The following is a 144,179-nucleotide window of genomic DNA, read 5'->3' on the forward strand; positions in this document are numbered from 1 at the left end:
GTGCTATATACGAGGTCTGTGAGAAAAGAATCCAACCTTTTTATTTTATGCAAAAAATATATGGATTTGATTCATATGTTTTTATGTCAGCCAAGCTTGAACCTTTGTGCGCATGCGTGAGTTTTTCCACATCTGTCGGTTGCATCATTCGCCTGTGGGCAGGCTTTGAGTGAGCACTGTTCCACCCCTCTCGTCATTGTTTCATTGCGAGGAAATGGCGGAATGATTTGGGCTTTTTTTCCATCAGAATTTTTTCAGAAAATGTTAGAGACAGGCAGCTGGAAACCATTCAAAAAATTTATCTGGCTTTCGGTGAAAATTTTACGGGCTTCACAGAGAATAAGGAGTGTTACTACAGCTTTAAGGACTGCCCACAATGGCGCACGGCGCGCTGCGCTCCGAGCCGCCATCGAGAGGCAGAAACCACCACATCATTTCTAAACGGATTGCTGTGTGGAGCCGGGACCATCGTGTGCAATTTCTCTGGTTATCACAAGAGTTGGACATCAGCCATTTTCCGGCAGATTTCACTTTTAACAAGAGATTTTGTCATGGAAAGCCGCGCGGAGGCTTCGCGCGTCACGACGAAGCCACTGATGGAGCGAGACAAAGGAACACCTCCGTTTTGGAGTGTTAAAGGACAAGTTGGGACATGCCTATCTCGGCTTTCAGTGCTTACCAGTCGAGTGAATATAAGAGAAATTGTGGAGAGCTGGGCTTCCGCTCCTCTTTCCATGACAAAAACTCCTGTAACAGTGGAATGTGCCGTTCATTTCCAAACTGGACGCTGTGTTTTATCCGGGACATCCTCTGACTAGCACAGGAATTGCGGAAGACGTGTACATCAGCACTTTTTCGGCACATTGAGACCGACGTGCGGAGGAATTCCGCGCATCGTGGTGGAGCCGCATGGCGCAAAGCAACGCCGTGATGAAGCCTCACAGGACATGTTCTGGCATGTCCAGCTCATCCACAATTTCTCGGTTAGTCACACGACTGAAAACCCACCGACAGCCGTCTGAAAGCCATCTCAAAGTCATCCTGTGAGACCAACACGGAGGTGGTTTTGTGCCGCGCCATGAACGGCTCCGTGGCGCATCCCTCCGCTTTTCTTTCCATGAAAAAAACTCCTGTAACAGTGGAATGTGCCAAAAAAGTGCTGATGTCCACGTCTCCTGTCATTTTTCTGTAAGTCAGACGACATCCGGGATCAACAAAACCTTCACATTGGAAATTATCTGGTTGTTTTAGCGGGGTTTGAGCCTGTCGATCGGCACTCGGAGTGCGGCATGCTCTCAGCAGCTGTGGGCGGTCTTTAAACCGGCTGGAGCACTCCTTAATCTGTGTGATCCCCATAAAATCGTCCTTGAAAGCCATTTGAATTTTCTGAATGGTTACCACCTGGAGGTCTCTCGCTCCAAATCGTTCAGACATTTATTCGCAATAAAAATCCGACGAGAGGGGTGGACCACTGCTCACACAAAGCCTGCTCACAGGCGAATGACGCAACCGACAGGCGTGAAAAAACTCACGCATGCGCACGAAGGTTCAAGCTTGGCTGATGCAATCACACGTGATTCAAATCCATATGGTTTTTTGAAAAAAATAAAAAGGTTGGATACTTTTCTAACAGACCTTGTATATATATATATATATATATATATATATATATATATATATATATATATATATATATATATATATATATATATATATATATATATATTTCTAGAGCTATTGCCCAACCCTAGTTAAAATCATCGGGGCACATCATGCTGGCCATGAAAGGTAAATTGTCTGATTAGACAAGTAGTAAATGACTCTATTATTATTACTCTAGTACTTCATCATTAGCAATATCAGTTTAGAATGTACATCTCCATGGTAGCAACATCACTTGGCTGATGATGTAGTCAAGAGTATATATAAATCAACATGATCATAAACATCTTAAATCTGGAAGGATACAAAAATCTGCTTCATCACCGTTACCATATGCTAGACCTTAGTAACAATGAGTAGTGACCTACTTAACAGACTATTTTTTGTGTGTTGACATTACCGCAATATTGTACTTAATCTCAACCCACCGCTAACAATAATATTTGAGGAAGACAATTAACCAAAAAAAGGTTGCGAGCCACTGTTCTTAGCTCACTTCTCTTTTTTGCTGTCTTCCCCCACTTTGGGGTGTGTGTTGCAGAAATAGGTTCATCTCAATCATTCATCAATCATTTAGGATTGATTTTAAGATTCTGCTGCTTGTGTTCAAGTGTTTAAATGGTTTGGCTCCCGATTACCTCTCTGAGCTTTTGATTCCTTATGTTCCGGTCAGATCAGTGAGGTCAGAAAGCCAGCTTTTTTTTTAAATGTGCCCAGATCTCGATTAAAAACGTGAGGTGATCGGGCTTTTTCGGTGGCTGCGCCTAAACTTTGGAACAGTTTGCCTTTGCACATCAGAGCTGCTCCAACTCTAGAGTCTTTTAAATCTGTTCTTAAGACTCATTTTTATGCTTTGGCTTTTAATACAATTTAAGCTGTGTGTCTGGTCTTATGTGTCCTTGTATATTTTGGAATTTTAATGCTTTGTTTTTTTGTGGTATAGTTTTTGATATTGTTTTTACTGTGAAGGATTTTGGGCAGCTGCTGTTGTTGTAAATGTGCTATATAAATAAAATTGACATTGACATTGACATCTCCCAATTCGAGCTCTGACCCCTCCCCCTCTGGTATGTCAGCATCTGGGTACAGAAAAAACTTTGTTAGGCAGATGTACCTACTTAAAATGTTAAGTAGCTATCAGTTATGCTTAAGCATATGCAGTGTTGGGGACAATCCCAATCCCTAAATCTCAATCTCAAAAATCCATGCTCCTACAAAGTGCTAGTGCTGGACAGGTTTATGGGCTGAATAGTAATAAGATGGAAAAAATACAGTTATTGTGCATCACTACTCATTATCATAAAACTTATTAAAACGCAAATGTACCTACCTTCCATGTCCTCTTCTGGAGTCTCCTGCATGGAAACAGTCTCTAAAGTGGTAATGGCATGTGTGGAGAAAAGATTATGTTGTTTTGCCCCTGTCTTAAAGTAACCCTAATGATGTACTTGTTATTATTACACTAATTGCACGAATTTGTTTTTGTAGCCACTAACGACTGGGAGTGAAGCATGCTGGGGTCATTCTGAACTGGGAGTGAAGAGCTGGGGTCATTATGTTTTTGCAAGAGGAAATAACTTTCAGATGCCTGTTGATTAAAGGAATTATGTGCGCCAGGGAGTTTGAGATGGCCACTCACCCTCCCTTCGCACACACACTAGAAAAGAGAGGGCAGAGCCATGCTCCGATAGAGTCTGCTGCGGGTTACGTACGAACGCCCAGCCGGTTGACAAGCGCACTCTGCCGAAGGTGTTGGCTCTCCACCTTAAAGGCGTCACGGTAAGAGAGAAAGAGATATTTTATGCGCTGCAACCACTTGTGTTTGATGTAACTGCTTTTGTGGGGAATAAATATACGCCTGTTTGTTCTAGCAAAATGCAGTCTGTGTGATCATTTCTGTGTGCCGATCTGACCGAACCTTGTTTCAAAACATTTTTGGCGTTGTCGGCAGGATAAAGTGCGTTCAGACTACACACAGAAATGTTTTGTTTTAGAAGGGGGAAAGGAGATGTGGAGGAGGCATCTCAACAGGAAGAAGTGGTCCCGGGGTGGGATGGGATTACTTTTAAAGAAATAGGCCAGCTTCTACGGAGATGCGGGGGACGCCCTGGGCCGTGGACTGGAGCAATTCCCACCGCGACACCACCGGTTTTATGTGAAATGTTAAAGCGGGTGGAGGTTAAAACGAAAGCTCCATTGGGAGGTATTTTAGAGATGATGTGGATTTGTGCGGAAGCTTGGAAGGAGCGAGTCTTAACTTTAGACACAGTCCGTTTGTCAGAATGTGCTAAGTCACAAAAAGTGACGAAGTTAGAACAACAGGTAAAACAGTTGGAGGGACAGTTAAAGGAGTTTGTATGGGGGGAGGAACAACAATGCTCATTTGATATGGCAAAGGAAGCCATACAGCAGGCTGTGTCCTTAGGAAAAATGCAATCAGGACCAGTAGAACTTCAAGTGTCTGCTCTAAATGATTATGCTAATTGGAGCTTATGGCAAAAACAAAACAGGATACGAAAACCTTTAGGGTTCTGGTCGAGGAAACTCCCAGATGCGAGAATGCGTTATACGCCTTTTGAAAAACAGCTTTTAGCATGTTATTGGGCGTTAATTGAAACTGAATCGCAAATGGCAGGACATGAAGTAATGATGAGGACACATATACCAATTTTGGCATGGGTGATGAGTAATCCCACCACTCACTGAATAGGGACAGCTCAGGAGGCTAGTGTAATAAAATGGAAATGGTATCTATCAGAGCGGGTAAAGCCAGGTGAGAAGGGGGTTTCGCTGTTGCATGAACAAGTAGCTGATGCTCCTGAGAAAGATGAGGTACCTTTTGAAGTTCAACCATTAGAGGAATCTCCTGTGAAAGCGGGAAAAAGATGGGATGATTTGTCAGATGATGAGAGAAGTCGAGCATGGTTTACGGATGGTTCTTGTCAATATCAAGCAGGAAAAAGGCGATGGAAAGCAGGAGCTTTCAACCCACAATTAGGTCAATCTTTAGAAGAATTAGGAGAAGGAAAAAGTAGTCAGTGGGCGGAGTTGAAGGCTGTGCATATGGTGATCATGCAGGTAGGAGAAAAAGGAGTTAAGCCGAGTGCCCCTCCCATTGAGGAGGAAGAGGAGGAGGATTCCGATGACGACATGGTGCACATAGCTGCTACGCGTAAGGTCAAGAAAGATAGAAAGAAAGGAAAGAATAAGGGAAGGCGTTCCCGGAGTCTTGATTGTTATGATGAGGATTAGGAAAATGGTCAAGCTCTTGTGGCCCGCCGAGATTTAACACAATGGTCCACAAGTGATATTAGGCCCTATGTTCGATTGGAAATTTATTGGACTAAATCAGTTCAAGTTACTTTGGCTTTAGTGGACACAGGAGCGGAGGCCTCATTAATTCATGGCAATCCAGAAAAAAAATGAAGGGACCAGTAGTTCCGCTAACTGGGTTAGGAGGACAAATGGTTTATGGAAAAAGTATAAAGATACTACTTAAAATTGGAAACATGCCCATTAAAACCTATATGGTGGTAGTAACTCCAATTAATGAATGGATTTATCATATTCCCTATTACCCGCAAGTGGCGGGACTAGTAGAACGAATGAATGGGCTCCTTAAAGAGACCCTATTGAAGCTGTCAAAAGATCGCACTATGCGACAATGGAGACAGGATTTGACTACTGCCGTGGACCAGTTGAACAATCGGCCAATAGCGTCGGGATCCACACCCTTGATAAGAATGATTTCAGGGGAAGAGATAGAGCATACTACAGAAAGCATCAAAATGTGGAAAATTGATCCACAAGCGGAATTACCTGTCAGAGCAACTCCAGGCTCAGCAGGATTAGATTTAAGGACATTGACAACCGTCACATTGGTACCTGATCAAATTCAAGTGGTAAAAACAGGGCTAGGCCTACAGTGTCCGAAGGGCACATATGGGCACGTCCTGCCACGCAGTGGTCTATCACTCAAAGGGCTGACTATTCAAGCCGGGGTGATAGATGCAGATTACCAAGGCGAGATTGGAGTGGTTTGTAGATTGTTTGGAGAACAACCCCTGATATTAAACAAAGGGGACAAAATTGCTCAATTAATAATTAAACCCTGTGAAATGGGGTTGGTACAGGAGATACCAAAACCCGTAGTAATAACTACACGAGGAACGCAAGGCTTTGGTTCCTCAGATCAAGCAGGTGCCAAAGTTTGGGTTAAACAACCTAACGGACCACCTAAAGCGGCAGAAATTATAGCTCAAGGGAATGATGCAACTGTTAGTATACTCTATCAGGGTGAAGAAAAATGGGTAAATGTGCCTGTATCAAAGTGTTATGTAAGAGAAGACTAATCGTCGTCATTCTACCCGTAGTTACCCTTGTGTTGTCTAGGCTTGATGCCCTGGTGGGAGTTGCTGATCGGGCGATCAAGAACCACAGGAGGTGGGCGCCGCCATGGCAACCAGTGGAAGTCCCAGAATTGGAGGTGTCGGTTGCTGGGTCATACTCCTCCTTGTAGGTGGTGCCATGGTCTCCAGTTGTTGGGGGATGACAGAAGGAAACAAACTTGAAGAGATATCATTGTTTCAAACAGGATGGAAGAACTCTGCCAACAACAGAACGCAAGATGATTCACTAGTGATTGCAAACTATGGCGATGTGTGAACTGTTTTGCCAGACACCATATACCAGTATTTACTATGGGATGTAATGTCACTCTTCGTGCTAGGGTGAACATGTGTGTTTTTAATATGACAAGTTATTCATGTAGTAATGTCAATGGAACCACCTGGACTATTAAACCGTGGAGTAAAGTAATGATCAGTAATAGTACTGAAATTAAAGGGAGGAGATCATTCCTGTACATGCTGTGGGTACTACCAACAGAGGCTAAGGCAACACAAACCCAGGTTGCACCTTTAATTGATACCTGCACCTATTTGGCACAAGCAACAGTGAAGACAAAGGTATATTGGCAAGTTACCTTTCCAAATATTCCAACTTGCAAAAGGCGCCGAAGAGCGTGGTATGATACTCTATTAGGAGGAACAGGAACTGTCTTGGGAGTATCAAATACAGTTGATAATGAGGTAACTAGAACAATGTTATCAAATACCGGAAAGTATTCGTCTCAAGTACTCCATCAGGTTGGAGAGTGGTTACCAACAGCGTTGGTGGGACAATTACAAAATGCTAATTTATGGCAAAAAAGTTTTCAATGGCAATTGAAGTTATGGAATGAAACATATGATTCATTGAAAAATCTCTCACATATGGGAAATTGGACAGTGTGTGCAGTACAAACTATTCATGCAGAGGCTCAAAGAGAGAGATTTCAGCGTATAGTTACCACAGGGAACTATCATGATTGGAGGATGATTTGGAATATAAACAATACCTTATGGTTAAAACTGCATCCGGAATTTACACGATGTAATAAAACGGTATGTACTGGGCATTGGACCCAGTACAATGTAATACAACCAAAGGTTGTTTGTAAATATCAAGTATTACCTGTGATAACGACTAATGGTTATTGGTTCTTGCATATGGATGGAGAGTGGTTAGAACCAAAAACCAATATAACTTTTGATACTAAACTGTGTGATGTAACGGATAAGGGTATGGCCTGTGTGCTGCAAACTGGATATGCTAATCCATGTCTAACCGACTCAGAGGTTGTACTTTGTGACTGGACTAGGGAAACACCAAGAGAAATGTTGTGGCAGATTGGCCCACATGCTCTGTGTGTTGCAACAATGAAAAATAATTCACAGGTACCTTCGGTTCCGTATACTGGCTGCCTGAACAATGTGCATTTATGGCATTGGGGTGATCGGACGTATCGTTTGACTAATTATTCTGTATCAAGTCGGCTGACTTCGGTACAATGGGATGTATTGCATTCCCCATGGAGTCTTTCCCTGGAGCGTTTCAAATGCGCATTGGAACAATCTACGGAAATTCAGCAATTAATAGAGTCACATACGTCCAACGTCTCCAGTCTCATGGTGATAGCTAGCGAATGGGTAAAACATGTGGCAAAATTAGTACAGCAAGCGTCAGCACACCATTGGTGGGATATCTTTTCAGGGATGTCCATCATTGCCAGGAGTACCTTAGTGCCGCCCTTAATTTTATTAATTATAGCAATATGTGTTATGTTATATGTTTACGGCGAGAGGTGGAATGGGTAATATTTCAGCGTATGAGATGAAGGTATCTTTGCTATGTCATGATCCCTTTGGAGTAAACCAATATAATGTCACATTAGACCCCACAACATCGGGTTTTGTATATGAGTATATTGTTTGGAACAGGTATAATCAAGACTATATTACTCAAAATTTTGTTTGTGAATCACTAGAAGAAATGTGGGAAATGCTATGGCAGGACATAATCGTTGGAATAGGCTGGAGCCCAGCATTACCTGAATCTGCTAGTGGTTACATAAATTGACTGGTGCAAAACACCAAGAGTGGAATGTGTGGAGAAAAGATTATGTTGTTTTGCCCCTGTCTTAAAGTAACCCTAATGATGTACTTGTTATTATTACACTTGTTAAGGATTTTATATATATATATATGTTATCACTGTTAAACATTTGTACCTTTTGTCTTCTTTCTGATGAGAACGGTGTTGTGCTGTTTGCACTTAAACCCGAGAATGTACGTGTTATTCAACCTTGTTGGAGCTGGATGTACTTATTATTATTATTACACAACTTGTTTTCGTAGCCGCTAACGACTGGGAGTAAAAGAACTGAAGGTTGAATTTTGACTGATTGTGATGTGATGCTTAGTGTTCCAGGCAGATGCAGAACAGCTGATAACTGCAACAGACGAACGAGATGTGCTGACCTCCGACGATAAGAGTAAAGAAAGAAACTTTTTCCTTACAGCTGCGCTTATTGACGTATGTGTTTATGTTACGGGAAGAAACTTGTCTCGCGTTGTCCCCCCCCCCCCTTAGGACAAGTTTTATGATGTGATGAGGGATTCACTAATAAAAAGAGCGAAGCGCAGGCCAGACTTTAGTGTAGCTTTGGTGTACAGCCTGGCCGCACTCCGCGCGTAAAATTTGACTTTCTGTCTCACTGGTGTTTCTTGACTCTGTTTGTCTTATCAAAGGTTTTAAGAATGTTTGGAGGAGAAAATACCCAACATTGACTGGGGGCTCGTCCGGGATCTCAACAATACCGGAGGTGTCCGGCGGAGGTAGTCAAGTCCAGACGTAAATCCTTGGCCAAGGTCCGATCGATTGATCGTGTCTGCAATTGTCGACCACCGTTGGCATCGTCTGGTTGACGAGATTTTCCCGAAGAAGACAGACAGGAAGTCGAGCCAGTGAGTAAAATTTCTTTGTAAACAGTACTGAGTGAGTGGTGATCAGATCACATAAACAGTTAAATTCCGCAAGCGATGATACAGAATCGTCTGTTAATGCAAAGCAGTTAAACTCTGTAAGGAGGGTGCGGACTCCTCTGTTTATATACGCGTACCGGTAGGGGATAAAAGTGATCACATAAAACAGTTAAACTCCGTAAGCGATGATACAGAATCGTCTGTTAATGAAACACAGTTAAACTCTGTAAGGAGGGCGGACTCCTCTACGGTTGCGAGGGACGCACGTAGTTAAATTCCGGAAGGAGGATACGGACTCCTCTGTTTTAATACGTAAAGGAAATCCCGGGTAGAAATACGTGCACTGTAAAAAAGCAGTTAAATTTGGCAGGGACGGCGGAGTCCCCTAATGCAGGACATTAGTTAAATTTCACGGGAGGGCGAGCTTCCCTGGCATAAGAATACGCGTACGATTATTAAAAGTGTTTCTATGTGTAAATAGTGTTTTGTGTAAGTGTAAATAACTGTGTGAAAGTGTAATACTTTGGACAACGTTAGTGACAACCGTGCGTGTGGAAGCAGCAGGCAAGTGATTCCGCTTCCTACGGGGAGGTGAAAGCAATCAACCACACGACGGCTAATTAATTGTCACGTCCAAAGAAAGTGTGAAAACTTCAGATTTAGAACACCCTAGGTGTGCCCCCGTCTGAAGTCCAAATTATAACAAGGGATAATAAAAATGGGGGGTAAGACGTCTAAAAATAAGGAAAATTTATCAACTGACGACTGGAAATTTATGGAAGCAAAAAATCCAAAAACAACAAAAAATTGGAGACCTGGATTAATAAACATGACTTTGACGGACGACTGAACCTGATCAGTATACAGAAGCTGAAGAAGGAGTTAGAACAGAAACATAAAGGTGATGAGAAAAAGATGCAGAAAGTAGGGGCAGATTTAGTGGCATTTTGGGAGGAGGAAGCAGAGAACAGACAGAAGGGAGCAGAGAAGCGACGATTAGAGAAAGCAAGGAAAAGAAAGCTGTAGGTAAGGCAGAAGAAGATGTGATAATTCAGCACAGAGAACCAGAACAGCCTCAACAACCACCGCCGGCTGGATCGTCGGTGACAACAACACCTTTATATCCTCCTCTACCAGAGGATGACGATGTACCGCCACCACAGTGTGATTTAGCAGTAAAACCTAAGGTAAAAAGTGAAAAACCAGAAAAACCAGAAAAACCACAAACACGCAGTCAAGCGAAAGTGCCCACAGCCCCTCCCATGGTGGAACACAGTGACCAGGGAGGTGCCTATCCTATGATAGAAGTACCAAATCCTCGTGCAGGAACAGCAGGACAGCGATCAACCATGCTCGTATATCGAACATGGAATGCTGATGATATCAAAGCAGCAGTCGACATGATACCATCGCCACATGTCGATATTGAGGGATTTATGCAGGATATAGAAAACATTAGAAGTTCTTACCACCTTAGTGGACCTGAAGTCCAACAGGTGTGGATGAAAGCATGTGGCCCTAAATGGAGTCAAGTATGCGGAGACTGGAATCCTGCAGACCAACAAGGCGTACCACGGACACATGATGATCTAGTCTTAGAAACAAGAGTGGAAGCTATGATTACACGGGCAAAAGGTGTGTTAGGACCAAAGATAAATTATACTGAAATTACCAGGACAACACAGAAAGAAGGAGAACCATGGATAGAGTTTAGATGCAGATTTGAGAGTGTATTTAGAGTCCATAGTGGCATATTGCCAGGAACACCAGTGTATGAAAACAAATTGAAAAATATTTCACCTGTGAAGCTGACAATGACCGATTTGATTCATGATGGCAACTCAACAGCTGTCATAACAGTAACAGGTGCCACTGAAGATGTTTTAAAATTGAGATACACAGGTATGCCATTACATGTGTCACTTTGTAAACCATATTTGACAGAATGGCAAGAATTGGGACTGACAGTCATAACAGCTTTGTCAGCCACTGATTGGAGCAGAGTTGGACCACGAACGGAGTTCAGTCCATCAACTAAATTGTATAAAGTGCCAGTTAATGTCTCATTGGTGCTGACAGCTGGAACACACATTGATGTGTCCACTTCACAATCCTGAGTGTTTCAGTTGAGTCCTGAAGAGGATGATCTTCTCTCTTCTGTACCATCAGGATTGTGGACAACAGGTCCTTCAGACGTAGGACTGATAAAAAATGCACAACCTGTAGTTATAAGACCAAAAACAGAATACAGACCATGTGTAAGACAGTATCCATTGAAACCTGATGCAATTGAAGGAATCAGGCCAGTAATAGAGAATTTATTAACAGCAGGAGTAATAGTGCCATGTCCAGATTCACCATGTAACACACCCATATTTCCTGTAAAAAAAAAAGGCTCCGCCCTCAGTGGGGTGGAGAATGATTCAAGATCTGCAGGCAGTAAATGCTGCTGTGATTAAAAGAGCACCATGTGTCCCAGATCCGCACACACTGTTAAGCTCATTGAGATTAAATTCTAGTTGTTTTTCTGTAATAGATATCAGTAATGCATTTTTTTTTTTTTTCTCTGTGCCAGTACACCCAGATAGTCAATTCTGGTTTGCTTTTACCTTTAAAGGACAACGATATACATTTACCAGATTACCGCAGGGTTACGCAGAGAGTCCAACTATTTATTCTCAAGTCATGTCAGCATGTTTAGCCAATTTCGTTCCACCGGCAGATAGCCAACTGTTAGTGTATGTTGATGACATTCTGATTGCCTCTGACACATGAGAAAACTGCATAACTGACACAGTAGCATTATTATGTTTCTTATTTAATAATGGCCACAAAGTGAGTAAAAACAAAGTTCAGTTGTGTAGGGATAAAGTAAAATATTTAGGACATGAATTATCAGCCACAGGGCGTACTATCCTGTCTGACAGGAAGGAAGCAATTTTGCACGCTCCAAAACCACAAACCAAAAAGCAGATGATGTCATTTCTTGGACTGACTAATTACTGCAGGGCATGGATTCCCTGCTATGCAGAATTGACTAGTCCACTTTCTGATTTGATGTACAAGGATGATATTTCAATGTCAACCGTGTTGGAATGGAACAAAGATGCTGAGGAAGCCTTTGTAAAAGTAAAACAAACATTAGTGTCATCCACAGTTTTGGCACTACCAGATTATAGTAAACCATTTACTCAAACAGTTGATTGTAAGAATAAGTTCATGACTAGTGTTTTGGTTTAAGTGTATGGCTCAAAATTGAGGCCAGTTGCCTACTACTCATCTAAATTGGATGCAGTAGCAAGTGCTTTACCACCATGTGTACAGGCTGTTGTTGCAGCCTCTATGGCTGTTCAAAGTAGCAGTAATGTTGTTCTATTCCATCAGTTGACACTGAAAGTTCCACATACAGTCTCTGCACTTCTGTTGCAGACAAACATGAGCCTTTTGTCCCCAGCAAGACATCTTTCGTGTATGTCCTTGCTATTATCACAACCACATCTTACGGTAGAGCGCTGTACAACATTGAATCCATCCACATTGATACCCTTACCTGAGGATGGTGAGCCGCACAATTGTCTTGATGTAGACGAAAGCACGCCCAGACCTCCAGGACACACCCATTCCAAACAGTACAATTGCGTATGTGGATGGTTCTTCCACTAAAAACGCTTATGGACAAACACAATCTGGATATGCTGTTGTCACAAATTCAGAAGTATTGGATTCTGCTTCATTGCCATCCTCATTTTCAGCACAAGCAGCTGAATTAGTTGCTTTAACTGCAGCTTGCTATCTGTTTAAAGGTACGGCTGTATCAATTTATACAGACAGCCAGTACGCTTTTAGCACAGTGCATGTGTTTGCAAAACTGTGGGAAGAGCGTGGAATGGTGACATCATCTGGAAAGCCAGTGACTCATGCCACTCTCCTAACTGCACTAATGAAAGCTGTGAAATTGCCTAACCAAATTGCTATATGCAAATGTGCGGCTCACACCAAAGGCTCTGACAGTGTTTCAAAAGGAAATGACGTTGCTGACAAAACCGCAAAGGCGGCAACAGCTCTTTCTATTTTTCTCCTATATGACACCCCTCCGGATATGACCACAAAAGAAACCCATATTGCCAAAAAATATGTTTAAATGGGCAGCTATTATGAGCCATGGCGTGACGCATGTCTCATCAGGGGGTATGATATCGCAATTGCAATCTATTTTTTGTCTTTATGGGTTCGATGCATATGCAAAACAGCATTGTAGAGCATGCATGACATGTGCAAAACACAACTCACAAGGCAATTTGAGATCCCAAAGAGGCAAATTTCCAACACCACAATATCCCTTTCAAGTGATTCATATGGATTATATACAGCTGAGTAAACATGAAGGGAAGGAATTTTGTTTAGTCATAATTGATGCCTTCTCAAAATGGGTAGAATTGTTCCCTACAAAACATGCAGGTGCACTTACAGTGGCTAAGGCATTGTGCAAAGACATCATTCCATGATTTGGAATACCAGAAACAGTCTATTCAGATAATGGAGCGCATTTTGTTAATACAATAGTGCAATACGTAGGAGAAGCGCTACAGGTCAATCTCAAAAATCATTGTGCTTATCATCCACACAGTGCCGGATTAGTGGAAAGGACAAAGGGCACAATAAAAATAAGATTAAGGAAATGTATAGAAGAGACAAAACGAACCTGGATTGAATGTTGGACCTAGTAAAATTGTATATGAGAATAACACCAACACCATCAGGGTTAACACCATTTGAGATACTTTATGGACGACCATATCGTCTACCAATTTTTGACATGGATACTAAAACAGCAGATGAGGAACAAACATTAGCAAATTTTATGAAAAAGACATTAACACAGAAAGAGATAACTTAAACACATTTACTGCCGAATAATTTTGATCTTCCACAGGACGGCCTTCCAGTAGTCTAGCCAGGAGACTGGGTGTTCATCAGAGTCCAGTCCTCGTTGGGAAGGTCTATACCAAGTGCTGTTAACAACACCAACTGCAGTAAAGATAGCGGAGAGATCAACGTGGATACATCACTGTAAGATACAGCGTGTGTTGGTGGCCTCCACAGTGGAAGGGGAAGTCTGGCTACAAAGGGAGTCTATTTAATTAGCAATAGATTGTCTCAATGCCAGTGAAGCAGGGAGATCCTTGCACTATTAGGTGAGGTGGTTAACAACACTGTATCCTAGCAATCATGACTGAACTACAGCAGACCCCGGAGCGGCGTGCTCAGCGCCGCCGCTGCCGGACTGTTGGTAGGGCAGCCAGCCGGTTGCGTTGTGATCTTAGTGTGTTTCGTGCTCCTCGGATTCCTGGCCTGGTGGTTGACCCAAGAATTGCAGCTCACTGTGGACCAAGCCAGAGAACAACGCAAGCAACGTCAGAAGAGGTTTATTCATAATGTGAATGAGACAGATGGACACCCTCATATATACCATACTAATATGTGGTACAGATATGTTCATTTATTGGCTATGGAATTACGTTACTAATTGTTATGTTTGTTCGCAAATACCTATATCCTCAACACACCCAGCTCTGACGGCTAAACCGTACCCTGCTAGGGTGACAGAATGTCTTATCATACGGATGCATAATCAAACTGTATTTCGGGGGCAGCAGTTCTCAGCAAATCTGATAAGATGTAACACCACTTGCCTCAGTGCAACCACTTATATGATAGGGATTTCAACAGAGGACGTACAAGCGTGCCCAAGTGCTGCTCCATTGACTAGACTGAAGGGAAACGCAAAAATATCATCACGTTAAATTGTCATCACAACGGCCATTCCCAATTTGCTTTTACGGGACAGGGAATAAAAATGTAGGTAAAATTAAGAAACGTCTGTGTACCCAAACGTATGTTTTATCAAATAATTAAGCCTAACCAAAACATAATATGTGGATGGTACTTATCTTCATCACATTGGACGGGGATGTAATTATACAGGCTCCTGTCCATGGGGAACGGATGAATCATGTGCTTATGTTAGTAAGTTTTGCTACCACCTATAAATGGTACTCCGGTGTATGATGACATCTATTGGCTTTATGGTTCCAGACTGTACATGAGTCTCCCACCAAATTGGGGTGGTGTGTGTGCACCTACCCAGGTGACTGACCATACATATGTGGTAGGACCTCCACAGAGAAGAATGGCAGCACCAGACGGAGGAGATTGATATACCCAGATGTGTTACCACATAATCACATGTGGGGCTCGGATGTACTAAAGGACCAAAAATTGTGGTCTGTAGGAGATAAAATAGCACATTCATTGTTCCCCTGGATAGGAGTGGGAAAAAATTCATTAATGATTGAAACTCTGAATTATCGATTGGGTCTGTTCATGAATGTAACTAAAAAAAAAATAGTAGCAGCTCAAAACACTGAAATAGATGCTTTACGTACCATGGTGATGCAAAATTGCATGGTTTTAGACTTGCTTACTGGTTCACAGGGAGGAGTTTGTGTTCTGCTGAACACAACATGCTGTACTTTCATCCCAGACTCCATTCATTCAGTGGATATGCAGGACGCATTGGAAGAGCTGAATAAACTTCGTGATGCAATGCATAAAGACACCCTAGCCGTGAACCGGTGGAATCCCTGGTCCTGGTTGACTTCAGGACCATGTTGGCAGTTACTATTGAAAATGGTGACACCAGTTATTATAGTCCTAATTCTGATTGGACTTTGCATGTGTTGTGTGATCCCTTATATCAAAACAATGGTTGGCAAAATGGTGTCAAATACATTTGTACAGTGTAATCTGGCCTTCCAACAAACTATGCCAAAATATCAAGCATTGAAACAGTCAGACCTTAGTGGAGAAAACTGTAATGACTGTACTGAGAATTATGATGATATTGAAAAGCTCACAACTCCAGTTCAAGCTTGAACTGTTGACGTGATGAGTTAACACACTCTTAGCCTATGAAGCTTTAGCTGAAAAAGTAATAAGACAAGTGGTGTAGTCGAATAATACAGAAAAACGGTTCATTTATACCAGTCGGTAGGAGTGATGTATGGTGGTGGTGTGGTGATAACAGAATCTTTGACAGACTGCCACGAAATGTGTCAGGTTATTGTGCATTAATATCATTATTGTTACCCATGACCCCTGAAGACGTTACGACATATGCAGCCTCTCTTATTCCTGAGGATTGGCAGAAAGGCATAGCCAGACATAGAGTAAAAAGAGATTGGAAAGGAGTAGGAAATCCAACATATATTGACGCAATAGGAGTCCCCAGAGGAGTGCCTGACGAGTATAAACTGGTTGATCAAATAGCAGCTGGATTCAAATCTTCCATCTGTTGGTGGTGTTCAATTAATAAAAACGTGGACAGAATAGATTAAGTTAATAAACTAACTAACTAAGCTGGGTGATGCCTACTGTATGTTTAACAGGTGATAAACAGGTGGGAAATGTTAAGGATTTTATATATATATATGTTTTTGTAGCCACTAACGACTGGGAGTGAAGCATGCTGGGGTCATTCTGAACTGGGAGTGAAGAGCTGGGGTTATTATGTTTTTGCAAGAGGAAATAACTTTCAGATGCCTGTTGATTAAAGGAATTATGTGCGCCAGGGAGTTTGAGATGGCCACTCACCCTCCCTTCGCACACACACTAGAAAAGAGGGGGCAGAGCCATGCTCCGATAGAGTCTGCTGCGGGTTACGTACGAACGCCCAGCCGGTTGACAAGCGCACTCTGCCGAAGGTGTTGGCTCTCCACCTTAAAGGCGTCACGGTAAGAGAGAAAGAGATATTTTATGCGCTGCAACCACTTGTGTTTGATGTAACTGCTTTTGTGGGGAATAAATATACGCCTGTTTGTTCTAGCAAAATGCAGTCTGTGTGATCATTTCTGTGTGCCGATCTGACCGAACCTTGTTTCAAAACATGGCAGGATATGAATGAGTTGGAGAGATTGTAAACAATCTTACAATCAAGAGTATACAAAAGCATTATGTAAGGATCTGGCCTCATACAAATCTGGTGTTGACACTTCCCTACAAATAGATCTTTACAACCAGGGGGAAAGGGTGATATAAGTGGTAGGTGATCGTAACACGATTGTTTAATAAGACTAAATACCATTCATTGAGATGTCAATGTCATCAAGACTCTTCCCTTTGAATTCCCCAAGATGACCCTGGTCCAGTGCCAGGAGCACTTTACTCATCTTGGCTATCTGAAGAATAGCCTCTGGAAGGTGACAGTGCTTTCTGTGGACAGCAATGTTGTGGCCGAAGAAACCAGCCAACTGGTCAAGTTCTGTATTCTTGAGATTCAAAATATTGGAAAGGGTTGCATTGTGTTTCCTGAGTTTAGTCGAGGTCAGAGTTTGGGGAGTTTTGAGGCAATCACATTCATTCACACTGCCTTATACAGTCAGAACCCTGAAGGCAATGTTGAGAATCAGGCAATGCAAACACAAATCGTTTTTCTTTCAACACAACACATGCTTCTCATTTCTCAATCAGAATATTGATTGATTCCCTCATGAGTGGGGTAAGAACAAAAACTTTCCTTCCTCTCTTTCCTAATATTGTTACCCATACAAAGTGTTTGCAAAGTTTCTGCTTGAGTACTGTAAGGGCCAGATTAACGTCATTGTGTGTTTCTGATGTGTCCTTATTCAAGTACAGACAAGGGCATCCTGGACACCTCTACTGATCTCTGGCGGTTGAAGAGGATAACTTGCGTCAGGGTTACTTTAGCAAGCTCTCTCCAGTGTAAGGTCAAAGACTTTTCTTTGAGAACATGTACATTTTCCTGCCATTTCATAGACAAAAAAGAATGAAGAAGGACATCCTGTGTGAATAGTAGGAGCTCAAGAGCATTCCACTTGTCCTGGTTGAGTAAGTGCTTGGCTTGCGATGTTGAATTTCCATCCATGTATAGCTGTGCAAAATGTGTGGCATCTTCCAAACTTTGTTGGTGTTTTATTTTCAGTGCTTCAGATTTGAGAAACAGGGCCAAATGCATGCTGTGTCCAACACTGTGAGTGAGAGATGGTCTTCTTTGACAGCAAGTGAAATTTTGTCTAAATTCTTTTCACTTAAAAAAAAATTCCAGTAAGAGTCGCTAAATCATTAAATAGCTGGAGCAGGCTCGGCAAATGAACACAGTGCTTGGAATCTTTGTTTACCTTGTTTAGATTTCTCTGGAGGCTTCAATTTACATCTGAAAATTTTTCGAAACTTTATTGCCTTTGCATGGACTAGTACAGGGGTGGCCAAGTTCAGTCCTTGAGAGCCACCTTCCTGACACTCTTAGTTGTCTCCCTGCTCCAACACACATGAATCTCATTAAAAGTCTGCTAACGAGTCTTTCATTGGATTCATGTGTGTTGGAGCAGGGAGACAACTAAGAGTGTCAGGAAGGTGGCTCTCGAGGACCGAACTTGGCCACCCCTGGACTAGTAGATGTATTTTCTTTGAGATCTATTGGAGCACCCATGTCCTTGTTGCTGCTCTGTCTGGAGTCAAGTTGTTTCTGAACAGATGTTTTATTTCTGCTTGTACAAGAAGATGAATTTTGTTCATTTTCCAGGTATTCATCATGATTACAGTCTGTGCTTTCTTCCTTTTCATCTGGAATCTAGTAATCTCAGCTGCATGCATCTCTGCTCTGCATCTGAGTCATCTGATTCTACTACAGCCTTTTTAAGAAGGAAAGAAAAAAACAGATTTGAAAAATAGGCTATATGATATATTTAACTGAAATTGCTGAACCAAACAACCAATGATTTAGTGATACTGAAGACTTCCATCCTAATAAAATAAAGCGTGGAGATAGCTAAAAATTATTGCTTCAGAATCATCAAACCAGACATTGAGTGAGTGAGAGAGTAAATGAGTGAGAGACTGAATGAGTGAGTGAGAGAAAGAGAGAGAGAGAGAGAGAGAGAGAGAGAGAGAGAGAGAGAGAGAGAGAGAGATTAGCAGGCTGTCATAGTTAAATAGGTGGCTGGTGCAATTTTGTAGACAGCAAGGCTTTAGTTTTATTGATAACTGGCCTACGTTCTGGGGCCACTGTGGCTTGCTGATGCTGGACAGCCTCCACCCTACTGGGGAAGGTGCCGCCATCATATCTGCGAACATGGATAGAGCTCTACGGGGACGGTAACATTAGGATTTTACAGCAGACCACGGAGAAGGTGATTATAGACCCTGCAAGGCTTTTGACAAATGTGGGTGTGGAATCCATTAGGTTAGCGGGGAAATTAGTGCAGAAATTTATGTGCCAGGGAGGGAAATTCATCAAGTTGAGACCGTAGCCTTTTTCCATAGAAGTGTCCATAATAATCATAGAGAGATATGCTTTGCAAACCTAATACCCATTACTACATTGGATGACGTTGAAATAGAGGATGTCCCGTTGGCTGTTCCACCAATATCAAATATTTTGTGTCTGCTACCTGGAACCCACGTGGAATGTCTCAAACCTAAACCTACTTCCAGGCATCTAATATATGCTACTCTGGAACCGCCCCTAAATCCAAATAGTCCAACTGTCAACCCCACCGCGGTCCTTACTCTGGGTCTCATTAACATACGGTCACTGTCCTCAAAATCATTGTTGATTAATGATCTAATTATGGATCATCACTTAGATATGATTGGGTTATGTGAAACCTGGCTTAAACCTACAGCTGTCCTCCCCTTAAATGAGACCTGCCCATCGGCATACACATTTAGTCACATCCCTCATGATGCGAAGCAAGGTGGGGGTGTTGCTCTTATTTATAAATCTAGGATTAGCTTATTAGTTGTTGGGGTCACAAACATAACTAATTTGAACATCTGATTCTCCGCTCTGCCCATGATGTGACATATTGCCAAGGTCAGAAGAATAAAATCAGCCGTATTATTTTGTCACTGTATATAGGCCCCCTGGCCCATACTCTTGAGTTCTTAGATGAATTTGGTGAGTTCATCTCAACTAGTGCAAATAATATTCTGATTATTGGTGACTTCAACACTCTGATCCCCTCTGCAAATCATTAATGGAAATTGTGGATGCAATAGGATTTCAGCAATGCATTCAGGACTCAACACACATTAGTGGAAATACCCTGGATTTGGTTCTCGCACGTGGTATTGCTGTCATGAATATTCATATCATGCCTCTTGTCTCTGATCACTCACTTATTAGGTTTACAGTTTCACTGCCATGTTTAGTGGAACAACAACCTTATTTATCACTGTGGCGATGCATCAACTCCTCAACTATGACTGAAGTCAAAGCTAGACTGCCTGATATCTTAGCTTCACGTGTGGAAAATGCCCAATCAGTAGACAGTCTTGTGGATAGTTTAAACTCAGCGATCAAAACTACACTCGACATGATTGTGCCACCTTTATTAAAACCACACACCGCAAAACACAGTCAACCTGGTTCAATGATTACTTGCGTGACCTCAACCATAAGACTAGAGGTCTAGAACAGAAATGGAGTAGTTCAAAATTAGAAGTATTCCACCTTGCGTGGCATGATGCTATCTTAGGGCCCTGTCCCACTGGCGTTTAGAAGGATTTGCGTATGGATTGCGCACAAAATTGTGTGTAAAACAGATATATTGGGTGCCCATCATGTCCACATCACAAACTAAAATATGTTGTAGCGAATGCATACAAATTGGCCACGAATAAAGCGTTTTTATTACATCTGCTTTGCAGCTGATTTGCAGACAATCTGTGAATGCATAACAAACACGTCACATAAACCCAAAGTACTGTATGTGGCAGAAAGTGACATACCTGCCAGTCAGTGCTGGTCCGGCTGCGTAAATCCACAAAGATGTAGCCGCTGCAATCCAGGAATTTTATTTAACACCAACAAAAGGAAAATTGCTGTTTAGCCACAACTCACTCACTCAAAAAAAAAGAAAAAAACACCGTCTCACACCCGAGCGGCTTCTCCCCTCCCGCTCCCCAAACTCATGAACAGTTAACCCTTGCATGACAACACTCTGTGATCAACTTGTCCAAGTCCAGCAAATTTTCCTCACTACATGCGTTATATAACCGTGATTGTTCATCATATATTCGCTATATATTATTAATATATCTGTAATTCATACGGGGACATTTTTCATTTTTGGCCATTTTTGTTGTGGACACAACGAACGCCCGCAATTTGTATACTCAATTCATGCGCAGTTAATCCTCTCCCCAGTAGGACAGGGCCCTTAGACTATAAGCATCCACTGCTGGCAACAAAGAGGGCCTATTACTCTGATTTGATCAACAAAACCAAGCATAATTCAAAGTTCTTCTTCGATACAGTGGCAACACTTATTCATGGACAACCACCTGTAAGTCGCTCGCTTTTTACAGCACCAGATTTCTTGGATTACTTCAAGAAGAAAATAGAAGACATTAGGTTAAACATATCACAACATGCCTGAACCCAGCCATTACACCCTGCTATTGAGGTGGGTGCCATTACTGAGGTATTACCTAGATTTGCAGAATTTGATAGTATCTCACTAGGCGCTGACGAAACTCGTAATGTCCACAAAAAGCCCAACCTGCTTATTTGATCCTATACCAACAAAACTGTTTAAGGACCTGTCGCCCACTCTTTGGCCCACTGTTGTTGTTCATTCGGCTGCTCCTGGTTTTTGTTCGGGGTCGCCACAGCGGATACAGATCCGCATTGGTAATTGGCACAAGTTTTACGCCAGATGCCCTTCCTGACACAACTGCAGTTTCACCTGGAGAAACACACACAGCTGCTGGTGTTCCAAAGAGGTCTCCCATCCAAGTACTAACCAGATCCTGCCCTGTTTAGCTTCTGAGATCTGATGGGATCAGGCTGAAACAGTGAAGTGAAGAAGTTGCATTGTGTAACGGCATTGCGATCGTACTGAAATTTAGAATAAATTTCTGATAGAAATTTGCAAAGCCCAGGAACCTCTGCACTACCTTACGGTTGCTAGGAACTGTGCACTCTTGTACTGCCGCTATCTTCCCCGGATCCATCTGGATCTCGCCCTCAGAAATTACGAACCCAAAAAATTTATTGGTGGAATGATAGAATTCACGCTTCTCTGCTTTTATAAATCACTTTGAAGCAAGGTTTGCAATACGGTGCAATATGTTGCATGTGGGATTCAGGATCGGGAGAAAAGATCAAAATATCATTAAGGTAAACGAAAACACATTTGTTAAGGTACTCCCATAATACGTCGATGACTACATGCTGAAACACAGCTGGGGCATTTGTTAGTCCAAAAGGTATCACCAGGTATTCGTAGTGACCGGTAGGCATATTAAATGCTGTTTTCCATTCGTCCCCTGAGCGAATTCTCACCAGATGATAAGTGTTATGCAGGTCTAGTTTTGTAAAGATCTTAGCCCCCTCTTAGAGGGCGAATGCTGAGGAAATGATTGGGAGAGGATACGGTTCTTTACAGTTACATCGTTAAGCCCCCTATAATCAATGCAGGGGCAGAGAGATTTGTTCTTTTTCTCAACAAAGAAAAACCCTGCACCTGTGGGTGATGACAATGAACGGATCAACCCCGCCTCGAGAGACTCCTGAATGTATTCGTTCATAGCAGCGCACTCTGGCGCCGAAAGAGAAAATAACTTTCCCCGCGGGGGGTTGCCCCGGGAGAAGCTTGATTGCACAACCATACTCATGGTGTGGAGGCAGAGACTTACCTTTTGTTTTTTTGAAGCAGCAAGATCATGATAACAGGCTGGAACACCGGTCAGATCAGGATTAGAATCACATGAAGTTTGAACTGGTTGCACTAAACAGGGATTCATGCATGCAGAACCCCAAGCCTCAATTTTATCCTTGGTCCAGTCTAAACTCAGCTTATGGCATTGTAACCAGGGGTGCCCCAATCTTTCCGGGTGAGTCATATTGTCAAAAATGTGGAAACTAATAGATTCTGAATGATTCTCAGCAATAATTATGCAAACAGATTGGGATTGATGGGTAATTTGCTCCAATTCGTGGCCATCCACAGTGTGCACCACAAGACGGCATGAGGGTTTATACATTTTAAGGTGCAGGGGCCTGGCAAGAGAAGACAGCAACATATTAACATCAGAGCCGGAATTAAGGAATGCAGGAATAGAAACTGAGATGTAATCAAAAATCAATTTAGCTGGTACCACATTCTGTGTGGAAGATGAAGAAATAGAATTTTGACTCACCCGCAATACCACTCTTGGCGACGTAGGGGCAGTCTTTACAGAACAATTGGAGACCAAGTGACCTGACTGTCCACAGAAATAGCAAAGTCCCTCCACATGGGAAAGCATGGTTGAGTGTGGTGGGTGGCATGGATAAGCATTGAGGGAGGCGACAAGCCTCCCCACGAGGTCGGTTGGACAACTGTTGGTTGATCCGGATGGACAGCGCTATGAGCTCATCCAGATCTTCAGGCAGGTTGATTGCAATGAGCTGATTCTGAATGTGGTCGGTCACTCCCTGGATGAATATGTCATGGAGCGCCGCTGGATTCCACTTACTTTTCGCTGCCAGGATGCGGAAGTCTATAGTATAATCGGCCACCTGGCGGCTGCCTTGCTTCAGCCTCATCAGAGGGTGCGCTGCCTTGCGCACCGGGAAAGTATGCTGGAATACCTGCTGCAAGGCGCTGGTGAACACCGAAAGGGAGGAACCAGTGGCAGAGTTTCGGCTCCATTCAGCGGTGGCCCATGCCGCAGCTTCACCGGACAGGTGAGAAATCAAAAAAATGATGAAAAATGAAAATTTAACTCGCAGTGAGTAATGAATGGCTTCACGTCCCCAGACTCTCCAGAAAAATGTCCAGACTGAGAGAGCTGACTGCAAAAACTTGGGGCTGCTACGGAAGCCAGTGAGACTGATGACAGTCCTGTAGGTGAAGCGGATACAGGAGCAAGCTGGTACTCCAGCTGAGCTAACTGCTGGCTATGGTGGCGTACCACCAGCTGGAAAGCATTTGGATCCGCTGCATCTATTGTTGGCCAGATCGATCTATCAGGCTTGGTTATTAAAGCTGGCTGGACACAAATGCAGGACACAAACTTACAGCTCTCTAGGATTAAATCATTGACTGAGTTTGTTAGCTGGGGTTGGTACACAGTAAAGCTGTCAGTAATCATCAGGCAGGGTCGAGGAAGGCAAGCAGGTGCTCAAAAACACGAGGCAAAACAAGGCAAGGCAAAAATACAAGAGAGAGAATGGAAAGCACATCGATCTGGCGAGGGACAAGGGCACACTGAGTCTTAAATACACCCTGCTGATGAGCTACAAATCAAGAACAGGTGTGAGGAGAAGCTTCCAGAACTAGGGTGTGGAGAGACAGAGGGAAATGCCCAACACCGAGCCCCAAGAGAGAGAGAAGAGAGGAAGAGACAGAGAAAACCCAAGCAGAAAGAACCAGCCAGAGAATATACAGATCACAAATAAATCAAAAGTAAAATAAAACAGACCACATACCAAATGACAGTCCAAATCCTAACAGTTTTCTGCATTAATCAGCAAGCTTATCGATATACAGTTGTATGTAAAAGTTTGGGTACCCCTGATGATTTCCATGATTTTCCTTTATAAATCATTAGTTGTTTGGATCAGCAATTTCAGTTAAATATATCATATAGCAGACAAACACAGCGATATTTGAGAAGTGAAATGAAGTTTATAGGATTTACAGAAAGTGTGCAATAATTCTTTAAACAAAATTAGGCAGGCATAAATTTGGAACCCCAAACAGAAAAAAATACATCAATATTTTTAGATCCTCCTTTTGCAGAACTAACAGCCTCTAAATGCTTCCTATAGCTTCCAATGAGAGTCTGTATTCTTGTTGAAGGTATTTTGGACCATTCTTCTTTACAAAACATCTCAGGTTTGTTGGTTTCCAAGCATGGACAGCCCGCTTAAAATCACACCACAAATTTTCAGTAATATTCAGGTCTGGGGACTGAGATGGCCATTCCAGAACATTGTACTTGTTCCACTGCATTAATGCATTAGTAGATTTTGAGCAGTGCTTAAGGTCGTTGTCTTGTTGAAAGATCCAGCCCCGGCACAACTTCAGCTTTATCACTGGTTCATGAACATTGTTCTCAAGAATCTGCTGATATTGACTGGAATCCATGTGACCCTCAACTTTAACAAGATTCCCAGTACCTGTACTGGAAACACAGCATGATGGAACCACCTCAAAATTTTACTGTAAGTAGCAAGCATTTTTGTTGGAATGCTGTGTTCTTTATCAGCCATGCATACCACCCCTTGTTATTTCCAAATAACTAAATTTTAGTTTCATCAGTCCACAGAACCTTATTCCAAAATGAAGCTGGCTTGTCCAAATGTGCTTTAGCATACCTCAAGCAACTCTGCTTGTGGCGTGTATGCAGAAAAGGCCTCCTCTGCATTACAGCATCTCCTTGTGCAAAGTGCGCTGTGTAGTTGAACAATATACAGAGACACTATCTGCAGCAAGATCATGTTGTAGGACTTTGGAACAGGTCTTTGCTTCAGCTTATGTGAGATTTTTCTTGACCTGCCACTTCAGGCCTTAACTAGTACTATATCTGCGGTCTTCCATTTCCTCACTATGTTCCTCACAGTGGAAACTGACAGCTGAAATCTCTGAGATAGCTTTTTGTATCTTTCCCCTAAACCATGATGTTGAACAGTCTTTGTTTTCAGGTCATTTGAGAGTTGTTTAGAGGTTTCCATGTTGCCACTCATTAGAAGAGATGCAAAGAGAGGAAACATTTGCAAATGGGCACCTTAAATACCCTTTCTCATGATTGGATTCACCTGTGTAAGGAGGACAAGGGTCAATGAGCTTACCAAACCAATTTTGTGTTCCATTAATTAGTGCTAAAAGTATTCAAATCAATAAAATTACAAGGGTACCCAAATTTGTGCACCTGCCTAACTTTGTTTAAATAATTATTGCACACTTTCTGTAAATACTAGAAACTTCATTTCACTTCTCACATATCATTGTGTTCGTCTGGTATATGATATATTTAACTGAAATTTGTGATCCAGACAACCAATGATTTATAAAGGAAAATCATGAACTTTTGTGTACAACTATATATATATACGACGCGGGTTGAGGAGCGGACCTGCATCAGACGGAACCCAGCGCTACAAATAACCAGAAAAGCGGTTCCAAAAACAATATATTTATTACACCCACTGTGCATAAAAGGTGTAAAAACAAAAATAGCATCCTTCTGGTGGAGTGACTGTTGGCACGCTCTCCAGCGCCCGCAAGGATCAAAGCCCGGCGCTCCTGGACTCACTACCACCGCCAAACACCCCCCCAGGTGGACATGACAAACTGACTCAAAGAAGAGCTGAGGTAAGTCAGCAGTTACAACAATATCTTTCAAAAGACACACGCTATCAGCAACACATTCAGGTCTGTATCTTTTTTAACTTTATGCAAATGAGCAGCTTCTCACAACAGGTGGAGGATCACTTATCTGCACGCCACAGCAGTGAGAAGCAAGCTGCACAATTCTCATCACAATTCAAGTATACTGTGTAACAAAACACCAAGTTACTATCAACAATTAATCAAACACTTAATTACCTTTGATGTGTGCTGACAGCATGTGTCCTCACCCTTCCTTGCTTCACGGGCTTGATGTGTCAAACCCAGGCGCGGTCCTCAGTGTCTCACAAACGAACATCACAAGGTCGAGTTCCCGGCAGTTCTGCTTGAATCACACATGCCTTAAATGCAGAACGCCATCCAATTATCTGCTTCAGCTGAAAGTCTTTAAGGTTGCATGTGAGCACCAGTCACAGGTGCTACACATGATGTTGATGAGGGTGAGGATTCTTCAGCCAGCACCTTCTCCACAGACAAATCAGTTTCCATGCCACCTGAAGAGCAAAGAAAAGAAAAGAACACCAAAACATCCAGCCACACCCCCCAACACACAACAATTATTTTTCTTTTACAGGTACATGTGATGGCTTCTAATCACAAAAAGTGGTGGTTGACGGAGCCTTTCCAGGGAACCTTAATTTCTTTTTGTGTGTTTTGGCTCTCTTCAGCAGCACAACGCAACTCTGGACACAGTGATGGTTGGATTATCATATGGGATTTATTTTTGCAGCACGCAGCATTCGGTTAGAGGATTTTAACGACAGTCAGCATTCCGGCTCCCTGTCCACGTCTGCGCTGTGAAACACTCCTGGACCATTGTTGGAGGTGAGATTTATGTTTATTAATGCTATCACATCCTGGCACAACAGTTCCATGTCATATCTCCTACAGAGTTAGAAGGTGATCATATATTACAAGGTGAGATCTGTTCAGATCCAAGCCTGACTCGTGCAATAATGTGTTATTGCGCACCATGGAGAGGCACAGCTGCCCGTTTTATATACAGATATGATGGAGACAATATTCACATTATTTATGTCCCCCATGGGAAGGAATGAATAAATATCTGTACTGTAAGGTCTATTGTGGATATAACAGCCTGTTCAGATTTATGGCAGCGTATGCACAGTATCGCATGGTGCTTTTGGTTTGATAGCCGCTGTTCACATTCACTGTACATGATAATAATTCAGAACTATTATCATGATGAAGCATGCCACATAAATTTCAACAGTTCCTATGCATTCCGGGGGGGAGTGGACATTATAATATGTGGCTTGTGCAGGTCATACTGGCAGGCTTTGCCATGCCAGATCCATTTCAAAGTTCCTTTGTATGCGCTCAAATCATTTTGGATCCAGTTTTGCTGCCATCAGAATATGCAAATTGCGGTCAGATGGTTCTCAGATTGCACATGGACCACTGTTGGATAGGTGTCCCATCTCGATGGCGCCCGAAGGGTTTTGAAGATGTTCATCACACTCTCGCAGATGGCTGTCAGAACATTTTGGAACTGAAACCTGACACTTTTCGGATGTGCACCGATTCTTCATTCTGACGCCATTCTGCGTGATTCTGGCAATGCGTGACGGGGGTATAACAAAAGTCATATTGGATACTATAGCAGTAGTGGATTTTTTTAGTAGTTGCACTGAAAGAATAAAACACCACTTAAATGGCTGCAGGAGAGTTGGCTTTCCCTTTGACAATATTCATGACACACAGCTCTATGAGCTTCAACCTAAAGTTCATAGCAACAACGCCTAAAGCTTCAAAACTAGACCTGATAAATGTCTTAAAATAGTTTGTCCAACACAAAACTCAACATGTGGCTACACACAAGCCACTCCGCCAAGGAGATTATGTTTTTGGTCATGTTTGTTTGTTTGTTTGTCTGTCTGTCAGCAGCAACTCAAAAAAGTTTTGAACGGATTTTGATGAAATTTTTATGGAGTGGTTGGCAATGACAAGAGGAACAAGTGATTAAATTTTAGTGGTGATCCGGATCACGATCCGGATCCCGATGCTAACACGTTAGCATGTCTATGGCATTTTCAATGTTAAAAGCTGGCATTAAGCAGTTGCAGCTGTCATCACGTTTGGTGCATTTGTTTTCAAATTGTAATATTTCTTAAATTTATTTTTGTTGAAATTTTGTGGAGTGGTTGGAAATGACAAGAGGAACAAATGATTAAATTTTAGTGGTGATCCAGATCATGATCCGGATCCCGATGCTAACGCGTTAGCATGTCTATGGCATTTTCAATGTTAAAAGTTAACATTAAGCAGTTGCAGCTGTCATCACATTTGGGTGCATTTGTTTTCAAATTGTAATATTTCTTAAATTTATTTTTGTTTATATATTAATAATGTAATGATTATTATATACAATTTTAGAGAAAGAGACAAAAAGAAATAGATCACTGTGCCAAGGAAGGAATCTCTTGACCCTATGGCCTTGTTTAGAGAAGTGTTTCATAAATGTTAAAAAATTCATATATTTGCAGTTTAGTTGAATAATAAATTGAATTTTGTCTCTTATTTGTTTTTGTCTATAAGCACATGCAATATCAATATCAGTGCTCAGATGACAGTAGCTTCTGGGAAAGGTGCAAGTTGCAATAAACTGTGATGCCAAGCGCTAAGGATACATGCTATCCAGTCACAGCAGATGAAACTTTATTTACTAGCAGTCATCATTGTTAGACTTTGTTAGGTTGAGTGATTCCACGGCGTGTAGATGTTATGGCGTCAGTGACCCCATGGCCTTGGCGGAGGTTTGCACTCTGAGTGCTTCTAGTTGTTATAATTATTATTATTATTAATCATCTATGCCTGTATACTGAAATAAGGGATTGAACTGTTCAAATTATTGTTCATTACTTTAAAAAAAATCACGTGAAGACAACTACTCGCTCACACTTAAAATATTATGATTCATCAGGCAAGTCAGTGTTATTGAGCGTCTTCAATGCTGTTACCCCCCTCCTCCTGCTAAAAAGTACCTAGACTCCCTGCTGTCTGTGAAGCAGGAGAAAGAGAAAGAGAGAGAGAGAGAGAGTGGGTGAGTTGGCATTAGTCAACATTCTCAGTGAGAATTTCTGATGCACCACCCACTCCCATGAATGCCAAACACTTCCTTTATTATCTCTGCATTTACATGATTTTTGGGAGCAGCTTAAGCATTCTTCCGCCACCCTTCCCTTCTCCGCCTCCCCGCAACTCCTCTTTTCCTCTCCTCCCTCTTCCTGCCTTCCCCTTCTGCTTCATCAAAGTGCTGTATCATTACGCTGGGGATAATCCTGATCCCCTCTTCCCTCACTCCTCCTTCAGGCCTCGAGCCTCAGCCTTCAAACTCCTCTGTTTCACAGAGTGCTGAGCAGGAGTGAAGGCAGAGGTGGAGATCCTGCAAAATGATGATGAAACCATATGGTGCTTGGAGGTGGTGGTGGTTGGGGGGGGGGGGGGGGCTATACGGGGGGGTTGCTACTCGATGGAGTAAATGACTTCTTAGCGGTGCAGCGAGATGTGAAGGACAGACTGATGTGAGACTGTGTGGCGAGCAAACTAATGAGCTACACATTTCACGCCAAAGAAGAAAAAGAGAGATGAGAGGGAAAGGACAGAGTGAGAGAGAGAGAGATGGCACAGTCAGTGTTGACAGGAAGAAGAGGAGGAAGAAAGAGGATGGAGAGGAGAGTGATGGAAAGGAGAGAGGCAATGAGATGAGGAAGGAAGATATACAAAGTTGGGCTGAGGGAAAGAGTGAGAAAGAGGAGGGGATGGACAGAACAGAAGTAGAAGAAAGGAAAGGATAACAAGTGACATGAAAAATGACATCTGTTTTCCACCTTTTCTCATTTTTTTTCTGTCGTGACAATGAAAAATAAAGCTGGCTGTTGCGAGATTTTGCACAAGTACCTTCACAGTCACTCCGTGTTTATCTTTTATTTACAGTTCTAATTGCACCCTGTAAAATTTTAAATGTTCACCAGTGGAGTAGCACAAAGAAGGAATTCAACTCCTGTTTGCCAGAAGGCACATAAGAGGGACTCAAGCCAAGATATGATCAGTTTTTTATTAATTAATTTATTTATTAAAGCCCTTCTCTGTTCCACTCTACCGTGAAACTGTGACTACAGACACAATGGACAAAATGTGCACTATGTTTCTGCAATCACAGCCACAGAAGCCTAGAGCTCCTCCTGGGGTATTACAGTGGTGGTACAGATGGATAATAATGTATCGTCATTGATTTACCAGTATTATTTTAGCCCACGTTGATCATTTGTCATCCTGTGATAACTACAGTATAGCTACATTTACAGTGTGTGTAGGCAGCTCACATGTAGAAGGAAAACAAGCATGAGATGAGTTAAGCCTCCTGTGCGGCACAATAACATGATGAGATGTTGCCGCCTCATATGTACACGCATGAATGTAATGCAAAAGTGTCATGCAGAAGTATAGCGTACACATTGCTGTGTTTGGTCTCATAGTCTGCACTGTGCAGGAATTGTGCAGCAGGTCAGTCCTCTCTGTGGTCCATACACTGACCCAGACAGATAGAGGGAATGAAATATACAACCCCATTTCCAATGAAGTTGGGACATTGTGGAAAATGCAAATAAAAACAGAATACAATGATTTGCAAATCCTCTTCAACCTATATTTAATTGAAAACACCACAAAGACAAGATATTTAATGTTCAAACTGATAAACTTTACTGTTTTTGTGCAAATGTTTATTTTTGTCTATTTTGAAATGGATCCCTGCAACACATTTCAAAAAAGCTGGGACAGTGGTATGTTTACCACTGTGTTACATCACCTTTCCTTCTAATAACACTCAATAAGTGTTTGGGAACTGAGGACACTAATTCTTGAAGCTTTGTAGGTGGAATTCTTTCCCTTTCTTGCTTGATGTATGACTTCAATTGTTCAACAGTCCGGGTCTCCATTGTCGTATTTTGCACTTCATAATGCACCACACATTTTCAGTGCGCGACAGGTCTGGACTGCAGGCAGAACAGTCTAGTACCTGCACTCTTTTACTATGAAGCCACGCTGTAACATGTGCAGAATGTGGCTTGGCATTGTCTTGCTGAAATAGGCAGGGACGTCCCTGAAAAAAGACATTGCTTGATGGCAGCATGTGTTGCTCCAAAACCTGGATGTACCTTTCAGCACTGATGGTGCCATCACAGATGTGTAAGTTGCCCATGCCATGGGCACTAACATATCCCCATACCATCACAGATGCTGGCTTTTGAACTTTGCACTGGTAACAATCTGGATGGTCTTTTTCCTCTTTTGTCCGGAGGACATGACGTCCATAATTTCCAAAAACAATTTGAAATGTGGACTCATCAGACCACAGCACACTTTTCCACTTTGCGTCTGTCCATTTCAAATGAGCTCGGGCCCAGAGAAGGTGGCGGAGTTTTGGATGTTTTTGATGTATGGCTTTCGCTTTACATGGTAGAGTTTTAACTTGCACTTGTAGATGTAGCGACGAACTGTGTTAACTGACAATGGTTTTCTGAAGTGTTCCTGAGCCCACGTGGTAAGATCCTTTACACAATGATGTCGGTTTTTAATGAAGTGCCACCTGAGGGATTGAAGGTCACGGGCATTCAATGTTGGTTTTCGGCCTTGCCGCTTATGTGTAGAAAGTCCATAATATAATCAGAAGATTCTCTGAATCTTCTGATTATATTATGGACTGTAGATGATGGAATCCCTAAATCCCTTGCAAATGAACATTGAGAAACATTGTTCTTAAACTGTTGGACTATTTTTTTCACGCAGTTGTTCACAAAGTGGTGATCCTTGCCCCATCTTTGCTTGTGAATGGCTGAGCCTTTTGGGGATGCTCCTTTTATATGAGCAAAGTGTCACGCAGCAGCGCGAAGCTCACTCATGGTTCAGGGCGTCCTAAACAGGAAGTGCCAATTTTCAAATCCACAGTAAAACAGGAAATGTTCAAATGTCAAACACTTCCTGGATCATCACTTCATGGACTGACAGACGAGAGTCCATGGAATCTCGCGGGAACTCAGTAGCAAGCTCACACTCAAACAGGAAGTGCCAATTTATCAGTCACAGTGAAACAGTAAATGTTGAACACTTCCTGGCATGGGTGGAGCTAGAGCGGAGGCTGGGATTTCACTGGACTTCCCTGAAATCTGATTGGACACAGAGTGACATGTTACAGCACCACACGTCTGGTTGAAAGACCTGCATTTTCAAATCAGTGAGTCTCATTGATTTCTAGTTTCCTCCTGTGCTGTGTACCACAAACAGTTCTAATCCACCTTAGTAGAAGAAGAAAAAATATTTGCTTCAGATATGAACTGAACGCGTCGTTTGAACTATCTTCAGACTTCAGACCTCAGAAAACTTTATTGATCCAAAAAAAGGGTAATTACGTTTACACTCCAATTACCTCAGACAAGATACAGCAATTAATCCACAATTATTACTTGTTTACCGTAATAATGGCACACATCAAAATTAAAGACAACACATATACATTTGACATTGTTTATGTGCACTAAACGTGAAGCAGTCCATCATCCGAATTGAGGTAAAGTGGGTGAAGGCCACTGCAACTGGAGTCGCGCCGCCGCTAGCTTGGGGGAACGGGGACCTGCCGCAGCTTAAAAACCGCGTAGCCCCCAGAGGGGGGAAGGGGTGGCGTGAGCGGTGGCCGGGATGGGGTAAGTGATGGGGGAGCAGGAAGGGAGGTAAAGGGAAAAATGGAGCATGCTTCAGTCTTGTCCAAGTGTAAGTCTGTCAGTTTATTCTCTTTGTGGGTTAAGATAAGAAGGAGCCGAATAATCTCACCAGAGCCTGAAGACATTCTTCTGGAGGAAAACATTGGGCAATTTGTCCTTGAGGCTAGATAAGCCTGGAGTCTTGTGGTTGAGCAGTGAAAAACACTTTTAACAGTTCCACTTGAACAACCAAATCCCAATTATGAATTAAGAATATTCCCAATTATGAATTAAGAATGTTCTGTGGTGGTTAAACTTTGGACTTCTAATCACACCAAACTTACTTTGGTGAGTAAACGACCGTATTTTACGCCAGAAACAAGGTCAAGGTTCTTAAAAGCAGCATTTTTCCTTTAATTCAGGTTGCCTTATATACACATGTTTAAGCTAACAGACGGCAGCTGGTTCATGCTCTGTTGGGTTATTAGTGCAGCAGATAACTGAAACAATCCTTCAAATGGTGATACAAGCATCAAATTCAGCACAAATACTGCTGGAGCAAAATTAATGGAGCAACTTTAACTTTTAACCCCTATACAAACTGAAACTGACCTTTGTCACCATTCTTGCTGCTTTTACCTCATAACGCCAAAGCATTCAGTCACAGATTGTCCAAACTATACCTTTTTTGGAATTTTTATGATCAGGAAAATGATGTGGTGTAGTTTTCTAAATGATTGGAGTGTCTTTTAATTTTGACCCCTGTCTAATTCTTCAGTTGACCCCTACCTGGCTGCCTATTGAAAATTCAAGTGGCCAATCAGTTTTTTTTAAAGAGTTCATGTCTATGGATTAATTGTGCCAAATGTGATGCGTGTATCACCATTTGCAGGATTCCACTCTCAATTGCCCTCAAAAGTATTGCAACACTTGATATTTCGCACATTTTAATTTGTTTATTCCATTTCAAATACATTTTTTCTAGAATTATCTCCCTTAACTCAAACTGAAAGGAAATCTCTACAACGTAATATAAATTAATTAAAAATATAAAATCCAGCTTCCTGATGAAGTGGTGTAGAGGAGGATTTTCTTAAAAAGAAGACCTGAAAGTTCAGCTACAATTTGACAGCGGCCACATAGAGACAGACCTGTTGTGTGTTATGGGGTTTGGCTGGAATTTTGGTGCTGCTTTTATTTTGTTTTTCTCTCCAGGTGGTTTTGAACTGATTGCTGAAAGGAATGTGCTGTACAGAAGAATCCTTCACCCTCATTAAGCCTATCTGCTGCACCTGTGGATGATGCTCACGTGCGGACCTAAGGACTTTCAACTGGGACCAATTATGAGATGAAGTACTGCATTTAAGCCCTGAGTGACCAGGGCTGAATTGCCGGAGAATCAACCTTGTGATGACCGTTTGTGTGACACTGAGGGCCGCTCCAGGTTCTGACACATCGTGCCTGTGAAGGAGGTCAAGGGTGAGGGATACACGCTGTCAGCACACTTCAGAGGTGATCACTGTTTGAGTAATTAATGAGTGTAAATTGGCGTTTTTACGCAGCTTTATTGGAACAGTGGTGAAAATTGTGTGGTTTGCTCCTCACCGCCATGGCGTGCAGATTAATGATCCTCCACTTGCTGTGAGAAGCTGCCTCTTTAACTTAAGCTTGAATTTAAACCTGAACGTGTTTCTGATGATGTGTGCCTCTGAAGGGTGTTTTGAGTTACAGTATTAACTTACCTCATCTTGTCCATCCTTCACAGATTCAGTTCGTGTTCTAACCACCTGGGGGGTGTCGGCGGTGTTTCTTGGGTCCAGAACTGCCGGGTTCCGATCCGTTTGGGCGCTGTGAGAGCGCGCCGTTGTTCACCTCGCCAGGCCATTAAATGTCTTATGTTGCACTTGTATTATTGCACAGGAGGGAAATAAATTTTGTTCTTCGGAACCGCTTTCTGGTTATTTAGCGTTGGGTTCAGTCAGACTCTGGTTCGGTTCTCTAACCCGCATCCTACACATAACAGAATTCTCTGGCCATATCAAAATGGACCCAGCGGCAAAAGCTGTTCCTTTTTCGAAAAAAGTTCAAAGACACCTGGAGAGGATTTAGGAGCAATTACAGCACCTCGCGAACCAAATCAAACAAACAGATGCCCGCATTACGGAGCTTGCAGCGCAAGCTGTTCCGCTTCCTGCTGCTCCAGCGGCGGCACCATCGATACCGGTGCAGACAACTCCATCATCCAGAGATTCGGCTCCCGAACCAATTATTTGTCATCCGAAGCCTCATGCGGGAAACGTTGAAGCTTGTGCTCCGTTTTTGATGCAATGTTCTCTGGTTTTTGCTCAGCGACCGGCGTCCTTCTCTTCTGATGGTAGCCGTGTCTCTTACGAGGTCTGTTAGAAAAGTATCCGACCTTATTATTTTTTCCAAAAAGCATATGGATTTGAATCACGTGTGATTACATCAGACATGCTTGAACCCTCGTGGGCATGCAAGAGTTTTTTCACGCCTGTCGGTTACGTCATTCGCCTGTGGGCAGTCTTTGAGTGAGGAGTGTGTCAAGGATTTTATACAGTTCATGCTCATATTATCATTTATTTTCTTTAGTTTATGCTTATATTATTATTATTATTTATTTTCTTATAGTTTATGCTTATTATTTTTCCTCTTTGTGAGAAGAGGAGGTTTTAGAAAGAAAGACTTGTTGTCTGCATTCTTCATGGTTGAGCAAACTATTTTTCATTTTGCCTTATCCTGCTTTGACGAGCCACAAGGCTCATGTTGCAGGAATGGAAGGTTTCAGCCGTTACCTATCTTTGCTATCACCCTCTTGCAGACATGACTCATGTGTAACCTCTCCCGACTGTCCTTGTTTGTTTTTTCTCATGTTGATGAACTAAATAAAAGGCTGGGCCAGAGGAGGAGATTTTAGGAGAGCTTTGTAGCTGAGCACTTACAAGCTGCTTCATTGTTCTCCTCCTCTGTGCAGAGCAAAAAATATATATATATTTGTCTCTCTCTGACTGGTTTCTTTTCAGTGTTTGTGCCTCTCATTTCTTTAAAAACAGGGTGCAAACCCAACATGGCCCACCCTCTCGTCGATTTTTTTCATTGTTTAGGAATGGCTCAGAGACTGCTGCTTTGTTTGATCAAAACTTTTTCAAAACTGTAAGGCACAACTGAGTGGACACCATTTGATAAATTCAGCTGGTTTTCGGTAAAAATTTTAATGGCTGATGAGAGATTTTGGTCTGTAAGTGTCGCTTTAAGGATGGCCCACGGCGCCTGATGGCGATCTGCGCTCCGAGGTGGCGTCGTCTCGCTGTTTCAAGCTGAAAACTTCCACATTTCAGGCTCTGTTCACCCAGGTCATCGTCAGAGAACAGAGAAGTTTCAGAAGAGGTCGGCATGAGGAGTTTATGCAGACATTCCACTGTTAAAGGAGATTTTGTAATGAAAGAAGACCCGACCGCGGGGGGTTGCGACAGGAAAAACACCTCCATTGGAAACCTTAACGGACAAGTTGGAACATGCCCAGCTGTTAAACAATTTCTCAGATACTCACTTGTTGAAAGCCATCAAAAGCCGCCTGAATTTTACAAATGGTTTTCAACACAGAGGTGTTTTTCCTGTCGCGGCGCAGACGGATTTGCGTCGTCGTCACAGAACCGACTCGGCGAATTTGCCCGCACATTCTTTCATTACAAAATCTCCTTTAACTGTGGAATGTCCACATAAACTCCTCATGCCGACTTCTTCTGAAACTTCTCTGTTCTCTGACGATGTCCTGGGTGAACAGAGCCTTAAATTAGGATGTTTTCAGCTCGAAACAGCCAGACGGACGCCACCTCCGATCGCGCCGCGCCGATCCGCTTTGTGAGCTGTCCTTAAAGCAAAAGAAACTCCACAATCTCTCATCAGCCGTTAAACTTTTCACCGAAAATCAGCAGAATTTCTCGAATAGTGCCCACTCGGATATCCCTCACAGGTCCTGAAAAAATTTTGATAAAGCAACGCGCGCCGTCTCCAGCAGCGTCTCAGACAAAGGATTTCAGACAAGAGGGCTGGACCAGTGCTCACTCAAAGCCTGCCCACAGGCGAATGACGTCACCGACACGCGTGAAAAAACTCACGCATGCGCACGAGGGTTCAATCATGTCTGGTGTAATCGCATGTGATTCAAATCAATATAGTTTTTTTTATAAAACTGCCAGTCAGTTTTCTATTAGACCTCGTATGTGACAAGTTTGCTTCGAGGCGACGCCTTAGCTTGGGTCACTGCATTGTGGAGCAATAAATCACCGTTGCTAGGATCCTTTGAGGAGTTTTCCCGGGAATTCCGATTGGTTTTCAATGATCCGGTAAAAACAAATACCGTTGCCCAACGGTTGCTGAATCTCAGACAGGGGAGGCGGAGCGCAGCAGATTACTCAGTTGACTTCCTAATTTTTTCTGCACAGTCCGGTTGGAATGCTGCAGCATTGAGAGGGGTGTTTGTAGAGGGTTTGAACGATTCCCTGAAAGACGAGCTAGCAGTCCGTGACGAACCAAAAGATTTAGATGAGTTAATATCTTTGGTTATTCGTCTAGACGATTGGATAAAGGAACGTGGATGCGAGAGAGGGCGGACCTCTGAGCGGGTCTTTACGTCTCGGGGCTTTCTCCGACACAGATCAGGGCTGCCTCTTCTTCGCCCCACTGAGACTCCTCCGACGGGACCTCTAGCTCCTCTAGCGGCTGAGCCGATGCAGCTCGGCAGGGTCGAAACAGCCATATTGCCCCGGTCAAACAAGCGTCAGGAAGTATAACAATGACGTAGCTCCAGGTGTTTTTACAAATAAATAAGTAGCATAAAGAAAGAAGGGGATTTTTGTGAGTTACTGAGAAATAAAAAGAAACAGACCAATTGTTTTTATTTTTCGGTCTGTTTTTGTTTTTCTTATTGGGATATGGGGTTTTATGGGAATTACATGATGTTTTTTGTAGATTAGAGCACTTGAGGTGGTCCTGGTGGAGTGAACGGACAGGCAGATCGGAGCTCGATGGACTCAGGTAATCGTGAGTTTTATTATTTGTAGTTGTTTATTTTTTGTTAGTGGCGTGGGTCGTTTTGTTATGTTATGTTTTTATTTTCCATGTCCCCTAACCCCAACCTCACACACTTCTGTACCGTTCGTCTTGTGGGGTGGTGCAGTGTTGTGGGGTGGTGCAGGTTGGTTACGTTGGGCATCTCCGAGAAAACCTCTGCACCTGGGGGGGGTTCAGGGTCGTTATTTATGTTTAGTTGATTCCCGGTTCCACTCCAGCCTCAGTGAGCCTTTGACCGTTCGCCATCGGCGTCACTGAGGTGTAGTGCAGCGGGAATGTGCTTCAGTCGGAGCGGTGGCACCGATTCGAGCCGTATGCCTTTTCCGCTGTCCACCCCTCCCGGTAGGCTGAAGTATAGTCTGAGTAATGACACCGGATGTACTTCCGGTTTTCCTCTGTGCTTGGGGTGGGACTGGGTTAGTTTTTTCCCGTTGTCTGCCCCGGCTCAGTAGTCCTGAGCCATTCGCCACGACGTTACTGTCAATAGGCTCTGGGGGTGTTCCGGGTTCTTTCGGTGTGCTGGGGGAGTCAACGGGGCTTCCGTTTGTTTTTTACTTGCCCCTGGGGTAGTTTATTGGGGTCCGCTGGGGGTGTGGGATTTTTATGTTGTTTGTATTTCCTCCTGTTTTCCACCTCCGGGGTTGATGGAACGGTCCTCTGGGGGGGAAGTTGACTGTGGGGCTGACTAGCTGTGTGTCGCCGGGGCTGGGGTTTCTGGGTTATGGGGGTGTCTCCTGGGGTTGATGGGACGGTCCTCTGGGGGGCGCTAAGGCTCCCGTATATGCCTGGGGACCTCAGGAGGGCTCCAGCCATGGTTATTACCCCTGGAGCTGGCGGTAATGTCCTCTAGGGGGTGTTGTGCTCCATTAGTTATCTGGGGGGGGTGTTTTGTTAGTTTTTGTTTATGGATTGTGTTTATATTGTGTTGCTGGGGCTCTGTTGGGTTTTTGGCTTTGGGATTTTTTCCTTTTTTTCACCGGGGTTGGATGGGACAGCTCCCTGGGGAGGGTTTGGGGTGGTTATTGTGTTTTTTTATGTTGTTCCGCGGTGTGCTTCCCTGGGGTGTGTTTGTACTGTCATCTGGGTTGGGATGTTGGGGGGGTTTTCTGTGTGTTTTTGTTTTCATGTTGGACTGTGTTATGGGTTTCTTTTGGGGTTGTTTGGGTCTGTTTTGGTTTTGATGCCAGCCGGCCTTCCAGCTGCATCACCTTGTCCTGTTGCCTGCTGTGGACTCTGGGGGCGTCACACTGCCTGATTCCTGCCATGGACCCCGGAGGGAGGGGCTGTTTTTGGACCAGGTCTGTGTGGTCGCCGGGAGGCTTCCCGTTGATGGGGGGTACTGTTGTGTGTTGGGGGGTTTGGCTGGACTTTTGGTGCTGCTTTTATTTTGTTTTTCTCTCCAGGTGGTTTTGAACTGATTCCTGAAAGGAATGTGCTGTACAGAAGAATCCTTCACCCTCATAAAGCCTATCTGCTGCACCTGTGGATGATGCTCACGTGCACCCTCATTAAGCCTATCTGTCGGCGGGGTTTCTTGGGTCCAGAACTGCCGGGTTCCAATCCATTTGGGCGCTGTGAGAGCGTGCCGTCGTTCACCTCGCCAGGCCATTAAATGTCTTATGTTGCACTTGTATTATTGCACAGGAGGGAAATAAATTTTGTTCTTTGGAACCGCTTTCTGGTTATTTAGTGCTGGGTTCAGTCAGACGCTGGTTTGGTTCTCTAACCCGCATCCTACACACAACAAGTCCATCATATTCACGTCTATGTTTTACACTGAATTGACAGTAGAAGTCTGTCAATATTCCGCCACATACCAGCCACATAACTCCACTTATGGTTACTTTGAAAGAAAAGTGGCATTCCAACACCACTGCAAGCACAGAACCACATGAACCATATGTACAGGACTCAACAAAGACCAGGCCAAATTCAAGAAAATCCTGCCAGTCTACAACCAAATCGAATAAATCTGCAATTTCCAATATTTAATCCCTCTTACTGAGCGGACAATACAAGTATGAACCGTCTGTTCCTCTGTATATGACCCATGGTCACAGACGTACAGTCATGCAATGACATGAATGAAGCAGTGCACTTTCATCATGTCTTATTTTTAAGATGGATCCGGCAAAAATAGCGGCAGCTCGTGAGTGGGCAGTCCCCGCTTCTCACAAGGAGGTGCAGTGATTTCTAGGTTTTGCCAATTTCTATCACAAATTCATTCGGGGTTTAAGTACCATCGCAGCTCCTTTACATGCAGCCACCTTGTCCCTCCACCCATTCACCTGGACGCTGGAGTGTGATGAGGCGTTCAGAGTCCTAAAGGATTGTTTTACCGTGGCCCCCATGCTACTCCTCCCTGACCCCGCACGGTAGTTTGGGGTCGAAGTCGATGCCTCCAATGTAGGTGTGGGTGCAGTCCTGTCCCAGCAGAGTCCTTCTGACAAGAGGCTGCATCCATGCGCCTTTCTGTCAAAGAAGCTGTCCCCAGCAGAGTGGAACTATGGCATCGGTGACCACGAACTGTTAGCTGTCAAAGTGGCCTTGGAGGAGTGGTGGCACTGATTAGAGGGAGCACAGCTTCCGTTCATAGTCTACACCAACCACAAAAACCTTGAATATCTGTGCTCCGCCAAACGACTGAACTCCCGACAGGCCCTTTGGGCAATCTTTTTCAGTAGGTTTCATTTCACCCTGTCCTATCGCCCCGGCTCTAAAAATGGGAAACCCGACATGCTATCCCAACAGGGGGACCCGGCTGATGCTACTACAGAGCCAGAGTCAATTCTACCCTCATCTTCTTTTGTGGCCGCTCGAACCTGGGACATCGAGTCCAAGATACAGTCGGCAGTAGGTGTTGCGCCTGTTCCCACAGGATGCCCGCGGGGTGAACTGTTTGTTCCTCCTGCTCTCAGGGAAGAAACCATCCAATGGTGTCATGAAAGCCAGATGTTCTGTCACCCAAGGGTCAAGAAGACCATGTTCATAGTTAAACAAAGGTTTTGCTGGCCAGGGTTAATCAAGGATGTCACAGAATATGTGTCCACTTGTCAGCAATGTGCCGTACACAAATCTTCCAATCGCCCACCCGCTGGCACATTGCAGCCTTTACCAATCCTGCATATAGCAATGGATTTTGTAACTGGGTTTCCTCCCTCTAAGGGAAGTACTGCTGTCCTGATGAAGAAACTGCCGAAATTACACTAAATCAGATTTTTAAATTGCACGGGTTACCACAGGACATATTGTCAGGCCGGGATCCACAATTTGTGTCCCATTTTGGGAGGGAGTTTTGCTGGCTCCTCAGGGTCTCGTCCAGCTTAACCTCGGTCTACCATCCGCAGGCCAATGGGCAGGCAGAATGGTTAAACTAAGAATTGGAAAAGGGGCTTCTTGGAAAAGGGTTACTCACGTCACGGCACCCCGCATCCTGGTCTGACCAACTCCCCTGGATTGAAATTGTCCATAACAATTTGCCCTGAGTGTCCACTGGTTACTCCCCTTTTCATGTGGTATTTGGTCACCAGCCTGCTCTGTTCCCCTCAGTTGATCACAACTCCCCAATTCCGTCAGTACCATGGAGCTGTATATAAGAACTAGAGAGCGCAGTCCCAATGCTGCACACTAAACATGAACGTCCCTTCATGGACTGCGACATGACTTCTCCTAACCGGGCAAAATATTGATGTCGTACCCGGATGTTAATGCATTTTCAATGGAGATTCGCGACTGAACACACTAAGAAAAATGCTTGCAAAATACGTGTTAAAATGCCATTTTGACCTGGATATCGAGCCAGTAAAATTAAATTACATTAAATTATGTCAGGAAAGTATTAAACTTACTCTGACACACACACATTCCCAAATATTAGTGTTGAAGTTACACAGATCTGCACTGTTAAGCTGCGCTGCTCGGCTGAGCTGCTGCTGTATTCAACACAGCGCGGCTCCTAAAACCATTACTATATATATATATATATATATATATATATATATATATATATATGATATTTTTACACAATTATCCTTTATTGACCGAGTTTCATTCATGAAGTCACTGGTGTGGGTACACATCTCTATGTGTGGGTGTGACTGTGAGCGGCACAGCGCTTTTAAGATGCAAATTTAAAAAAATCCCCAGTCTTGTCTAACTATTTTAATCATTAACGACAAGTATTTTAACTAGACATTGGTCTAGCAGTGGAAAATATCAACTAGACATAAGTGAAGAGTTAATGGGCCATGTCATTGGGTGACACAGGTACAGCAGGAGACATACAGCTGTTTATCATCCAAATATCACGGACAAAGTGACAAGAAGAACCAAAACCACTTACTTTATGGAAGGAAATATTGTCTCCCTTGTTCCTCCGTTTGTGGCTTTGCCAACTTGCGCAGTTTTCTGGCATATTCCACCTGTTTCTTGACGAGATTAAGTGAACTTCTATGCACGCAAATCACTAACTTGCCTGGAATTAAAATGGCGATCACGCCTCCTTGTCGGCACACAGCTCAGCGCTACTGTGCTCTCTAGTTCTTATATACAGCTCCATGGTCAGCACTTAGTGTGATCCTTCCGTGCCGCATGACCTGGGATTGGGCACGGGCGGTTCTGTTGCATTCCACGGAGTCCAAAAAGGCCTCCGCGGATCATAGAAGGTCCTCTGCCCCGTCTTACATCCCGGGCCAGAAAATATGGCTCTTGACGCGCCACTTTTCCCTTAGGGGTGTGCTCACTAAACTGGCTCTGAGATTCGTCAGCCCATTTCCTATTTCCAAGGTCGTGAATCCCATTTCTGCTCGTCTTCGTCTCCCCCGGTACATGCGGGTTCATCCTACTTTTCATGTCAGCAGTGTCAAACCTGTCCAGTCCAGTATTTTATGCCCTCCTGCTGTTCCCCCGCCGGCTGCCCGGTGTGTGGATGGTGGCCCAGTTTTCTCAGTGCATCAGCTCCTGGCCTCTCAGTGTTGTGGGTGCGGTTTTCAATACCTGGTCGATTGGGAGGGTTATGGCCCCAAGGAGCGGTCGTGGGTTCCCTTCCGCTTTATTCAGGAGCCCGATCTTTTTAGCAACTTTCGTGCCGCTCACCCTGATTCTCCTGGGCCATCTGGGGTCGGCCATGGTGGCGATGGTGGCGGTGGTGGTGGGGCGTCCTGTCAGGGCATGAGTTGATCTGCTTCTGGGTTTTAATTAGTTTTTATATGATTGGTTGTTGTTTTTTTCATTTGACTATGTTCTTGTTTGACTTTTTTCCTGTGTTGGGTTTTCTGTCTCTCTGGGATGTGGGCGTGTCTCTCTCTCTCTCTCTCTCTCTCTCCCTCTCCCTGACCACGCCCTCTTTCTGGTGCCTTCTGCGAAACCTGTCTCTTAGCTGCTCATTATCTGGAGATATATATATTCCTCATGTTGCTCTGCTTCTTCGCCAAATTGATGCGCCCTGTGCCTTCATTCCCGCCTTTGATTCTCGTGTCCATTGTCCTGCCTGCTTCAGCGTGTTTTCGACCTCCAGCCTAATCACTCTGACCTTGCTTAAGCCTGATGCCTATTGTACTTTTTGCTGTGTTTTTTGGACTGCCTCTCGGTGTACCAACCAGTGGTGTAGTACGTGTAGTACGTGTAGTACGTGTAGTACGTGGAACGCAGGTAGATGCCGTCTACTCACCTAAAATGACCGGGAATTTCCATCTACCCACTTCATATTGCCCCGGAGAACGTGACAGTGTAAATAAAATAACTGACTGTAATTTTATTTTCTTCCTTTAAAATACAGCCATCAGGCATCCATCACTGCAGAGTGCACCGTATGTCCCACCCCCGCTCGCTCTACTAGATAAGAGTTTTAATTGGCTCATAGACAGATGGGGGCGGGGCTACCAGCTGAAAGCCGCACACAAACAAGAAGAATGCTGGAGAAAGTATCAATGGTGATTATTACCCGAAAAAATGAAAAGAAAACAGGCCTCGGTTTTAGATTTTTTTTTTTTTCAAAAACGTCCACCTGCTGCTTCAGGGTTGATTGATGAAGTTTGCACCCTGCGTGGAGGAGATAAACCTGGCGCTGTCTGCATTGCTGGTTAGTGGGCTAGCCTACGACAGATAGTTTTTTATTTGTTCACTAAGCTAATGGGCCTTTCACACTGAATATGTCAGATGCGTCAAAAATGGTCTAAAAAGCATTATTTTCAAAAAGACGCGTTGCTTTTTAGATGCTGACGGGAGCGCGCATTGCCGCTTGTCGGCAGGCTGACGTGGACAAAGTTCAAGCCAATCCAACTTTCTGAGCTGTGACGTACCTTTGCGTTGTCCAATAGGAACGACGCGTCGGGCCAAAACACGGAAGACTAGTGGCAGAAACCACTGATCTGTACAAAATGGATCGGTGTAGAAATAAACCACTGATCTGTACAAAACAAACGTGTCACAGGACTGCTCATTTATGGAGCAGTTTTCTGAAGAAAAATCCTTGGAAATGTTTTTTGTTGTTGTTTGTTACCTCAGAATTTCTGATTACTGTTAAAAAAGTTTAGAACACTTGTAATTAAAATAGCTAAATAAATCAATAAATGGTTCTTTAGAAACCTCTCATCTGTAAATTAAAACCACCTGTTATTTCAGATTACATAATTTCTTGTTTAACATAAGAAACCTCGGACATTTATTTTTAGACAAAATAACATGGAAATTTGCACATTTTTTTTTAAGTCTGGTAGATTATTTATATCTCATTTCAACCAGAAAAACAGACACTGTAAATCAATCAATCAATCAATCAATCAATTTTATTTACACTCAACAAAAATATAAATGCAACACTTTTGGTTTTGCTCCCATTTTGTATGAGATGAACTCAAAGATCTAAAACTTTTTCCACATACACAATATCACCATTTCCCTCAAATATTGTTCACAAACCAGTCTAAATCTGTGATAGTGAGCACTTCTCCTTTGCTGAGATAATCCATCCCACCTCACAGGTGTGCCATACCACGATGCTGATTAGACACCATGATTAGTGCACAGGTGTGCCTTAGACTGCCCACAATAAAAGGCCACTCTGAAAGGTGCAGTTTTGTTTTATTGGGGGGGGGGGGGGGTGATACCAGTCAGTATCAGGTTGTCAATTGTGGCCTGTGGAATGTTGGTCCACTCCTCTTCAATGGCTGTGCGAAGTTGCTGGATATTGGCAGGAACTGGTACACGCTGTCGTATACGCCGGTCCAGTGCATCCCAAACATGCTCAATGGGTGACATGTCCGGTGAGTATACCGGCCATGCAAGAACTGGGACATTTTCAGCGTCCAAGAATTGTGTACAGATCCTTACAACATGGGGCCGTGCATTATCCTGCTGCAACATGAGGTGATGTTCTTGGATGTATGGCACAACAATGGGCCTCAGGATCTCGTCACGGTATCTCTGTGCATTCAAAATGCCATCAATAAAATGCACCTGTGTTCTTCGTCCATAACAGACACCCGCCCATACCATAACCCCACCGCCACGATGGGCCACTCGATCCACAACATTGACATCAGAAAACCGCTCACTCACACGACGCCACACACGCTGTCTGCCATCTGCCCTGGACAGTGTGAACTGTGATTCATCCGTGAAGAGAACACCTCTCCAACGTGCCAAATGCCAGCGAATGTGAGCATTTGCCCACTCAAGTCGGTTACGACGACGAACTGGAGTCAGGTCGAGACCCCGATGAGGACGACGAGCATGCAGATGAGCTTCCCTGAGACGGTTTCTGACAGTTTGTGCAGAAATTCTTTGGTTATGCAAACCGATTGTTTCAGCAGCTGTCCGAGTGGCTGGTCTCAGACGATCTTCAATTCAATCAATTTTTTTTTTCAATTTTTTTTTATATAGCGCCAAATCACAACAAACAGTTGCCCCAAGGCGCTTTATATTGTAAGGCAAGGCCATACAATAATTATGTAAAACCCCAACGGTCAAAACGGCCCCCTGTGAGCAAGCACTTGGCTACAGTGGGAAGGAAAAACTCCCTTTTAACAGGAAGAAACCTCCAGCAGAACCAGGCTCAGGGAGGGGCAGTCTTCTGCTGGGACTGGTTGGGGCTGAACATGCTGGATGTGGAGGTCCTGGGCTGGTGTGGTTACAAGTGGTCTGCGGTTGTGAGGCTGGTTGGATGTACTGCCAAATTCTCTGAAATGCCTTTGGAGACGGCTTATGGTAGAGAAATGAACATTCAATACACGAGCAACAGCTCTGGTTGACATTCCTGCTGTCAGCATGCCAATTGCAAGCTCCCTCAAATCTTGCGACATCTGTGGCATTGTGCTGTGTGATAAAACTGCACCTTTCAGAGTGGCCTTTTACTGTGGGCAGTCTAAGGCACACCTGTGCACTAATTATGGTGTCTAATTAGCATCTTGATATGGCACACCTGTGAGGTGGGTTGGATTATCTCAGCAAAGGAGAAGTGCTCACTATCACAGATTTAGATTGTTTTGCCAACAATATTTGAGGGAAATGGTGATATTGTGTATGTGGAAAAAGTTTTAGATCTTTGAGTTCATCTCATACAAAATGGGAGCAAAACCAAAAGTGTTGCGTTTATATTTTTGTTGAGTATATATAGCACCAAATCACAACAAACAGTTGCCCCAAGGCGCTTTATATTGTAAGGCAAGGCCATACAATAATTACGTAAAAACCCCAATGGTCAAAACGACCCCCTGTGAGCAAGCACTTGGCGACAGTGGGAAGGAAAAACTCCCTTTTAACAGGAAGAAACCTCCAGCAGAACCAGGCTCAGGGAGGGGCAGTCTTCTGCTGGGACTGGTTGGGGCTGAGGGAGAGAACCAGGAAAAAGACATGCTGTGGAGGGGAGCAGAGATCAATCACTAATGATTAAATGCAGAGTGGTGCATACAGAACAAAAAGAGAAAGAAACACTCAGTGCATCGTGGGAACCCCCCAGCAGTCTATGTCTATAGCAGCATAACTAAGGGATGGTTCAGGGTCACCTGATCCAGTCCTAACTATAAGCTTTAGCAAAAAGGAAAGTTTTAAGCCTAATCTTAAAAGTAGAGAGGGTGTCTGTCTCCCTGATCTGAATTGGGAGCTGGTTCCACAGGAGAGGAGCCTGAAAGCTGAAGGCTCTGCCTCCCATTCTACTCTTACAAACCCTAGGAACTACAAGTAAGCCTGCAGTCTGAGAGCGAAGCGCTCTATTGGGGTGATATGGTACTATGAGGTCCCTAAGATAAGATGGGACCTGATTATTCAAAACCTTATAAGTAAGAAGAAGAATTTTAAATTCTATTCTAGAATTAACAGGAAGCCAATGAAGAGAGGCCAATATGGGTGAGATATGCTCTCTCCTTCTAGTCCCTGTTAGTACTCTAGCTGCAGCATTTTGAATTAACTGAAGGCTTTTCAGGGAACTTTTAGGACAACCTGATTATAATGAATTACAATAGTCCAGCCTAGAGGAAATAAATGCATGAATTAGTTTTTCAGCATCACTCTGAGACAAGACCTTTCTAATTTTAGAGATATTGCGTAAATGCAAAAAAGCAGTCCTACATATTTGTTTAATATGCGCATTGAATGACATATCCTGATCAAAAATGACTCCAAGATTTCTCACAGTATTACTAGAGGTCAGGGTAATGCCATCCAGAGTAAGGATCTGGTTAGACACCATGTTTCTAAGATTTGTGGGGCCAAGTACAATAACTTCAGTTTTATCTGAGTTTAAAAGCAGGAAATTAGAGGTCATCCATGTCTTTATATCTGTAAGACAATCCTGCAGTTTAGCTAATTGGTGTGTGTCCTCTGGCTTCATGGATAGATAAAGCTGGGTATCATCTGCGTAACAATGAAAATTTAACCAATGCCGTCTAATAATACTGCCTAAGGGAAGCATGTATAAAGTGAATAAAATTGGTCCTAGCACAGAACCTTGTGGAACTCCATAATTAACCTTAGTCTGTGAAGAATATTCCCCATTTACATGAACAAACTGTAATCTATTAGATAAATATGAATCAAACCACCGCAGCGCAGTGCCTTTAATACCTATGGCATGCTCTAATCTCTGTAATAAAATTTTATGGTCAACAGTATCAAAAGCAGCACTGAGGTCTAACAGAACAAGCACAGAGATGAGTCCACTGTCTGAGGCCATAAGAAGATCATTTGTAACCTTCACTAATGCTGTTTCTGTACTATGATGAATTCTAAAACCTGACTGAAACTCTTCAAATAGACCATTCCTCTGCAGATGATCAGTCTTTGGATGGTTATGAGTAATTTTTTCTCTAATAGTTAAAATTTTATTAGCAAAGAAAGTCATGAAGTCATTACTAGTTAAAGTTAAAGGAATACTCGGCTCAATAGAGCTCTGACTCTTTGTCAGCCTGGCTACAGTGCTGAAAAGAAACCTGGGGTTGTTCTTATTTTCTTCAATTAGTGATGAGTAGTAAGATGTCCTAGCTTTACGGAGGGCTTTTTTATAGAGCAACAGACTCTTTTTCCAGGCTAAGTGAAGATCTTCTAAATTAGTGAGACGCCATTTCCTCTCCAACGTACGGGTTATCTGCTTTAAGCTGCGAGTTTGTGAGTTATACCACAGAGTCAGGCACTTCTGATTTAAAGCTCTCTTTTTCAGAGGAGCTACAGCATCCAAAGTTGTCTTCAATGAGGATGTAAAACTATTGACGAGATACTCTATCTCACTTACAGAGTTTAGGTAGCTACTCTGTACTGTGTTGGTATATGGCATTAGAGAACATAAAGAAGGAATCATATCCTTGAACCTAGTTACAGTGCTTTCTGAAAGACTTCTAGTGTAATGAAACTTATTCCCCACTGCTGGGTAGTCCATCAGAGTAAATATAAATGTTATTAAGAAATGATCAGACAGAAGGGAGTTTTCAGGGAATACTGTTAAGTCTTCAATTTCCATACCATAAGTCAGAACAAGATCTAAGATATGATTAAAGTGGTGGGTGGACTCATTTACATTTTGAGCAAAGCCAATTGAGTCTAATAATAGATTAAATGCAGTGTTGAGGCTGTCATTCTCAGCATCTGTGTGGATGTTAAAATCGCCCACTATAATTATCTTATCTGAGCTAAGCACTAAGTCAGACAAAAGGTCTGAAAATTCACAGAGAAACTCACAGTAATGACCAGGTGGACGATAGATAATAACAAATAAAACTGGCTTTTGGGACTTCCAATTTGGATGGACAAGACTAAGAGTCAAGCTTTCAAATGAATTAAAGCTCTGTCTGGGTTTTTGATTAATTAATAAGCTGGAATGGAAGATTGCTGCTAATCCTCCGCCTCGGCCCGTGCTATGAGCATTCTGGCAGTTAGTGTGACTCGGGGGTGTTGACTCATTTAAACTAACATATTCATCCTGCTGTAACCAGGTTTCTGTAAGGCAGAATAAATCAATATGTTGATCAATTATTATATCATTTACTAACAGGGACTTAGAAGAGAGAGACCTAATGTTTAATAGACCACATTTAACTGTTTTAGTCTGTGGTGCAGTTGAAGGTGCTATATTATTTTTTCTTTTTGAATTTTTATGCTTAAATAGATTTTTGCTGGTTATTGGTGGTCTGGGAGCAGGCACCGTCTCTACGGGGATGGGGTAATAAGGGGATGGTAGGGGGAGAGAAGCTGCAGAGAGGTGTGTAAGACTACAACTCTGCTTCCTGGTCCCAACCCTGGATAGTCACAGTTTGGAGGATTTAAGAAAATTGGCCAGATTTCTAGAAATGAAAGCTGCTCCATCCAAAGTGGGATGGATGCCGTCTCTCCTAACAAGACCAGGTTTTCCCCAGAAGCTTTGCCAATTATCTATGAAGCCCACCTCATTTTTTGGACACCACTCAGACAGCCAGCAATTCAAGGAGAACATGCGGCTAAACATGTCACTCCCGGTCCGATTGGGGAGGGGCCCAGAGAAAACTACAGAGTCCGACATTGTTTTTGCAAAGTTACACACCGATTCAATGTTAATTTTAGTGACCTTCAATTGGCGTAACCGGGTGTCATTACTACCAACGTGAATTACAATCTTACCAAATTTACGCTTAGCCTTAGCCAGCAGTTTCAAATTTCCTTCAGTGTTGCCTGCTCTGGCCCCCGGAAGACAATTGACTATGGTTGCTGGTGTCGCTAACTTCACATTTCTCAAAACAGAGTCGCCAATAACCAGAGTTTGATCCTCGGCGGGTGTGTCGTCGAGTGGGGAAAAATGGTTAGAAATGTGAACGGGTTGGCAGTGTACACTGGGCTTCTGTTTAGGACTACGCTTCCTCCTCACAGTCACCCAGTCGGCCTGCTTTCCCGGCTGCTCGGGATCTGCCAGAGGGAAACTAACGGCGGCTATGCTACCTTGGTCCGCACCGACTACAGGGGCCTGGCTAGCTGTAGAATTTTCCACGGTGCGGAGCTGAGTCTCCAATTCGCCCAGCCTGGCCTCCAAAGCTACGAATAAGCTACACTTATTACAAGTACCATTACTGCTAAAGGAGGCCGAGGAATAACAAAACATTTCACACCCAGAGCAGAAAAGTGCGGGAGAGACAGGAGAAGCCGCCATGCTAAACCGGCTAAGAGCTAGATTGTATTTGTATAAATACAAATGTTTATTATAAATGCAACAGGAAATAATTTAACAATGACTGCAGTGTCATTGTAAAGTAGGATTTCTGTAACATAAACCTCTGTATGAATTTTTTTTAATGGTCATTTCAACTTGTAATTTTAACAAAATATGTAATTGCCTTTTAATGTTGTTATCAGGACAGAGTCATTTCTAAAATATGAATTTGAGCACAATAAGTGGAGAGCTTCTACTTGTGCAAATGTCTTTTGACTTTGATTCGTGGACATTTTTAATGATCCGTTCATTTATTGTTAAAATATAAAATGAAACAGCTTTTTAAAAAATAATAGCGTTTTGCCGGTAATCTACAGATGTCTCTTGAGCTTGAGTCCCGTTGGCTGTTGGATAGTGTAGTTTTAAAATGACTGGAATTGGTAAGTGGCATACTCTCAGTAGTTGCATGGTTGTCTTAGTTAGTTAGTTGGTTGTCTTCATGCTATACTTTTGTGCCACTGATTTGGCCTACAATGTTTTTGTCATGGGCTGAAAAGGTTTCTGCAAAGTAAAGCATCTACCATATTTTCATTGTATGTGAATTTTCTGGGAGCTAGCTTCTGTCCTTCAGCCTAGCTGCTGTTTTAATGGAACTTAACGTATACTAATACTAGATTGTTTATACTGGGTAGGTTTCCTTATGGACCACAAAGCCTACAGGTTCCAGTCCCCCGTCTGGACCTGATGATGGACTGTCAACTTCAACAGAGATTGTGGTAGGAGGCGTGAGGCTCTGCAGCCAGTGCAGGCTCATGTAGACCGGTGTGTTCTGTTTTGTTTTTGTTTATACGTCTAAACTGTCCACAAACAACGTGGGGCCATGCGGATTATATGAAGGGTGAATCTTGTAGCTGCTGAATTTGACAGTACAGGCTCATATCCGGTACTAAATAGAGGGAGGAAAAGTGAACTCTTGCAATATACTTAGTTGGGAGGCAATAATCTGCTCCTTATTATTGTTAAGAGAACTTTTCTTTCTTAATAACAAGGAGTCACAGTCACTTTTTTTTTTGAGTGACTGTGACTTAAAGTTGTCTTATTTACTGTTAAACAATGCACAGTAGCTTGCATATGATACTTTTGGCTGGATTTAAACATTGTTTATTCCTGGTTTATGACCAGATTAAATTTCTTTGTTAAATTAGGTTTTCAGATGCCTAAAAATAAATGTATTTGATCTTTGTATTTTTTAATCACTCTTTTAGATTTACTGTTGTATACTGTATTTTGCAATTGGTGCAAATTACTTACATTCTGACACATTTCTCACATTTATAGTGGCAAATATAGAATATAAATGATCAGATGGAAAGTATAGATCTATTTGTTGTTATGGTGTTAAAAATGTTAATAACCGGGGGCGCAATGCACAAGGTTGATGACGGACAAAAAACACAGTCTACCCACTTCAAAAATGTAGACTACACCACTGGTACCAACCTGTGCTCCCCACCTCACTAAAGTCTTGCTTCAACCCAAACTGCCTAATTGAGTCTTGCATTTGTCTCCAGACAGAATCACCTGTCACCTTCAAAGCCTATATAAAGTGAAATCTTGATCCAGACTATGGATCTGGATCCGGATCACGTCCAAAATTCTTCCTTGGCCTAATGTACGTATCTGTGTTAAAAATTTTGTCAAAATCCGTGGAGTAGTATTGATGTAATCCTGCTAACAGTAATCCTTCAAAACCTATATTAAGTGAAACCTGATCAAGAATCTGGATCCAGATCCAGATCTGGATCACCTCCAAAATTTAATGGAGTCTTCCATGCCTTAATATCTATCTGTCGTGAACATTTTGTCAAAAACCGTGCAGTAGTTTTGATATAAAATTGCTAACAGACAGACAGACAGACAAATAAATGCCAATGATTTTGTTGCATCCTTAGCAGATGTAATAAATAAATGCTGATGATTTTATTATGTCCTTGGTGGATGTAATTATGAACAGACAACATAATACTATTTTATTCTGCATTATACAGTTTGAAACAAGGCACACATTTATTGATGAATAATATTTTACATAACTGACCGAACATATAGCAGAAATTAGCTTGATAGTTTGAAAGTTTGCAAAATGTTAGTGATGTTTCCTTTATGAACTATTTTTATTATATTCAATCCTCAACCTCATCATCAGACTCATCACCACGACTAATACTTTTGTTTTACAAGTTCTCATAAGTTTCATTGTTTGCCTCACATCCACACATTTCTGTGCAAGCGAGGTTGTTCTTCTGACAGGAACAGGATGATGTAGTGCATCTGCTTGTTCCACAGACAAACGTGATCAGCTCTATCATGGCTTCAAGTGCAGGCGGTAAGTCTGAGCTAACAGGTGAATAAGAGCTGTCAACTTCAAGATTCCAGCCATAATCCATTGGGTAAGGCAAATCTGAATTTGCATTTCTGTCATTACACCACACCATTGCTTGGCAGTGGAATCACAAGATATGGTGTATCAGAATAGAATGGGTAGGGGGTAGCTTCTCAGCCTCAGCTTAAGTTTGTTGGAACAGTTGCCACTGGAGCTTTTCAATGTCCACAAGATTTGTGCGAGGAGAGAAGAGTTTGCAGACAAATTCTTCCAGGCTATCATACAAGTCTTAAGTTGGAACAGGCACTGTACTAAGCTGAGCACAGGCTGTAAGTACATGTTTATTGGCTTGAAGAAGTGTTTTTTTTTTGTTTGTTTGTTTTTTGCAGAAGGTACGCTTTCCTTTACCAGCAAATTTGCCAGTTGTGTCTGACCCTGTGAAGCCACAGAATCCAGATAAACTCTGTTCCACGTCTGGGCCAACAGTCTGATAAATAGGCTTAAGAGGAACAGTTCATCATTTATCTTCAGCACCAGCAATCACACAACTGTCTCCAAGTTCAGGTTGTCATCTTAGGGGCAAAATAAACACATCTGTGTCTGGTGACATAATATGAACAGTCTGGCCCAATCTGGAGGCATAGAGATCATGGAGGATCAAACAGGTATCTGCTTCCTCATAATTACTTAATAACAGATTTGCACCAAATCTGCTGCTTTGACATTTAAGGCATCGGAGAAGTCTGCTTTAGAAAAATGTATCTTCTTCAATCTGAAAGAGGATTCAGTTTGACTTGCAGACTGCCATCTACATGATTTGTTATCGTGTGTATGTTGTTATGTGCCGACACGGGTTGAGGAGCGGACCTGCGTCTGACTGAACCCAGCGCTAAATAACCAGAAAGCGGTTCCAAAAACAAAACATTTATTTCCCTTTCTGTGCAATAATTGTGTACAACATAATAAATGGCTTGTCTGGCGGAGTGAAGGATGGCGCGCTCTCCAGCGCCCAAAGGGATCGAAGCCCGGCGCTTCTGGACTCAAATTCACCGCCAAACACCCCCCAGGTGGACACGACAAACTGACTCTGTGAAGGATAGAAGAGGTGAGGTAAGTCAACAGCTACAACTAATATCCTTCAAAGGCACACGCTATCAGCAACACATTCAGGTCTGACTTTAAGCTTTATGTAAATGAGCAGCTTCTCACAACAGGTGGAGGATCATCAGTCCGCACGCCACGGCTGTGAGAAGCGAGCTGCACAATTCTCATCAATGTTCAAATATACTGCGTAACAAAATACCAAATTACTATTAACACTTATTCAGACAATCAATCACCTCTGATGTGTGCTGACAGCATGTGTCCCTCACCCGTCCTCCTTCACAGGCACAATGTGTCAAACCCAGGCGCGGTCCTCAGCGTCTCACAAACGAACGTCACAAGGTCGAGTTCCCGGCAATTCTGCTTGAACCACTCATGGCTTAAATGCAGAACGCCATCTAATTATCTGCTTCAGCTGAAAGTCCTTAAGTCTGCACGTGAGCATCATCCACAGGTGCTGCGAGTCATTAGGCCTGCACGTGGACATCCTCCACAAGTGCAGCCAATAATGTTGATGAGGGTGAAGGATTCTTCTGCCAGCACCTTCTCCACAGACAAAAAACAGTTTGCATACCACCTGGAGAGCAGAGAAAAGAAAACAACACAAAAACATCCAGCCAAACCCCCCAACACACAACAGTACCCCCCCCATCAACGGGAAGCCTCCCGGTGACCGAACAGACCAGGCCCAAGAACAGCACCTCCCTCCGGGATCCATGACAGCAAGCAGACGGCGTAACGCTCCCAAGGTCCGCAGCAGACAGCAGGACAGGGCACCGTGGCTGGAAGGCCGGCTGGCATCAACAAAACCCCCAAAAAGTCCCACATACAACCCAACATACAAAAAAAAAACACAAAACCCACCTAAAACCTCCCCAGGGGACCGTCCCATCCAACCCCGGGAAGAAAAGAAAAACTCCCAAATGCAAAAACCCAACACAGCCCCAACAACACAATACAAACACAAAGTCACAAAGAAAAATAACAACCAACCCCCCCCCCCCAGAACGATATGCAGCCCAACCCCCCCCCCAGGAGACCTTTACCGCCAGTTCTAGGACAACCAAAATCGGAATCCCACAGAGGTCCCCAGGTTTACATGGAGGAGCAGCGCCCCCCAGAGGACCGTACCATCAATCCCAGGAGGCCCCCTCCCCACAACCCAGGAACCCCAGACCCGGCCACACTTGGTGAGTCGGCCCCACAATCAATCCCCCCCCCAGAGGACCGTCCCATCAACCCTGGAGGTGGAACCTGGAAGGAAGCATAAAAACACAAAATCGAACCCCCGGCGGACTTCATTAAAACACCCCGGGGGCAAATAAAACAACCGGAAAACCCTGTTACCTCCCCCAGCACCCCGAAAGACCCCAGATTACTCCCAGAGCCAGTCGTTAGCTCCATTTTGGCGAACGGCACAAAATTACTAAGCCGGGGAAGGAAACAGGAAAAACTAACCCAGTCCCAACCCCGAAGCGCAGCGGAAAACCGGAAATACGTCCGGTGCCCCTACCCGACCATACCACCAGCCTATCGGGAGGGGCGGAACTACCGAAATGGCGAACGGCAACAGATCAACCCACCCCTCCAACTGAGGTATGTTCCCACTGCACCACACCCCGGTAACACCAATGACGAACGGTCAAAGGCCCACCGAGGCTGGAGTGGAACCGGGCCCTAACCAAACCCAAAAAAACGCCCCTGACAACCCCCCCAGGTGCAGAGGTCTTCTGAGAAACACTCAGTGTGACCAACCTGCACCACCCCACAACCCACAAGACGAACGGTCTTAGGGCAAGTGAGGTTGGGGTTAGGGAAGCAGGGAAATAAAAAACAACAAAACAAAATGACCCAATCCCAAACAGAAAATACCTAAATTCAAATGATAAAAACCGACGATTGGCTGAGTCCAGCCGAGCTCCGACCCGCCAGTCGTTCACTCCACCAGAACCGCCTCTAAACACCCAAACAATTTATAACCCCTCACAAAACAACAAAAACAGCCCACATAACTAATTATGTTTTTTTTTTTGTGTCCATTATTGTGCCTGTCCCAGAACACCTGGAGATATGTCATCACTATCTTTCTTGACGCTTATGTGATGGGGCAATATGGCGGCTTCAGCTCGTCCGAGCTGCATGGGCTCATCCGCAAGAGGAGCCAGAGGTCCCGTCGGAGGAGTCTCAGTGGGGCGAAGAAGAGGCAGCCCAGATCTGTGTCGGGGAAAGCCCCGAGATGAAAAGACCCGCTCTGATGTCCGCCCTCTCGCGCGTCCACGCTCCTTTATCTGATCATTTAGACGAATAACCAAAGATATTAGCTCATCTAAATCGTTTGGTTCGTCACGGACTGCTAGCTCGTCTTTTAATGAATCGTTCAAACCATCCACAAACACTCCTCTTAAAGCTGCGGTATTCCAACCGGACTGAGCAGAAAAAATTCGGAAATCCACGGAATAATCCGCCGCACTCCGCCTCCCCTGCCTGAGATTCAGCAACCGTTGGGCAACGGTATTTGTTTTCACCGGATGGTCAAAAACCAGTCGGAACTCCCGCGAGAAATCCTTAAAGGATCCTAACAATGGAGAATTATTACTCCACAACGCAGTGACCCAAGCTAAGGCGTCACCTCGGAGCAAATTTGTCACATATGAGACACGGCTACCATCAGAAGAGAAGGAAGCCGGTCGCTGAGCAAAAACCAGAGAACATTGCATCAAAAACGGAGCACAGGCTTCAACGTTTCCTGCATAAGACTCCGGATGACAAATAATTGGTTCGGAAGCCGAATCTCTGGGTGACGGAATTATCTGCACCGGTATCGATGGTGCCGCAGCTGGAGCAGCAGGAAGCGGAACGGCTTGCGCTGCAAGCTCCGTAACGCGGGCATCTGTTTAATTTGGTTTGCGAGATGCTGTAATTGCTCCCATATTTTCTCCAAGTGTTCTTGGACTCTTTCGGCAAAATGGAACCGCTTCTGCTGCTGGGTCCATTTTAGAATGGCCGGGAACTACGGTTATGTGCCGACGTGGGTTGAGGAGCGGACCTGCGTCTGACTGAACCCAGCGCTAAATAACCAGAAAGCGGTTCCAAAAACAAAACATTTATTTCCCTTTCCGTGCAATAATTGTGTACAACATAATATATAGCTTGTCTGGCGGATTGAAGGACGGCGCGCTCTCCAGCGCCCAAAGGGATCGAAGCTCGGCGCTTCTGGACTCAAATTCACCACCAAACACCCCCCAGGTGGACACGACAAACTGACTCTGTGAAGGATAGAAGAGGTGAGGTAAGTCAACAGCTACAACTAATATCCTTCAAAGGCACACGCTATCAGCAACACATTCAGGTCTGACTTTAAGCTTTATGTAAATGAGCAGCTTCTCACAACAGGTGGAGGATCATCAGTCCGCACGCCACAGCTGTGAGAAGCGAGCTGCACAATTCTCATCAATGTTCAAATATACTGCGTAACAAAATACCAAATTACTATTAACACAAAAACATCCAGCCAAACCCCCAACACACAACAATGAGGATATAAAACTACTGACGAGATAATCTATCTCACTCACAGAGTTTAGATAGCTACTCTGCCCTGTGTTGGTATATGGCATTGGAGAACATAACAAAGAAGGAATCATATCCTTAAACCTAGTTACAGTGCTTTCTGAAAGACTTCTACTGTAATGAAACTTATTATCCACTGCTGGGTAGTCCATCAGAGTAAATGTTATTAAGAAATGATCAGACAGAAGGGGGTTTTCAGGGAATAATGTTAAGTCTTCAATTTCCATACCATAAGTCAGAACAAGATCTAAGGTATGATTAAAGTGGTGGGTGGACTCATTTACATTTTGAGCAAAGCCAATCGAGTCTAACAATAGATTAAATGCAGTGTTGAGGCTGTCATTCTCAGCATCTGTGTGGATGTTAAAATCGCCCACTATAATTATCTTATCTGAGCTAAGCACTAAGTCAGACAAAAGGTCCGAAAATTCACAGAGAAACTCACAGTAACAACCAGGAGGATGAGAGATAACAACAAATAAAACTGTTTTTTGGGACTTCCAATTTGGATGGACAAGACTAAGAGTCAAGCTTTCAAATGAATTAAAGCTCTGTCTGGGTTTTTGATTAATTAATAAGCTGGAATGGAAGATTGCTGCTAATCCTCCGCCTCGGCCCGTGCTATGAGCATTCTGATAGTTAGTGTGACTCGGGGGTGTTGACTCATTTAAACTAACATATTCATCCTGCTGTAACCAGGTTTCTGTAAGGCAGAATAAATCAATATGTTGATCAATTATTATATCATTTACTAACAGGGACTTAGAAGAGAGAGACCTAATGTTTAATAGACCACATTTAACTGTTTTAGTCTGTGGTGCAGTTGAAGGTGCTATATTATTTTTTCTTTTTGAATTTTTATGCTTAAATAGATTTTTGCTGGTTATTGGTGGTCTGGGAGCAGGCACTGTCTCTACGGGGATGGGGTAATGAGGGGATGGCAGGGGGAGAGAAGCTGCAGAGAGGTGTGTAAGACTACAACTCTGCTTCCTGGTCCCAACCCTGGATAGTCACGGTTTGGAGGATTTAAGAAAATTGGCCAGATTTCTAGAAATGAGAGCTGCTCCATCCAAAGTGGGATGGATGCCGTCTCTCCTAACAAGACCAGGTTTTCCCCAGAAGCTTTGCCAATTATCTATGAAGCCCACCTCATTTTTTGGACACCACTCGTTTTTGTTTTCAGCAGCATGGCATAAAAAACATTTTAATCTCACTGTGTTTTTACTGTTTATTTTTTTTATATTTTTTATGCTGACAGTGTGCGCCCTCGTTAAACCATCCGGCTACCTACACTCCAAAATGCCACTTTGGGACCCGCCATTTATATGCAAAGTGCTCGTTTTTGTTTTTCAGCAGCATGGCATAAAAAAACGTTTTAATCTTATTCTGTTTTTACCTTTTATTTTTCTGTATTTTTTTATGCCGACGGTGTACGCCCTCATTAAATTGCAGCCTACCATATACCGCCGGCGGGATAGATTTTATGTAGTTTCTGGAATGAGAGACGCTCTTGTCCATACATAGCCGGCATGTATTTGGTATGCCCGTGTGCGTTAGATTCTTGTGTACAAACCACCGCAATCCTCTTAAGTCTACATGAAAAGAGAAGACTTCTCCACCCCTTTGAGTAAAACAAGCGCTCCTGTCGCTGAATGGCATTGCGCATGCCTTGTCTTTTGTCATGTGACATCCCCTCATATTACAGTCTACGTCACAATGATTGACACCAGCCTATAGCCAATAAGCAGAGGTTTCCATCGATAGGCGGGTCTTTGGGGTTCTTCACTCTACACTAGTCATGTAAATAGCGTGTGTAAAGTGGATGAATACTGACTATTGTTATGGGCGAGCGCACAGCGATCTGACTGAAAACCAGTCTGAAAAAAAAAACATTTGTCTAGATTATTTTTATAGCTATGTGAATGATAAAAACCCTTTTTTATTTTGAAATGAGTGGTAAAATGCATGTACCAAAGTTGGCACATTTGACAAGTTTTGGCACACTTGTGCCAGTGGAGCCATTTCATATAAAAACACCTACAGTATCAAGATACTTTGTCCCAAAGACATAAAATTTGTCACACTTGTTGTTAACATCAGGAATAACAATTGCTGTGAATTTCAAATGCATAGTATAATGTAAACTCAACCAATGACATGAATACCTAGGTTTTTTTTATTTTCGAGAGAAAAAACCCCATAAAACTTTGTCAAATTTAAGCTGCGACTGTTTGACTTGTGTAATAGTTAAAGTGTTAAGGTGAATATTACAAGAAACTAGAAGAACTGTACTTTAAAATGAGGCATATTGCAATCCTGTGAGGTGTAAGATGTTATTTTTATGACCTTTGGCACTTGGGTAGGTCCAACTTTTGTGCACAAGCCAAAAATAGGTGGGTGTTAAAACGCTAAGCCATCCGGCTACCTACGCGCCAAAATGCCACTTTGGGACCCGCCATTTATATGCAAATTCTGGCTCTTCAGGCCAACATGGCCATCATTTTCATGTGGGGGGGGTTTCTCAGCCTCTGCTGAAAGTAATTACTTTGAGTAATCAATAAAGTAACTTTTTCAAGGAGTAATCAATAATTGTATTACTTTTTCAACTGTGGCAACAATGCTGATGAGTGACTCTTGTTTTGCAGTCGTGAGCAGTGAGCAACAGCAGCAGCAGGGAGCAGCAAGCAGCAGGGAGCTCAAAGTAGTTACTTTGAGTAATCAGTAAAGTAACTTTTTCAAGGAGTAATCAATAATTGTATTAGTTTTTCAACTGTGGCAACAATGCTGATGAGTGACTCTAGTTTTGCAGCAGTAGTGAGCAGCAGGGAGCAACAGCAGCGGGCAGAAGCAGCAGTCATGTCTAGCAGCGGTAGCAAGAGTTCCAAGGGGGAGAAGAGGAGGAGGGCTCCCCCTCCACAAGACTCTTCATCAAATGATGAAGCATCTGAGGTGAGGAAATGGTTTGCATGTTCTAGTTATTACTTGAACTGCTTCATCACTAACTAATGCTTTTTCAGGCCACAGTCACAGATTGTGCTGAAGCCTCAACTGTTGCCACAAATCTGGCCACAAGCCCCAATGGTGATTCCCCAAAAAGCACTCGATCACAACATGCGTAAGTATAACTGTTGATTAAGTAATCTTTATACTTATATTTGTATCATTCAAGATTTGTCACTTGCAAACTGACTTTATTTTTTTTTTGCTGCATTTTCACAAGTTCTTCCGAATAAAGCCTGAGTGCAAACAACAACTCTGCTGCTACTCTGCTACAAAGAAGCAGAGGGCCCCCAGACAAGACTTTGTGCTGACTGAAGAGGAGGAAAAGATCATGTTTGAATGGCTTGAGACAGCAGAGGTAGTTTGGAATGCGAAGAAGGCAGGTTATCATAAGCACAAAGTCAAGCAGGGACTCTGGGAGGCCCAGGCCAAAGTTATGAACAAGAGTGGTGAGAATTGATCCTCTTGTATTTTCACTTTGTCTGACTTGATTTTAGCCCCAATGTACTATAGTATTTTCACTGTTTCAGTTTGTTTTCAAACAATTTTTACTTGCAATATTTTAACATGCCAGATTGTGTACTTTGTCTACTTGCAGATGAACATCTGATTGGGTGGTTCAAAAGTGTCCGTGACACGAACACCCGATTAGTGAAGAAGAGCAAAGGGAAGTCGGGTGACGGAGGTGATGCTGACTGGACGGACCGGCAGCAGTTCATCCTCTCCTCCATAAAATTCATGGATATGGTGGTTCGGCATTGTCCTAAACTGGTCAAACATGTAAGTATACACACACCCACACCCACACGCTTACCATAAAACTTAGGTCTGTTTCTGATTTTGTCTTTACAGGTGGATGCTATTATCAAGGAGCACTCTGGCAACCTGGAAGCTGCTGAAGCTGCTGCTGCTCAGGAGGCCGCAGATGTAGACTCCAAAGGCGAACCTAGGGCTTCACCTTCAGTGGCCCGAAGACGGCGGGGTGCCAAAGAGACGGAGATGGACGAGATGCTCCAACTAATGCGGGAACGAGCGGACGAGGGTCGGGCCCACGTGGATGAACTGTGAAAGTTCAAAGAGCACCCTAGGAACGCCTTCGCAGCCTATGTCCGGGACTCCTTGATGAACATGTCAGAGTGGAGCTACAAAAGAGCGAGGGAGGAAATATTTTGTGTGCTTGTTAAATATGATGATTGGACTGAGGAGGAAAGAGTCAAGCAGCAGCAGCTTCAGCAGCCGCAGCAGCACCTTCAGCAGCCGCACGTCCTGTCGCCGCAGCCGCACCACCTTCAGCAGCAGCACCACCTTCAGCAGCAGCACCACCTTCAGCAGCAGCAGCAGCAGCACCTCCTGTCGCCGCAACATGAGCTGCAGCAGCAGCTCCTGCAGCAGCTTCTGCAGCCGCCATCACAGCAGGTCCTGCAGCAGCTTCTGCAGCCGCCATCACAGCAGGTCCTGCAGCAGCAGCTCCTCCTGCAGCCACCAGCACCACAGCAACAGATCCTCCTGCAGGCACCGCAGCAGCTCCTGCAGCAGCCGCCTCCACCAACACCACAGCAGCCGCTCCCAGTACATCCCTGCTCCAGACACCCAACACCAGCCTTCTTGAAAGAACCTTTACTTTTTTTTTGTAATTCTGATTTGTACATAGCATGCATTCCATATTTTCTTTTTGCTACTTTATTTACCACATGTAAATAACTGAATGAAATATTTTAATCAAAGTTGATGTTTTCTTTTTGCTATTTCCACATATGTAAATAGTTTAAATGTTTTTATGTTACTTCCACATATGCCAATAGTTAAGTTTTCTTATCAAAGTTATTTTTATGTTGCTTCCACATATGTAAATAGTTGAATAAATTATTATTTAAATCAAATTTGATATTTTCTTTTTGCAGTTTCAACATAGGTAAATAATTGAATATAAGTTTTTATCAAAGTTGCCTGTGTTTTGCAATTTTTTATTTTTTTTTGGTTAACTTCCCTGTAGGAATAACTTTCATTCCCAGGAATGTCCTAAATAAAGTTACATTTTCCTTATGTAATAGCACTGCAAAATGCTTTTAGGTGGGGCTGCATTATATCATGCAAATATATATATTTTTTCTGGGATTGAAAATTCTTCAAGGCCTGGTATTTACATTTTTTCCTGAGGCTGCATGTGTTCAAAATTGTTGGGCTAAAATTTAACCCTCCAGTGTCAGGTATATTTGAGTGATTTTGACTACTTTTGGTGCAACCTCACCTGTGATTTAATGCAAATATAAATTTAGCAAAACAAAATTATATGCAAGCATTTGCATTTAAATGCAAGAGTGCTTTGGGTGTTTCTTAATACAGCAATTCACATGCAGTAATATGCCAAACAAATATTTGTGCAACTTGGAACAATTCCTGTCCAAGACTTCCCTGGCTTGTATTGGTTGGCATTTCATTCCTGACCTGACTCCTGCTCCTGTCTGCGAGGACAGACCCACAACTCTGTTCTTTTTATTATAAGAATTACTTTTGGAGACTTTTACGCACAAGATTGCGCATCTGTCCATGCAGCTAGCTATCCTGCTGGGGGTCAACAAGGTCACCTAGAGTTGCTGGTCTCAAGCGTGAGCACACTTTCATCTGTTCCTTTCCCTGCCATGGATGAACAGCGCGCACACACACACAACACACCTCGTCTGCTGGACTCTCCATTACATTCTGGGCAGATTAATTTACATCTGTTTTCAAAACATGAATAAATTATGATTAAAATCGAGTACTGAGAAGTTAATTTGGAAATACCAGCTCACACTGAGACTGAAAATTATTTTAATTTGGACTGGAATTCATTGCTGGGCATTAAAGTCATTCCTACAGGGAGATCTACATAATGTCAACTTTGATTAAAAAAAATAAATAAATAAAATTCAACTATTTACATCAAACACAAAATGTGGAATGTAGGAGAGAAATATTTTATTCAACTATTTACATCTGGCAAACATTCGCAAAAACACAAAATGTGGAATGTAGGAGAAAAATATTTTATTCAACTATTTACATCTGGCAAACATTTTCAAAAAGACAAAATGTGTAATGTTGGAGAAAAATATTTTATTCAACTATTTACATCTGGCAAACATTTGCAAAAAGAAAAAATGTGGAATGTAGGAGAAAAATATTTTATTTAACTATTTACATCAGGCAGATATTCGCAAAAACACAAAATGTGGAATGTAGGAGAAAAATGTTTTATTCAACTATTTACATCAGGCAAACAGTCGCAAAAAGACTAAATGTGGAATGTAGGAGAAAAATATTTTATTCAACTATTTACATCTGGCAAACATTCGCAAAAACACAAAATGTGGAATGTAGGAGAAAAATATTTTATTCAACTATTTACATCTGGCAAACATTTGCAAAAACACAAAATGTGGAATGTAGGAGAAAAATATTTTATTCAACTATTTACATCTGGCAAACATTTGCAAAAACACAAAATGTGGAATGTAGGAGAAAAATATTTTATTCAACTATTTACATCTGGCAAACATTTGCAAAAACACAAAATGTGGAATGTAGGAGAAAAATATTTTATTCAACTATTTACATCTGGCAAACATTTGCAAAAACACAAAATGTGGAATGTAGGAGAAAAATATTTTATTCAACTATTTACATCTGGCAAACATTTGCAAAAAGACAAAATGTGGAATGTAGGAGAAAAATATTTTATTCAACTATTTACATCTGGCAAACATTCGCAAAAACACAAAATGTGGAATGTAGGAGAAAAATATTTTATTCAACTATTTACATCTGGCAAACATTTTCAAAAAGACAAAATGTGTAATGTTGGAGAAAAATATTTTATTCAACTATTTACATCTGGCAAACATTTGCAAAAAGAAAAAATGTGGAATGTAGGAGAAAAATATTTTATTTAACTATTTACATCAGGCAGATATTCGCAAAAACACAAAATGTGGAATGTAGGAGAAAAATGTTTTATTCAACTATTTACATCAGGCAAACATTCGCAAAAAGACTAAATGTGGAATGTAGGAGAAAAATATTTTATTCAACTATTTACATCAGGCAAACATTCGCAAAAACACAAAATGTGGAATGTAGGAGAAAGATATTTTATTCAACTATTTACAGCTGGCAAACATTTGCAAAAACACAAAATGTGTAATGTAGGAGAAAAATATTTTATTAAACTATTTACATCTGGCAAACATTTGCAAAAACACAAAATGTGGAATGTAGGAGAAAAAAATTTTATTCAACTATTTACATCTGGCAAACATTTGCAAAAACACAAAATGTGGAATGTAGGAGAAAAATATTTTATTCAACTATTTACATCTGGCAAACATTTGCAAAAAGACAAAATGTGGAATGTAGGAGAAAAATATTTTATTCAACTATTTACATCTGGCAAACATTCGCAAAAACACAAAATGTGGAATGTAGGAGAAAAATATTTTATTCAACTATTTACATCTGGCAAACATTTGCAAAAAGACAAAATGTGTAATGTTGGAGAAAAATATTTTATTCAACTATTTACATCTGGCAAACATTTGCAAAAAGAAAAAATGTGGAATGTAGGAGAAAAATATTTTATTTAACTATTTACATCAGGCAAACATTCGCAAAAACACAAAATGTGGAATGTAGGAGAAAAATATTTTATTCAACTATTTACATCTGGCAGATATTCGCAAAAACACAAAATGTGGAATGTAGGAGAAAAATATTTTATTCAACTATTTACATCAGGCAAACATTCGCAAAAACACAAAATGTGGAATGTAGGAGAAAAATATTTTATTCAACTATTTACATCAGGCAAACATTCGCAAAAACACAAAATGTGGAATGTAGGAGAAAAATATTTTATTCAACTATTTACATCTGGCAAACATTCGCAAAAACACAAAATGTGGAATGTAGGAGAAAAATATTTTATTCAACTATTTACATCTGGCAAACATTTGCAAAAAGACAAAATGTGGAATGTAGGAGAAAAATATTTTATTCAACTATTTACATCTGGCAAACATTCGCAAAAACACAAAATGTGGAATGTAGGAGAAAAATATTTTATTCAACTATTTACATCTGGCAAACATTTGCAAAAACACAAAATGTGGAATGTAGGAGAAAAGTATTTTATTCAACTATTTACATCTGGCAAACATTTGCAAAAACACAAAATGTGGAATGTAGGAGAAAAATATTTTATTCAACTATTTACATCTGGCAAACATTTGCAAAAAGACAAAATGTGGAATGTAGGAGAAAAATATTTTATTCAACTATTTACATCTGGCAAACATTCGCAAAAACACAAAATGTGGAATGTAGGAGAAAAATATTTTATTCAACTATTTACATCTGGCAAACATTTGCAAAAAGACAAAATGTGTAATGTTGGAGAAAAATATTTTATTCAACTATTTACATCTGGCAAACATTTGCAAAAAGAAAAAATGTGGAATGTAGGAGAAAAATATTTTATTTAACTATTTACATCAGGCAAACATTCGCAAAAACACAAAATGTGGAATGTAGGAGAAAAATATTTTATTCAACTATTTACATCTGGCAGATATTTGCAAAAACACAAAATGTGGAATGTAGGAGAAAAATATTTTATTCAACTATTTACATCAGGCAAACATTCGCAAAAACACAAAATGTGGAATGTAGGAGAAAAATATTTTATTCAACTATTTACATCAGGCAAACATTCGCAAAAACACAAAATGTGGAATGTAGGAGAAAAATATTTTATTCAACTATTTACATCTGGCAAACATTTGCAAAAACACAAAATGTGGAATGTAGGAGAAAAGTATTTTATTCAACTATTTACATCTGGCAAACATTTGCAAAAACACAAAATGTGGAATGTAGGAGAAAAATATTTTATTCAACTATTTACATCTGGCAAACATTTGCAAAAAGACAAAATGTGGAATGTAGGAGAAAAATATTTTATTCAACTATTTACATCTGGCAAACATTCGCAAAAACACAAAATGTGGAATGTAGGAGAAAAATATTTTATTCAACTATTTACATCTGGCAAACATTTGCAAAAAGACAAAATGTGTAATGTTGGAGAAAAATATTTTATTCAACTATTTACATCTGGCAAACATTTGCAAAAAGAAAAAATGTGGAATGTAGGAGAAAAATATTTTATTTAACTATTTACATCAGGCAAACATTCGCAAAAACACAAAATGTGGAATGTAGGAGAAAAATATTTTATTCAACTATTTACATCTGGCAGATATTCGCAAAAACACAAAATGTGGAATGTAGGAGAAAAATATTTTATTCAACTATTTACATCAGGCAAACATTCGCAAAAACACAAAATGTGGAATGTAGGAGAAAAATATTTTATTCAACTATTTACATCAGGCAAACATTCGCAAAAACACAAAATGTGGAATGTAGGAGAAAAATATTTTTATTCAACTATTTACATCTGGCAAACATTTGCAAAAACACAAAATGTGGAATGTAGGAGAAAAATATTTTATTCAACTATTTACATCTGGCAAACATTTGCAAAAACACAAAATGTGGAATGTAGGAGAAAAATATTTTATTCAACTATTTACATCTGGCAAACATTTGCAAAAACACAAAATGTGGAATGTAGGAGAAAAATATTTTATTCAACTATTTACATCTGGCAAACATTAGCAAAAACACAAAATGTGGAATGTAGGAGAAAAATATTTTATTCAACTATTTACATCTGGCAAACATTTGCAAAAACACAAAATGTGGAATGTAGGAGAAAAATATTTTATTCAACTATTTACATCAGGCAAACATTCGCAAAAACACAAAATGTGGAATGTAGGAGAAAAATATTTTATTCAACTATTTACATCTGGCAAACATTTGCAAAAAGACAAAATGTGGAATGTAGGAGAAAAATATTTTATTCAACTATTTACATCTGGCAAACATTTGCAAAAAGACAAAATGTGGAATGTAGGAGAAAAATATTTTATTCAACTATTTACATCTGGCAAACATTTGCAAAAACACAAAATGTGGAATGTAGGAGAAAAATATTTTATTCAACTATTTACATCTGGCAAACATTTGCAAAAAGAAAAAATGTGGAATGTAGGAGAAAAATATTTTATTCAACTATTTACATCTGGCAAACATTCGCAAAAACACAAAATGTGGAATGTAGGAGAAAAATATTTTATTCAACTATTTACATCTGGCAGATATTCGCAAAAACACAAAATGTGGAATGTAGGAGAAAAATATTTTATTCAACTATTTACATCAGGCAAACATTCGCAAAAACACAAAATGTGGAATGTAGGAGAAAAATATTTTATTCAACTATTTACATCAGGCAAACATTCGCAAAAACACAAAATGTGGAATGTAGGAGAAAAATATTTTATTCAACTATTTACATCTGGCAAACATTTGCAAAAAGACAAAATGTGGAATGTAGGAGAAAAATATTTTATTCAACTATTTACATCTGGCAAACATTTGCAAAAACACAAAATGTGGAATGTAGGAGAAAAATATTTTATTCAACTATTTACATCTGGCAAACATTTGCAAAAAGAAAATATGTGGAATGTAGGAGAAAAATATTTTATTCAACTATTTACATCTGGCAAACATTCGCAAAAACACAAAATGTGGAATGTAGGAGAAAAATATTTTATTCAACTATTTACATCTGGCAGATATTCGCAAAAACACAAAATGTGGAATGTAGGAGAAAAATATTTTATTCAACTATTTACATCAGGCAAACATTCGCAAAAAGACAAAATGTGGAATGTAGGAGAAAAATATTTTATTCAACTATTTACATCAGGCAAACATTCGCAAAAACACAAAATGTGGAATGTAGGAGAAAAATATTTTATTCAACTATTTACTTCTGGCAAACATTCGCTAAAAGACAAAATGTGTAATGTTGGAGAAAAATATTTTATTCAACTATTTACATCTGGCAAACATTCGCAAAAACACAAAATGTGGAATGTAGGAGAAAAATATTTTATTCAACTATTTACATCTGGCAAACATTCGCAAAAACACAAAATGTGGAATGTAGGAGAAAAATATTTTATTCAACTATTTACATCAGGCAAACATTCGCAAAAACACAAAATGTGGAATGTAGGAGAAAAATATTTTATTCAACTATTTACATCTGGCAAACATTTGCAAAAAGACAAAATGTGGAATGTAGGAGAAAAATATTTTATTCAACTATTTACATCTGGCAAACATTTGCAAAAACACAAAATGTGGAATGTAGGAGAAAAATATTTTATTCAACTATTTACATCAGGCAAACATTCGCAAAAACACAAAATGTGGAATGTAGGAGAAAAATATTTTATTCAACTATTTACATCTGGCAGATATTCGCAAAAAACACAAAATGTGGAATGTAGGAGAAAAATATTTTATTCAACTATTTACATCAGGCAAACATTCGCAAAAAGACAAAATGTGGAATGTAGGAGAAAAATATTTTATTCAACTATTTACATCAGGCAAACATTCGCAAAAACACAAAATGTGGAATGTAGGAGAAAAATATTTTATTCAACTATTTACTTCTGGCAAACATTCGCTAAAAGACAAAATGTGTAATGTTGGAGAAAAATATTTTATTCAACTATTTACATCTGGCAAACATTCGCAAAAACACAAAATGTGGAATGTAGGAGAAAAATATTTTATTCAACTATTTACATCTGGCAAACATTCGCAAAAACACAAAATGTGTAATGTTGGAGAAAAATATTTATGTGCTATGTACACATAGGAAACGGTGTCGGTGTCTCATCACTTTGTGTCCTATTGGTCATCACCTTTCAGGCTGGTGTTGGGTGTCTGGAACTGGGATGTGCTGGGTGATGGAAAAGATATGTTGGAGATAGCATCCTCCTCCGCCTCCAGAAAAAACTGCTCATGGAAATCACTCCCAAATCTGGGTTTTTTTCTGTTGTTGTCTGGTGATGGGGGGGTCCTCTGGGGTTGTTGTCTGTGGTGGTCTGGTGATGGGGGGTCCTCTGGGAATGTTGTCTGTGGTGGTCTGGTGATGGGGGTCCTCTGGGAATGTTGTCTGTGGTGGTCTGGTGATTGGGGTCCTTTGGGGTTGTTGTCTGTGGTGGTCTGGTGATGGGGGGTCCTCTGGGAATGTTGTCTGTGGTGGTCTGGTGATGGGGTCCTTTGGGGTTGTTGTCTGTGGTGGTCTGGTGATGGGGGGTCCTCTGGGATTGTTGTCTGTGGTGGTCTGGTGATGGGGGTCCTCTGGGATTGTTGTCTGTGGTGGTCTGGTGATGGGGGGTCCTCTGGGATTGTTGTCTGTGGTGGTCTGGTGATGGGGGGTCCTTTGGGGTTGTTGTCTGTGGTGGTCTGGTGATGGGGGGTCCTTTGGGGTTGTTGTCTGTGGTGGTCTGGTGATGGGGGTCCTCTGGGATTGTTGTCTGTGGTGGTCTGGTGATGGGGGGTCCTTTGGGGTTGTTGTCTGTGGTGGTCTGGTGATGGGGGGTCCTCTGGGATTGTTGTCTGTGGTGGTCTGGTGATGGGGGGTCCTCTGGGATTGTTGTCTGTGGTGGTCTGGTGATGGGGGGTCCTCTGGGATTGTTGTCTGTGGTGGTCTGGTGATGGGGGGTCCTCTGGGATTGTTGTCTGTGGTGGTCTGGTGATGGGGGGTCCTTTGGGGTTGTTGTCTGTGGTGGTCTGGTGATGGGGGGCCCTCTGGGATTGTTGTCTGTGGTGGTCTGGTGATGGGGGGTCCTCTGGGATTGTTGTCTGTGGTGGTCTGGTGATGGGGGGTCCTCTGGGATTGTTGTCTGTGGTGGTCTGGTGATGGGGGGTCCTCTGGGATTGTTGTCTGTGGTGGTCTGGTGATGGGGGGTCCTCTGGGATTGTTGTCTGTGGTGGTCTGGTGATAGGGGGCCCTCTGGGATTGTTGTCTGTGGTGGTCTGGTGATGGGGGAGGTCCTGGCACAGGAGTACTGAATGATGTGGGATGCTGGGTTGCACACACAGGCTGCACCTACTCGATGTTCTGTGGCTGCCAGAGCTGTGTGCCCATCTGTGGAGGTACTGCAGTCCACTGAGCTGGCATGGGTTGGAGTCCTGTCCCACAAACAGAAAATAAAAAAGTTCAATGTCTCATTAACAATAATTTACAAATTGAATAAAATAGTTCAGGTAAATATTTTTTTTACTCACCAGTCCTCGGACAGGCAAGACAGTATGTAGCTGCTGATGGAATTGCTGTTGTTGTTGTTGTTGCTGCTGCTGCTGCTCCCATCTTCATACTTTGTCAACGCCCTGTAGATTTCATCCTTTGCTTTTCTTTAGCTCCAAACAAATTAGAAAAACATTTAAAAATGTCAACTTTGAGAAACATGTTTCATTCAATGGTGTAGCAAAAAGACCAAATGCCAACTTTTAAGAAACATCTTTACGTGCTATGTGCATGTACAGGTGGCAAACTTTAGTAAACTGCCGTCATTGGATGTTCAGTTTCTCTCCTGTTCTTGGAGAAAATTTTAACATTGTTGATGTTTTTTTTTTTTTTTTAGAATATAGCAAATTTGATGGCTTCTAAAAATCTGTTAGCCAAATACACAAATTTAAACAATGATGGTTCCAAATTACAATGTGTGGATTTGTTAGAATTAAATACAACCCCTGGCAAAAATTATGGAATCACCGGCCTCGGAGGATGTTCATTCAGTTGTTTAATTTTGTAGAAAAAAGCAGATCACAGACATGACACAAAACTAAAGTCATTTCAAATGACAACTTTCTGGCTTTAAGAAACACTATAAGAAATCAGGAAAATAAATTGTGGCAGTCAGTAACGGTTACTTTTTTAGACCAAGCAGAGGGAAAAATATGGAATCACTCAATTCTGAGGAAAAAATTATGGAATCATGAAAAACAAAAGAACGCTCCAACACATCACTAGTATTTTGTTGCATCACCTCTGGCTTTTATAACAGCTTGCAGTCTCTGAGGCATGGACTTAATGAGTGACAAACAGTACTCTTCATCAATCTGGCTCCAACTTTCTCTGATTGCTGTTGCCAGATCAGCTTAGCTGGTTGGAGCCTTGTCATGGACCATTTTCTTCAACTTCCACCAAAGATTTTCAATTGGATTAAGATCCGGACTATTTGCAGGCCATGACATTGACCCTATGTGTCTTTTTGCAAGGAATGTTTTGACAATTTTTGCTCTATGGCAAGATGCATTATCATCTTGAAAAATGATTTCATCATCCCCAAACATCCTTTCAATTGATGGGATAAGAAAAGTGTCAGAAATATCAACGTAAACTTGTGCATTTACTGATGATGTAATGACAGCCATCTCCCCAGTGCCTTTACCTGACATGCAGCCCCATATCATCAATGACTGTGGAAATTTACATGTTCTCTTCAGGCAGTTATCTTTATAAATCTCATTGGAACAGCACCAAACAAAAGTTCCAGCATCATCACCTTGCCCAATGCAGATTCGAGATTCATCACTGAATATGACTTTCATCCAGTCATCCACAGTCCACGATTGCTTTTCCTTAGCCCATTGTAACCTTGTTTTTTTCTGTTTAGGTGTTAATGATGGCTTTCGTTTAGCTTTTCTGTATGTAAATCCCATTTCCTTTACACGGTTTCTCGTGTTGGAGCCATGATTCATGTCAGTCCACTTGGTGCAACAGCTCTCCAAGGTGTGATCACTCCTTTTTAGATGCAGAGTAACGAGCAGATCTGATTTGATGCAGGTGTTAGTTTTGGGGATGAAAATTTACAGGGTGATTCCATAATTTATTCCTCAGAATTCAGTAAGTCTATATTTTTGGTCTAAAAAAGTAACCGTTACTGACTGCCACAATTTTTTTCTTGATTTCTTATAGTGTTTCTTAAAGCCAGAAAGTTGCCATTTGAAATGACTTTAGTTTTGTGTCATGTCTGTGATCTGCTTTTTTTCTACAAAATTAAACAACTGAATGAACATCCTCCGAGGCTGGTGATTCCATAATTTTTGCCAGGGGTTGTATAAGAGAATGAAAAATATTCTAATTTGTGCACAATGTTTACAAGTGGCACAATTCTCTCTACCATGGCACTGCACCGGCCTCAGAATTGCACCAATGCTTCAGCAAATTCCTCTGGATCTTGCCAGGGTTATTTGAAGTGTTGTGTCCTCTCTGGATTTTTATATCATGTAAATTGTTCCCTAGCCTCCATGCTCCAAGCATCAACTGCCGAGTGTGGATGTCTTCAAAATCACTGATGCAATTCTGAAGGCCGGGGTATCTAATCTGCATGAGATTGTGCAGCACCATGCAAGTTTGGACAATGAGTCGCACAGTCCTAGGGCTGTGCTGCATTGTCGTCAAGAGAACGTGGCACCGATTAGCTAAAATTCCAAACGCATTTTCAACCACTCTTCTTGCATGTGCGAGCCTGTAATTGAAGATCCGTTCTTCGTCTGTGAGGTGGCGAAGAGCATTTGGTTTCATCAGATTGGGGCGCAGAGCAAAGGCAGTGGCCGTGGGTCAGGAAAGCCTATTGTGCCGTCTTCCAGGCAGGTCTTCAGTTCCGATTCATTATAAATTTGGGCATCACTTGCTGATCCTTTACCTAATCGAAATTGAGAAAGATGATTATTTAATTAATTATAATATTAATTATATAATTCTATATTAATTATATTATTATTATTATTATTATTATTATTATTATTAATAATAATAATAATAAGAATAATAATTAAATAATTATGATTTAATTAATTAATATTATTATTAATAACTACAGCGAAAAAAATGGCTATATTAGAATTTTTAACTGACTTTTATCACGACTTACCACCGATGTCTGCCCAGATGAACTTGTAGTCCGAATCCACCAAGGCAAGTAGAACCACGTTGAAGAATCCCTTGTAATTGTGGTACATGCTTCCTGTACCAGGAGGACACTTGCAAGCGATATGCTTACCGTCGAGTGCACCACAACAGTTCGGAAATTGCCACTTCTTGAAGAAGCCCTCGGCTATAGCCAACCATTCTGCAGATGTAGTTGGAGGTGTGAAACATTCGTCCATGAACTCTTCACAGATGGCTTTGCACACTTCTCGAACAACAAGACAGATTGTGTTGTGAGGAATGCGCCATCCATATTGCATATTTCTGTACTGGGTTCCGGAAGCCAAATGTCGAAGAGTCAGTGCCAGCTTCAGGCCCGGGTCCAGAGCCGCTCGGTACCATGTGTCCTGCTTCAGGATGCGTGGACCAACTCTCCTGAGAAGCTCATCATACATCTCGGACGGCATTCGCATAAAATTGCGGAATGACTGCAGATCTTCGCCTCTCAGCTCAACCATAAGTTGGTCATACAGACCGACCTGTCTTCAGCGCTGGATCCATGGCCTCGTCCACCATCTCCGTCGCTGTCCCCTTCGCCATCGGTGCCGGGCCTGCAGGTACATGCTGATCATTAATTCATCCTCGTATATTTCGGCCTGAAGAACAGCCATCTCGTACTCATCCACAAGGCGGGCTGGCTCTTCTCCATGCTGGGGATCATCATCATCCATGGTGCTGGTCATGACGAACTGTCTGTGTCTGGTCATGGGGAACTGTTCATGTCCGACGAAGGCCACGCCCACACAAAGGCAAAACGTTTGAAACGTCCGTACATAGTTGATGAAATGTTCTTAACGCTATATTTACTGTATGAAAACGTTTACGTCATCGAGGCGTCGTTATGTATTCGTTAATTACTCGTTCAGCTGTCGTCATGTTTGTTCAACCGAGGTGAACGAAGAGTGAATGAAAGGCTAACGTTACAAAAACTAAGCATCGATAACAAACCGTCACAAACGACGGCGAAACGAAATACAGACGAATTGAGGTTTTCGGTGGTGTTCGTTCAAGATTTTCGACGGTTTAAAAATCCTGATGAAGTGACCGCTGCCAGACCGAAGTTGGTGAGGATTAAATGATGCCAACAAAAGTCCAGATTTCTGGTTTTGTCAGGGCTTCGTCACCCTTCATTAAGTGCCATGTGACTGGGCCATAGATCAGGAAATACAAGAGATTAGTAAGGAAGAAGTGAGGGCTGCTATGAAGAGGGTGAAGAGTGGAAAGGCAGTTGGTCCAGATGACATTCCAGTGGAGGCATGGAAATGTCTAGGAGAAATGGCAGTAGAGTTTCTAACCAGATTGTTTAATAAAATCTTGGAAAGTGAGAGGATGCCTGAAGAGTGGAGGCGAAGTGTGCTGGTTCCTATTTTCAATAACAAGGGTGATGTGCAGAGCTGCAGTAACTACAGAGGCATAAAGCTGATCAGCCACAGCATGAAGTTATGGGAAAGAATAGTACAGGGGTTGCCAAGTTCGGTCCTCGAGAGCCACATTCCTGACACTCTTAGTTGTCTCCCTGCTCCAACACACCTGAATCCAATGAAAGACTTGTTAGCAGACTTTTAATGAGCCTTTCATTGGATTCTGGTGTTTTGGAGCAGGGAGACAACTAAGAGTGTCAGGAATGTGGCTCTTGAGGACCGAACTTGGCCACCCCTGGAGTAGTAGAAGCTAGGCTAATAAAACAGGTGAAGATCTGTGAGCAGCAATATGGTTTCATGCCGAGAAAGAGCACTACAGATACAGTGTTTGCTCTGAGAATACTGTTGGAGAAGTACAGAGAAGGCCAGAAAGAGTTACATTGTGTGTTTGTGGACTTAGAAAAAGCTTATGATAGGGTGCCAAGAGAAGAGCTGTGGTATTGTATGAGGAAGTCTGGAGTGGCAGAGAAGTATGTTACAGTAGTGCAGGACATGTACAAGAATAGTGTGACAGTGGTGAGATGCGCAGTGAGAATGACAGACCCATTCAAGGTGGAGGTGGGATTACACCAAGGATCAGCTCTGAGTCCTTTCTTGTTTGCATTGGTGATGGACAGGTTGACACATGGGATCAGACAGGAGTCCCCATGGACTATGATGTTTGCAGATGACATGTGGTGCAAATTTGGTGAGAATCTTTGAAGTAGTTTTGAAGTAATCATTCAAAGCCTATACAAAGGGAAATCTTGATCCAGAATTTGGATCCAGATCCGATCACCTCCAAAATTTATTGGAGTCTTCCATGGCCTAATATGTATCTTTGGCAAAAAATGTAGCGAGAATCCAGAAGTAGTTTTGATGTAATCCTTCCACGCCAGTATAAAATGAATCTTGATCCAGAATTCGGGATTTGGATCCAGATCACCTCCAAAATTCAGTGGAGTCTTCCATGCCCTAATATCTATCTGTAGTGCAAATTTGGTGAGAATCTGTGAAGTAGTTTTGAAGTAATCATTCAAATCCTATACAAAGTGAAATCCTGATCCAGAATTTGGATCCAGATCACCTCCAAAATTTATTGGAATGTTCCATGGCCTAAGATGTATCTTTGGCGAAAATTTAGCGAGAATCCAGAAGTAGTTTTGATGTAATCCTTCAAAGCCTATATAAGGCTGACCGTGTGTGTGTTCGCGCATGTGCACTTTCAACCTGAGGGCCCAGTGATCACCCCCTTGGTACCCCCAGTCACCATACCAAGTTTGGTGTTGATTGATTATTTACTGTGGTTGTGCATAGGAGAGCAGGTCGTTATATATATATATATATATATATATATATATATATATATATATATATATATATATATATATATATATATATATATATATATATATATATATATATATATACACGAGGTCTGTCAATAAAGTATCGTACCTTTTTATTTTTTTCAAAAACTATATGGATTTCATTCATATGATTTTACGTCAGACATGCTTGAACCCTCGTGTGCATGCGTGAGTTTTTCCACGCCTGTCGGTGACATCATTTGCCTGTGAGCACGCCTTGGGAAGGAGTGGTCCCGCCCCCTCGTCGGATTTTCATTGTCTGGAAATGGCGGAATTAAAAGGACTTTTTTTCCATCAGAATTTTTTCAGAAGCTGTTAGAGACTGGCACCTGGAAACCATCCGAAAAATGTATCTGGCTTTCAGTGAAAATTTTACGGGCTTCACAGAGAATAAGGACTGTTACTACAGTTTCAGGATTGCTTTAAGGACGGTCGGCGCGCTGAGATGATGAGGCATAAACCACTGGATCATTTCTAAGCTGATGGCTCTGTGGATACGAGACCGTCGTGTGCTCTTTCTCTGGTTATCACAAGAGCTGGACATCAGCCATTTTCCGTCAGATTTCACTTTTAACAAGAGATTTTGTCATGGAAAGCCGCGCGGAGGCTTCGCGCGTCACAACCGATTCGCTGACGAAGCGAGACAAAGGAACACCTCCGTTTCGGAGTGTTAGAGGACAAGTTGGGACATGTCCAGCTCTCCACAATTTCTCTTATACTCACTCGACTGGTAAGCACTGAAAGCCGAGAAACAATTGGCCAAAATTGAATCTTTGGATGCAATAATACACACCATAAATGGGACTGCACATCACATCAAAAACACCACACCAACAATGAAGTTTGGAGGTGGGACCATCATGGTGTGGGGCTGTTTTTCAGTATACGGCACTGGCAAACTTCACATAAGTGAAGGAAGAGTGAACAGAAAAATGTGCAGAGACATTCTTGATAAAGATCTTCTGCCATTTACCAGGATGATGAAGATAAAGCAAGGGTGGACATTTCAGCAAGACAATAATCCCAAACACACAGCCAAGGAAACTCTCAAGAGGTTTCAAGACAATGAAACTAAAGCTCTTAGAATGGTCCAGCCAATCACTGGACTTGAATCCAATAGAAAATCTATAGAAAGAAATAAAGATCAATTTCATAGTAGAGAAGCTTGAATCTTCGACTGGACTGGGTTGCTTGATGCGAGGATGTTTCACTTCAAATCACAGAAGCTTCCTCAGCTAAAATTCTTGCTCTGGTAGTCTGACTTCTGTCTTGACTCTTGTAGAGAAGAATAAACAGAAGCCACAAAAGCTGGAGTTTTAAACCTAACCAGACCCCTCCTACCGAGAGCCAGACTGCTATAGGCTAGTGACTAAACAATAACTCTAATTAGCACCTATTGTGCTGTATTTCACACCCACCCTCCTAAAGACAGGGCAGCTGTCCTTCCTAATGATGGGACGGACGCCTCTCCTGACGGCTCCCCTGATGACACTCCTGATGACATGAATGACTGATTACCATGAACAAAAGACTGAAACTGCTTAGACCTGAGTACCCCATTGTAAACAGGGGACTAAGTGTGTCTCAGACCCAACTGTTTCACATAAAATGTGTCAAGAAAGATGACTTTAAGCTTGCTTTCAGCTTGTTTTCATCTTGGAATATAATACGTGCAATGGGATTAATACACATGTTGTTGGAATAAACTGGACAGTGTTTGGTACTTTCCTGGAGTAAGTGAGGTCATACCGGACTTTTCCATTGCAGATGGGGAGGCCCATGGAATGAACTCAGTGGTGAAGACGATGGAATATGTCTAAAGATGATTCTAACATAACAAGTATGATTAAATGAACTATTAATGTAATAAAAGTAAGAGTTGATTAGAAAAAATATGTTACAAATAAGTGAAATGAATGATTATATGAGTTGTTTTTCATTGCAGTCAGAAGAAAGAGGAAAGTGTTATGTGTCGACGCGGGTTGAGGAGCGGACCTGCGTCAGACAGGACCCAGCGCTAAAAATAACCAGAAAGCGGTTCCAAACAGAGACTATTTATTATTCACCTGTGCTTAAAAGTGTAAAAACATAAAAACAACGTCCCTCTGGTGGAGTGATTCGTGGCTCGCTCTCCAGCGCCCGCAAGGATTAAAGCCGGCGCTCCTGGACTTCCTACCACCGCCAAACACCCCCCAGGTGGACACGACAAACTGATTCTCTGTGAAGCAAAGAGAAGGTGAGGTAAGTCAACAGATACAACTATATCTTCCAATAAACACACGCTATCAGCAACACACTCAGGTCAGTGTCCTTTTTTTACTTTATGCAAATGAGCAGCTTCTCACAACAAGTGGAGGATCACTTATCCTTCACGCCACAGCAGTGAGAAGCAAACTGCACAATTCTCTTCACAATTCCAGTATACTGTGTAACAAAACACCAAGTTACTATCAACAATTACTTAAACACTTAATTACCTTTAGTGTGTGCTGACAGCATGTGTCCTCACCCCTCCCTGCTTCACGGGCTCGATGTGTCAAAACCCAGGCGCGGTCCTCAGCGTCTCACAAACGAACGTCACAAGGTCGAGTTCCCGGCAGTTCTGCTCAAATCACACATGACTTAAATGCAGAGCGCCATCCAATTATCTGCTTCAGCTGCAAGTCGTCCAGGTTGCACGTGAGCACCAATCACAGGTGCTTTCCATGATGTTGATGAGGGTGAAGACTCTTCAGCCAGCACCTTCTTCACAGACAAATTAGCCCTCATGCCACCTGGAGAGCAAAGAAAAGAAAAGAACACCAAAACATCCAGCCACGCCCCCCCCAACACACAACAGGAAAGAGTTGTTTTTCATAAAGGGTGCAGAGAAAAAGAAGAAGTTAGTGATGTCGCAAGCGAGGCCAGAAGAGCTGATGATAAAAACAACTGATCAAATAATTAAGATGTGATAAAATATGGAAAGAATAATAAGGAATGAAAATGTTGTATATGATCATATGAATTGTTTTTATGTGAAAGAGAGTTCAATCAATCAATTTTTTTATATAGCGCCAAATCACAACAAACAGTTGCCCCAAGGCGCTTTATATTGTAAGGCAAGGCCATACAATAATTCTGTAAAACCCCAACGGTCAAAACGACCCCCTGTGAGCAAGCACTTGGCTACAGTGGGAAGGAAAAACTCCCTTTTAACAGGAAGAAACCTCCAGCAGAACCAGGCTCAGGGAGGGGCAGTCTTCTGCTGGGACTGGTTGGGGCTGAGGGAGAGAACCAGGAAAAAGACATGCTGTGGAGGGGAGCAGAGATCGATCACTAATGATTAAATGCAGAGTGGTGCATACAGAGCAAATAGAGAAAGAAACAGTGCATCATGGGAACCCCCCAGCAGTCTATGTCTATAGCAGCATAACTAAGGGATGGTTCAGGGTCACCTGATCCAGCCCTAACTATAAGCTTTAGCAAAAAGGAAAGTTTTAAGCCTAATCTTAAAAGTAGAGAGGGTGTCTGTCTCCCTGATCTGAATTGGGAGCTGGTTCCACAGGAGAGGAGCCTGAAAGCTGAAGGCTCTGCCTCCCATTCTACTCTTACAAACCCTAGGAACTACAAGTAAGCCTGCAGTCTGAGAGCGAAGCGCTCTATTGGGGTGATATGGTACTACGAGGTCCCTAAGATAAGATGGGACCTGATTATTCAAAACCTTATAAGTAAGAAGAAGAATTTTAAATTCTATTCTAGAATTAACAGGAAGCCAATGAAGAGAGGCCAATATGGGTGAGATATGCTCTCTCCTTCTAGTCCCCGTCAGTACTCTAGCTGCAGCATTTTGAATTAACTGAAGGCTTTTTAGGGAACTTTTAGGACAACCTGATAATAATGAATTACAATAGTCCAGCCTAGAGGAAATCAATGCATGAATTAGTTTTTCAGCATCACTCTGAGACAAGACCTTTCTGATTTTAGAGATATTGCGTAAATGCAAAAAAGCAGTCCTACATATTTGTTTAATATGCGCTTTGAATGACATATCCTGATCAAAAATGACTCCAAGATTTCTCACAGTATTACTAGAGGTTAGGGTAATGCCATCCAGAGTAAGGATCTGGTTAGACACCATGTTTCTAAGATTTGTGGGGCCAAGTACAATAACTTCAGTTTTATCTGAGTTTAAAAGCAGGAAATTAGAGGTCATCCATGTCTTTATGTCTGTAAAACAATCCTGCAGTTTAGCTAATTGGTGTGTGTCCTCTGGCTTCATGGATAGATAAAGCTGGGTATCATCTGCGTAACAATGAAAATTTAAGCAATACCGTCTAATAATACTGCCTAAGGGAAGCATGTATAAAGTGAATAAAATTGGTCCTAGCACAGAACCTTGTGGAACTCCATAATTAACTTTAGTCTGTGAAGAAGATTCCCCATTTACATGAACAAATTGTAATCTATTAGACAAATATGATTCAAACCACCGCAGCGCAGTGCCTTTAATACCTATGGCATGCTCTAATCTCTGTAATAAAATTTTATGGTCAACAGTATCAAAAGCAGCACTGAGGTCTAACAGAACAAGCACAGAGATGAGTCCACTGTCCGAGGCCATAAGAAGATCATTTGTAACCTTCACTAATGCTGTTTCTGTACTATGATGAATTCTAAAACCTGACTGAAACTCTTCAAATAGACCATTCTAGACCATTAGTTGTAATGAAATGATTGAATATGATTAATGTGATTCTAAAGACATGATTTAAAAAGAATGAATTCTCAGAAAAGCTGATGTTTTAAACAGAAAAGGGGAACTTGGGACATAAAGTTACCGGCAGCTGGGAAATGAGTTCTGCAGATGGCTTCCAGTAAGGGAAGGAGTAGGGAGGAGGTTTTGAGTCACCATCATCCCCATGGTAACCAAGATCAACTGAACAACAACAAGAGTCAAGCATATATAAGCTTCAAAACAACAGGAAACGGGGTTATTCTTCCAGGGAGAGGTGCTGTTGTCACTTCTCCCCTGCTACGAGGAGATCACAAGACTTGACCATCTTGTGAGCTGCAATTGGAATCGTGGAGTGAGAGGATTGGAGACATAAGAGATCATTTGAGAGAGTTTTCAACTCCCACTCAGGCCGTCCAGTCACGGAGTAGCAGAGCATTGGAGAATAATCACTGGCCTTAAGTCTGAGTGGGGAAGTTTCAATGTTTTCTCTCTCAAGGAACATCGCATCATGCCAGAATGGATTAGATCAACTTTTGGTTGATTGAAGAAGGAATAAACTCTTATGTGGATTTATTTCCTGAAGGATTACAACATCACACAAGGATCGTGGTCAGCTAACAACTAATAGCTGATGAAGAGGAAATCAAGTTCATCGAACCGGGGATTTTAACATCAAAAAACCTCCTTCCCTCACTCCTAGAAAAATTGTTAAGAAGTTAATCCAGTCCAGTCAAAGTAAGATCAGACAGCATTATTGAATCAAAACCAAAAATCTCTGCCAATTATTATTCTGATTATATTTGAATTACTGTTGTGAAATTATCATCATATAACTGATTTTGATTATGTTGTCAGCACTTGCAAAACCTGCAATAAATTTCCAAGCATGCAGTTAAAGTGTTAAGGCTCGGACATTGGATTTATTGATTCTTCTTAAGGTGTAAAAGTTAAAGTTTTTTGGGTGTACAACATCAAAAAGTGCTCTAAAAGGTTAGTCTGGTTTTTAATGAAATTAACGCATCCTGGGGACTCGCTGTACGAGTCACTAAATTTAAAATCTAGCAACATTCCAAGAGCCCTGATCCATAAGAGGAGAGCTGCCGTTAACGGGCGTGGCCGGCTCGTATCCTGGTTCCAGAGGAGGCTATATGACCGAGGTGCGAGATCAGCGTCAGCGGGGTGGACGTCCGGATGGAGGCAGTGAGCGGCTAGACGAATCTCCTCGCCACCAGCTTGAACAGCCTTTGTTCAGCCCTGCCGGGTAATACCCGTGGAGACACGAAGGTCGGACCCCAGAGACGGAGAGCTGGTTTTTGGGTACACAAACGCACTCATAGGAGGGTGAGGGTGTGCCGCGTGTATCTAAAAGAATAAATAACGGGATCTGACACGTAGCGCCCGAACAGGGACCTGACGAAGTGTAGTCGGGTCCGAGGAAGAATCCTGGCCAAAGGAGAGTCTTTTGCCATTGGATAGGTGGAAAGCCCCTGAGTAGATTACCAAGGGAGACAGTGTTGTGGAGAGTGTCGGCTGATGGCCTGTATAGGTCCAGTAATGGCTTGAAACACATCTGTTTTCCAGAGAGGTGAAAGTTTGGAGGCGACCACCAGAAGGACGAAGTAAAGACAACAGGAGTAAGCATCCCAGGGAGCTGGGATCAAGGACGAGAAGCAGACGTGTCACTGCTGGATCGTCTGAACTGGGACGAGAAGCAGACGGGGATAGCCTGCTGGATCGTCACGAAACGACGAGGAAGGGAAGCAGACGAGGGAGCCTGCTGGATCGGATCGTCAAAAAGAAAGCAGGTATGAGAGTATACCGTGCAAAATGGTGATCTACAAGAGAGAATAGGATCATCAACCCGTGAGGTTCCTGAGGGGAGAAGCGGGGAAAGGAGCAGCTGATTTGGAATTAACCTCTGGAATTAGCGCTGAATAGCCAAGTAGTCTGTCACTCATCCCTGACTCAAGGCGCCAAGAGAGGCTTTGAGAGGCAGACGACTCGAGACGACAAGGACCATAGCTGAAGTCAAGGAGACGACAGTGGTGGAATCGACAATCTCAGCAACTGAGAGAATAAAGGGAGGATAATCATTACGAAACAGTAAGGTTAGTGTTAAAAACAAGCAGTAAAAACATGGCTGAAGAAGCGTCAGGACCTGTAGCAACTCCTGAGTCCGAACAAGACGAGGAAAAAGAAGAGAATATTCGGCCACACAGAGTGGTATTGTATGGACGAGGATATGATTTTTGGGCAGAAACAGTTCAAAAATATGTCAGAGATCAAAGTGTAGAAACTGATGAAGAAAATTTCAAAGAAGCTATGGCAGAAACTAAGCCAGAGGAAAGTGAAGATGAATTAACATCCCAGGGAGGTCCTAATTTTGGAGTAAATGGTCAAGAATACAAAAGCCCGGACCAGCTCCACACAAGCTTTGACCCGGTGTGGCAAAAATTGCCCTTAGGAAGTGTGAGAGGAACAACCTCAACAGTTAAAAAACAGACAGAATGCCTGATTGAACAGGATAAAAGACGAAGAAGCCTTCAGGGAGTATCTGGACAGATATTCCATCAATTGCCGGAATGTGGGCCCAGAAGCGTGAGACTGCTTAAATCTGAAGAATGTGCTCCCGGACCGAGTTACCATATTAAAGAGGAAGGGCGCTCGCAGGAGATCTTTAGAAAATCTAAAGCAAAAACCCACCATGTATACATTGAATCTGACTACATGGAGGACTTGAACCCTATGCCCGAAGGAACCAAAAAAATGGTGACCCAAGATGGAAGACGGGCATATCATTATTTTGGCAGTCCTTGGGATATAGATGGAGATAGTCTCATTGTCTTCACAAATCACAGACTGAAAATTGCCAACCGAAAATTCCGAGCAAAGCTCAAGGAGCGTTCAGGCAAAGAATACCAAGAGGAGCTTAAGAACATAAAGGGGAGAAGTCTGGATGGAAAATCAATAGTGATAACAAGCGCACCACGAATGGATTATCATGCACTCATACATGTGCCCTTTGAAAGCTACCCAGGGAGAGAAAATTCAATTGAATACATGGAGAAAATGTTGAAAACTCTGGGAATAGCTATTGATTTGGCCAAAGAACGCCAGCATCGGCGAGTGGTGATATGTGTGGACGGATTATGATCTGGACATATGACATGGGAAGAGGCAGAAAAGGTTGCCATGGCAGCCGTGAACCTACACATGCGTACCCCAGGAGTATGGGGATCAATGAGAGAAATAGTGGTGGTCACTAGCAATGAGCAGGAGCAAGATCGAGTGAGAAGGGCACTTGAAGCGGTGAACCTAGGACCAAATAGAGCAGGTCCAAAGAAGGGTGCAGTTGGAGCAAGTGGAGTGGCAACTAGTCCCCCGTTAGTGATGCAGCCCATCCCATGGCGACAAGTGAGAAAAGATCAGCACATGCTGTGGGAGTGCAGCAGTTAAGGATTAAAACCCCACGACCAACATTAAAACAAGTTGCAAGCGGGCTCCAGACTATCATACACCCGACAGGCTCCCAATCCCGGATGAAAGAGCCTTTCCAGGCTCCTCCACTGGATAATGGAGAAGAGGATCCTATATTCATTCCTTTACCAGTCGGAAATACTGAAGCAGCTGGGGCACCCCGGAAGTCAGAACAAAATGGGGACCCGCAACCACAAGACCTATGTCCTCCCCATGAATCTGATATGGATGAGGACCAGGAAAGAGAGTCTGAAGAGGAGATCAATCCACAAGACTCAGAAGAGGATGAACCGCTATCTGTGGTAGGGGAAAGAGAAGTCTCATGCCCAGAACTACGAACTGGACGCTACAGAGGACGAAAGAAAGAAGTTGGGGTGTATAATGTGCGTGTAGCCTCTGAGAGAATTGCAAGAGATGTCAGAGTCAACCCAGTGGAGACCCGAGATAAGCAACAAACCTATGCTCCAGAAGTTGGACAAACTGGGTATGACATCCCAAAAGAGTGGATAGAGCGACAAGATGAGAAGAAAACTCTCGAGGTAACAGCTACTGTTGGAGAGTGGGCTAATATACTAATGTGGCCTTTCTATCCTACACTAACTGCCTGTAAAGAGTTAACAAATAACTTCAGAGTCGCCTATTTAGGCGTTGCCCATGATGTGATGTTGAGAAAACTAAAAACAGCAGCTTTACGCTGGTCACGGCAAGTGTTGAGAGAAACCAATGAAGAAAATCTGGATGACGAGGGAGAAACAATTCCACCATCGTCAGGATTACAAGCGAGCCTCCCAAATCAGAACTTTCCTGCTGGATCTAAAGAGCAAAGTCTGCCAGCAATTCAAGCTGAAATTCAAGCAGACGGCAGGGAATTCCGTGAATTTAAGAAATTAAAGATGCTGGTGAGAGAGAAAGAACCAAATGAAGACCTAAAGGACTATTTGAAAGAAGTGTGGCCCCTTATTGACAGAGCTTCGAACAGTGAAGAGGGTAAATCTATGTGGCTAGCCCAAGTTACCAGTCAACCCATCAGTCGGGGTGAACCAGCACGAAACCATTATGCCAGGTTAGTGTTGGAAGATCCCAACGATGAAGATTCCCATATTGCTCGAGCTAAAGCTGGACTAGACAAAGGTCAAACATTGGTTCAGGTTTGGCATGGGCTGAAACAGACGATTTTGCCACAACGCTATGTTAGGGCACTGAGAGAGGTCACTAAAGGAAGAAGAGGGGAGATAACCTTTGTAAAAATGCCCATAGACGGCACTACCATCCCACAAATGGATGCGGTGGTAAAGAGCTGGGATCTGGAGCAGCAGTTCTATGAAGAAAAGAGGAAGAAGGAGAGCACACCGAGATCAGGACAAAAACCGGTGGGAGTGGAAAAAAGAAATTCAGTGCCTAAACCACCACCTCCTCAGTCACATCAAACACCACAGAGGAATAATCAAAGGCCCCCAGCTGGACAATGGAGCTCTCGGCCGAGAGGTCCACCACCTCCACCACCACAATCGCGACCTACACCTACACCTCATAGTGGTGGCTATCTCCCTAAAGAGGAGTACGACAAATTAACTCCAGAACAAAGAAAAACCCTCCAGGAAGTCCGCCAAGCTACAGCGGCGGCTGGAGGGCAGAAGAAGTAATGGCTTCGGAGGCACGGGTCACGCTAGACCATGCCTACTGGGAAGGGGACGATATCTACACTGATGTGGATGGAGAACTGTACCTGGTGGACACGGGAGCAAAGGTGTCCATGACCCGCAGAAACCTTGTTACCATAGGATACCTATTGATCCAGTATGCAAATGGGGCAACGGAGAGAACACCATTTGGAATATGGAAAGGGATAGTTTGGTTAAAAGGCCCCTTTAATTTGATATCAGTCAAGGATTTGAAAGAATTGCATTGGCCCAAAAGACTTCGAACTCTAATAAGACAATGAGTGAAAAAATTACAAGCAAGAGTTGTACGTATGGGAATAACTCCAATTGGAAAGAGTTCGGTAAGCTGGTACAAAGAAGTGGATGTACCGGCTGTCACAGAAGAAAAAATTGAAGAAAGTGATTTCTCTGAAGCAGGGGAAGAAAAATTGAGGGAAATTATTTCTGAAGCTGAAGTAGCACGATTTAAAAATGATTGTGGAGATTTGGGGACTAAACACATTCATGTCATCGAAGGAGTACATCCACCGGTGCGACAATATCCCTTGAACCCTGGAGCGGTTGAGGAAATGGATAAAATAGTGAAAGAACTGGAAGCTTTGGGGATCATTCGAGTGGAATTAAATCCGATCACCAAGCAGTTAAGAAGCCAGAGTCGGCAGAAGGAGGCTGGAGACCAGTAATCAACTTCAAGGCTCTCAATCGACGAACAATAGCCAATAGAGCGAGTTTGATAAATCCCCAAGGAGCACTGAAAATGCTCCAAATTAAGAAATACAAATCATGCATTGATCTGGCAAATGGATTCTTTTCCCTGCGATTAGCAAAACAGTCACAAGGGAAAACAGCATTCACACATAAGGGGAAAAGTTATGTGTGGCAACGACTCCCGCAGGGATACAGAAATTCAGCAAATGTGTTCCAAGCAGCAGTAATGGAAATACTGAAAGATCTGGGAGTAACAGTCTACATCGATGATGTGTTTATCGCAGATGATGATGAAAATGAACACCTAATGCGGCTGCAAAAGGTGATACAGAAGCTCACAGAAGCTGGATTAAAACTCAACCTGAAGAAATGTCAGTTTGGACAATTCAAGGTTAACTATTTGGGATTCCAGGTATCATCAGACTTGGGACTCTCAGAAGGATACCGAGAAAAATTGAGTCAGATTAAACCACCTCAATCTGAGAATGACCTACAGAAAATATTGGGACTGTGTAACTATGTGAGAGATCACGTTCCACACTATCAGAAATACGCAAAGCCCCTTTATGCTCGTCTCAAGAAGAAACCTAATGGACAAGAGCAAAAGCAATGGATTTGGACAGCTACAGATCAAGATTGCTTGGAAAAGCTAAAGAAAGCCATTCAAGACGCAGTTAGGCTGGAGCCGCGTAGTCTGACTACTCGTCTGCTAGCCGAAATAAGCTGTGAAGAAGAGGATTCAGTGGTAAAAGTGAGCAATGAAGGAGGGGGTATGGTAACATTGTGGAGCTATACTCTGTCTTCGATTGAGAGGAAATATCCACCGGAAGAAAAAGAACTGGCAGTCCTGGCTAGATATTGGACTGCGTTGAAAGAACTTGCACAAGGTCAGGGGATAAAAGTTATCACTCAAAGCCAAGTCCACCGGTTCCTAAGAAAAGGAACTATTGAGAGTACTAAAGCCACAAACGCCAGATGGGGAAGGTGGGAGGACATCCTGCTAGACCCTGAGCTGGAAATTGGGCCAAACCAGTCGGCGACAAAAAAGTTACCGAAGGAGAGGCAACTCCCTATGGAGCCATATGACTGGACTATGTACACTGATGGATCAAAGAAAGGTACAGACAATATAGCTTATTGGGGCTATATTCTGAAGTATCAAGATAAGGAGAAATATCGTCGAAAAGGTCAAACGCCAGGGAGTGCCCAAGCCGGAGAAGTTACAGCAATACTGGAAGGACTCTTGGAGTTAAACAAGAGGAAAGTAAAAAGGGCTAAAGTGGTTACAGACAGTCATTACTGCGCACAAGCCCTGAAAGAGGACTTCTGCATCTCCATTTGGGAAGAAAATGGATTCGAGGGAGCTAAGGGGAAGCCTGTAGCTCATATGGATTTGTGGAGGAAAATAGCCGAGTTGAGGCTAACAATGGACTTAGATGTTGTACATCAGAAGGCTCATGTAAAAGAAGGAGCACATTGGAGCGGGAACGAAGAAGTGGACCGCTATGTGCAGCTGAGAAAAGTCGTCGTTGTCGGGATCGAGAAGTGGGAACAGACACCCAAGGGAAGGGTAGTTCCAAAAGAGTCCGTGAAAGAAGTGGTGCTGGCCGTACATGAAGCGCTTGGCCATGCAGGCACCATTCCCACACGGAAGGAGCTGGAGAAGCTGCAACTTTGGATTCCGAGAAACCAAGTCTGCCGAGTCCTCAAAGACTGTGAAGTATGTGGTCGATACAATGCAGGACGACGAGGACAAAGGGTGGATGGTTTCACCATAAAGAGTACTGTTCCATGGGGATCAGTATGCATGGATGTTGCCGGGCCCATGGGGGTGACCGGTAAGAAAGGAGAAAAGTATCTGTTGGTGCTTGTGGACTCTATGTCAGGCTACGTGATTGTTAAGCCGGTGAGAAAAGCTAATGGCAGCAGTGTGATCAGCATGTTGGATCAAGTGTGTTCAAATCTGGGGATACCTAAGGAGCTGAGAACGGACAATGGGACACATTTCCGTAACGCTCAGGTCGACCAGTGGTGCCAGAAAAATGGAGTAATGAGAATTTACTCGCCCCCATACACCCCACAAGCAAATGGAGTTGTAGAAAGGGCTATTGGACTGGTGAAAAACTGGATCGGAAAAAATGCTAACACGAAGGAATGGAGTACTAAGGCCCTGGAAATTGGACAAGCCCTGAATGACCGCCAACATGCCGGCAGGCCCACCCCTTCGCAAGAACTGAACCAACGCCCATTTTCGACACCGGAAGTGGGGCGGAGTCAGATTGAAAGGGACAGAGAACCAGAACCAAAGATCCCATTCAAGGTTGGACAGAAGGTGTGGGTGGGAGCGCGAGATCACCCAACCAACACTGCTGTTAAACCTAAGTATGAGACCACAGATACAGTAGTGAAGATACTGGACAGTAACACAGTAGAGTTGAAGAGGAAAGGAATCCAAGGAGTGGAGCAGCTGAAGCCAACTCCTAACTAGACGAAACCAGGAGCTAAATATGGCCAAAAACACCAAAGATCTTCCACCCTTCGTCAGAATGGCCACTGTCAATGGGGTGGTTGCCTTAAGAAGAACAAGAGAAGGCCTCTGGGCAGGCAGAGCCCTGAGGATACTATATCATGCAAAGAAATGATTTTTATCTAATGAAAAGGAGTTATTACAGTGGAAAAAAGTTGAGAATCACTGTGTGGTTTGCCGTGGAGAAGTACAGCTGACGGTCCAATGGTCGGGACCTGGAGTTAGAAAACCCCCAATTCCAAATGGGGCAAAAAATGAATTCAAGCAATTACTTCACAAGCCGGTGAAGGTTTTGGATGCACTGGTATGTGGGTTATGCCGAATAACCCTGTATAATAAATGTTATTGTGCTGTTTTGCACCTGTCTTAACGTAACCCTGAGAATGTATTTGTTATTTAATTTTGTTTTAGCACTCTGGGGTCAGTCTGAACTGGGAGCGAAGAGCTGGATGTACTTGTTATTATTACACTGATAGCACGACTTTGTTTTTTGTAGCCACTAACGACTGGGAGTGAAGCATGCTGGGATCATTCTGAACTGGGAGCGAAGAGCTGCTTTTATTATGTCTTTGTAAGAGAGAGAAAATAACTTTCAGATGCCTGTTGATTAAAGAAATTATGTGCGCCAGGGAGGTTGAGTTGGCCACTCACTCTCCCTTCGCGGACACACTAGAAAAGAGGGAGTAGAACCATGCTTCAACAGAGTCTGCTGCAGGTTAACGTACGAACGCCCAGCCGGTTGACAGGCGCACTCTGCTGAAGGTGTTGGCTCTCCACCTTAAAGGCGTCACGGTAAGAGAAAAATGCGCTGCAACCACTTGTGTTTGATGTAACTGCTTTTGTGGGGAATAAATATACGCCTTTTTATTCTAGCAAAATGCAGTCTGTGTGATCATTTCTGTGTGCCGATCTGACCGAACCTTGTGTTTCAAAACATTTTTGGCGTTGTCGGCAGGATACGGTTACGCTCAGACTACACACAGAAATGTCTTGCTTTAGATTGGGAAAGAGAGATGCGGAGGTGGCATCTCAGCAGGAGTCTTGCTTTAGATTGGGAAAGAGAGATGCGGAGGTGGCATCTCAGCAGGAAGAAGTGGTCCCGGGGTGGGATGGGATCACTTTTAAGGAAATAGGCCAGCTTCTACGGTGACGTGGGGGACGCCCTGGGCCGTGGACTGGAGCGATTCCCACCGCGACTCCGCCAGTTTTATGTGAAATGTTAAAACGGGTGGAGGTTAAAGAGAAAGCTCCGTTGGGAGGTATTCATGAAATGATGTGGATTTGTGCAGAAGCCTGGAAAGAGCGGGTTTTAACTTTAGATACAGTCCGCTCATCAGAATGTGCTAAATCACAAAAGGTGACAAGATTAGAACAACAAGTGAAGCAATTGGAAATTCAAGCCGAAGAAATAGACGGTGTACCAACTTCCGTCTTGGCTGAAAAATGTAAACAAAAAGGATTGAAAGTGACTTGTGTGTCAGGGATGCGCCCTGATATGTTTGAATTGGCCTCATTGTTGAAAGAAATTGTGCAGGGAGAAAAGAAAGGAGTGAAACCTAGTGCCCCTCCCCTACAGGAGGAGGAGGAGGAGGACTCTGATGATGATCAGCTGCAAATAGCTGCAGTCCGGAAAGGAAAGAAAGACAAAAAGAAGGGGAAAAATAAAGAAAGGCGTTCTTGGAGCTTTGACCCTTGCGAGGAAGATTAGGATGATGGTCAAACTCTTGTGGCCCGCCGAGAATTAAAACAATGGTTCACAAGTGATATTAGACCCCATGTGTGATTGGAAATATTTTGGAAAAAATCAGTTCAAGTCACCTCGGCTTTAGTGGACACAGGAGCGGAGGCCTCATTGATTCATGGAAATCCAGAGAAAATGAAGGGACCTATAGTTCCCTTAACTGGATTAGGCGGACAATTGGTGTATGGAAAAAATATATCGATACCGCTTAATGAATGGATAATTGGCATGGATATTTTAGCTGGAATGACTTTGCATTTAGAACAGGTTAAATTTCAATTTGGGATAGCAAACATAAGAATGATTCTGGTGGGAAAAGTAAAAATGAAACCTTTTCCCATTCCAGAGGCTACATGTGTGATTAATCAGAAACAATATCGTATTCCTGGAGGACAAGCAGAAATTACTGCAACCATAAAAGACTACTTGGAGGCAGGAGTTTTGAAACCAGTGACAACAAAATGGAATAATCCATTGTGGCCAGTCTGTAAATCGGATGGTACATGGAGAATGACTGTAGACTTTAGAGGTCTAAATAAACATACACCGGCTTTGACTTCAGCTGTACCTGATGCTGTGAGTATAATTGAACGAGTGCAACATCATAGTGGTACGTGGTATGCTGTTATAGATTTGGCCAATGCATTCTTTACCATACCAATCCCAGAGGATAGGATGGAACAGTTTGCATTTACGTGGGAAGGACGGCAATATACATTCACAAGATTGCCACAAGGATATTTACACAGTCCCACTATTTGTCATAGAGTGGTGGCGGAGCATTTGGAACAGTTCCAGGTTCCAATGAGAATGATGATCTCACATTACATTGATGACATTATGCTTCAAGAAGATACAGAAGCAGAAGTAGTGGAATATCTACCGAAATTAGTGACTCATATGAAATCATTTGGCTGGGAAATTAATCCAGCAAAGATTCAGGGACCAGCTCAAACAGTGAAATTCTTAGGAATAGTTTGGAATAAAGGAGAGAGGGAAATCACACAAAAAGCTAAAGAGAAAATAGCTAACTTTCCAGTACCTCACAGTAAGACAGATGCACAACGATATATTGGTTTATTTGGATTTTGGAGACATCATATTCCACATTTGGGACAGATTTTACAGCCTTTATATCGATGCACTAGAAAGAAAGAGGATTTTGTGTGGGGAGAGGAACAGCAATGTTCATTTGACATGGCAAAAGAAGCCATACAACAAGCTGTGTCTTTAGGGAAAATGCAATCAGGACCAGTAGAACTTCAAGTGTCTGCTCTAAATGATTATGCTAATTGGAGCTTATGGCAAAAACAAAACAGGATACGAAAACCTTTAGGATTCTGGTCGAGAAAACTCCCGGACGCAGGTATGCGTTATACACCTTTTGAAAAACAGCTTTTAGCATGCTATTGGGCGTTGATTGAAACTGAATCACAAACGGTGGGACATGAAGTAATGATGAGGACACAGATACCTATTCTCTCATGGGTGATGAGTAATCCCACCACTCACCGAATAGGGACAGCTCAGGAGGCTAGTGTAATAAAATGGAAATGGTATGTCTCAGAGCGTGTAAAACCAGGTGAAAAAGGGGTGTCATTGCTGCATGAACAAGTAGCTGATGCTCCTGAGGAAGATGAGGAACCTTTTGAAGTTCAACCATTGGAGGAATCTCCTGTTAAAGCAGGAAAAAGGTGGGATGATTTGTCAGATGATGAGAAAAGTCGAGCATGGTTCACTGATGGTTCCTGTCAATATCAAGCAGGAAAAAGGCGATGGAAAGCAGGAGCTTTTAACCCACAATTAGGTCAGTCTCTGGAAGAATTAGGAGAAGGAAAAAGCAGTCAGTGGGCGGAGTTGAAGGCCGTGCATATGGTGGTCGTGCAGGGAGGACCACAGGGCCTCCATATTTATACAGACTCATGGTCAGTGACCCAAGGACTACTTACCTGGATGCCTACATGGCATGCCACTAATTGGAAAATACATTCTAAAGAAGTTTGGGGAAGAGAATTGTGGGAAGACATTTGGGAAAAGGCTAAAACAATTCCTATTACTGTGATGCATGTAGATGCACACACTAATGGACAAGACTCAGAAGCTTTATATAATAAAGCTGCAGATCAATTAGTAAGAGTAATGATTGAATTAAGACAATCCAGCCCAGGATTGGCTAGATGGGCTCATATCAAAGCAGGACATTGGGGAGTTCAAGGTACCCTAAAATGGGCCAGAGATCGAGGTATTGATCTAAAATTGGATGATGTGAAAACAGCAATCACTGAGTGTGAACAATGTCAACACCACCGGAAGGGTGTTCCTCAACATTTGCATGGGCAGTTAAATCGTGGAAAAAGTCCTGGTCAAATTTGGCAGTTAGATTTTATTGGACCACTGCCCATGTCTAAGGGATGTAGACATGCATGCACTGCTGTAGATATTTTCTGGGGTCTTGGTAGTGCATCCATGTAAATTTGCAAATCAAATGGCCACACTTAAGTGTTTGAAAATAATACAGCAGTATTATGGTTTGCCAGTACTCATTTTACAGGAAATAAAGTGAAAGAGTGGGCCCAAGAACATCATGTTGAATGGATTTATCATATTCACTATTACCCGCAAGCGGCGGGGTTAATAGAGCGAATGAACGGGCTTCTTAAAGAGACCCTACGGAAGCTGTCAAAAGATCGCACTATGCGACATTGGAAACAGGACTTGACTACTGCTGTGGATCAGCTGAACAATCGACCTTTAGGGTCGGGATCCACACCCTTGATAAGAATGATTTCAGGAGAAATGATAGAGCATACTACAGAAAGCATCAAAATGTGGAAAATTGATCCACAAGCGGAACTACCTGTCAGAGCAACTCCAGGCTCAGCAGGACTAGACTTAAGAACATTGACTACTGTCACATTGGTACCTGATCAAATTCAAGTGGTAAAAACAGGGCTAGGCCTACAGTGTCCGAAGGGCACATATGGGCACATCCTGCCACGCAGTGGTCTATCACTTAAAGGGCTGACTATTCAGGCCGGAGTGATAGCTGCAGATTATCAAGGTGAGATTGGAGTGGTTTGTCGATTATTTGGAGAACAACCCCTGATATTGAACAAAGGGGACAAAATTGCTAATAATTAAACCCTGTGAAATGGGGTTGGTACAGGAGATACCAAAACCCGTAGTAATAACTACACGAGGAACACAAGGTTTTGGTTCCTCAGATCAAGCAGGTGCCAAAGATGGGTGAAACAACCTAACGGACCGCCTAAGGCGGCAGAAATTATAGCTCAAGGGAATGATGCAACTGTTAGTATACTCTATCAGGGTGAAGAAAAATGGATAAATGTGCCTGTATCAAAGTGTTATGTAAGAGAAGACTAATCGTTGTCATTCTACCCGTAGTTACACTTGTGTTGTCTAGGCTCGGATTGATGCCCTGCTGGGAGTTGCTGATCGGGCGATCGAGGACCACAAGAGGCGGGCGTCGCTATGGCAACCAGTGGAAGCCCCGGGATTGGAGGTGTCGGCTGCTGGGTCATACTCCTCCTTGTAGGTGGTGCCATGGTCTCCAGCTGCTGGGGATGATGGAAGGAAACGAACTTGAAGAGATACCATTGTTCCAAACAGGATGGAAGAACTCCGCCAACAACAGAACGCAAGATGATTACACCTGCACCAGTAATTGCAAACTATGGCGATGTGTGAACTGTTTTGCCAGACACCATATACCAGTATTTAACCAGTAATGTCACTCTTAATGCTAGAGTGAACATGTGTGTGTTTAATATGACAAGTAAATCGTGTAGTAATGTCAATGGAACCACCTGGACTATTAAACCGTGGAGTAAAGTAATGCTCAGTAATAGTACTGAAATTAAAGGGAGGAGATCATTCCTGTACATGCTGTGGGTACTACCAACAGAGGCTAAGGCAACACAAACCCAGGTTGCACCTTTGATTGATACTTGTACTTATTTGGCACAGGCCACAATAAAAACGAAGGTATATTGGCAAGTTACCTTTCCAAAAATTCCAATTTGCAGAAGACGTCGAAGGGCGTGGTATGACACTCTATTAGGAGGAACAGGAACTGTCCTGGGGGTGTCGAATACAGTAGATAATGAGGTAACTAGAACAATGCTATCTAATACTGGACAATATTCGTCTCAAGCGCTCCATCAGGTTGGAGAGTGGTTACCAACCACATTGGTGGGGCAATTACAAAATGCTAATTTATGGCAAAAAAAGTTTTCAATGGCAATTGAAATTATGGAATGAAACTTATGATGCATTTAAAAATATTTCGCATATGGGAAATTGGACAGCATGTACATTACAAACCATTCATGCAGAGGCTCAAAGGGAAAGATTTCAGCGAATAGTTACTACAGGGAACTATCATGATTGGAGAAGGATTTGGAACATTAGCAACACCTTATGGTTAAAGCTACATCCAGAATATACACAATGTAATGAAACAGTATGTACTGGGTATTGGACCCAGTACAATGTGACACAACCAAAGGTTGTTTGTAAATATCAAATGTTACCTGTGATAACGGCTAATGGTTATTGGTTCTTGCATATGGATGGAGAGTGGTTAGAACCAAAAACTAATACGACTTTTGATACCAAAATGTGTGACAAAACAGATAAAGGTATGGCCTGTGTGCTGCAAACGGGATATGCCAATCCATGTCTAACCGACTCAGAGGTTGTACTTTGTGACTGGACTAGGGAAACACCAAGAGAAATGTTGTGGCAAATTGGCCCACATGCTCTGTGTGTTGCAACAATGAAAAATAATTCACAAGTACCTTCGGTTCCGTTTACTGGCTGCCTGAACAATGTGCATTTATGGCATTGGGGAGACCGGACGTATCGTTTGACTAATTATTCTGTATCAAGTCGGCTGACTTCGGTACAATGGGATGTATTGCATTCCCCATGGAGTCTTTCCCTGGAGCGTTTCAAATGCGCATTGGAACAATCTACGGAAATTCAGCAATTAATAGAGTCACATACGTCCAACATCTCCAGTCTCATGGTGTCTACATTGATAGCTAGTGACCGGGTAAAACATGTGGCAAAATTAGTACAGCAAGCATCAGCACATCATTGGTGGGATATCTTTTCAGGGATGTCTGTCACTGCCAGGAGTACCTTAGTGCCACCTTTGATACTATTAATTATAGCAATATGTGTGATGACTTTTTGTAACACTTTTACATGTATCTATGTTATACGTTTAAGGCGAGAGGTGGAATGGGTAATATTTCAACGAATGCGATGAAATTGACACTGTTAATTCATGATCCTTTTGGAGTAAACCAATATAATGTTACATTAGACCCCACAACATCGGGTTTTGTATATGAGTATATTGTTTGGGACAGGTATAATCACGACTATATTACTCAAAATTTTGTTTGTGAATCACTAGAAGAAATGTGGGAAATGCTATGGCAGGACATAATCGTTGGAATAGGCTGGAGCCCAGCCTTACCTGAATCTGTTGGTGGTTACATAAATTGACTGGTGCAAAACACCAAGAGTGGAATGTATAATAAATGTTATTGTGCTGTTTTGCACCTGTCTTAACGTAACCCTGAGAATGTATTTGTTATTTAATTTTGTTTTAGCACTCTGGGGTCAGTCTGAACTGGGAGCGAAGAGCTGGATGTACTTGTTATTATTACACTGATAGCACGACTTTGTTTTTTGTAGCCACTAACGACTGGGAGTGAAGCATGCTGGGATCATTCTGAACTGGGAGCGAAGAGCTGCTTTTATTATGTCTTTGTAAGAGAGAGAAAATAACTTTCAGATGCCTGTTGATTAAAGAAATTATGTGCGCCAGGGAGGTTGAGTTGGCCACTCACCCTCCCTTCGCGGACACACTAGAAAAGAGGGAGTAGAACCATGCTTCAACAGAGTCTGCTGCGGGTTAACGTACGAACGCCCAGCCGGTTGACAGGCGCACTCTGCTGAAGGTGTTGGCTCTCCACCTTAAAGGCGTCACGGTAAGAGAAAAATGCGCTGCAACCACTTGTGTTTGATGTAACTGCTTTTGTGGGGAATAAATATATGCCTTTTTATTCTAGCAAAATGCAGTCTGTGTGATCATTTCTGTGTGCCGATCTGACCGAACCTTGTGTTTCAAAACAAACCCACTTGCCAAGAATGGTCTTTTACACCCAGTGGGACGTACGTGGAGACAATGTGGATATGCAGGTGTGTTCATGCTATTGGAATGGACGTGACATTGAGTATTGCCTGGTGTGTAAAGCAAGAACTCATATGGGAAGACTACTGCATGTGGCAAAAGCAGATGGATGGCAAGTGAGAAGGTTTTTAGACCCTCTGAGGACCTTTCACACCGATGAAACCTGTTGGGCTAATCCTGCAGTAACAACTGCACTTGATCAAGCTGAGGGGAATCAAGGCGGCGGTGACGTGAGTCCAACGGCCCCAAGTGTTTATTTGATGTTGGACACAACTAGAGCAGGAGGAAGTGACCAAGCTGCAGGGGGTAGTGAACGAAAGCCGTCTTTGTTGCATGAGGCTATACAGCAAAGTTGGTCTCAGGGTCCAGAGTATGGGCAAACTTATGATCCTCCAATAGACGCAATGCAAATTCCACTGGTGTTCAGAGTGTATAGAGATCCGGAGCGACCCGGATATACAGACATGATGGAAGGACTGACCGATGATCAACAGCAAAAAGCCCAAGAAGAAGGATGGATTGGCCCTTGGGAATTGACAACTTGGGCAAAATTGATAGAAGAAGTTCTAAAAAACCCAGAAGTTTTACTGGAAGATGCAGAAGAGGTGCCACAAGAAAAAGGGGGCAGAGAAACCCTTATGTATTATTTTACCACTGGATTAGATGCCTGGGGAAATAAAGCAACAAAACCAAAGAAGAAGTCAGCCGTGTACCACGTGACACCCGAAGAATGGGTGAGGAAAAGGAGGATACAATCTAGAGGGGGAGTGGCTAGCAGAGCGGACACTCCTAGTAGGCCGGACCAAACAATTAGGGTGCGGCTCACAGTGCTGATGGTGTTGGTTCCCTATGTGGGGGTTTATTCTGTTGGAGCACACGTTGAACTCCTGGAGGAACAGCAGCAGTCAGACCAACCGACTCAAGGTGAGGAAAAATCAAGAAAGTCTCGGAATCGTTGGATGTTTCCCTCCATTTTCCGTGGGACAAAGAAGAAGTAAAAAGAAGCGGCTGTTTGCAAAATGTCGCAAGGACCAAGTGTAAATAGAATACCCATTATTAATAATCGAGGAAGATTTGGACCCTACATACAAAGTGTCCTCGGTGCTGAGAAACTATACTTAAATTGGCCAGAAAAAGATTTTGAAGAAGAAAACTGGGAACTAGCATCTAAAGGATATTTTGTTTCAAATTATGAATATAAAAGAGATGCCGAATTAACAGAGACAACAGGACAAAAATTACTCTCTGACCGAGTGCTGAGCGATGCAAGTTGGTACATGAACGGACGCCGAAAAATGTCCCAATCGATTCCAAGATGTCCAGATACCTACCCATGGATATTAAATGTGGTTTACCTACAACTCAAACACCTAAGATTCACATTGAGATGGGGGATTAATTACGTTGAGCCACTCCAAGGAATCTATGTGGAAATATACCTTAACCAGTGCTTGATCTGGACGACAAGCCCCAACATGCAGCGTCAATTGAACAAACGACTGCAAGACCCAAGATATCCCGTATTAGATAACCAGACATTAAATTTGAGAATTATTGATCAACCTCTGGACTGTATGACCTGCCTACCCCCAACCATACCACCAATTTTTGAAAATCAAAACTTCATCTACCTGTACAAAAGAGGGGTCTGGAACTGTAGTCAGGCAAGGAAGATTCAGCTTCAAATTGAGCCTAAGGATCAAGAAAACAAGCCTATAGTTCCCCTTTATTTAGCCCTATCACAATCCAGGTATTCTGGATACTGGTTTTGGCAGCATTGGCAAGATCTATGGGACTATGTACCCCCAAATCAAGTACAGAGGATCCCTGAGGGACCCCTCCCTAAACCTGATAGAGTGATTGTTACGATGTGGAAATGGGCGTGGAAAGGAATGGATTCAGAACTTAAGCACCCATCTCCCATCTACACTCATCTCTCTAAGAGACAACAACTGTTCCCTATGGTGGTGTATCTTGGCAGGAAGAGAAGGAGACCGATGGCGGAGTAACAACTCACTCTGAATCATGCTGCAGATCTTCAAATTGGACGAAAATAATGTAAATAGTCTACGCTCTGGGCCGAGAGGACTTACACCATATTTGGAATTACCCTACAAGAAAATATGTTTAAGCTGGCCGCAAAAGGATTACAAAGAAAAAGGATGGTTGCTGGGAACAGGAGGATACTTTGTAGATAATGACTCATATAACAGAACTGCTGACCTTGCAGCGCCTGGAATATACACTCCTCTAGAAGCTATCGTGGAAAAAGTTGGACAACACTGGAATTGCCCCGGGGTCGGATGGAAGTTTTACCCAATTCCCCGGTGTCCAGACTTATACCCCTGCATCTTAAACGTGGTGTATGTACAGAAAAGGGGCTACAGATTTAAAATAAGATGGGGACCTAATTATGTTGATCCATTACAAGGAATGTATGTGGATATTTGGCTCGGATCTTTCCAGATTTGGACCAGTAGTCCCTATATGTTTAAAAGACTTCAACAAAAAGAGGCACGTTCAACTTTTTATTTGATTGAGAACCAAACTTTGCCAATATGTACGACAGTACAGTACCTTGACATCGAAAAAGGCGGAAGTGTTCCGCCTATTAGAAGTGGATGGCGAACCAGAGTACTAGTGGGGCTTTGGCAACCCCCAAAGGCTATACTGATACGACTTGGCATAAAGTCGGGAAGAGGATTATTTCGGAGATCGACTCCTCTGTACTCTGTGATGGCACAGTATGTCTACAATGGAGCGGCATATTGGAACGCCTATGAGGATATCTTGCACCTACGTAGAGAATTGAATCCTGCATCTTCACAGTGTTTCTTCACACCCCAGGGACCACCGCCTGAAATGAAGGAGGTGACAGTTGTCACTTGGCAATGGGCGTGGCGAGGACTGGATATTAGACTCCCGTGGCCATCTCCTTTGTTAAACATTCTTCTTCAGCAACGAGCATCAAGTGTCCCTGGTAAGAGCACGAGACAAACAACAGCACCTAAGATCATCTATCTCCGAGATGGGAGAACCACAGGAAGACAACATGATCACCACGCAACCTCGAAGGATCAACGACAGACCAAGAGAAAGAGAATCTGGCATAGAAATGCCACTACTGCGACAACCTCGAGGGCAGGAGCCGCTGCCACAAGTACCAAGTGAATTCTACTACGAAAATGTTGGAATAAGGCAGCAGCAACAAAGCTGGCCGTGGAAGAAAAAGTGCCTCCAATGTTGGAGTTGGATGGCCAGACTTACAGCATTATTAGTCGGCATTGCTGTACTTCTAGCTATCCTGTACCATTATAGTAGTACGCCCTGGACCTTAACCCATATCAGGGTCCAGTACGCAACAACTAAAACTTTTCAACAGACATGTTGGGGAGTTGAATCAAGAAACACCTATATGATATGGGACCAGAATTCTACAGAGAAATGGGCAAAGATGAAGAACCTAACTCAGCAGATGCAAAAGAAAAAGTGGCTGCAATACTTGAACGACAGTGGGGAATTTCCAACCGTCACTACCAATTACAACCTGACCACCGGAGCAGAAATCCTTCAAAACCTACAAGTGAGGGAGAAAGAGATCATCGTGGCGACCATCTTACGGTTGAAACAAAAAGAGCGAAGAGACGTAGGCTGCACTTGGATAAGACCTGAACCTGGTGAGCCAGCCTGGTATTGCTCATGGGGATGCAGAGTACTACTGGGCTATCGAGCAGGATATTGGGAGAAAGAAGCTGTTTTTACAGCATTACCAAGACATGGTGTTTGCAGAATGATAATGCCTACCTGGAAACATTGGGGAAATTATAACCTCACCTGTGATAACACCCGCAGCAGAGTGCCGAAAGTGGATACTACATCTACAATAACCCCTCCGTTGAACAACGCTACCGACATGGGAGCAGGAATATCATACTCCAAACCAACTGTCATCTCACCAGTAGGATTAGTGAGATCCACAAAGATATCACCAACACAGAGAGGAACTAAATTACTCCCTGCATCGCCAACACAAGATACCCAGCGAGTATTAGAACCAAAAGTTAAAAGTATTGATAATGAGGTTAGAAATAGATGGAAGAAGATTAATGATTATTGTGTAAAAGAAAAAGTAGCAAAATTAGATAGATGTTATTGGAATCGACCTATTGGATGTAAATTTCAAAATTACATGGTGCTTACACCAGTTATTGATTTGATAGACAGAATTACTTGGAAACAAATACAAGAGGCAAAACATGATGACTGGCTTAATGACACCTTTCCATGGGTCTGGAGCGTTCCACTGATACATTTTGAGGGGAATTTTCCAAAGGGAAACATGTGGACTGGGCAGAGTTTGCAAGGTCCACATAAAGCAAAATTCTATGTGCAAAAACTACCAAAACCTGATGAGCTAAGGTCAGTACCTCGGGATGATTTTAGCAAAATTGATCAATGCGTGGCAGAAAAAATCTATGGAAGCTTACATGAGACAGAATACCATAGTAGTTTGGCTGAAAGTTCTGGTAAATCCCCCCGATGTCCCATAGACCAAATTAGGACAGGGAATTGGCTAAGATGGGTATATAACTGTACAAAGTTGTTACAGATTCCAACCATTAAGGGGACCCTTCAAGCATGGCAGGAAGGAGTTAAGCGTAGTGAGGACGTCACCTGGTGGGGAATGGAGAAATTTGAAATAGAAAATTGGGTATTCCCCTGTTTAGATCAAAGTAATAATTATTGGGTTAAATATCAATACATCGCCACAGTCTACTCCAGAGATAGAGCTACTTCGGCTAGTGTACTCTGGAGACCAAATCCTTATGTTATGCCACGGCCCTGGAAAATGATTTGTAATAAGCTTAATACTACATGCACAATAAGCCTTGCCCGCCAAAATTGTAGAAATGTTCCTGGCTGGGAGGAATATTGTGATGCTTACTATGATGGCGAGTATGACACTTATGGCCATCAAACAGTTTGGGAGAAGAACGTAGCTAACGAATGGATAAGAGCTTTTCCACCCAACGTTGGATGTGCCAAGGCTGTCCTGGGACATGGAATGTCGAAAAGGAGGCAAATCTTAGGCCACATAGTGCCATTTGTTGGAGATGCTGTGATAATGCTTGAAGAAGGATATGCCTTCAAGAAAAGTCTGTGTGAAGGACAAGAAATTGTCGGTTACGAATGGTTGGGACCCAATCGGATTTACAATAATGGTACATGTGAATCGCCTGCAGAACATTGGATAAGCTGTGGAAAAGGAAGAAGTCGGCATGAATGTTCTTGGTGGGAAAGAACGCAAATAATCGCTGGAGGAATTGTCACCACTTTCGCTGCAGAGACCGGAGAAGTCATTAAAGAAGGTCTCGAAGTAGTGACTGGTGGGATTGGACATTTGTTTGGATATCTTTGGCCCTATCTGTTAATCATAATAGGACTTATTATTGCTGCAGTAATTGGATATGTTTTGATAAAAGGAAGTTTCGCAGCCGCCCTGCGCTTGTGTGGGAGGAGCACACAACGCAGTGAAATGGAGCCCCTCCTCCGTTAGGGGAGGAGCTATGGAGCCTACAAAGCTCGACGCCGAGACACGCCCTGTTCATTCTGCCTTGGTGGAGTGAAGGAAGAAGAAGCATCTACATAACAGCACACCGACTTAAGGAGATAAGTAAAAAGAATAAGAGAGCACAATGTCCAACAATACTGGTGGCATAAATGACACCATCTTCAAAGTGAGTAGAGTGGAGTTTATTGCACTACTGTTAATATGGCTGCTATACTGCTGTGTCGGCCGTTGGGACTTATGACAACCACTGCGAATAGTAACGCTACTACATGGATGTGTCAGATTGGCGATCATCAATCTGCACTACGGTCAGAGTGACTTAGGGTTGTCTTTATTCATCACCCACGTCCTCGGTCGCTTTAATCTCCAGTTTGACTGTTGGGGAATATGGCAGTACACATCGATTACAATTTGGATGGTGATAGATATGACAGCAATCTTTTACGCCCCGGCAGTGATAGCTGACATTGTGTGCGAAGCTGTGATGGCCCTGACTCTATTGGCGTACATAGCTACGTTAACTGGAGCTGTACAACGCAAGAAACCCTGGCTCTACAAACTTGGACTTATCATAATTTGGGCCTTAGGATGGGGAATATTATCATCCTTATACTGGCTGTCTATGGTTAGACAACTACTCCTGCTATTATGGTTCACGACCTATGATGCTTGCTTCCCGCATACAGCTTCTTCAGCTACTGCGGGAATGGTAACGTCATCACCGTCCCACTCTCCTACGGTGATCATGAGGCAGCTCTGGCGTGCATCTGAATAATCCCGACGAACTCTTTTGCTTGCTTGCAATATAATAGTTAAAAGACTAATGTTTCCTCTTACACTATAGGGGGACATAAGATGTATTCATTGTCAAGCCACCCTGGAACAAGCGATCTACTTCTGGGAGGTAACACCGACTCTGTGGTGAACAACGTGTTATAGCAACAACTTTGCTGTTCAAGTGGCACGAGGAATAATGGGACGGAAGGATACATCTTTTGTGCCCCAGGTACCAACAGCAACATACCTGAAAATTGAGGCTGAGGCAACCGTGATTTGGCATTCTCTTTTGGTTGATCAAATACAAGCTGACACTATAGTGTCTCCAGAAGGATATACGTATTGCCCCGTGTTTACCAAAATGTGGATGTACCCTATGGGAATAAGATTCTCCACAGCTCATCTCGCTGATGGCCGGATCGTGGTCATTAGTCCTTCATTACCACCAGCCCCACGTTCATCTACACAGCACACTGCGGAGGTTGGAGTGCAGACCGAGGATATGAACTGGTGTTTGGAGGCCCTCACGCAGGTGTTCCTGGAAGAACACCTTCAACAGCCCGAGCCTGAGGATATTCACGCTGAAGCTTCACCTCAACCGAAGGATACATCACCACGACCATCTACACCAGCTGCACCGTGTTATACACCCATCACCCCCACTTCACCATGCGCACCATCGTTCCCTGACGGATTATCATCTCAGGAATATGAGGCGACTCCATCTCCATCGGAATTACCATCACAAGCATCGCTACTGGAGGAGCAGCCTTCTGACGGCGACAGCAATCTACAGATGGGCGGAGAGGAGTACGTGGTGCTGGATGAGTGTCGTTCAACTCCAGCTCCTCCTGTTCTGTCACCGATGGTGGATGAGAAAGAAGTGCTCACCCTTCACCCTGTCGACGACGACGGGGATGTTTTTATGGAAGTATAAAAAGATCGGCAGAGCTTCAAGTCATGGAGGGGGTGTCAAGAAAGATGACTTTAAGCTTGCTTTCAGCTTGTTTTCATCTTGGAATATAATACGTGCCATGGGATTATACACATGTTGTTGGAATAAACTGGACAGTGTTTGGTACTTTCCTGGAGTAAGTGAGGTCATACCGGACTTTTCCATTGCAGATGGGGAGGCCCATGGAATGAACTCAGTGGTGAAGACGATGGAATATGTCTAAAGATGATTCTAACATAACAAGTATGATTAAATGAACTATTAATGTAATAAAAGTAAGAGTTGATTAGAAAAAATATGTTACAAATAAGTGAAATGAATGATTATATGAGTTGTTTTTCATTGCAGTCAGAAGAAAGAGGAAAGAGTTGTTTTTCATAAAGGGTGCAGAGAAAAAGAAGAAGTTAGTGATGTCGCAAGCGAGGCCAGAAGAGCTGATGATAAAAACAACTGATCAAATAATTAAGATGTGATAAAATATGGAAAGAATAATAAGGAATGAAAATGTTGTATATGATCATATGAATTGTTTTTATGTGAAAGAGAGTTGTAATGAAATGATTGAATATGATGTGATTCTAAAGACATGATTTAAAAAGAATGAATTCTCAGAAAAGCTGATGTGTTAAACAGAAAAGGGGAACTTGGGACATAAAGTTACCGGCAGCCGGGAAATGAGTTCTGCAGATGGCTTCCAGTAAGGGAAGGAGTAGGGAGGAGGTTTTGAGTCACCATCATCCCCATGGTAACCAAGATCAACTGAACAACAACAAGAGTCAAGCATATATAAGCTTCAAAACAACAGGAAACAGGGTTATTCTTCCAGGGAGAGGTGCTGTTGTCACTTCTCCCCTGCTACGCGGAGATCACAAGACTTGACCATCTTGTGAGCTGCAATTGGAATCATGGAGTGAGAGGATTGGAGACATAAGAGATCATTTGAGAGAGTTTTCAACTCCCACTCAGGCCGTCCAGTCACGGAGTAGCAGAGCATTGGAGAATAATCACTGGCCTTAAGTCTGAGTGGGGAAGTTTCAACGTTTTCTCTCTCAAGGAACATTGCATCATACCAGAATGGATTAGATCAACTTTTGGTTGATTGAAGAAGGAATAAACTCTTATGTGGATTTATTTCCTGAAGGATTACAACATCACACAAGGATTGTGGTCAGCTAACAACTAATAGCTGATGAAGAGGAAATCAAGTTCATTGAACCGGGGATTTTAACATCAAAAAACCTCCTTCCCTCACTCCTAGAAAAATTGTTAAGAAGTTAATCCAGTCCAGTCAAAGTAAGATCAGACAGCATTATTGAATCAAAACCAAAATCTCTGCCAATTATTATTCTGATTATATTTGAATTACTGTTGTGAAATTATCATCATATAACCGATTTTGATTATGTTGTCAGCACTTGCAAAACCTGCAATAAATTTTTCCAAGCATGCAGTTAAAGTGTTAAGGCTCGGACATTGGATTTATTGATTCTTCTTAAGGTGTAAAAGTTAAAGTTTTTTGGGTGTACATCAAAAAGTGCTCTAAAAGGTTAGTCTGGTTTTTAATGAAATTAACGCATCCTGGGGACTCGCTGTATGAGTCACTAAATTTAAAATCTAGCAACATTCCAAGAGCCCTGATCCATAAGAGGAGAGCTGCCGTTAACGGGCGTGGCCGGCTCGTATCCTGGTTCCAGAGGAGGCTATACGACCGGGGTGCGAGATCAGCGTCAGCGGGGTGGACGTCCGGATGGAGGCAGTGAGCGGCTAGACGAATCTCCTCGCCACCAGCTTGAACAGCCTTTGTGCAGCCCTGCCGGGTAATACCCGTGGAGACACGAAGGTCGGACCCCAGAGACGGAGAGCTGGTTTTTGGGTACACAAACACACTCATAGGAGGGTGAGGGTGTGCCGCGTGTATCTAAAAGAATAAATAAGGGGATCTGACAAATGCCTCCTTCACTCCTCTCTCAAACCATATCCTTTCTCTGGCTAAGATTTTAACTTCCTTGTCCTCAAATGTGTGGTTAGTGTCTTTGAGGTGGAAATGGTTTGAGAGAGAAGTGAAGGAGGCATTTTATGTGAAACAGTTGAAACCCAGCCTTAACCGGTTTTGCCCATTCCTCTTTGCAGCACCTCTCAAAGTTTTATTGTTAACAGATAGCTGCTTTGATCACACAGTTCCACCAGGAAACCGTGCATTCATGCTTGATTCACACTTCTCAAAAGGTAACAGTTTTGCATGTGAAATTTTTTTTGAAAATAAACAGATTAGCATTGCTGGTACCAAGGGAAGGTGCCCATCCCCATCATGAAAATGGGGCACTTTTCGTGATGCATTTTTCAAAAATTTTACTATTTATAATCTCCCCTTCTCCTAAATCCAACCATAATCCCCCAGGTCCCCGTCACCACGCATTTTGTGATCCCATCACAAAATGAATTTTTGCCCCGTCACAAAAAACATTTTCCCCATTTTCGTGACAATAGGATTGACTTTTCATAATGCCATCATGAACTGCCATGAGACTGGTCTGTATATTCCGTAGTACATACCAGCCCCAGCCCCCCCAACCCAACCCACTTAGACTGCAGGGCACGTTACATCTTGGTGCTACAGGTTGATGCAACATTTTTCCACCTTATGGTAAATCCCTATTTCCAAATCGCATTATGTGCCACTTAACAACAAATAAAATTTAGTGCAGCAATTTCAAATTGCAAAATATACAAAAAAGGACATTGGGTAGATAGAAAAGGCAATCAGTTAAGCACAGACAATAAACAGGTGAATGCAACAGCAAATATAATTTATCCAACCAATCAATCAATCACTATTGCAAATTGTGAACAGTAGATAGGCTAGTGATGTAGGTTTTTTTTTTTAAAGAGAGGAGATGTGATCAGACATGGCCTCTGTGCAGCACAGACCCACAGTGGGCATTTTGCACTCTTTCAGCATGTTAGACAGCAGGGCAGCCTCAAGCCTCATGTCAAAATGATGTGTCACACTTCTGTATCTTAAAAACTATGACAGCTATGTTCCTTTACATTGTTAGCATAAAGAAGCATAGTCAGACAATTCAACAAACCAAACAGTGAAGTATAAAGAACAATCAGCATAGTAAAGTTGGGCAAAGTGGCATAGGTATAGAAAAAGGGGCTGTTTTTGCGTGTGCTGATGTTGAATGATGGTCTGGATGATGGGGGTGCAAATAGATGTGATTTGCTTTCTAGTCCGTTTTAATGTGATTTGTGTCCCCCCCCGCCACCCCGCCGAATAATCTGACGCATAGGTTTTTGAAAAAGAGAGGAAGATGTGATCAGACGTGAATGCGCCTTTTACTGCTAAAAACCTGAAAGATATTTAGTTGAGGTTTTCTTTCTGTGATGACTCACTGGAGCAGTACGCTTGAATGTTTTTGATGGATGAATGGAATATTGGGTTTTTTAAGTGACAAAATTGTTTGTCATGATGTCATAGCATTCTAGAATCTCTGCTGAGAGAGATCCGTGATGGGAACCTCTGCTCTTTTTCTGGCTTTCCCGCCACCCATCCAAACATAGCTATCGTTTGTATGAAGCATGCTTCAATCAAGGCATTAAAAGTAGATATCACGCAAGCTATTTTTGTTGTAATATTGAATGATTTCCATGAATAAAGCTGTGAAAAAATGTATGCAGAGTGCATAGGACTACAGATGCCAGCATCAATACAGGGGACAATTTGGGAGAGGATAGATGACTAGATCTACAAAGATCGATGAGCTCAAGTGAACAGGGCAAGGGCTGCATGATGGTTTAATGGTTAGCACTGTTGACTCACAGCATTTGCTTGCTTCTGATCTGGGGCCTTTCTGTGTAGAGTTTGCGTGTTGTGCTTGTAATTGCGTGGGTTCCCTCAAGGTGTTCCAGCTCCCCCCCAGATGAAACTGTCTTCATCCAGCGAATCCTGCCTGACGGTAGATTCTTTGAGCAATCCCACAAGAGGGTCCATTCATTCCTTCAGAAATGTATCATCGCAGAACTGGTTGGTAAAGCCTACACTGTACCCCGGCAGCCTCAGCCCAGTACCTCAGGTACACAGAGTCAAGTAGATGGCACCGGCTGCTACTGTGGGGAGCCAGTCCACGAAATTCTGTGCATGCGCACCTTTCACAAAGATTGTCTCAAGGTGAAAAATAAAGACTTGGAAATGTGTAGACTGTACCAAAATTGTGAATAAAGTCACAAGAGCTAAAGCTCAGAAGATGAGCTGAAGCACTGATATACCATCACTGACTTATCTATGACATGTTTTTTATTTTGATATGAGCTATTCTGTAACAGGCATGATTGTATAGAAATAAGATTAAACTCATGATACAAAGTTTTACGAGGTCTGTCCATAAAGTATAGGTCCTTTTTATTTTTTTCAAAAACGATATGGATTTGATTCATATGTTTTTACGTCAGACATGCTTGAACCCTCGTGCGCATGCGTGAATTTTTCCATGCTTGTCAGTGACGTCATCCGCCTGTGAGCACTCCTTGTGGGAGGAGTGGTCCAGCCCCCTCGTTGGAATTCCTTTGTCTGAGAAGTTGCTGAGAGACTGGTGCTTTGTTTGATCAAAATGTTTTCAAAACCTGTGAGGCACATCGAAGTGGACACGTTTCGAAAAATTCAGCTGGTTTTCGGTGAAAATTTTAACAGCTGATGAGAGATTTTGAAGTGATTCTGTCGCTTTAAGGACTTCCCACGGAGTGGGACGTCCACTGTTAAAGGAGATTTTTTTAATGAAAGATGTGCGGGCGGATTCGCACGTCGGCTTTCAGCCGGTGCAGCACAGCGCAACAGGAAAAACACCTCCGTTGGAAGCCTTAAGGACAAGTTGGAACATGTCCAACTGTTAAACAATTTCTCAGATACTCACTCCACTGAAAGCCATCAAAAGCCGCCTGGATTTTACAAATGGTTATCAACACGGAGGTGTTTTTCCTGTGGCGGCGCATCGCGGTGGCTGCGAGCCGACGTGCGAATCCGCCCGCAAGTCTTTCATTAAAAAAATCTCCTTTAACAGTGGAATATCTGGATAAAATGCTGAAACTGACTTCTTCTGAAACTTCTCTGTTCTCTCACGACGTCCCGGGTCAACAGAGGCTTAAATGTGGAGGTTTTCACCTTGAAACAGGCTGACAACGGCGCCTGGGAGTGCTGCGCGACGTCCCGCTCTGTGGGAAGTCCTTAAAGCGACAGAATCACTTCAAAATCTCTCATCAGCCATTAAAATTTTCACCAAAAACCAGCTGAATTTTTCGAACCATGTCCACTTCGATGAGCCTCACAGGTTTTGAAAAAATTTTGATCAAACAAAGCGCCAGTCTCTCAACAACTTCTCAGACAATGGAATTCCGACGAGGGGGCGGGACCAGTCCTTCCCAAGGCGTGCTCACAGGTGAATGACGTCACCGACAGGCGTGGAAAAACTCACGCATGCACACGAGGGTTCAAGCATGTCTGACGTAAAAACATATGAATGAAATCCATATAGTTTTTGAAAAAAATAAAAAGGACCTATACTTTATGGACAGACCTCGTATTGTGTGTGCAATGCTTGTCTGTAAAATAACATTCTCTCTTATTCTCAAATATACGTTTGCTTTCCTTGAAAATAAAAGAAGCAAAGAGTATTGATTATTCATGGATTCCAATCAGCATAATGATATGAAGAACCTGCAGAAAATATCAATCCTAATCAAATGGAATGACTGAGGGACACATTTTAGTTAAGCAACAGCTTAATTGCATTATTTTATCTAAAGTGTTGTGACTATTGTCAGGTCTTGATACGCACAAATTTCTGGGAATTGTCCCTGACAACATAGTGTACTTCTGTCTCATGCGACCAATCACTTGTTCCACATGAATTCTCACTGCTGCCAAACCTTTTTGTTGCTTCTACTCTCTAAAACATTGCAGCCTCGTTTAGTTATATCCACAATGAACTCAACTGGATGGTGAACTCAGCTTTACAAGTTGAGCTGAGTTGTACAGTTGAGTTCAACATCCAAAACTTGTAAGAGCTCTTTATGTTAAAGAAAGGTAGCAAGTGGACATAACTAAATGAGGATGTAATGTTTTAGACAGGAATGTCCCAATCAGGTTTTTTTGGCCCGATCCGATTCCGAGTCATCTGATTTTACTTTAAAAAACTGAATGAATAATGAACAAATGCTAAATATATAATAATTTCATTTTAATCACCTTATTTGCTTATTTATCACTTAAACAGTGCACTTCTCCTTGAGGTAGCTTGAACAATCAAGTAATAATCTACCCGACTTAAATTTCCAGGTTATTTTATTTGTCTAAAAATAAATGTCCAAGATGTTGTGTGGGCCGCTGAAGAGGAGGTACTGCTGGCTCACCACCACCAGAGAGCGCCCTGCTTGGAGTGTGGGCTCCAAGCACGAGACGGCGCCAGACCTAGAAGAAGTGACAGCTGTCATTCATCCCCTGCACCAGCTGTCACTCGTTCATCATCATCACCACCATAAAAGCCGGACTGCAACTCCACCTCCTCGCCGAGAAATCGACTACCAGTACCAAGGTAATTTCTCTGTTGACTAACACTATGTGTGTAATAACTTGAACTTCTATTGCAGCCGTTTTCCTGAAGTGTTGCCTTATCTGGAGGATTGGCGTTTGGTGTGACAGCGACGGCTTCGCCTCACACCCCATCTCAGATAAGTGGTTGACCAGGAGCTGCACGAGTGTGTGTGATTTGGAGGTGGAGGTTTTCCCTCCTAACTGTGTTTGGACTGTGAATTACTGAGTGTGCGGACTCACACTCACACATCATATCTCTGCTTTCTGCCAGCAGTACCAGGGTCGACAGCCGAAGACAGAGGCCACCTGGGGACTCGGGACTTGGCGGCTCCGGTGTTCTTCAGACCGTTGGTGGTGGAAGCCGTGTGGGACGCGGCTTCTCTCTCGTCAGGGGTCTTCTATCTTCGAGCCTGCCCACACGTCACCTGGTGTTTATTGACTGTGAAGATTACTGCACGTTTCGTTGTGTATTATCACAACATTAAATTGTTACCTTTTGGCTTACTCATTGTCCGTTCATTTGCGCCCCCTGTTGTGGGTCCGTGCTACGACACCTTCCCAACACAAGGTTCCTTATGTTAAACAAGAAATGATCTAATAGAAATAACAGATGGTTTTAATTTACAGGTGAAAGGTTTCTAAAGAACCATTTATTGATACAGCTATTTTAAACAAGTGTTCTAAACTTTTTTTTAACAGTAATCAGAAATTTTGAGGTAACAACAACAACAAAAAAACATTTCCAAGGATTTTTCTTCAGAAAACTGCTCTATAAATGAACAGTCCTGTGACACGTTTCTGTTTTGTACAGATCAGTGGTTTCTGCACCGATCTGTTTTGTACAGATCAGTGGTTTCTGCCACTAGTCTTCCGTGTTTTGGCCCGACGCGTCGTTCCTGCTGGACAGCACGAAGCTATGTCACAGCTCAGCGCGTCGAAAGTTGGTTTGGGTTGAACTTTGACCGCGTCAGTCTGCCGACAAGCAGCAATGCGTGCTCCCATCAGAAGCGTCGTTTTAGCTCGGCTTTTGGCTCTACGTTTCAGACGCCTATAAAAAGCAATGCGTCTCATTGAACAGAATGCTTTTTAGACTGATTCCTGATGCCTCTGACGCTTACGACGTGTGAAAGGCCCATTAATCTGCAATAATGAGCTTGAAATAGCGGTGATCAAAATAATGAGGATAAAATCTATATCAGATTCCTGATCGGATACAACGTCCGATTTCGATCAAGTCTGAAACCATGTGATCTGGCCCGATTTCCAATCACGTGATTGGATCGGGACATTCCTAGTTTTAGAGTGTATGTCCACTGGACTTGATTGCTTTTTACCCCTGGTAAAAGCTGGTATTTGTAGTTTTGCTTTAAAAAGATTAACAGAGTCACCTACAAGAAAACCCTTGTCAGCAAGAACAACATCTCCTGGCAACAAATTATTTAAAAACTCACTATTTTCGATGTGGTGTTTATCACTTGTTCTCCCACCCCAGCCTTTTGAAATAAAAGAAACAACACCTTGGGGAGTAATGCCAAGAAGATCTTTCATGGTGTTGTGGTGTTAATACTGTGAATAGGTTTGTGCCCTTGCCCTGAGATCACTGGGTTTCTCTATAAAAAATTCAAAGCAGTCTATTATGCAGGCTCAATCCTTGAAAGCTGATCTAAAAGACATGAGCAAACTTAATCTAAGTTCCTCCCTTTGTGGCCAAAATACTAAGGCTGGGATGACAGCAGAACACATGACATCCACAGTATTATTGAAAAGGCTTGAAACTGTGGCAGTGGACACATTGAACTATATAACAAGTAAGTACAAAGGCATATTCATGCAAAGTCTCATCAAAGTCAAGTTGACTTGCTGATACAGTTATAGAAGAGTTGTCCTTCAGGTGGGACCTATCTGTATCGAAGACCACATCCAGCTTGGTGTATGAGGGCAGTCCTGTCAGTGCATGCACTCTCTCATCATTGTTTTTCAGACTCATCTCATCAAACTTCGGGTTCTTAATAGTTTCCCTAACCTCCTCCTTTACAGCATCACAGTCTTGCTGGAGGTCCCGGTACATCCGCCTGCAGGCAGAGCGCAAGTGAGGGTCATGTGAGTTTTTGTCACATGAGAGCAGTGGTGGATCATCACCTGTCACTTCAGCAGCATCCTCCTCATCTTGTGAGATGTCATCTTCAAGCCCCTCAGCTGCTGCAACAACAAAAATGAAGTTTTATTTAGTCACACATATACAAAATAAGAAAACAATAGCTAAGCTATTGTGTAACTAGATTCAAAACATAAACACAAAAACAATGAATTTATGAAATAGTTGTAATACCATATATACACAGTGGTATATGCAGCTGGTCTGCTCTGTGTCAGCCTGATCCTGTTAGATCTCAGAAGCTAAACAATGTGGGATCTGTTTAGTACCTGGATGGGAGACCTCTTCGGAATACCAGCTGCTGTGTGTGTTTCTCCAGATAAAACTAGAAGGCAGGGCACCAGCGTAAAACCTGTGCCAAATACTAATGCAGATCTGGCTGTATTAGCTGTGTGAACAAAATGGGAGCAGCCGAATAGACAACAACATATACGAGGTATCTTATAAAACTAACCGGCAGTTTTATAAAAAAAAACAAAACTATATGGATTTGATTGACATGCGATTACACCAATCATGCTTGAACCCTCGTGCGCATGCGTGAGTTTTTTCACGCGTGTCGGTGATGTCATTTCCCTGTGGGCAGGCCTTGAGTGAGATGTGGTCCCGCCCTCTCGGCTGAATTCCTTTGTTTCACACGCTGCTCGAGACGGTTTGCTTTATCAAAATTTTTTCTGGATCTGTGAGAAATATCCGAGTGGATACTATTCGAGAAATTAAGCTGGTTTTCGGTGAAAAGTTTAACGGCTGATAAGAGATTATGGGGTGTTTCTGTCACTGTAAGGACTTCCCATGGACCGGGACGTCGTGCAGCACTTCCAGGCGCCGTCGTCGGCCTGTTTCGACCTGAAAACATCCTAATTTAAGGCTTAATTCACCCAGGACGTCGTGAGAGAACAGAGAAGATTCAGAAGAGGCCGGCATGAGGACTTTATGTGGACATTCCACTGTTAAAGGCCATTTTTTAATGAAAGACGCGCGCGCAAATTCGCTGAGTCGTCACTGTGTGCGCCGCGACAGGAAAAACACCTCCGTGTTGAAAACCATTTGTAAAATTCAGGCGGCTTTTGAAGGCTTTCAACAAGTGAGTAACTGAGAAATTGTTTAACAGCTTGGGCATGTTCCAACTTGCCCGTTAAGGTTTCCAATGGAGGTGTTTTTCCTGTCGCGACCCCCCGTGGTCGGGTCCGGCCCGACATGCGACTCTGCCCGCACATTCTTTCATTACAAAATGTCCGTTAACAATGGAATGTCCAAATAAACTCCTCATGCCGACTTCTTCTGAAAGTTCTCTGTTCTCTGACGACTTACTGGGTTAACAGAGCCTGAAATGTGGAAGTTTTCAACTTGAAACGGCGAGACGCTGCCGCCTCGAATCGCAGATCGCCATCAGGTGCCGTGGGCCGTCCTTAAAGCGACAGTTACAGACCAAAATCTCTCAATAGCCGTTAAAATTTTTACCGAAAACCAGCTGAATTTATCTAATGGTGTCCACTCAGTTGTGCCTTACAGTTTTGAAAAAATTTTGATCAAACAAAGCAGCAGTCTCTGAGCCATTCCTAAACAATGAAAAAATCGACGAGACGGTGGGCAACTCCTCACTCAAAGACTGCCCACAGGCGAATGACGTAACCGACAGGCGTGAAAAAACTCTGGCATGCCCACGAGGGTTCAAGCATGTCTGATGTAATCACACGTGATTCAAATCCATATGGTTTTTGAAAAAAATAATAAGGTCGGATACTTTTCTAATAGACCTCGTATATACAGCGTTCTGACACAGTTCTGCTAATCCCTAATTAGCAAAACTAACTTTTTTGTTAGTGGATTAGCCCTTCAGCTAACTTTTAAAACCATCAACAGACCAATTAGCTTCCGCTAAATTTAGTTCCGCTAACTTCAGTCCGCTAACAATTTTTGCTGGCATAGTGAGTAAAGCTTAACTGTCAAAAACATTTGTAAACCCTAAAATCATACGTTCCTGACTGTTGTGTCAGACCGCTGTGAGAAGCTCAGCCCTCTCCCAGCAGAGGCGAGGCGAGGCGAGGCGAGGCGAGGCGAGGCGAGGCAGCTGCTGCTGCTGCTGCTGCAAAAAAGTGCCATTTATTTTTCACACACAACAACAACACAGGCAGTGGCAGAAGAGATCAAATGCAAGGCACTTTTCACTCATGGTTACAACATAACTCTTCACCAAACTATCTACACTACTTGAACTATCAAAACAAAACAAATCTATAACACTAACAACACTGCTAAACCAACATGTACTACAATAATTAAAAAGGACCCAAATCCTGAACTCCCATAATGCACTGCAGCAGTGATCGACAGCGTGTCTGCTTTAAAGACTAATAATATTCTCATATTTGTTGCACATTTTACAGACACTTGCAGCAAAAGCAACTCATTTCCTCATTCTACTGGAGGAGTGAGAGGGCTGGAAAAAAATACGACTACCTCAACGGTAGCAGGAAAGAGGGGTGTTCACCATTGGTTGAAAAGTCAGGAGCTAACCAATCAAAATCACCAACCCCACGTCTGTTTGATGACAATCCACAGACCCCATGTGGGTGTGTGTGTGTGTGTGTGTGTGTATGTGCATTTTGCAAATGGGACTTTTCTCCCATCTCTCTCTGTCTGCGACAGCAAACAAGTTAAAAAAAAAATACACAAATTTTTCTTTATCACTTGTGTAAAATATATTACCAAATAATCAGTTATCCCTAATTAACGTAATTTGCTTGCTGAGCGAAGGGAAATTGTGGTTTCATACAGAGCAAAAAGCAAAAAGCGATCAGTTTTGAAAGTTGTGTAGAAGAATTTTTAGGTCCTTATTTGAACTATGATGAACTATCAAGTGTCCTGATCTGAACTATATGTCCTCTGGCTGAACTAGCAGGTGTTCAACCCAAAAAAGGGCTCTATTAGTCATTCGGTCTGTCAGGTACTTTCCAAGGCCTCTTAGGTGCTTTCCCGCAGGCCAGGTGCAGTGGGCCTCAGGCCAGCTGCACCTGTGGCAGAAGGGTTTTTTTTAAAAAATCAGTTGTAAATCCTTCAAGTTTTAATGGGAGCATTTGTCACATTGAAATAATGGCCTAACACCTGCTTAGGGTTCACTAGAGGACGCTTCCAATAGAAAACCATGTCTTGGGAATAAAATAAATAAAAAAGTCGAAGGAGGAGCGATGCCCGCGGGTCTCCAATAAATAGATGAGCGCGGTCGTCACATATTCAGTCTCTCTAGAGGACTCAGTTTGTATAAGCTCTGTGTCGAAGGCTTAAATAAACTTAAAAACTCTGTGCATTTTATCTTGCTTAAGGCTGAATTATTCCAAAGTGTTGTGTCCTTTTCTAGCAAATCACTTGCAATTAGTTTGTGTTATCTAACGAAGACATCCTGAGATGACCAAAAAGAAGGACCACGACAGAACTTGGCGAGCCAGCTTCAGGAGGGTCCAGGGGCATTCCGGCAGCCTGGGACGGTCCAGCTCATCCCTCCAGACCGTAAATAACAGTGATCACGACTAAAAGGTAAGCAGAAACCTTTTATAACTTCTGCACGATCTGGAGGAGTGAGTCGGGATTTCCGCCCAAGTTGACAGGTGATATTTTTAATTGCCTCTTACCCAAAAGAACCTGGACTAAGAAAATTTGTTATGTGTCGGACGCAGCTCGGAGAACCGACCAGCGTTTGAAGGACCCAGTATGAAATAAGCAGAGCACGGTACAAAGGCTAACTGAATTTAATACATAACAGTGATACAAAAAATAACAAAAGAAAGTGCGGTCTGGCGTGGTGCGCTCCCAGCAGCGCTAACGGTCCGGAGCCAGAAGCTGTTCGGACCCAAGGACCCCGCCGACACCCCCCAGGTGGCCGCAACAAACCGAGTCTGTGAAAGAAGGAACCATTATGTGAGTCCACACTCTACACACAGAGAGAACACTTAAAGGTGTAGAAACAGCAAACACTTCCTGGCTTGATTACTGATCAGCTTCCCAACCTGCAGGCATGGAACATCCAGTTCACAAAACTCCACTGCAGTGGAAGCCGATACATGACTAACGTACAGCTCAATATAATAAGGTGTGAGGGACACCACATTTACTGACTGTATAAATGTTATTCACAAAATCTAACGTACCTCAGGAAGTGTGCTGACGAGCGTGAGACCTCACCCCCTCCTCTTTCACAGACCGTGCATCAAACCCTGGACGTTCTCTGCATCCACTGATGATGAGATGGCTCCCGAGACGACGATCTCACCCATCTGGTCACAAGGTCGAGTCTCTGGCAAATACACACTGTATACTCCAGTCTTAAATGCCACCATGTTCCAATCCATATAGATGCACCTCAGCTGTGAGTCCTGACGAGCCGCAGGTGATCAGGGTGAGGTCCTGATAACCTCAGCAACACAGCCACTCAGTCCCAAATGCAAGCCACCTGGAAGGAAAAACAAAAGACAGAAACAAAAAGGCAGCCAGCCCCCCCAGCCATACAACAAAATTGACAAGAGACTAAAAAGATAAGATTGAAAATTATCAGGCCTTGTAGATAAAATGCTCAGAAGGTGTGTGTGTTCCCGGGAAAAAGAATGTCTGTGTGAGTGAAAGGTCAGGAATGTTCATGAACTCTGGTGCGGAAAAGAGTGCGTGGAGAACTAACCTGGATGCTTGGGGAATAATTGGTGTTGAAATTCGTTACTAACGTGCCAGCTGATAACATGCGCTGTAGGGGTTAATTTGGGGGAGTATACTGACAAATAGGTACAAGGTAATACAAGGTTATTTAAAGAAAAATGAGACTGAAGTAAAATAAGTGAGAAAAAGAGTTTAACAGAGAATAAGTGCAGAAGAAGCACAAGATAAGCGCCTGAGGGGGCGCAGTAGAAATACCGTACGTGATAAAGAGATTTAAAGAGAAAAGTGCAAAGAAGCACAGCTGACAGTAAGTAAAAAGAGCTCAATAAAGGACGTCATTTTTTAAGAAAAGAGAAAAACTATATAAAAAAAAATGAAGAGTTAGATCAGCAACAGCCAAATACCTCCAGAAGGTAAGGCAGGTGCTGAAAAGGCTGCTCAATGGTAGGAATAAAATCTGAGCCATCAATACATACATCCTACCAGTCATCAGATGCCCAGCTGGGATACTAAGTTGGCCACAGGAGGAGATAGATGCCACTGATGTCAAGACACGGAAACGCCTTACAATGCCCAGAGATTTCCACCCAGAGTCCAGTACTCTGAGGCTCTATGAGCAAAGGAAGGAGGGAGGGCAAGGATTAGTGAGTGTCAGAGCCATAATCCACGATGAGACAAGGAGCATCCATGAATACATCAGAAAGATGGCCCCCTGAGATCAGGTGCTACAACAATGCCTCAGGCAGCTGAAGACAAATGGTGATAAGGAACAGGAGGAAGAGATATCATGGAAGACAAAGCCCCTCCATGGGATGTACCATCGACAGATAGAGGAAGTGGCTGACATCAAGAAGACCTACCAGTGGCTAGAAAAGGCTGGCCTAAGGGACAGCACAGAGGCTCTGATCATGGCAGCACAAAAACAAGCCCTAAGCCCCAGTTCCATAGAGGCAGGAGTCCACCACAGCTGACAACACCCTAGTTGCAGGCTGTGGAAATGTGCCCCAGAGACAGTCCAGTACATAGTAGAAGGATGCAGAATGCAAGATGCCAGCTGTGACAGTGTACACTGAGAAGCAAAACCAAGTGTTGGGAATTGTATACAGGAACTTCTGTGCCGTATAATGGATTAGAAGTCCCCAAGTCCTGATGGGAGATGCCACCAAAGGTGGTTGAGAATGACAGGGCTAAGGTTCTGTGGGACTTCAAATTCCAGTCAAACAAGCAGCTGTTGGTCAACCAACCAGATATAGCAGTGGTTGAGAAGGGAAAAAAACACCACAGTTGTGATCAATGTGGCAATGCCAGCTGACAGCAATATCAGAAAGAAGCATGAGAAAAAGAAATACCAAGGCCTGAAGGAGCAACTGTAGCAGATGTGGAAGGTAAAGTCAAAATGGTCCCAGTGGTAATAGGAGTTTTGGGAGTTGTAACCTCCAAATTGAAAGAGTGGTTCCAGCAGATTCCAGGCACAACATCAGAGGTCTCTGTCCAGAAAAGTGCAGTCCTAGAAACCCTCAAACTCCCAGGCCTCTGGTAGAGGACCCGAGCTTGAGGAACAAACATACCACCCTCCCCAGGGGGGTTAGAGGGAGATGTGTCAGGTTCTGGGACAAAAGAGTTAGACTCTACACGATGAGGCAACTGACCAAAGAGTTTATTTAACAGATGGGGAATGGGGTTTGCATGAGTGGTCATGGAGGCGCAAGAGAAGGAGACAGCGATCATGCAAGTGCAAGTCAGTGATGGAGGAGCCAGGTCCAGGTGGACCTAGCAGAGCTGAGTGATGGCAGTGAATTGTAGGCAAAAGAGACACACAAATTACTAGGTAAGCAAGGCAAGAGTATCTGGGTAAGCACAAACTTGAGAGTTAAGCAATTACACACAGGTCGGGTTACCACAGATGGAACTGTAGATTCTGGTGAGGGTGAAGAGTCCAGGTTCATATGCTGTTGAGGTGATTGATTGCAGGTGTTCCAGCTGCCACAGGTGTTCCCAATCAGCTACACTTGCCAAGGCCTTAGGGAGGAAGGGGGATAGAGAGAAAGAGAGAGAGAGAGAAAGAAAGAATGAGAGAAAGCACCACAACAGCACAATAACATGTTGCTACATTTACCATGCCATGGAACTGAACTAGGTCCTGGATGGCAGCAACCCAGGGAAACAAACCACTGCACTGCCACCTCTCTAAAGTAACCATCTGTTGGTCACAGCCAGCAGACATGTAGGCAAAATAGGCATCACTTCAGCCTTCACCATCTGCTGTGGTCCTCAGCACTGAAGCACCTGCAAGTTAGAGCATACACAGATAAACACATCACATGACCAAAATGTTGTAACATTTTATTTGGTTTGAAGGATGCATTCATGTCACAGGTGTAACATGTCCATCATCTTGACTGGAATCTGCTGAGTTCCATTTGTATTGTGTTCATTATATTTTTGCTTGAGTGGTGGTGATATGGTATCTATTTATGATGTTGCTTTGTGATTGCAGGACGACAGCTCTGAAGAATTTTGTTTAAAAGTCATACCTCATGGCTTCCTAGATTAGATTAGATAGAACTTTACTGATCCCTTGGGAAGACTCCCTCAGGGAAATTGAGGTTTCAGCAGCATTATATAGCAGCACACAGGGTAAGAAGCAGGGTAAGAATATCAATCAATCAATCAATTTTATTTATATAGTGCCAAATCACAACAAACAGTTGCCCCAAGGCGCTTTATATTGTAAGGCAAGGCCATACAATAATTACGTAAAAACCCCAATGGTCAAAACGACCCCCTGTGAGCAAGCACTTGGCGACAGTGGGAAGGAAAAACTCCCTTTTAACAGGAAGAAACCTCCAGCAGAACCAGGCTCAGGGAGGGGCAGTCTTCTGCTGGGACTGGTTGGGGTATCAAAAGTGAAAGTAAAAAAAAAAGGTTTGCAAGTATAAATATAAATACACAAATAGAAATGCCAAACGTACAGATCAGTACTGGTTTACTGGCTACTACTGTTCCTCTCTTTCCCATCCTCTGTCTTCCTGTTACTCCTCCGCCCCCTGAGTGAGGAGTTGTACAGTCTGATGGCCTGAGGAACAAAGCAGTTTTTCAGTCTGTTGGTCCCACACTAGGGAAGGTGCAGTCTGTGGCTGAAGAAGCTCCTCTGATTCCTGATTATGGTGTGCAGAGGGTGATTGTCATTGTCCATAATGTCCAGCAGTTTGTCCAGTCTTCTCTTCTCTGCCACCGTCCCCAGAGAGTCCAGCTTCATGCCAACCACAGAGCCAGGTGGCCTGATCAGTTCATCCAGCCTGGATGCTTCTTGGATATGCTGCCCTCCAGCACACCATGATGTAAAAGAGGACTCTGTACTAAGGACTGTTAGGACATCCACAGGCATTTCCTGCAGATGTCGGGTCAGTCAGAGCTGTGTGTCATCAGAGAGCGAGCTGCAAAAAGTTTGTACCTGAGTTTTTGTGCCTCAGAGGTGGTGTTTGTAGTTGCTATCTGCCACGCCGGTGTTTGCCAACCCGGACAGTGGGAATACCACCTCAACCGGCAACTTAGCCCCGCGACTGGACAGCAACAACGTCCGAGGCCCACCCAACATGGTCAATTCACCGAGGCCGCGCGCTGCGTCATTGAAGCCGCGCATCACGAGTGCCGCTTCCCCAAGGCCTCGTGCAGCCACTGCGGATCCATCAGCGCGGAAACACAGAGGCCGCGCAGCACCAGCGCAGCGCAGATCCATCCCGGTGACAGACAATGCAGGCTGTTAACATCGGCGATCACCAAGCAGCCCACAAGCCGACCATGGGGCCTAAGAAGGTTCTGACGGCGGAGGAAGGTGACGATATTAAAAAATCTCTGGACTTTCTATCAGAGGAGATTTCTGTTGTGAAGCAGCAACAGAAATCAATCATGGATCTGGTGGAGGAGGTGAAGGCACTACGGCTCCAGAATGCCAAGAAAGACTGGCGTCTGGTGCAGCTGGAAAATAGAGTGGCTGAATTGGAGCAGTACAACAGAATCAACGACGTCATCATCACCGGTCTTCACATCAAACCACGGTCCTACGCACGGGCGGTAACAGATGAGAGCGGAGGGGAGCCCAGTGAACAGGAGGTCAGCTCTCTGGAAAAACAGGTTGCTGATTTCCTCCTATCTAAAGGTATAGAAATGGATTTAAATAACATTGAAGCGTGCCACCCTCTGCCCCGGAGAAATGATGGTGATAAACGAACCGTCATCATGAGATTCATCAACAGAAAACACAAAACAGCACTGTTAAAACAAGGAAGAAAACTGAAAGGGACAAACGTATTCATCAATGAACATCTCACCAAATGGAATGCCGACATCGCCAGGAAAGCACGCTTCTTAAAGAAAACGGGGAAAAATTCAGCACACATGGACTTCAAACTGTAAAATATTCATCAAACTGAATGGATCACCAGAACAAGCAAAAGTTATGGCAATAAGGAACATCGAGGAGCTGGACAAATATGAACAATAGGTATGAGGACTCAAACACATCACAGCACCATGAAGCAGACTGGAGCAACCCACTCATCCACATCATCTACATCCGGAGACAAGAGAGACATAATGACTAAGGATAATGATCCATTTATTTCTGCCCAGGAGCTCTGTCTAGATACATTTAAATATAATAATTCTGCTAACCGCCCCTTCGAATCTGAAAATGATCCTGATACCTTTTTCAGTGAGAATATAGTGAGACAGTGCAAATAGTATTTTACAGAAGAACAATTCAAAAATTATAAAATCAATGATGAAGATTTTTCAGTTATACATTTCAACAGCAGAAGTCTTTCTCATAATCTGTGCACTATTAATGATTGTTTGAAAACATCCAAAAAAACGTTTTTCAGTTATTGCAATTTCGGAAACATGGTTAAATGAGGATAATAAAGATCTGGTATATCTTGATGGTTATGAATTGTTCCTGGTTAATAGGCAGACGAGAAGGGGCGGAGGCGGTGCATTATATGTAAGGTCAGATTACAACTGTAAACTCATTAACAACATGTCATTTACAGTGGACAACATCATGGAATGTGTTACCATAGAAATTACATCTATAAACTCCAAAAACATAGTTGTTAGTTGTATTTACAGAGCTCCTGCGACAAATATTGACACCTTTGAAGAAGTTATCTTAGGAATGACAACAAAATCAACAGAAATAAGCATTTATTTGTCTGTGGAGATTTCAATATAGATTTTTTTAAACCCTCACAATCATTCACAAATCACTTCATTTATAAACACCTTGTACTGTTTAGGACTGTTTCCAACCATCATTCATCCTAGCAGAATAACTATGGACTCAACAACTCTCATTGACAATATTTTAACTAACGCTATATCCGGTAATCTTAGTGGGGGACTACTGGTCAGTGATATCAGTGATCACTTGCCAGTTTTCTCAGTCTTTGCATTGGAGGGTTGTTGTAAGTATCGAAGCAGTATCAAATTCATGAGTCAAAAAGTAACACCTGAAACAATTGAAAATTTAAGGGAGGATTTATCAAGTCAGAATTGGTCAGATGTTTTTGTTGATGATGTTGACAGGTCATATGATGCTTTCATTTCCATTTTTTCCAGTTTGTATAATAAACACTGTCCATTTGTTGACAAAATATACAGAAATCAATATAGCAATAAACCATGGATAACTAAGCGGCTTCAGAGGGCATGTAAAAAGAAAAACGTACTATATAAACAATTCATAAAACTACGAACTAAGGAAGCTGAAAGTAAGTATAAAACATGTAAGAATAAGTTAATCAATATCATGAGACTCAGTAAAAAAGGTATTATAATGAGTTACTTGTCAAAAATAGAAATAACATCAAAAACACATGGAACATATTAAATGAAATAGTAAAAAAGAATAGAGTAACTAGAGATTATCCTTCATTTTTTCAGAGTAACAACTACATCACGATTGATAACGACGAGTCTATTGCTGAACACTTTAATGAATACTGTTATGTGTCGGACACAGCCCGGAGAACCGACCAGCGTTTGAAGGACCCAGTATAAAATAAGCAGAGCACGGTACAAAGGCTAACTGAATTTAATACATAACAGTGATACAAAAAATAACAAAAGAAAGTGCGGTCTGGCGTGGTGCGCTCCCAGCAGCGCTAACGGTCCGGAGCCAGAAGCTGTTCGGACCCAAGGACCCCGCCGACACCCCCCAGGTGGCCGCAACAAACCGAGTCTGTGAAAGAAGGAACCATTATGTGAGTCCACACTCTACACACAGAGAGAACACTTAAAGGTGTACAAACAGCAAACACTTCCTGGCTTGATTACTGATCAGCTAATTCAATGTTTAACAAATCTGTTTCAATGTTCATTGGTGGTACTCACGAAAGGGAAATACTTGATCTGGTTCATGGTTCAAAAAGTAAGAAATCAACTGATTTTAATAATTTGGATATGGCTTTATTAAAAAAAGTTATTGATTGTATAGTAAAACCGTTCAGTTGCATTTGCAATATGTCACTAAGTACTGGCAAATTTCCTTCTCAAATGAAAATAGCCAAAGTAATTCCTCTGTTTAAAACTGGTGACAAACACACATTTTCTAATTATAGACCTATATCACTCCTGCCACAATTTTCCAAAATTTTGGAAAAAATATTTGCTAAAAGATTAAACGATTATTTACTGAAGCATAACATCATTTGTGAAGAACAATATGGTTTCAGAAAGTCTCGAACTACATCACAGGCTTTGATGGACTTTGTGGAAAGTATAGCAACTGCAATTGACAATAAACAATATACAGTAGGTGTTTTTTTTTATTTACAGAAACCGTTTGACACAATTATCCATGGAATACTATTAACTAAACTGCAGAAATATGGAATCAGAGGTCTGGCATATGAATGGATAACTAGTTATTTACAAGGCAGATTTCAGTATGTTCAATTCAATAATACAAATTCTGAACTCAGGGAAGTCACATGTGGGGTGCCGCAGGGCTCAGTGCTGGGTCCTTTGTTGTTTATAATCTATATAAATGATATAAGTTGGGTGTCGAGTTCACTGAGATGTGTCCTTTTTGCGGATCATACAACTGTGTTCTGTAGCGGTGAAAATCTTGAACAGCTTCTGGACATAGTGGAGAAAGAACTGGAAAAATTTAAGGTTTGGTTTGACGCTAATAAGTTGTCACTCAACCTTGGGAAAACCAAATGTATTATATTTGGAAATAAACAGGCACCCAAATGTAAAAATTTAACTATAAACAATAAGGAAATTGAGTTAGTAAGAGAGAATAAATTTTTAGGTGTTATAATTGATAATAAACTTAGCTGGAAACCACATATAAATTATGTGAAATCAAAATTGTCAAAAACTATAGCCATTTTGTATAAAGCCAAAGACGTACTGCCACAAGAAGGGTTACTTACTTTACATCATTCTCTGATGGTACCGTATATGACATATTGTGTTGAGTCATGGGGAAGCACTTACAAATCAAACACCAATCCAATATTCCTTTTGCAAAAACGAGCCATACGAATCATCTGCAATAAACATTATCGTGAACCAACTCATTCTCTATTTGTGTCTTTAAATTTATTAAAATTCATAGATTTGGTTGATTACATTACAATTCAAACTTTGTTTCGAGCAAAAAACCAAGCCTTACCGAGACATGTCCAGAGTCTGCTCAGATTGAGGGATTCCAGATATACTTTAAGAGGTTGTGCAATTTTTATGAAACCACCAGCAAGAACAAATGTAAAGGGTTTTTGTGTGTCTGTGGTTGGGGTGAAGAAATGGAACAAATGTTCAACAGAGGTTAGAATGAGTGGTACCTTAGTAAGATTTAAGAAACTACTCAAAAAGAACATCATGTCTAAGTATCATAAAGAAGCAAATATAATTTGATTCATAGGGAATGTTCAATTTATAAGTGGGATTTATTGTATATTTGAATGTGTGGGTATGTATATGCGTATGTAGATATATATAGATATGGGTAGGTGTATATGTATATATGTATATAAGTGACCGTGTATATGTATGTATATATATATATGTATGTAAAGTATATACGTATGTATATAAGTATATATGGCACAGCCCAAGCAGAGGGTCACCCCCAAGAGCCTGGTCTGCTTGAGGTTTCTTCCTTGTAGGGAGTTTTTCCTCATCACAGTTGCCTAGTGCTTGCTCTGGGGGTTGGTTGGTAAGGTTAGTCCTTACTTGCGTAAATTGCCTTGATTTGACTTTCTTGTGATCTGGTACTATATAAATATAATTATAAGTGAATAGTATATTGATGTGTATGCCTGTGTGTAGTAGTGAATTTGTATTTATGTAAATATGACTGATTAGAATTGATGGACTTGTACTAGCAGGGGTGGGTGCTAATAAGCTTTGTTTCAGCCCACACCCTTTCGGACACACTAGTTTTGTTTATGTGTTTGTGGAATTGTTCATTTTTTTCTATTTGAACATTTTGTGTGCCGAATAAACTTTGTCACTTTGTCACTTAAACAACCACAACCTCCCCAGGAAGTATAGCCTGGTCTTTCCCTTCCTGGGTTGTCCATCCAGTTTGCTGTCTAGCAACAACCTGAGGTACTTGTAAGAATCCACAGCCTCCACCTCAACTTTCTGGATCAGAACTGGTCGTGTACTTGGTCTGGACTTCCCAAATTCAATGACCAGCTCCTTTGTCTTCGAGGTGTTGAGCTGTAGATGGTTTGTGTGGCACCAGGCAGCAAAGTCATTCACTAGGCTCCTGTATCACTCCTCTCTGTCATCCCTGATGATAATCATGTTGTCATTCTGTGGCTTCTGTATTTTTATTTTTATTTATTTATTTATTTTGGTGAGGTGGCTCTTGTCCTTACCATGTGATGTAAGGTCTATCAGGATTTGTTGAAGTGCAGACTGCAGGAGACAATCCCACTGAAGATTTTAGTTGTCAAAACACTGGATAGAAAGAAATGAATTTTGTCACAGACGGAACATTTTTTTTTTTTTTTTTGAGAGATGTGCTCTAAAATATTACAATAGTTGATCCATAATGGATTAAATACACTTTTTTATTTTATTTATTTTTATTTTATCTCAAATAGAAATATATAAAAACACATAAAATGCATTTAACATTGTGAATGCAGCATATATGATGTTTTGTCAAGTTTACTGTGGACATTGCTTCTCTGCAATTGCTTCATCATAAGTAGAGGTTAAAAGGCTAACGTGTGAATAATCAGCTTTTCCTCTCTTTCTGTCTCATTTATCTGCCTCCCTCTGCACAATGCTGATTTATTATGCTATTTCAGTCTCTCTTTTCCTCCTTTAGTTGAGATAAGAGTTCATTTCCACTGCCTCTCTCATTATTGTAAAAGTCCTTCTTTTCACACCAAGGAGTCTGGCAAAGAGGCAAATTGTTTGTCCTGCTAATACTTTATTAGCGGCTGCTGGTGTGCACATACTCCTTCAAACGCAGTCCAACTCACTCAGTCTCTCAATCAATGAATTGTAAGTCACCAATTCACCTATCCTGCATGTGTTTGGAAGTGAGAAGAAGCCGGATCACCCGGAGGAAACTCCTGAAAACAAGAGGAGAGCATGCAAACTCCATACAGAAAGACCAGGCTGGAAGCGATCCCAGGACCTTCTTTCTGTATCACACATTCTCACTACCACGTCATCACACTATTCCACTCAGTCAGTCCCCCTTTCCAGTACAATGTTTTGAGTTAGGGACCACCATTGTATAATTTTGTTGATTTTTTTGACAGCTGTCTCATTTCTATCTGGCAGCGCACGGAATAATCATGGAACAAACACTTTGACATCATCAATGAACATTCATCTATGTTTTGGTTGTGATTAAAGTTATGGTAAGGGGTAGGGTTAACATTTCCCTAAGTGTCACAAAGTTTGGCACCCGACTCATCACAGATTGACGTTTGTCAAAAAAGAGCAATTTGGTCAAAATATGATGACTTTGGTGTGAGACTGTGTTCCGTTCTTGGGGCCCTGTCACACCTTGACAATTTAGCCAGCATATGCCAACTTATGAAAAATTGGGCACATATGCTGGACACGTCGAATAAGTTATGCAGCTATCACAGCCTGACGATGTAACCAACTGACAGCCCCATTTCCACCGAACAGTCTGAGTTGGTACTGCATGTTCTGTTCAGGTCGGAACAGTTAAGTCTGGTTGGTTTACATTTTCACCGCTGGCAAAACCCTTTTGTCTGGCAGGCGGAGCACATACAGTTGTATCCTTTATAAATCATTGGTTGTCTGGATCAGAAATTTCAGTTAAATACAGTGGTCCCTCACTATATCACGGTTCACCTTTCGCGGCCTCGCAGTTTCCCGGATTTTGTTTAGTGCAATTTTGCATGCTTTATTTTAAACAGCGCATTGTGTTCTGCATCCTTATCAGGCGGGCCGGTCGCGGCACCGGTCAGCATCACCGCAATTGCTTTCACTGCCTCTGATGCTCTTTCTGCGGGCTCGGTAAACACAGCAGCGGGCCACTCACACCGCCCTCCTGTCGACTGTGTGGAGCTGCGCCATATCTGGCAACAGGTCCAGAGACTACGCATGCTGTTTTGATGCGGATGACCGCAGCCACAGAGCTCCGTGGCCACCGAGAGAGGACTTGGATTCTTTGCGGGTCCCGCATCCAGACCCCCGCAGGCAGTGAGCGAAGAGAGAGTACGCGCATTGTGTTCTGCGTGTGTCTGTTTATTATCTTCTCGCACAGAAGAAAAAAGAGAGTGTTTACACAGGAGAGAAAAGTGAGAAAATGTAAATGCCTGTTTGAGAAAAGTGTATAAAGTGTGTAGTGAGGGGTTTTACAGCCTTAAAACATCTATAATAATTGGAAAAATAACGCTGACTACTTCACGGATTTCGCTTATCGCGGGTTATTTTTAGAATGTAACTCCCGCGATAAACGAGGGACCACTGTATATCATATCATCACCTTCCGAAAATAATGGCAAAGTCATATTTTCCAAAACATGACTTTGGCCATTATTTTAGGGAGCTGATGAATAGCAGACGAACACACTGATATTTGAGAACTGAAATGAAGTTTCTAGTATTTGCAGAAAGTGTGCAATAATTTTTAAACAAAATTAGGCAGGTGCATAAATTTGGACACCCTTGTCATTTTATTGATTTGAATACATTTAGCACTAATTATTGGAAGACAAAATTGGTTTGGTAAGCTCATTGACCCTTGACCTCCTTACACAGGTGAATCCAATCATGAGAAAGGGTATTTAAGGTGGCCATTTGCAAATGTTTCCCCTCTCTGCATCACTTCTAATGAGTGGCAACATGGGAGCCTCTAAACAACTCTCAAATGACCTGAAAACAAAAATTGTTCAACATCATGATTTATGGGAAGAATACAAAAAGCTATCTCAGCAATTACAGCTGTCAGTTTCCACTGTGAGGAACATAGTGAGGAAATGGAAGACCACAGGCACAGTACTAGTTAAGGCCTGTAGTGGCAGGCCAAGAAAAATCTCAGATAATTTGAAGCGAAGGATGGTGAGAACAGTCATAGTCAACCCACAGACCTGCTCCAAAGACCTACAACATGATCTTGCTGCAGATAGTGTCTCTGTGCATCGCTCAACTATACAGTGCACTTTGCACAACGAGATGCTCTATGATGTTGTAATGCAGAGGAAACCTCTTCTGCGTACATGCCACAAGTCCCTTGAGGTATGCTGAAGCACATTTGGACAAGCCAGCTTCATTTTGGAGTAAGGTGCTGTGGACTAATGAAACTAAAATTGAGTTATTTGGACATAACAAGGGGGCGGTATGCATGGCTGATAAAGAACACAGCATTCCAAGAAAAATGCTTGCTACCTACAGTAAAATTTGGAGGTGGTTCCATCATTCTGTGTGGCTGTGTGGCCAGTGCAGATACTGGGAATTTTGTTAAAGTTGGGGGTCACATGGATTCCAGTCAATATCAGCAGATTCTTGAGAACAATGTTCATGAATCAGTGACAAAGTTGAAGTTGCGCCGGGGCTGGATGTTTCAACAAGACAATGACCCTAAACACTGCTCCAAATCTACTAAGGCATTCATGCACAGGAACATGTACAACATTCTGGAATGGCCATCTCAGTCCCCAGATCTGAATATTATTGAAAATCTGTGGTGTGATTTTAAGTAGGCTGTCCATGCTCGGAAACCAACAAACCTGAGATGTTTTGTAAAGAAGAATGGTCCAAAATACCTACAGCCAGAATCCAGACTCTCATTGGAAGCTATAGGAAGCATTTGGAGGCTGTTATTTCCGCAAAAGGAGGATCTACTAAATATTGATGTATTTCTTTTTTTTTCTGTTGGGGTGCCCAAATGTATGCGCCTGCCTAATTTTGTTTAAAGAATTATTGCACAATTTCTGTAAATCCTATAAACTTCATTTCACTTCTCAAATATCACTGTGTTTGTCTGCTATGTGATATATTTAACTGAAATTGTTGATCCAAACAACCAATGATTTATAAAGGAAAATCATGGAAATCATCAGGGGTGCCCAAACTTTTACATACAACTGTAGATGTTGACAATCACGTCATCAAGTACGTGTACCCTGTCATGTGGCCTCCTTATGATTATTTTATTTTATTTTTATCTTGGGGGATCATGGGATTCATTTTCATTGCATGCAGAATGCTGAAGAATCATTCTGATGCCTGTGATCAATGCTGAAGTGAATAAATGAGGCCCTGTGAATCTTTCAACTTTTAAAACAAGTTAATTTTCTTGTTGTGGCACAAAGCATCAGCGTTCTCTGTTTCAGCCTGAGAAACGCACAAAACACTAAGGGACATCTTTTAAAATGCTATGTTTCTTCAGCCACGGTAAGGAAGTAAAGTATTTTCAGATGCCGTTTTCCAAAGTCAGGAGGCTATGTGTGGATAAGTTTTCATCAGTCTGTGATGATGAATCCAACTGAAACAAACAGGTAAGATTAAGACTTTATATTTACTCAGAATGGTTTTAATATTTGAAACACTCTGAACTGTTCACATGAGAACTGCAGCTTTCAGCCAATCAATGGACAGCATCAATGGACCTATTTCAACATATGAGTAACTTACAAGAATTGTGTGTCAGCAATCGCATAACTTATAACTAATGGCCCACATATGTGGGACGTGTGAGACATACGTTGGAATGCGTAAAAAATATTGTGCATGCCCAAAATTTTTCGATGTACTCATTGTACTATGCTGTATACCAGCATGCTTTGACACGTGCTTCATCGTGCTCTTAACTTACCCAAAACTTACCCATAACCTATTAGACCTACGCCAGCGTATTCGGCTTATTTTTCATGCGTCGGCATACGCTAGCTAAATCGTCAAGGTATGACAGGCCGGTGAGATAACAGTGCTAATCACAAAGCTGCAGTGTTGCCCAATATAGAAGTTATTTACATTGAATCCATAGAGATGAAACCCTTAATCTTACCATCACCCCCCCAAAAAAACAAACAAAAAAAGGGACCAAAAATTTAGAACATAAAAAAAATCACAGCTTCACGGAGAGAATGAACAATCCCACTGATCAATATGCTATTTTACAGGTGTTGTTATTAATTCATTTTTTTACTGAAATGTTAACATGCAGTGGCTTAGTAGTTACCCCTGTTTCCTCACATCAAGAAGGTCCTCGGATCCCTTCCCTCCTGGTCCTTTTTTCCTCCCACATCCACAGACATGCATGTTAGGTGAATTGGAAACTTTAAATTGAGAATGTGTTTGTCTGTCTATATGTGGCCCTGCGATAGACTGGCGTCCGTACCCTGTCTCATGCCCTGTGAGTGCTAGGATAGGCTTCAGCCCCCATGACCTCTGGTTGTACTAAGCGGGTATAGAAAATGAATGAATGAATGAATAATTGGTGACATGCAGTGGCCAAAACTAAAATCTCATTGTCAAAACTCCTCTCGCAGTCAGCAAAACAGAAGTCTACATGGACCAAATCATTTTCATTTCTTTCACACAAAATGATTCAGTGAACACCTTTTCCAAAATACATGAACTCTTTGCTTATTCATACTCCACCACTTGCAAAACATGACATATTTTCACACACATTCATAACAGGATGATTTCTGCGGTAAACATATTTAAATATTTACAAAATCTTAACAGAATTTCATTTCTTTTACTTCGAAGAAAATGGTAACAAATTGAAGTTTAGGGTTTCAGTAACAATTTTAGTCAAAGTGGACAATGATCATATCATTTTGGGGAACACTTGGACACGTGATGGCATAGAAGGGTGTTTTGAAACTTCCATTAATAATATTAAATGATTAATAACTGAGTGCAAGTTCTGATATCCCCGTACAGACCTGCACGTCTTTCGATGTAGGAGGAACACGGAGCACCCAAAGGGAACCCACACAAACATGGGGAGAATATGCAAACTCCACACAGAAAGGTCAAGGTGGGAATCAATCCCATGACCTTCTTGCTGTGAGGCAACAGTGCTAACCATATTTGATGACTCTCCGCTCAGACTGTTTAGAGACCCTAAGCTTTAGATGCAAATAAAAAATGAATACTATTTGCATAAAAACAAAACGTCCATCAGTTTGAACATTAAATATCTTGTCTTTGTGGTATATTCAATTGAATATAGATTGAAGAGGATTTGCAAATCATTATATTCTGTTTTTAATTACATTTTACACAACTTCCTAACTTCATTGGAATTGGGGTTGCATAGCACGCACTATTAGCTACAAAATTGGCCTATAACTCTGATTTGATAAACAAAAACATGCCTAACTCAAAGTACTTGTTTGCCATGGTGGCAACATTTATTCAAGGACAACCACCTGTAAGTCCCTCTCCATTTAAAGGTCAGGATTTCTTATATTATTTCGAAAAGAAAACAGATGACATTAGATCAAACATATCCCACCATGCTTTTGTCCCGCAACCACACCCTGTTACTGAAGTGGGTGCAATCACTGATAAGTCACTGAGACTAAATGAATTTAATACTATTTTGCTGGGTGTGCTAGCAAAACTTTCAACTTCCGCTAAATGCATATTGTGTCTTTTCAACTCTATACCAACAAAACTGTTTCAGGACCTGTGGCCTGCAACTGAGCCTACTAGCATGTCACCAACCTCAGGATCTGTTCCTAAATGTTTTAAATCTGCATTGATTTAATTTAAACATGTTAGTCCCATTGAGATCAAGATCTCTTTTACAAGGGAAAACTGGGCAATTATAAAGTTTCCAATTCACCTAACCTGCACGTCTTTCGATGTGGGAGGAACCCGGAGCACCCAGGGGGAACCCACGCAAACATGGGGAGAACATGCAAACTCCACACAGAAAGGCCAAGGTGGGAATCAATCCCATGACCTTCTTGTTGTGAGGGAACAGTGCTAACCACTAATCCACCGTGCTGCCATGATTAAACCTATATTTAAGAAATCTAACCTTAAGTCTACTGAAAAATTATAGACCGATATCAAACCTATCAATTTGCTCTAAAATTCTTCAAAAAGTGGTTTCACAACAGCTCATTGACCACCTGACTGAGAATAATCTCTTTGAGCCACTGTAGTCTGCATTTAGAATGCACCATTCCACAGAGACATTTCTTACAAATGTGGTAAATGGTCTTCTGGTTGTAAAGGATTCAGACATCACTGCCGTTCTGCTACTGTTAGATCATAGCACTGCAATTGCTATGGTAGATCATTGTATACTACTCGACAGGCTGGAGAATCATTTTGGGATTGCTCGGAACATCCTTGTGTGGCTGACATCCTGCCTAACCAGTCTCTCTCACTGTGTCCTGCACAATAACATCACCACAAATCTTGTTCCCATAAAATATGGGGTTCCACAGGGCTCTGTCTTAGGCCCCCCACTTTTCTCCTTTTATATAATACCCCTTGGGCAGAAACTGTGATGTTATGGGTTTAGTTTCACTGTTACGCTGATACTACTCAGTTGTACATGCAGATAACTGCAGGTAATCTCGCGCACATCAACACTTTAGAGGATCGCCTTGCTTCAGTGAAAAGCTGGATTCAAGCAATTTCTTACTTTTAAATTTGGAGATGACTGAAATGATTGTCCTTGGTCCACAAGATATAAACATCAATTGGACCAGCTACTGCTGAACCTATACTTGTGTGTCATAAATCACAATGACAAAGTGAAGAACCTTAGGGTCACTTTTGATTCCACATTTTCCTTTGACCTACACATTAGAAAAATCACTAGGATTGCCTCTTTCCATCTTTGTAACATAGAGAGGATTCATTTCATCCTGTCTATAGCTAATGCAGAGACTCTAATCCATTCATTTGTCTCTTCGAGACTGAATTATTGCAATGTCCTATTCTCTGAATTACTGCAGTCCAACATTAGAGGTCTCCAATTGGTTTAAAATGGTGCTGCCAGACTTTTGACAAGAAGCAGAAGGATTAACCACAGTACACTGATTTTGTCCTCCCTTCATTTGAATCCTGTCTCTGTGAAGTCTAATTTTAAGGTGTTGTTACTAACTTACAAAATTGTTCATGGATTAGTGCCTCCCTCCCTAACTGACCTAATTAAACCCTAAACAAAATTGTTTTAACATTTTCACCAATCACTTAAAATGATCCAAGTCCGAAAGCTCGCTTATCAGCGTAACCTTCGCTTCCATTTAATTCAATCCATACTTTACAATTTGTGGTCCAGGTCACTTGTATTTTTTCTGCTTTCACAGGGCTCTTGCTTGTCTTGCTATCTCAGCGTTTTTCTTAGTCAAATGTTCATTCACATACACATCCATTTTGTTTCTCGAAGTAAATCGTTCTTGAACTTCCTGTTTGCGAACCAGATAATAATGACAGGTTTAAACTTATTGTCTTTTCTTGGTAATGAATGGCAGTCTGTGATGTCAGTGTTGTTAATGTGGAGATCCTTTGAAGAAAAAAAATGATGACTTGATGCTCCAGGGAGTGGATCTCCCCTGCGTGTCCTCTTTAACACCAGTACCATTTCCAACGGCTACAGCCCTTGGATATGACCGGTGTTTTAGTCCTGTTACAATTACATCATCCATTCTAGTATATTGCTCCAGTTCATCCACTTGATTTTCTAGTATACTGATTTTATTGTCTTTCTCCTGCATTAGTTTCCTAAGGTCTCGAACCTCCTTCAGTAATACAATCAGTTTTGATTGTTGTTTCACTACTCCACTGAGTTCCTCCATCATGAAGTTCAAGAACAGTTTGATCTCGTCCAAGTCTTCACTACTTATGGCTTTTTTTTTGGCACGAACAGTCAAAGAAAAAAACGTTTTACCTTAGTTAGTCATTCAAGTCCAGACAAAGGCTCATTTATTCACCCTCTCCTATAGCTAGCATACCGGTATAGTATGGAATTATACTTCATCTCCTTTAAAGTCATATTATTAGCAACAGAACAGGTCTCAGCCTCACTTCATCTAAATTGTGGGTCTGTTAATGAAGCACAGGGCCACCTGCAGGAGACAACTTTAGTATTCTCTTTGTTGTTGGTTTACTGCTGGTGACTAAATGCCTTAGGTGTTGGTATTTCTGGTCGACTGATTCTGCTTATTTTCTTTCTGTCTGAGACACTGATGAACACTTTATGGATCCTAACCCTGCAGACAGAGGGCCGGAGAAACCTATCATTGGCCTTGAAATCTGTTACAACAAGTATTCAAAACATGGTAACAGAGACAAATAGTGCTGAGTTGAAAAGATCGATTTACCAATTTTAAATCAATTCTCATTTTAATTCCCACAGATCGATTCATACATCCAAAGGTCGATATATATATATGAATGAATGAATGAATGAATGAATGAATGAATGAAAACTGTTTATTTTGAACATTTGATACAACAACAATTACAAGATAGATCAGTAAAGACAACAACAAAAAAGTTCCTACTGTGTACCCAACATGTCCGAAAAGGGGTAGGGTGAAGCATCAGCTTATTTATCCCTACCCCTTCTTCCCCACAACCAGTAATACCCTTTGCCACATATACACATAGATTCCTACACACCTAAATCGATATCAATATATATATATATATACATATACATACACATATATATATACATACACACATCAACATACATACACATATACATATATACACATATATATACACAAACATAAATATACACCTTCACATACCTACTTACATACAAAATACTATATATTTACAAGCCGAAGGAAAAAACAAAAACACCCTAACCCTCATTACCCTTCCTCCTCCCTATACCCAGAAAAAACCATATTTTTGTACCGCTGTTTGAACTGGTTCATGCTTGGACATTGCTTGAGCCCCACTCCCAATCTGTTCCACATCCTCACCCCACAGACAGAAATACAGAAACCTTTTAATGTTGTTCGTGCCCACTGATGCTTTAAATTAAATTTCCCCCTCAGACTGTAATCCCCTGATCTGTTAAAAAACATATTTTTAATATTTGCTGGAAGTAAATTGTTTATTGCTTTATACACAATTTGTACTGTTTGAAAATGAACAAGTCTGTGAATTTTAAGAATTTGGATTGTAAAAATAGTGGATTTGTATGATCTCTATAGCCAGTATTATGAATAATTCTTATAGCTCTTTTCTGCATTACTGATAGTGATTGTGTTGTACCTTTATAAGTATTACCCCATACCTCTGCACAGTACTGTAAATATGGTAAAACCAGTGAGCAGTAAAGAATGCGGAGTGAGTTGTGGTCCAGAATATGTTTCGCTTTGTTTAGAACTGAAATGCTTCTTGACAGTTTACTTTGTATATGTTTTATATGAGTCTTCCAGTTTATCTTATCATCTATTATCACCCCCAGAAACTTATTTTCATGTACCCTTTCAATATCTACCCCCTCGACTTGTAACTGAACCTGTATGTCTGTATTACAATAGCCAAATAACATGTATTTTGTTTTACTTAAGTTTAATGATAATTTGTTTCTGTCAAACCATATTTTCAATTTTCCCATTTCTATACTGATCCTCCTCAGTAACTCCTGCAAATCCCCCCCTGAACAAAAAATGCTTGTGTCATCTGCAAATAATACTAATTTTAATATTTTGGAAACATTGACAATATCATTATATAAATTAGAAACAGTTTTGGACCCAATACTGACCCCTGTGGGACGCCACAAGCATTGTCCAAGCATGATGATGTATATTCCCCCAACTTCACAAACTGTTTTCTGTTACTTAAGTAGCTTCTCACCCAGTGCAACACCAACCCCCTAATCCCATACTGTTCAAGTTTATTGATTAATATGTCATGATTAATTGTATCAAAAGCCTTTTTAAGGTCTATAAATATTCCAACTGAATGTAATTTGTGGTCTATGGCGTTTGTAATCTCCTCAACTGATTCTATTAATGCAAGTGATGTTGAACTATGTGCTCTGAATCCATATTGACTATCAGTAAGTAATTTATGTTTATTTATGAATTTGTCTAATCTATTATTGAATAACTTTTCTAATAATTTGGAAAATTGTGGAAGCAAAGAAACAGGTCTATAATTTGTGAAGTGGTGTCTATCCCCAGTCTTATACAGCGGCACAACCTTAGCTATTTTCATTTGATTGGGAAATTTACCAGTTTGAAATGATAAGTTACAGATGTATGTTAATGGTTCTACAATCCATTCAATGACCTGTTTTACCACCACCATATCAATTTCATTTAAATCGGTAGATGTTTTATATTTACAATTATTCACGATGTCTATAATTTCATTTCCATCCACTGCTGTGAGGAACATTGAACAGGGATTTCTTTCTATAAGATTATTATCCCAATCCTCAGATTGGGAATCAGGAATTTTTTCTGCCAAGCTTGGTCCAATATTTACAAAAAAATTATTAAAACCGTTGACTACCTCATCCTTATTTTCCTTCTTGACATTATTATCAATGAAATACTGAGGGTAACTCTGTTTTTTATTACCATTTTTGATAATGCTATTTAATATATCCCATATTCCTTTAATATTGTTTTTGTTATTATATAATATGTTACTATAATATTCCTTCCTACATACCCGTATAATATTAGTTAATCTATTTTTGTATTTCTTATATCTATTTTCTGCCTCTTTAGTCTTTAGTTTTATGAATTCTCTATACAGTGTATTTTTCTTATTACATGCATTTCGTAACCCTTTCGTCATCCATGGTCGAGCTTGGATTTTTGTTTTCTGTAGTCTTGTTTAATTGGACAATTTTTATCATATAATGATGTAAATATTTGTAAAAAAGTTTCATATGCACTATCAACATCACTTTCACTGTATACCTTTTCCCAGTTTTGCTCCTGTAAATCCTTCTTTAGTGTGTTCATGTTTTCCTCTGTCCGCACTCGCCTGTATTTTATTTTCTCCTCTGGCTGATTCCGCCGATGGTTTCTATTATAAACGATGAAAACTGGTAGATGATCACTAATGTCATTGATTAATAATCCACTCACAGTGTTATTCTCAATATCATTGCTGAATATATTATCAATTAAGGTAGCACTATGGGATGTAATTCTGCTTGGCCTGGTGATTTTTGGATATAAACTCATACTGTACATTATACTGATAAATTCATCTGTTATTTTATGCTTATTTGGATTGAGCAGATCAATATTTAAGTCACCACAAATGAACACAGTTTTTTGATTAGTTTTTGAGAACATTTTTCCCATACAGTCAGTGAATGTTTCAATACTAGATCCTGGTGCTCTATATATACAGCTGACTAATACATTTTTGCTTTTTTCTTCACATATTTCAATAGTTATACATTCTAATAAGTTATCAATCACAGTTGTCATATTGTCTACTATTTTATAATCCATGTTCTTATCCACATACACAGCCACTCCTCCTCCACTCTTATTCTTTCTGTTTACACAATTAAATTCATATCCATCCAGTTCAAAATCCATTCCTTTATCTTCATTGATCCATGTTTCTGATATAGCAATTATGTTAAATATTTTTTTAAACTGACTTAAATATTCTTTAATGTTGTTAAAGTTTGCATATAGACTTCTGCTGTTGAAATGGATTATTGATAATTTGTTATCCGTTCTAATGATCCGATTAAACTGTTCATCTGTATAATAGCAACAACTGTCATTGATATTTGAGAAGAAATTATTGTCTGGGTCTATATCGTGCTCCAAGTCCAGTACATTGTGGTCTGTGTATTTAAATGTTCTCAGTTCTACTTTTCCATGATCAGCAATCCTTTGAGTTATATCCTTCTTGTCTCCAGATGTAGATGAATAGGTAGTAGATGAATAGGTTCCTCTGGTCTGTGTCATGGTGTTGTGATGTGTTTGTGTCCTCATACCTTATTGGTCATATTTGTCCAGATCCTCGCTTTAAGAAACACTATTGTTCATATTTGTCCAGCTCCTCGATGTTCCTTATTGCCATGATTTTTGCTTGTTCTGGTGATCCGTTCAGTTTGATGAATATTTTACAGTTTGAAGTCCATGTGTGCTGGATTTTTCCCTGTTTCTTCAAGAAGCGTGCTTTCCTGGCGATGTCGGCATTCCGTTTGGTGAGATGTTCATTGATGAATACGTTTGTCCCTTTCAGTTTTCTTCCTTGTTTTAACAGTGCTGTTTTGTGTTTTCTGTTGATGAATCTCATGATGACGGTTCGTTTATCACCGTCATTTCTCCGGGGCAGAGGGTGGCACGCTTCAATGTTATTTAAATCCATTTCTATACCTTTAGATAGGAGGAAATCAGCAACCTGTTTTTCCACAGAGCTGACCTCCTGTTCACTGGGCTCCCCTCCGCTCTCATCTGTTACCGCCCGTGCGTAGGACCGTGGTTTGACGTGAAGACCTGTGATGATGACGTCGTTAATTCTGGTGTACTGCTCCAATTCAGCCACTCTATTTTCCAGCTGCACCAGATGCCGGTCTTTCTCGGCATTCTGGAGCCGTAATGCCTTCACCTCCTCCACCAGATCCATGATTGATTTCTGTTGCTGCTTCACAACAGAAATCTCCTCTGATAGAAAGTCCAGAGATTTTTTAATATCGTCACCTTCCTCCGCTGTCAGAACCTTCTTAGGCCCCATGGTCGGCTTATGAGCAGCTTGTCGATCGCCGATGTTAACAGCCTGCGTTGTTTGTCACCGGGATGGATCTGCACTGCGCTGGTGCCGCGCGGCCTCGGTGTTTCCGCGCTGATGGATCCGCGGTGGCTGCACGAGGCCTCGGGGAAGCGGCACTCGTGACGCGCGGCTCTAATGACGCAGCGCGCGGCCTCAGTGAATTCACCACGTTGGGCCTCGGACGTTGTTGCTGTCCAGTCGCGGGGCTAAGTTGCCGGTTGAGGTGGTATTCCCACTGTCCGGGTTGGCAAACACCGGCGTGGCAGATGGCAACTACAAACACCACCTCTGAAAACTCAGGTACAAACTTTTTGCAGCTCACTCTGACGACACGCAGCTCTGACTGACTGTGACTGACGCAGCTCTGACCTGGAACGAACCTGGTCTTCTACACTTAGCAGTAAGCAGAAAAGGGGGTGTTAAGTTATATATATATATATATATATATATGCACTTCTCGCCAGTGTTATAACAGTGTGCCTGAAAAAATGCTGCAGTTGGGCCATTGCGCTGTTTCCGAGGGTGTGTAACAACAAAAATTAAATGATCATTTCTCCACCTTGATTGTGGATGTGCTGGTTCTGATTTAGAAGCAGTGCATCCACAGTTTATTCATCAATCAGGAGTTCTCCTGCACCGTGCCGTGCAGCGTGTCGTGCAGTGTGCCGTGCAGCGAGCGCTACAGGCTTGAGTGTTTTTACTGCAAATTGTTTGTTTTACAGTCTGTCAGGGACTACAAATGGAAATTAGCCCACAGCTATAATCTCACATATTTACATTTTATGTGTTCATCAATATGTGTTGTCCCTTTTAAATAAATGAAAATGGAAGTGTAAGGGGATCTAATTATTGATCATCACTTAGATATGATTGGGTATGTGAAACCTGGCTTAAACCTACAGCTGTCCTCCCCTTAAATAAGGCCGGCACACCAGCATATACATTTAGTCACGTCCCGCATAATGCAAAGCAAGGCAGGGGTGTTGCTCTTATTTATAAATCTAGGTTTAGCTTATTAGCTGTTGGGGATCACAAATATAACTGATCTGAGCATCTGATTTTCCGCTCTGCTCAGGATATTACGCATTGCCAAGGTCAGAAGAAAAAAATCAGCCGTATTACTTTGTCACTGTATATAGGCCTCCTGGCCCATATTCTGAATTCTTAGATGAATTTGGTGCATTCATCTCTAACTTGTCAACTAGTGCAGATAACATTCTGATTATTGGTGACTTTAACGTTCATATAAATAAGCCTACTGATCCCCTCTGCAAATCATTTAGTAAGGTTAGACCTTACTTGTGTGAAGTGCCTTGAGGCAACTCTGTTGTGATTTGGCACTATATAAATGAAAAGAAATTGAAAAATAAATGAAATAAATTAGGGGAGACCTGGGTTGTTTTCCCCCTGAATTTTTTTTTATTTTTTTATTTACACTATTGCCTGCATTTTGAGGACCAATTTTTGTGAAATAATATTAATATGTTCTATAACTAGACAATCAGGTAACAGCTCAAAAAATGGTTTTAATAACATTAACCCAAATCAAGATTGGATCGCATCAAATCAAAATAATTGTGTCTGAATCTTAAGAATCAGAATCAAATCGATTCTTGAAATTTGAATCAATACCCAGCCCTAGAGACTAAGCACCAAGATGGACCATTTACATCTTAATAACTGACTGTTTTTGTTGTTCTTCTGTTGTTTTTCTGTTTCTGTTTTTTCCCATCTTTTGTAAAAACCTTATAACTGTTAGAATGGCCCAAGCAGTGGGTCACCCCTCTGAGTCTCGTCTGCTTGGGGAGGTTGGTAAGGTTTGAACTTAGCCATGTGATGCACCTTGAGGCAGTGTTGTGATTTTGAGCTATATAAATAAAAATTAATTTACATTAAACTGAATGTGTGGTGCCTTGTTGTCCAAAAGGAGACTTCAGAAGTGAGAGGTTTTTTTGGTTCAACAGAGAGATGAAAAAAAAAAACAACAACAACAATAGAACAGGCACTGAGCTTGTGTCTGCAATATTTTGTTCTGCCATCTTAGTAGAGGAGCTTTCTGTTGGGAAAGTGTAGTGACACAGACCCACAACAGGGGGCGTAAATGAGCGGACAATAGAAGGAGTTAAATTTGAACACTTTACTGTTGTGAATGCCACAACCACACACAGCAGATTATAGAATAAATACAAAGTCAATGGATAAAGGTGTTGTGTGGGCAGACTCGACGATAGGAGACGCCCGTCTAGAGAAGAACCGGAACCACACGATTTCCTCCGCCACCGAACCCGAAGGATACTGGAGCCGCCAGGTCCCGAGTCCCCCAGGTGGCCACCGTCTCCGCGTGTCGGATCTGGTACCGCTGGCGAAGAGCAAAGACAGTCAAGTGTGGGTGTGTGTACACCCAGTAACAACAACGGTGGGAATTCCACCTCCACCTCTAACACACTCGTGTAGCTCCTGTCTCAAACACTTATCTGACGGAAAGCAGAGCGAAGCAGTCGCGGCCCACGCCGGTCCTCCGGGGAGACAGCTGCAACAATGTATCTACTGGAATCAATATTGGAATATTCAGGCTGAGAGTATTACCTCCGTAGGAGAACGATATCTCGGCGACGTGGTGGAGGTGTCATCCTGCTTTTATCCGGGGTGAAGTGCAGATGATCGGTGACAGCTGTCATAGTTGATGAGTGACAGCTGTCACCTCGGCTGTTCCTGTGAGGCGGCAGCGCCCTCTCGTGCCTGAAGCCCGCACTTCAGGCAGGGCGCCCTCTGGTGGTGGGCCAGCAGTACCTCCTCTTCTGGCGGCCCACACAACACTTTCATGATTTTGTGGCTCCCCACTGCACTGGCAGCAACAACAAGATCCACAGCTCACACCAGTAACCATCACATAAATTTCTTGTGTAAAACTCACTGTCTGGTGGGTGTAGCAAATACAACAAAAATCTGAACCATAGCTTCCTTCAAATGTTTGTCAGTAATTCAAGAACAAGCATAATGTCAACATAGTTCAACAGAAGAGAAAATATTTTCCACAAATGAGATGGTAATGAATCATGGTATATGCCTACTCTTAGATACATGTTTAAAGAACTGAGGTTTTGGGGTGAAATTCTCTTTAATTAACAATTCAATTTAATTTATTTTTATAGCGCCAAATTACAACAAAGTTGCCTCAAGGCGCTTCACACAAGTAAAGTCTAAGCTTACCAACCCCTAGAGCAAGCACACAGGTGACAGTGGTAAAGAAAAACTCCCTCTGGTGATTTGAGGAAGAAACCTCAAGCAGACTGGACTCAAAGGGGTGACCCTCTGCTTGGGCCATGCTACTGACACAATTAACAATACAAATATACAGGAACTTCTGGGAGTCCATGGTGCTGCACAGGATGGGAGGCCTGCAGAAGAACACACCTACTCCCATCTCTGGATGGAGCTGCACCTCAAACAGAGGCCACTCAATCATTATTAATTAATCTCAGCTTTGCTAAATTGTGTTGTTTATATATGATAAAAACTTGCAATTGATCAAAATATAATTGCATGTGT

Source organism: Thalassophryne amazonica, chromosome 6 (assembly GCF_902500255.1).
Source record: "Thalassophryne amazonica chromosome 6, fThaAma1.1, whole genome shotgun sequence".
Lineage (NCBI taxonomy): Eukaryota > Metazoa > Chordata > Actinopteri > Batrachoidiformes > Batrachoididae > Thalassophryne > Thalassophryne amazonica.